This window comes from Calliopsis andreniformis, unplaced genomic scaffold, assembly GCF_051401765.1.
Source record: "Calliopsis andreniformis isolate RMS-2024a unplaced genomic scaffold, iyCalAndr_principal scaffold0022, whole genome shotgun sequence".
NCBI classification, from domain to species: Eukaryota; Metazoa; Arthropoda; class Insecta; order Hymenoptera; family Andrenidae; genus Calliopsis; species Calliopsis andreniformis.
This window is the reverse complement of record NW_027480432.1, coordinates 13,477,373-13,620,357: the sequence shown is the minus strand read 5'-3', so window position 1 is coordinate 13,620,357 and position 142,985 is coordinate 13,477,373. Positions and strand designations below refer to the sequence as shown.

The 142,985-nt window shown below is 39.1% G+C and overlaps 4 protein-coding genes, 2 long non-coding RNA genes, 1 other non-coding gene and 1 pseudogene across 10 annotated transcripts; 4 read left to right on the top strand and 4 right to left on the bottom strand.

Moving 5' to 3' along the window:
• Positions 1-29,117: 29,117 nt before the first annotated feature.
• LOC143187224 (uncharacterized) lies at positions 29,118-29,801 on the bottom strand (annotated as a pseudogene).
• Positions 29,802-60,385: 30,584 nt separating this feature from the next.
• Positions 60,386-74,951, bottom strand: LOC143186702 (uncharacterized). The gene is made up of 3 exons (XR_013003094.1): positions 74,861-74,951; positions 74,672-74,773; positions 60,386-60,606 (listed from the first exon to the last, which is right to left on the bottom strand). It is a non-coding gene; the product is annotated as an uncharacterized LOC143186702 (long non-coding RNA).
• LOC143187205 (uncharacterized) lies at positions 62,312-63,208 on the bottom strand. The gene is made up of 2 exons (XM_076391284.1): positions 63,058-63,208; positions 62,312-62,521 (listed from the first exon to the last, which is right to left on the bottom strand). The coding sequence occupies exons 1-2, from the start codon at positions 63,186-63,188 to the stop codon at positions 62,350-62,352; spliced, it is 303 nt and encodes a 100-aa protein (XP_076247399.1). The 5' UTR covers positions 63,189-63,208; the 3' UTR covers positions 62,312-62,349.
• LOC143187075 (uncharacterized) lies at positions 70,042-71,286 on the top strand. Its single transcript, XR_013003142.1, has 6 exons — positions 70,042-70,220; positions 70,301-70,356; positions 70,432-70,636; positions 70,709-70,848; positions 70,944-71,029; positions 71,151-71,286. It is a non-coding gene; the product is annotated as an uncharacterized LOC143187075 (long non-coding RNA).
• A 735-nt stretch (positions 74,952-75,686) lies between the features above and the next one.
• Positions 75,687-80,396, top strand: Yip1d1 (Yip1 domain-containing 1). Of its 3 annotated transcripts, XM_076391202.1 has the most exons (4): positions 75,687-75,703; positions 76,470-76,594; positions 76,670-76,908; positions 78,435-80,396. In XM_076391202.1, exons 3-4 carry the CDS (start codon positions 76,689-76,691, stop codon positions 78,989-78,991), a joined length of 777 nt encoding a protein of 258 aa, XP_076247317.1. In that variant the 5' UTR covers positions 75,687-75,703; positions 76,470-76,594; positions 76,670-76,688; the 3' UTR covers positions 78,992-80,396. The 3 variants fall into 3 exon arrangements, with proteins under 3 accessions (XP_076247317.1, XP_076247319.1, XP_076247318.1); XM_076391204.1 differs by lacking the exons at positions 75,687-75,703; positions 76,470-76,594 and adding an exon at positions 75,913-76,030; XM_076391203.1 differs by lacking the exon at positions 75,687-75,703 and having other exon boundaries at positions 76,479-76,556.
• A 2,773-nt stretch (positions 80,397-83,169) lies between these two features.
• LOC143186701 (uncharacterized) lies at positions 83,170-84,062 on the top strand. The gene is made up of 4 exons (XM_076390411.1): positions 83,170-83,186; positions 83,292-83,300; positions 83,356-83,472; positions 83,539-84,062. The coding sequence occupies exons 1-4, from the start codon at positions 83,170-83,172 to the stop codon at positions 83,714-83,716; spliced, it is 321 nt and encodes a 106-aa protein (XP_076246526.1). The 3' UTR covers positions 83,717-84,062.
• A 14,143-nt stretch (positions 84,063-98,205) lies between these two features.
• On the top strand, positions 98,206-141,730 carry Mrps24 (mitochondrial ribosomal protein S24). 2 transcript variants are annotated; one of them, XM_076391201.1, is made up of 4 exons: positions 98,206-98,368; positions 98,587-98,767; positions 115,875-116,005; positions 141,355-141,545. In XM_076391201.1, exons 1-4 carry the CDS (start codon positions 98,342-98,344, stop codon positions 141,394-141,396), a joined length of 381 nt encoding a protein of 126 aa, XP_076247316.1. In that variant the 5' UTR covers positions 98,206-98,341; the 3' UTR covers positions 141,397-141,545. The 2 variants fall into 2 exon arrangements, with proteins under 2 accessions (XP_076247316.1, XP_076247315.1); XM_076391200.1 differs by lacking the exon at positions 115,875-116,005 and having other exon boundaries at positions 98,208-98,368; positions 141,355-141,730.
• On the bottom strand, positions 106,589-106,660 carry Trnad-guc (transfer RNA aspartic acid (anticodon GUC)). The gene has a single exon. It is a non-coding gene; the product is annotated as a tRNA-Asp (tRNA).
• Positions 141,731-142,985: the final 1,255 nt, after the last annotated feature.

Here is a 142,985-nt window from a genome sequence, read left to right as displayed (position 1 = left end):
GTATGACGTGAAATTCGCAATATTTCATCCAATGCCTCGATATTTCACTCGTATGCCTCGAAACTAGGCCATACATCGATTCCAGTGATATAATGCGTACTTCAACGTTAAAGCCGACGTATGACGTGAAATTCGCAATATTTCATCCAGCGCCTCGATATTTCACTCGTATGACTCGAAACTAGGCCATACATCGATTCCAGTGATATAATGCGTACTTTAACGTTAAAGCCGACGTATGACGTGAAATTCGCAATATTTCATCCAGCGCCACGATATTTCACTAATATGACTCGAAACTAGGCCATACAGCGACTCCAGTGTTATAATGCGGAGTTTAACGTTAAAGTCGACGTGTGACGGGAAATTCGCAGTATTTCATCCAGCGCTGCGATATTCCACTAATGTGACTCGAAAATAGCCCATACATCGATTCCACTGATATAATGCGTACTTTAACGTTAAAGTCGACGTATGACGGATAATTCGCAATATTTCATCCTGCGCCGGTATATTTCACTCGTATCACTCGAAACTAGGCTATACATCGATTACAGTGAAATAATGCGTAGTTTAACGTTCAAGTCGACGTATGACGTGAAGTTCGCAATATTTCATCCAGCGCCTCGATATTTCACTCGTATGCCTCGAAACTAGGCCATACATCGATTCCAGTGATATAATGCGTACTTCAACGTTAAAGCCGACGTATGACGTGAAATTCGCAATATTTCATCCAGCGCCGCGATATTTCACTCGTATGACTCGAAACTAGGCCATACATCGATTCCAGTGATATAATGCGTACTTTAACGTTAAAGCCGACGTATGACGTGAAATTCGTAATATTTCATCCAGCGCCACGATATTTCACTAATGTGACTCGAAAATAGGACATACATCGATTCTAGTGATATAATGCGTACTTTAACGTTAAAGCCGACGTATGACGTGAAATTCGCAATATTTCATCCAGCGCCGCGATATTTCACACGTATGACTCGAAACTAGGCCATACATCGATTACAGTGATATAATGCGTACTTTAACGTTCAAGCCGACGTATGACGTGAAATTCGTAATATTTCATCCAGCGCCACGATATTTCACTAATGTGACTCGAAACTAGGCCATACGGCGACTCCAGTGATATAATGCGTACTTTAACGTTAAAGCCGACGTATGACGTGAAATTCGCAATATTTCAGCAAGCGCCGCAATATTCTACTAATGTGACTCGAAACTAGGCCATACATCGATTCCAGTGAAATAATGCGTAGCTTAACGTTAAAGTCGACGTCTAACGGGAAATTCGCAATATTTCAACCAGCCCAACGATATTTCACTAATATGACTCGGAACTAGGCCATACAGCGAATCCACTGATATAATGTGTAGATTAACGTTCAAGTCGACGTATAACGGGAAATTCGCAATATTTCATCCAGCGCCTCGATATTTCACCACTATGACTCGAAACTAGACCATACACCGAATCCAGTGAAATAATGCGTAGTTTAACGTTAAAGCCGACGTATGACGTGAAATTCGCAATATTTCATCCAGCGCCTCGATATTTCACCACTATGACTCGAAACTAGACCATACACCGATACCAGTGAAATATTGCGTAGTTTAACGTTAAAGCCGACGTGTGACGGGAAATTCGCAATATTTCATCCAGCGCCTCGATATTTCACTACTATGTCTCGAAACTAGGCCATACAGCGATTCCAGTGAAATAATGCGTAGTTTAACGTTAAAGTGGACGTATGATGTGAAATTCGCAATATTTCATCCAGCGCCTCGATATTTCAGCACTATGACACGAAACTAGACCATACACCGAATCCAGTGAAATAATGCGTAGTTTAACGTTCAAATCGACGTATGACGGGAAATTCGCAATATTTCAGCAAGCGCCGCAATATTTCACTAATGTGACACGAAACTAGGCCATACAGCGACTCCAGTGATATAATGCGTACTTTAACGTTAAAGCCGACGTATGACGTGAAATTCGCAATATTTCAGCAAGCGCCTCGATATTTCACCACTATGACTCGAAACTATACCATACACCGATTCCAGTGATATAATGCGTACTTTAACGTTAAAGCCGAAGTATGACGTGAAATTCGCAATATTTCATCCAGCGCCTCGATATTTCACTCGTATGCCTCGAAACTAGGCCATACATCGATTCCAGTGATATAATGCGTACTTCAACGTTAAAGCCGACGTATGACGTGAAATTCGCAATATTTCATCCAGCGCCTCGATATTTCACTCGTATGACTCGAAACTAGGCCATACATCGATTCCAGTGATATAATGCGTACTTTAACGTTAAAGCCGACGTATGACGTGAAATTCGCAATATTTCATCCAGCGCCACGATATTTCACTAATATGACTCGAAACTAGGCCATACAGCGACTCCAGTGTTATAATGCGGAGTTTAACGTTAAAGTCGACGTGTGACGGGAAATTCGCAGTATTTCATCCAGCGCCGCGATATTCCACTAATGTGACTCGAAAATAGCCCATACATCGATTCCACTGATATAATGCGTACTTTAACGTTAAAGTCGACGTATGACGGACAATTCGCAATATTTCATCCAGCGCCGGGATATTTCACTCGTATCACTCGAAACTAGGCTATACATCGATTACAGTGAAATAATGCGTAGTTTAACGTTCAAGTCGACGTATGACGTGAAGTTCGCAATATTTCATCCAGCGCCTCGATATTTCACTCGTATGCCTCGAAACTAGGCCATACATCGATTCCAGTGATATAATGCGTACTTCAACGTTAAAGCCGACGTATGACGTGAAATTCGCAATATTTCATCCAGCGCCGCGATATTTCACTCGTATGACTCGAAACTAGGCCATACATCGATTCCAGTGATATAATGCGTACTTTAACGTTAAAGCCGACGTATGACGTGAAATTCGTAATATTTCATCCAGCGCCACGATATTTCACTAATGTGACTCGAAAATAGGACATACATCGATTCTAGTGATATAATGCGTACTTTAACGTTAAAGCCGACGTATGACGTGAAATTCGCAATATTTCATCCAGCGCCGCGATATTTCACTCGGATGACTCGAAACTAGGCCATACATCGATTACAGTGATATAATGCGTACTTTAACGTTCAAGCCGACGTATGACGTGAAATTCGTAATATTTCATCCAGCGCCACGATATTTCACTAATGTGACTCGAAAATGGGACATACATCAATTCTAGTGATATAATGCGTACTTTAACGTTAAAGCCGACGTATGACGTGAAACTCGCAATATTTCATCCAGCGCCGCGATATTTCACTCGTATGACTCGAAACTAGGCTATACATCGATTACAGTGATATAATGCGTACTTTAACGTTAAAGCCGACGTATGACGTGAAATGCGCAATATTTCATCCAGCGCCACGATATTTCACTCGTATGACTCGAAACTAGGCCATACATCGATTACAGTGATATAATGAGAACTTTAACGTTAAAGCCGACGTATGACGTGAAATTCGCAATATTTCATCCAGCGCCTCGATATTTCGCCACCATGACTCGAAACTAGACCATACACCGATACCAGTGAAATATTGCGTAGTTTAACGTTAAAGTCGACGTGTAACGGGAAATTCGCAATAATTCAGCAAGCGCCGCACTATTTCACTAATGTGACTCGAAACTAGGCCATACAGCGACTCCAGTGATATAATGCGTACTTTAACGTTAAAGCCGACGTACGACGTGAAATTCGCAATATTTCAGCAAGCGCCGCAATATTCTACTAATGTGACTCGAAACTAGGCCATACATCGATTCCAGTGAAATAATGCGTAGTTTAACGTTAAAGTCGACGTCTAACTGGAAATTTGCAATATTTCAACCAGCCCAACGATATTTCACTAATATGACTCGGAACTAGGTCATACAGCGAATCCAGTGATATAATGTGTAGATTAACGTTCAAGTCGACGTATAACGGGAAATTTGCAATATTTCGTCCAGCGCCGCGATATTTCACTCGTATGACTCGAAACTAGGCCATACATCGATTCCAGTGATACAACGCGTACTTTAACGTTAAAGCCGACGTATGACGTGAAATTCGTAATATTTCATCCAGCGCCACGATATTTCACTAATATGACTCGAAACTAGGCCATACAGCGACTCCAGTGTTATCATGCGCAGTTTAACGTTAAAGTCGACGTGTGACGGGAAATTCGCAATATTTCATCCAGCGCCGCGATATTCCACTAATGTGACTCGAAAATAGGCCATATACCGATTCCACTGATATAATGCGTACTTTAACGTTAAGGTCGACGTATGATGGACAATTCGCAATATTTCAGCAAGCGCCGCGATATTCCACTAATGTGACTCGAAACTCGACCATACACCGAATACAGTGAAATAATGCGTAGTTTAACGTTCAAGTCGACGTATGACGTGAAATTCGCAATATTTCATCCAGCGCCTCGATATTTCACCACTATGACTCGAAACTAGACCATACACCGATTCCAGTGAACTAATGCGTAGTTTAACGTTAAAGTCGACGTATAACGGCAAATTCGCAATAATTCAGCAAGCGCCGCAATATTTCACTAATGTGACTCGAAACTAGGCCATACAGCGACTCCAGTGATATAATGCGTTCTTTAACGTTAAAGAACGACGTATAACGTGAAATTCACAATATTTGATCCAGAGCCACGATATTTCATTTATATGTCTCGAAACTGGGACATACAGCGATTCCAGTGAAATAATGCGTAGTTTAACGTTAAAGTGGACGTATGATGTGAAATTCGCAATATTTCATCCAGCGCCTCGATATTTCACCACTATGACTCGAAACTAGACCATACACCGAATCCAGTGAAATAATGCGTAGTTTAACGTTCAAGTCGACGTATGACGTGAAATTCGCAATATTTCATCCAGCGCCTCGATATTTCACTCGTATGCCTCGAAACGAGGCCATACATCGATTCCAGTGATATAATGCGTAATTCAACGTTAAAGCCGACGTATGACGTGAAATTCGCAATATTTCATCCAGCGCCTCGATATTTCACTCGTATGACTCGAAACTAGGCCATACATCGATTCCAGTGATATAATGCGTACTTTAACGTTAAAGCCGACGTATGACGTGAAATTCGCAATATTTCACCCAGCGCCACGATATTTCACTAATATGACTCGAAACTAGGCCATACAGCGACTCCAGTGTTATAATGCGGAGTTTAACGTTAAAGTCGACGTGTGACGGGAAATTCGCAGTATTTCATCCAGCGCCGCGATATTCCACTAATGTGACCCGAAAATAGCCCACACATCGATTCCACTGATATAATGCGTACTTTAACGTTAAAGCCGACGTATGACGTGAAATTCGCAATATTTCATCCAGCGCCACGATATTTCACTAATATGACTCGAAACTAGGCTATACATCGATTACAGTGATATAATGCGTACTTTAACGTTAAAGAACGACGTATAACGTGAAATTCGCAATATTTGATCCAGAGCCACGATATTTCACTTATATGTCTCGAAACTAGACCATACACCGAATCCAGTGAAATAATGCGTAGTTTAACGTTCAAGTCGACGTATGACGTGAAATTCGCAATATTTCATCCAGCGCCGCGATATTCCACTAATGTGACTCGAAAATAGCCCATACATCGATTCCACTGATATAATGCGTACTTTAACGTTAAAGTCGACGTATGACGGACAATTCGCAATATTCCATCCAGCGCCTCGATATTTCACCACTATGACTCGAAACTAGACCATACACCGAATCCAGTGAAATAATGCGTAGTTTAACGTTCAAGTCGACGTATGACGTGAAATTCGCAATATTTCATCCAGCGCCTCGATATTTCACTCGTATGCCTCGAAACTAGGCCATACATTGATTCCAGTGATATAATGCGTACTTCAACGTTAAAGCCGACGTATGACGTGAAATTCGCAATATTCCATCCAGCGCCTCGATATTTCACTCGTATGACTCGAAACTAGGCCATACATCGATTCCAGTGATATAATGCGTACTTTAACGTTAAAGCCGACGTATGACGTGAAATTCGCAATATTTCATCCAGCGCCACGATATTTCACTAATATGACTCGAAACTAGGCCATACATCGATTACAGTGATATAATGCGTACTTTAACGATAAAGCCGACGTATGACGTCAAATTCGCAATATTTCATCCAGCGCCACGATATTTCACTAATATGACTCGAAACTAGGCCCTACAGCGACTCCAGTGTTATAATGCGGAGTTTAACGTTAAAGTCGCCGTGTGACGGGAAATTCGCAATAATTCAGCAAGCGCCGCAATATTTCACTAATGTGACTCGAAACTAGGCCATTCAGCGACTCCAGTGATATAATGCGTACTTCAACGTTAAAGAACGACGTATAACATGAAATTCGCAATATTTGATCCAGAGCCACGATATTTCACTTATATGTCTCGAAACTAGGCCATACAGCGATTCCAGTGAAATAATGCGTAGTTTAACGTTAAAGTGGACGTATGATGTGAAATTCGCAATATTTCATCCAGCGCCTCGATATTTCACCACTATGACACGAAACTAGACCATACACCGAATCCAGTGAAATAATGCGTAGTTTAACGTTCAAATCGACGTATGACGGGAAATTCGCAATATTTCAGCAAGCGCCGCAATATTTCACTAATGTGACACGAAACTAGGCCATACATCGTTTCCAGTGATACAATGCGTACTTTAACGTTAAAGCCGACGTATGACGTGAAATTCGCAATATTTCATCCAGCGCCACGATATTTCACTAATATGACTCGAAACTAGGCCATACAGCGACTCCAGTGTTATAATGCGGAGTTTAACGTTAAAGTCGACGTGTGACGGGAAATTCGCAGTATTTCATCCAGCGCCGCGATATTCCACTAATGTGACTCGAAAATAGCCCATACATCGATTCCACTGATATAATGCGTACTTTAACGTTAAAGTCGACGTATGACGGACAATTCGCAATATTTCATCCAGCGCTGGGATATTTCACTCGTATCACTCGAAACTAGGCTATACATCTATTACAGTGAAATAATGCGTAGTTTAACGTTCAAGTCGACGTATGACGTGAAATTCGCAATATTTCATCCAGCGCCTCGATATTTCACTCGTATGCCTCGAAACTAGGCCATACATCGATTCCAGTGATATAATGCGTACTTCAACGTTAAAGCCGACGTATGACGTGAAATTCGCAATATTCCAACCAGCGCCACGATATTTCACTCGTATGACTCGAAACTAGGCCATACATCGATTCCAGTGATATAATGCGTACTTTAACGTTAAAGCCGACGTATGACGTGAAATTCGCAATATTTCATCCAGCGCCACGATATTTCACTAATATGACTCGAAACTAGGCCATACATCGATTCCAGTGATATAATGCGTAGTTTAACGTTAAAGTCGACGTATAACGGCAAATTCGCAACAATTCAGCAAGCGTCGCAATATCTCACTAATGTGACTCGAAACTAGGCCATACAGCGACTCCATTGATATAATGCGTACTTTAACGTTAAAGAACGACGTATAACGTGAAATTCGCAATATTTGATCCAGAGCCACGATATTTCATTTATATGACTCGAAACTAGGCCATACAGCGACTCCAGTGTTATAATGCGGAGTTTAACGTTAAAGTCGACGTGTGACGGGAAATTCGCAGTATTTCATCCAGCGCCGCGATATTCCACTAATGTGACTCGAAAATAGCCCATACATCGATTCCACTGATATAATGCGTACTTTAACGTTAAAGTCGACGTATGACGGACAATTCGCAATATTTCATCCAGCGCCGCGATATTTCACTCCTATCACTCGAAACTAGGCTATACATCGATTACAGTGATATAATGCGTACTTTAACGTTAAAGCCGACGTATGACGTGAAATTCGCAATATTTCATCCAGCGCCACGATATTTCACTAATATGACTCGAAACTAGGCCATACATCGATTCCAGTGATATAATGCGTAGTTTAACGTTAAAGTCGACGTATGACGGGAAATTCGCAATATTTCAGCAAGCGCCGCAATATTTCACTAATATGACTCGAAACTAGGCCATACAGCGAATCCAGTGATATAGTGTGTAGATTAACGTTCAAGTCGACGTATAACGGGAAATTCGCAATATTTCATCCAGCGCCGCGATATTTCACTCGTATGACTCGAAACTAGGCCATACATCGATTCCGGTGATATAATGCGTACTTTAACGTTAAAGCCGACGTATGACGTGAAATTCGCAATATTTCATCCAGCGCCACGATATTTCACCACTATGACTCGAAACTAGACCATACAGCGATTCCAGTGACATAATGTGTAGTTTAACGTTAAAGTCGACGTATGACGGGAAATTCGCAATATTTCAGCAAGCGCCGCCATATTCCACTACTGTGACTCGAAAATAGGACATACATCGATACTAGTGATATAATGCGTACTTTAACGTTAAAGCCGACGTATGACGTGAAATTCGCAATATTTCATCCAGCGCCGCGATATTTCACTCGTATGACTCGAAACTAGGCCATACATCGATTACAGTGATATAATGCGTACTTTAACGTTAAAGTCGACGTATGACGGGAAATTCGCAATATTTCAGCAAGCGCCGCAATATTTCACTAATGTGACACGAAACTAGGCCATACAGCGACTCCAGTGATATAATGCGTACTTTAACGTTAAAGCCGACGTATGACGTGAAATTCGCAATATTTCAGCAAGCGCCGCGATATTCCACTAATGTGACTCGAAAATAGGCCATACATCGATTCCAGTGCTATAATGCCTAATTTCACGTTAACGTCGGCGCTTGACGTGAAATTCGACATATTTCATGAATCACGGTGATAGTTCACAAATTTGACTCGAAAGTTGTCCATTGATCGATTTCAGTGATATAATGCGTAGTTTAACGTTAACGTCGACGTTTGACGTGAAATTCGCCATATTTCATCAATCGCGGTGATATTTCACGAATATGAATCGGAACTAGGCCAACCATTGATTTCAGTCATATAATACCTAATTTCACGTTAACGTCGGCGCTTGACGTGAAATTCGACATACTTCATCAATCGCGGTGATATTTCACGAATATGAATCGAAACCAGGCTAAACATTGATTTCGGTGATATAATGCCTAATTTCACGTTAACGTCGGCGTTCGACGTGAAATTCGCCATATTTCCTCAATGACGGTGATATTTCACGAATATGAATCGAAAATAGGCCAACCATTGATTTCAGTCATATAATGCTTTATTTCACGTCAACGTCGACGTTTGACGTGAAATTCGCCATACTTCATCAATCGCGGTGATATTTCACAAATATGAATCGAAACTAGGCTAAACACTGATTTCGGTGATATAATGCAAAATTTCACGTTAACGCCGGCGTTTGACTTGAAATTCGCCATATTTCATCAATCACAGTGCTAGTTCACAAATTTGACTCGAAAGTTGTCCATAGATCGATTTCAGTGATATAATGCGTAGTTTAACGGTAACATCGACGTTCGACGTGAAATTCGCCATATTTCATCAATCACGGTGATATTTCACGAATATGAATCGAAACCAGGCTAAACATTGATTTCGGTGATATAATGCCTAATTTCACGTTAACGTCGGCGCTTGACGTGAAATTCGACATACTTCATCAATCGCGGTGATATATCACAAATTTGACTCGAAAGTTGTCCATAGATCGATTTCAGTGATATAATGCCTATTTTCACGTTAACGTCGACGTTCGACGTGAAATTCGCCATATTTCATCAATCACGGTGATATTTCGCGAATATGAATCGAAACTAGGCCAAACATTGATGTCAGTCATATAATGCCTAATTTCGCGTTAACGTCGACGCTTGACTAGAAATTCGCCATATTTCATGAATCACGGTGATATTTCACAAATATGAATCGAAACTAGGCTAAACATTGATTTCGATGAAATAATGCCTAATTTCACGTTAACGTCGACGTTTGACGTTAAATTCACCATATTTCATCAATCACGGTGATATTTCACGAATATGAATCGAAACTAGGCCAAATATTGATTTCAGTGAAATAATGCCTTATTTCACGTTAACGTCGACGTTTGACGTTAAATTCATCATATTTCATCAATCACGATGATATTTCACGAATATGAATCGAAACCAGGCTAAACGTTGATTTCGGTAATATAATGCCTAATTTCACGTTAACGTCGTCGTTTGACGTGGAATTCGCCATATTCCATGAATCACAGTGCTAGCTCACAAATTTGACCCGAAAGTTGTCGTTAGATCGATTTCAGTGATATAATGCGTAGTTTAACGGTAACATCGACGTTCGACGTGAAATTCGCCATATTTCATCAATCACGGTGATATTTCACGAATATGAATCGAAACCAGGCTAAACATTGATTTCGGTGATATAATGCCTAATTTCACGTTAACGTCGGCACTTGACGTGAAATTCGACATACTTCATCAATCGAGGTGATATATCACAAATTTGACTCGAAAGTTGTCCATAGATCGATTTCAGTGATATAATGCCTATTTTCACGTTAACGTCGACGTTCGACGTGAAATTCGCCATATTTCATCAATCACGGTGATATTTCGCGAATATGAATCGAAACTAGGCCAAACATTGATGTCAGTCATATAATGCCTAATTTCGCGTTAACGTCGACGCTTGACTAGAAATTCGCCATATTTCATGAATCACGGTGATATTTCACAAATATGAATCGAAACTAGGCTAAACATTGATTTCGATGAAATAATGCCTAATTTCACGTTAACGTCGACGTTTGACGTTAAATTCACCATATTTCATCAATCACGGTGATATTTCACGAATATGAATCGAAACTAGGCCAAATATTGATTTCAGTGAAATAATGCCTTATTTCACGTTAACGTCGACGTTTGACGTTAAATTCACCATATTTCTCAATCACGATGATATTTCACGAATATGAATCGAAACCAGGCTAAACGTTGATTTCGGTAATATAATGCCTAATTTCACGTTAACGTCGGCGCTTGAGACGTGAAATTCGACATATTTCATGAATCACGGTGATAGCTAACAAATTTGACTCGAAAGTTGTCCATAGATCGATTTCAGTGATCTAATGCGTAGTTTAACGGTAACATCGACGTTCGACGTGAAATTCGCCATATTTCATCAATCACGGTGATATTTCACGAATATGAATCGAAACCAGGCTAAACATTGATTTCGGTGATATAATGCCTAATGTCACGTTAACGTCGGCGCTTGACGTGAAATTCGACATACTTCATCAATCGCGGTGATATATCACAAATTTGACTCGAAAGTTGTCCATAGATCGATTTCAGTGATATAATGCCTATTTTCACGTTAACGTCGACGTTCGACATGAAATTCGCCATATTTCATCAATCACGGTGATATTTCGCGAATATGAATCGAAACTAGGCCAAACATTGATGTCAGTCATATAATGCCTAATTTCGCGTTAACGTCGACGCTTGACTAGAAATTCGCCATATTTCATGAATCACGGTGATATTTCACAAATATGAATCGAAACTAGGCTAAACATTGATTTCGATGAAATAATACCTAATTTCACGTTAACGTCGTCGTTTGACGTGGAATTCGCCATATTCCATGAATCACAGTGCTAGCTCACAAATTTGACCCGAAAGTTGTCGTTAGATCGATTTCAGTGATATAATGCGTAGTTTAACGTTAACGTCGACGTTTGACCTGAAATTCGCCATATTTCATGAATCACGGTGATATTTCACGAATATGAATCGAAACTAGGCCAAACATTGATGTCAGTCATATAATGCCTAATTTCACCTTAACGTCGGCGTTTGACGAGAAATTCGCCATATTTCATTAATCACGGTGATATTTCACGAATATGCATCGGAACTAGGCCAAACATTGATTTCAGTGAAATAATGCCTAATTTCACGATAACGTCGGCGTTTGACGTGAAATTCGCCATACTTCATCAATCGCGGTGATATTTCATAAATATGAATCGAAACTAGGCCAAACATTGATGTCAGATATATAATGCCTAATTTCACGTTAACGTCGGCGTTTGACGTTAAATTCACCATATTTCATCAATCACGGTGATATTTCACGAATATGAATCGAAACTAGGCCAAACATTGATGTCAGTTATACAATGCCTAATTTCACGTTAACGTCGCCGTTTGACGTGAAATTCGCAATATTTCATCGAGCGCCATGATATTTCAGTAATATGATTCGAAACCAGGCGAAACATCGATTTCAGTGTTATAAAGCTCCGTTCTACCGTAAAGTTGTCGTTTGTCGTGAAATTCGCAAATTTTCATCGAGTTGCGTGATTTTACACCCATATGACTCCAAACTTGCCTAAACATAGATTTCAGTGACATAATGCGTAGTTTCACGTCAATGTTGACGTTTTGCTTGAAATTAGCAATATTTCATCAAACGCGGGGATATTTCTCCAATATGCCTCCAACCTTATACAATCGTCGATTTCTGTGATATAATGCGTACGTTGACGCTAAAGTCGACGTTTGACGTGAAATTCGCAATATTTCATTAAACGTGGTGATATTTCACCAGGATGACTCGAAACTAGGCGAAATATCGATTTCAGTCATATAATGCGTAGTCTCACGTTAAGGTCCTAGGATTAGATATGTCAGGGCGGTGACATTACCGGCAAAATTAGGCAAAAACAGAGGTTTACGCGCCGACTGTATACTTCTTTATATTGAAAGATTATGAGATGGGAATGGGCTCATTCGATAGGGCAAGGTTGAATCTAGCCCGTGCTGACCATTATTTAATCAGATTCTACTGAGGTTCAGTAATATGAGTGTTCAAAGTAAAGCAAAAATCGACTAGTTCACAGCCATGAAATGTAAGCATTTTTAGCTAATTTATAGATTGTTCTGTGCGATATAATGACCAGCGCGGGGTAGATTGAACCTTGCTCTATCGAATGAGCTCTTTTCCAGCTCAAGACCTGTCAATATATGGAAATATACCGTCGGCGCGATTGGGCAGTGGTTTTTGCTAGGTTAGAGATTAAACAGAGGAAAAAACTGACAAGTTTAGTTCCGCTTGAACACACCAGGCAGCACCTAATCAGGAGGCCGTGCTGCCCTGAGTTGGCACGCGAGTTTCGAGAATTTGACGCACTACTACACATGCAACTATACGAGCTGCGTGTTTCGTTCTTGTCCCACAAGAAGTCCCATGAAAAGTCATTCCGAGTGACATTGTAAGATTCGAACAGAAAGTGAGCTCGGCGGTTCGGACTGCTTCGGACGGCTTCGGAAAGATTCGGAAAGAAACTAGAAACGCTTAGGTCCAAGTCATCGGCAAGCGCAACAAGGCACACGCAGCTTTTTTGATATCATTGATATTTTCACGTTTCGACTCGGAAGGAGATTCTTCGGTGAGATCTTCAAAAATTTGTATGAAATTTTGAGGGATGAGTTTAAAGATCAAACGATGACATTCTCTGTGTATTTTGTATGAAAAATTAAATTAAAACAAGTTTATGTACAAGCTGATACAATCGAGAAAGAGCGATTCTACATGCACATAATATTTGTGTTCTAAGGTCTGGGTTAGGTCTGGGTTAAGTCTGGGTATGTACAAAATAGGGGACACGAGGGCTGGAAGGGTCTCGTCCGGGCACGTCTGCCTTGGCGAGAACTCCGATGGAGCTGATGTTCTACCAACACCCTGACGAGCTTGCTCGCCAGGTGAGGGGAATTTCGGCGAAGTTGGGGGCCCGACTGGCTCAAGACCACTCACCGCACCTCCACGTCGGGTCCCTGGACCTCCGCCCCAGTAGTTGGTACTCGCTTGCGAGTGCCAATTTGCTGGACGCGGAGGACGAACGCGGTGAGCTGGCAACGGGATGGAAAATCGATGACGACCTCGGCACGATAGACGGCGTTTAGGGTACGGGCCCACCCGCAACAGGGCACCTGACATGGGCAATGACAACGACTGGAAACAACGTTTACGGTGCAGGGGGCGTCGGATCCCCCAGTACCGGCGCGGATGGGAGTGGCCGACCGGGCTCCCCCGCGTCGTTATCCATCGAGCGGGAGAACGCTGTGGTAGACCACCAGGCCACAGCGTTCAGCACCACTACTGGTGAAGAGGCGTCCGGGGTAGGCACATCGTCTGCCCCGGCGTCTACTTCGACGGCTAACGCACCCAGGGTCGTTAGCGAGGTCATCCTCGCGCGCCCTGTTGTGCGTCTAGAGCGGCTGCCGGGACCAAGTTCCAGCCGTAGCCGCAAAAAGTCTCCGTGGCGTTCCTCGTCCGTGGGAATAACGGTCGACGACGGATGGGACTCCGCCAGTTCTGCGGGTTCCATCCGGTCAGTTCGGCTGACCCGTGCCCCACGACCAGCAGGGAAAAAGCGCGGTCGTCCCCCGACCACCGGGGAGTACGTGGGCCTCGCCGAGGCAAAACGGCAATTGATCCAGCTGACGCTACAGGAGCGCCAGCTGAGGGAGGAGCTAAATGCCGAAGACCCTGCGGTGCCGGCGCCGCCTATTTCAAGATCCTGCGAGCCCATACGGGAGGATGAGCTCGCGGAGGAAATGCGCCACGCCCCGACCACCGACCTCGGAGCTAGGATCTTCGAGGGGTCCGAAACGATTTTAAAAGTTGCTAAGTGTAGCAACAACTTGAAGGGGTCCATGGTACGCCAACTACGAATGGCGGCCATCACCATTCGCCAGGCCGCGGTAGAGCAGACCAAGAGATCGAGGATCACAGACCGCGAGGCCGAGCTGGAACGCGTCGTGGCGCAGCTCAATACACGCGTCGTCGAGCTCGAGGCCCGCCTTATGAGCCGCACCTCCTCGGCTCGCCGCGCGTCGCCGCCGAGGGAAAAAACCCCTCCGGCGGCGCCGCCTCCACCATCGCCGTCGCGGCCTCCAACGCCAACGCCACCGACTCCTCCAACAACAACGAGGGTCCTAAGGCAACGCCCTGCCAATTGCGGGTCATCTGGGTCATCTGGACCACAACCAGACCCGCCTCGTCAGGACCCCCTCGACGGAGTTGAGGGCCTGATACGCCGCCTCTGCGGCGAGATGGAGGAACGTCTCGCGGCCCGCCTGGCCGCGCCGCCTCCACCTCCACCTCCGTCCGCCGCACGCGGACCGGCGAGCTACGCCGCTACCACACGGGCGCGTCTTGCGCGCCCGCCGCGCGACCCACCGCGCCCCGCCTCAGCTGCGGTGCCGCCACGGACGCGTGCGGTCGCGCCCGCTCCGGCCGCGGCCGCCCCCGCCACAGGGGGACTGACGCCAACGCAAAGGAGGCGTGCAAGGCGGCAAAGGAAGAAAGAGAGGGAGGCGGCGGGACGTAAGGCCGCTGTACCTCCGGCTGCTACCCGCCGCGCCGCCCCTCCTGACGCTTGCCGCGCAGCCCATCGTGTCGCCAGCACTGCGCCGACTACGGCGGCGCAGAAGAGGGCCACTAAGCAGCCCGCTGCGGCCCCGCCGAGGACCCGCAGCCAACGCCGCGGTAAGGCCGCCACGAGCGCGCGCCCGCCACAACCCGGCCCAAAGCCGGTCACACCCGCTCCCTCCCGTCCCTCTGCCGACGTTTGGTCAAGAGTGGTCGGCAGGAAGGAGAGGCGGAAGCTTGCGGCCGCGGAGCGAGCACGCGCTGCTCCCGCGCCGCCGATCAGTGCGCCCAAAAAGGCGCCGCGCGTGCGTCCGCCCCGCGCACCCAAAAGGGCAGCGGTCAGCTTGACCCTGCCCCCCGGCAGCGCCATGACCTACGCTGAGGTCATGGCGCGCGCGGTGGCGGGCGTGCGCCTGCAGGAGATCGGAATTACCGATCTAAGATATCGAAAGGGCCGCACGGGGTCCTCGATCCTCGAGGTCCCCGGCCCAGATAGCGCCTCTGGCGCTGATCGCCTTTCAGAAAGGCTAGCAGATGTATTCCGCGGTACGGACGTCAAAGTGTCCAGGCCCGTCAAATGCGCCGAAGCGCGCATAAGCGGCCTGGACGAGTCCGTGACCGCGGAGGCGGTGGCGGCCGCCGTCGCAGGTACAGCCGGTTGTCGCGCGGACGAAGTCCGCACCGGCGTAGTACGCCGATCCGCGTCCGGGCTGGGCACCATTTGGATACGGTGCCCAGTCGCGGCCATGAACAAGGTCGTGGCCGCCGGACGCATACGGGTCGGTTGGACGTCGGCGAGGGTCGAGCCTCTGGCTGCACGTCCCCAGCGGTGCTACAAGTGCCTAGAGCTGGGGCACGTGCAGCAAAAATGCCCAGTAGAGGCAGATCACCGCGCCAGGTGCTACACGTGTGGTAGCACCCAGCACATGGCGCGGCAGTGCTCGGCCCCGCCGAATTGCCCAGTCTGCGCCGACCTGGGCCGCCCAGCCAATCACAGGCTGGGCTCTAAGGCCTGCGCGCCGCCACCGCCGCGACGAGGGAGGAAACCTCCCCAAACAACCGGGGCGTCCGGCCAAGTTGGTCCGGCCGCCTCGGCACCGAGGGAGACGGACCCGCAACCAGCGGAGAAGGACCGGGCTGAAGAGCCCAAAGCGAAGGAAGCAGGATCCGGCCGTGGGGAGGCCATGGACACGGCCTAAAGTTCACCCCCACGGCCAAAATTCTGCAAGCCAACCTCAACCACTCGGCCGCGTCGCAGGACCTTCTGCAGCAGACGTTGGCCGAGTTTGGTGTGGGGTTGGCAGTCGCGGCGGAGCCATACCGTGTCCTCGACCGCCCAAATTGGGCGGGAGACGACCTTGGCTCCGTCGCGATTATCGCCGACGGCTCCGCGGCCCTCTGCGCTTTTGCGCACGGCCGTGGGTATGTCGCGGCGACGTACGGCGGCCTAGCGGTGGTAGGCATCTACGCCCCGCCCAGTGCCCCCCTCGCGACGTTCGAGCGGCTGCTGGACGAGGTCAGGGACGTCGTGTCCCGCTCTCCAGTCAGCCGCACCTTAGTCCTGGGCGACTTCAACGCCAAAGCTACGGCTTGGGGTTGTCCCGGGACAGACGCGAGGGGACAAACGGTGCTGGAATGGGCGGCGGGCGCGGGGCTCCTACTCCTCAACAGGGGCTCCGCAAGCACATGCGTGCGGTGGCAGGGCGAATGGATAGTCGACCTATCATGGGCGACGCCCTGCGCCGCGCGCTGTGTCACCGGGTGGAGGGTCGCGGAGGAGGTGGAAACATTAAGTGACCACCTCCACGTGCTAATGCACGTATCCGCGGAACATCAAGACCCCCACCCAGCCCGTCGCCCCAGGGGCGGACAGCCGCCCCGCAGATGGGCCGCAAAAAAGATGGACGAGGACGCGCTGATGGCCGCCTCCCTCGCGATGGCCTGGCCGGAGCCGCCGGCTGGGCCCGTCGCGGACGTCGACAGCGAGGCAATATGGTTCCGGGAGTCTCTGGCGGCGGTCTGCGACGCCGCCATGCCCCGGACCGGAAAGCCTCGCAAGCGGGCCGTGTACTGGTGGTCGGGCGAAATCGCCGCCTTGCGCGCTGCAAGGGTGGCAGCCCGACGCCGCTTCACCAGGGCCCGCAGACGTGCCAACCGCGACGTCGCGAGGGAACAAACGCTATACGAGGGCTACCGAGAGGCAACGGTGGCCCTCCAGGCGGCCATCAAAAAGGCCAAGTCCGAGGCCTGGCGCGAGCTCCTAGACTCGCTAGACCGTGACCCATGGGGGCGTCCGTACAGAATTGTACTAGGGCGGTTACGCCCTGCGGCGCCCCCGGTCACGGCGAGTCTCGACCCCTCCATTCTCCGGCGTGTCGTGGACACACTCTTTCCGGTCGATCCGGAGGAGCCACGGCCGCCGGAGCCGGCGGAACCGACCACCTGGTCCGCCGAATTGGGGGTCACGCAAGTGGAGCTCGCTGCCGCCGTCCGTCGCTTGGGGGTGCGCGACACCGCCCCCGGCCCGGACGGGGTGCCCGGACGTGCCTTGAAGAAGGCACTGCGCGTCCTCGGGCCCCGGCTGCTCAGCCTATTTAATGGCTGTTTGCAGTCGGGGCGGGTACCGCTTCTGTGGAAGCGAGGGCGGATGGTCCTCGTCCCGAAGAAAGGAAAGCCCGCGGATTCACCCTCCGCGTACCGGCCCATCTGCCTCCTCGACGAAGTCGGCAAATTGTTCGAGCGTTTGCTCGCTCGCCGACTCGAGGAGGCAGTGTCCCGCGACGGTCCCGGCATAGCCGACTGTCAGTTCGGCTTCCGTGGGGGAAGATCGACGCTCGACGCGATCGATCACGTCAAATCCCTCACGGACACGGCCGTCTCCCAGGGTGGGGTTACGTTGGCGATCAGTCTTGATATCGCCAACGCATTTAACTCCCTGCCCTGGGGGGCAATAAGGGTGGCACTCCGAGAACACGGGGTGCCGCCCTACCTCCAGGCCGTGATGTCGGATTACCTGCGGGACAGGGAAATCGAATTCCCGGGCCGGAACAACACCCAGCGGAGGGTACTCAGCCGGGGCGTGCCTCAGGGTTCCGTGTTAGGACCACTCCTATGGGACCTGGGGTACGACTCCGTGCTCCGCGGGCCACTCCCCACCGGCGCGAGCGTTGTCTGTTACGCCGACGACACGCTCATAGTCGCCGTGGGGAGGGATTGGACGAGGACTGTCCGCCTGGCCGAGATGGCCGTGGCACTGGTCGTCGCCAGGATCCGAGCCTTGGGGCTCCAGATCTCGCCGCAAAAGACGGAGGTAGTCTGGTTTCACGGGCTGCCTCTGTCGCGGCGTGCGCCCCAGGCTCGGGTCTGGGTGGGTGATGCCCCCATCCAGGTCGGGGGAAGGTTTAAGTACCTCGGCCTGGAGATCGACAGCCGCTGGCGCTTCGAAGAACACTTCGACCGTCTGGTCCCCCGGGTTGTGGCCACGTCGACCATGCTTGGTCGACTACTGCCCAACCTAGGGGCGCCCAACGCGAAGGTACGCCGCCTGTATGTGGGAGTGGTGCGGGCCATGGCCCTATACGGATGTCCCGTGTGGGCCCGCGGTGCAAATTGCGCCGCGTGCAGAGGCTAATGGCCATCCGGGTCGTGCGTGGCTACCGCACCCTACCCCACGAAACGGCGGCGGTTCTGGCGGGTGTCGTCCCCTTCGACATCCAGGCGGAGGCACACGCCGATGTATATCGGCGTCTGCAAGCCCTCCGTCTGGACGGAGACGCCCCGCCGGACGCGACGGTCGAAACAGAAATGAGGCGCCAGTCCCAACGATCCGCCCACGAAATATGGCGGCGTCAGCTCCAGCGGAGCGGCGCCGACCGACAGCGGGCGGTAGGGGCGGTCCTGCCCAGTTTTGATAGCTGGCTGGACCGTAGGCATGGTGGGCTCACCTACCGCATGACCCAGGTGCTCTCCGGGCACGGATGCTTCGGGGAGTACCTGGCGAAAATAGGTGCCGAGGCGACGGCCATGTGCCACCAGTGCGGCGCGGAGCAGGACTCCGCGCAACACGCGCTGGAAGAGTGTCCCGCCTTTGCGGCTCAAAGGCGGGCGCTCCGGAGGGATATGGGTGGCGACCTCTCCCTCCGAGCCGTGGTAGCCGCGATCGCTGGCGATCGCGGCGCCTGGCAAGCGTTCACCTCCTTCTGTGAGGAAATCATGACCCGGAAGGAGGCGGACGAGCGCGAGCGGGAGGTCGCAGACCCCGCTCGCGCAGAAAGAAAAGGGGCGCGTCGGGCAGCGGGGCGGCGGTTACGTGCCGCCCCAGCCACAGGTCGGGCTGGTCCCCCCTGACTCTGTCCGCGCGTATCTCGGCCGGGCGGAAACGTTATCCGCCCGGCACCAACAGGCGGCTCCCGCGCATAATGCCGCGGCGGGCTCGGCTACTGAGCCCGTCAGCCGCGCGCGGGACCGCCAGGGCCTGAGGTCACCGGGTTGGGGACCCGGTGGCCTCCTGTCAAAAGGCCCAGAAGGGGCGTCGTCGAGGGTGTGGCCCTCTCGGCGGCGCCAATCCCAAAAGGGAAAACGAAGTGGTCACGGGCGCTGGGCGCGTAGCGCGAGGCGTCCGCGGCCACGTGGGGAGGTTACACTCCCCACAGAAGAAGGAACTCCGCCGCGCTGGTAGCGGCGGAGGGAAGCGCGGGGGGCTCCGGTAGTTTTCGAAAGAGTTCCCGGAGTCCCCCCTAATGCGCTGAAGATGGCCACCGTGGAGTTTTAGTGGGTGCAAGCCCCACACTACCCCGGGATTCCCCCATCCCGGGGTGTGCGTTAGGCATTTCTCCACGTTAAAAAAAAAAAAAAAAAAAAAAAAAATGGGTATATACAAAATAAAAGGAGACATTGCTAAAAATACATTAATTTAATATATTTATTTTTTAATTGTAATAATTTATGATTAAATTTTTTCCCCCGTTCTCCCCTCTTCCACCCCGGCCAGGACCGCGGTTGCCGTCGCGATCTCGACGACCGGGGCTTGTCCCATACTTGGCTTGCCGGGTTTTTTTGTTTAAATCCCGGAACTGTAACATGAAAAACAGATACATGTTATTCCAGAAGTTTACTTCGTTTTTGAACAAAAAATGAATAGATAAATTACTTAGCGGTTTAGCAAAAGATCGCCTATGATCTTTGTACCTTTTTTCGCCAGGCCTCCTCTAAAGTCTGCATCAACTCAGGCGTCGGCGTCGGCGTCGGTGCTGGCGTTGGCGTCTGCGTCGGTGCCGGCGTTGGCGTCTACGTCAGTGCCGGCGTTGGTGTCGGCGTCGGTGCCGGCGTTGGCGTCAGCGTCGGTGCCGGCGTTGGCGTCAGCGTCGGTGTAGTTTCCGCCGACGTAGGCATCGGTGTCGGCACTAGTGCCGGTGCCGGTGCCGAGATTATATTTCTCACACTGTTTTGTATCTAAAAATAAACAGAAGATATAATAAGAGTATCTAATATATAATCAATTGCTGTGTGTTCACGTAATTCTTTACATACACTTTCTTATTTTTTTTTTTTTTCAAACAACAAAGTACAAAATTTATATTAAACTAATTAAAGTATGTCGAAGGAATGTATGTAAAGGAACCTGTGTAACGCAGACCCAAACGAACTTTCTTTAGGTATATTTTGAGAGAAACGTAGAGGTACTTACGGAGTTTTCCGCTTCGTGGTCACTTTTCTTCTGTCGGTCGGAACCTTGCCACGCAGGGTTGTTGGCGAATTTCCTCGTGCGAGGTGGAGGAAAGTAGTGGGGAAAGAAATAAGGTGCTGACAAACCGAACGATGTTCGTAACAACACGTTATTTCGCGAATTTAATGTTGAAATAAATGATTAACTCTATCACGAATGCTTGATAGAGGGACGAAAGGCTAAGTCGCGAAACCTCACGATTGTAATTCCTCGAAGTCTCGAATCATTTCTCCTAATCGTTTCCGTGTTGTGTTACAAAGTTTGATGCTAAGTTCCCACGAATCGATTGGAAATTTTCGGAGATACCCGAAAATTGACTCTCTAATCGTTTCTAATTCTTGTTTCCGGGGTTCGCTTCCTCCTCAGCTCTTCTTCCCCCAATTCACGCGTTCGGGGGCCTCCATGTTTTTGGGCATTGACGAAAGCTCGCGATCGATTTGTCCACCGACCCGAGGAAGGAGGATCCCCAGTCGCTCCGATAGGGGTGGAACGGGCTCTCCTTGGTCACTCCGCGGCAGTGGTGGTGGAAAGTCCCCGATCATCCCGCGATGGTGGTGGAGGAATCTCTCCCTCAGGTCGAAGGTTCGCGAAAACTGGGGAGGAAGAACGAACCCCGGAATAACGCGGCCCAAACGGGCCCACGCGAGTGTTTTCCAGATGTTTTTATGGCTGTATTGTCCCGCGAGTCGGCGTCAACCCTCCGATAATACGAACGAACGATGAGTTGGCGTAACGGTACCGACTGCGGGGCAATAGAGCCTTCGATGTTTATAACTCGAGAGGAACACGCCGCTCGACGAAAGCATGGAATTGTTTTATGAATTGCCAGATGTGGAACTTTCGAACGGACGACTCAATAGACAAATTGTCTAAATAAATCTCAGATTCTCACATCTGGCAACAATAAACAACGGTTGCTTCGTCGAACGGAACATAATGGGTGTCCTATTGTAATGTATTGCTAAGATCTCTCGGGTACCCAAGGTATACCGAAATATAATGAGACACTCGGTATATCTTCCCTCACTTTCCAATTTCCCCACACACATACATACCTACCTAAGGAGAGAATTCGCTGGACAACCCTTGATTCTTACTTTCCCCAAAAGATTCCAGGATTTAAAGCGCCTTTTTCACTCACTCACTATTTTGCATCTCACTTGCACCATGGCCCGAGCGATACGTCATCGGTCCACGCAAAGGTTTGCATACGCGAAAATTTGAAAATTTATGACATTTTCAAGCATGAATATGGAGTCTCTCTCCATTCCGAGGAAAGTGGAGAAGAATCACTTTACCTTCCTTATTGTTATATTTATAATATAACAGAGGGGAAAATATTGATATTGGTCTGGGTTAGGTCTGTGTTAAGTCTAGATTGATGAAGCGAGATGAAATGTGGAGATATGGGGTACAATATCTTAAAGGATATAGAGATCACCTACAAACCAAATACCGAAAAACAAGATTGGTCGTATGCATATGCACGGGATAATAAAACAATTCTTTCTGCGTATTTCCGTCCGAAACGTATTTTCGTACATATGTATCCTACATAAATGTGTCATTGTACACTAATACTAATGCAACAGAGAGACGCATGTGTCTGTGCTCTTGAGCACACTCTTGTGTTCTTCCTTTCAATATCTTAGCGATCTGTAATATAAACAAATCCGTGAAAGCATTGGGCATTGGAGGAACAGCTCAGTTCTTTGCTTTGTGCATTACAGTAAAGAAGTACAAAGCATTCGAGCTTTCAAATACGAATAGCGTATGAATTGTTACATACGCTACTTTCGTGTTAATCGCGTGTGAATAGTTATATAGTGTGATTCTGGACAAAATGAATATGGAAGCAAGACAGGAAAGCGAAGAAGTAAGAAAAGAAAAGTGCTATGTGAAAGGAAAGAGAAAAGGCCATCAACCTACAACGACTATGAAGCGTTTGTCTATGAAGAAAGGGTGGAGAGAAAAGTAAATTACGTTTCAATTACAGATTCGCATGAGAGCAGTAGTTTGTAATGCAGTAATAGCATGGTACTCTTTAATGATGAATATTGTAATATTTATATTATTGGAATATATCAAGAACTATCCCGGACGTTTTACACAGATATTGCATGTGTAACGACCCACGGTCTTCCCTCTCACTCTATTCATTTCTATCTCTCTCTACCTATTGCTATCTCTCTCTACCTATCACCATCTCTCTCTATATTTGTATCTTTCTAATACTTTATTATTATATTACTGCGTATTCTATTATCCTAACACTAATTAATATTTCTGTACCTTATTTTTATACCATATATTATAAGTTAATTAATATGTTAACATAAAAACAACGTATATCGTCCGATTTCATTCACGATTAGAATAAGACCGCCATAAAAAAGTAAGACATTACGCATGCGCGAACTCCGACTAGCGGGTATATAAGGACCTGCGAAAGCAGCAGGAGACACACTTCTCTTTGACATTTGGTTCCGAACAGACGAAGATCTTGAAGGCAGCTGATATACTCGTCTAGTGAGATCGAGACCACTCCTCTAGAGGTAGCCACCGTTTTCCAGCGATCAGGAGTATTTAATGTTCCTTTACAGGTTCAGTTTGGAGTAACCTTATGACAGGTGCACTACGACGATTCCTGTGAAGTGCAGTGCGGGCAACATCTTGGAGGAAGCTGATATACTAATAGATCGAGACCGCTCCTTTAGAGGTAGCGACCATTCTAGCAAATGGTGTAGTTGATGAAATGGTAGTAGTTGATGCTTCTTTAATATAGAGTTCGTGTTCGCCAGAAGCAGACGAATCGCCTGCCAACAAGCGCTAGAAGCCATTCCTAGTCGGACACATTTCTAAGACCGCTCCTGAAGAGTCTTTTCTTCAAGGTAGCGACTGATGTAGAAAAGACAACGAAGGGCTTACGGATGCTTAGACAATTAAGGCAAAACTTATATGTTTCATGGAACCTTGAGGCCGCTCTGAGGTTATAGCCACCTATAACTTTGGCAGCGACCAGGGCATACGAGACAAGATCTATTGCAGACACAAACACAATACACTTCGCCTTGTATATGGGATCCTCTACCGCGAATAATATAAATAATCACATATCCTAACTCTCGTTCAACGACATATATATCGTATTTGCATAACTCTTGTGTTATCGAGATAATTGATAGATAATTATAATATAACCTCACATACAGATAATCACGCATAATATAACCTCATATCATCTTATGATTTTATTTAACCAAATTAGAATATTTATCAATGTTGTATTAACGTTAGGATTAGAATAAGTATTATTGAATAAACTATTGTTAAGAAAGATATAAACCTTGGATTTTAACTCCTTAACCGCACGCCACACGAACCCACACCTTTTCGTCCATTGGAAAGCCGCTCTTCCATGGACAACGTAACATCGGTTTAGGGACGTTACACATGCTATGCGTAGCGCAACACGTGTCGTCACTTCATCCCTATTGTGCCGTCCATCTCTTTTCCATCTTTACTTTGGCCGTGTTTCCCTTACTATAGTAGAAAGACCAGAAACGTATCGAACAATTCCTTCTAATATGTATCTCGCATTTTTTAAAGATAAGGAAGCAAGAAAATCAAGTAAATTTGTGATTATATTTTAAAACTGGTAAATTAAACTTTTACTACAATTTGTACTTCACTATACATAGTGAATGGCTCATAGTACCTGCACTATTCTAGAAATGAAAACTTTTTTCTCTTCTGTAATGTCCAATAAGTGGTCCTTGGAGAGTTTTGTCCTGACACAATCGGATTTTTCGAAGTCCAGGGTTTATTATACTGTTCAAATCGTCATTTAGTCCGGGCGCATATTGGCCTCGCAACACGACGCAGCATACGGTAGCGCCTATCTTTGTTTGCACCATACTAGCTTGCCTTCTAATTATGCGCTGTCAGGCTCCGGCTGACCACCAGGCCGCGGGCCCAAACGGGAGACCCGTATAGGGCCATGGCCCGCACCACTCCCACATATAGGCGGCGTACCTTCTGGTTGGGTCCCCCGAGGTTGGGTAAAAGTCGACCAAGCATGGTCGACACGGCCACAACCCGAGGGACGAGGCGGTCGAAATGTCCATCGAAGCGCCAGCGGCTATCAATGTTCAGGCTGAGGTACTTAAACCTTTCCTCGACCTGGATGCGGGCATCACCCACCCAGATCCGAGCCTGGGGGGCACGCCGCGACAGAGGCAGCCCGTGAAACCAGACTACCTCCGTCTTTTGCGACGAGATACGAAGCCCCAAGGCTCGGATCCAGGCGACGACCAGGGCCACGGCCATCTCGGCCAGACGGACAGTCCTCGTTCAATCCCTCCCAACTGCTACGAGGAACGTGTCGTCGGCGTAACAGACAATGCTCGCCCTGGCGGGGAGGGGCCCGCGCAGCACAGAGTCGTACCCCAGGTCCCAAAGGAATGGTCCTAATACGGAACCCTGACGCACACCCCGGCTGAGCACCCTCCGCTGGGTAGGTCTGATCGTCCTGTCTCATGCTTACCAGCCTTCTGATGGTGTCGTTTCCTTCCATCCTCAGTATGGAACTGTGACCGAAGTCTCTTTCCTTCCAGGCGTTCCATACGGCGAGCTTGTGTGCCGTTTTCAACGCGTGCGTCTTTATCTCCACGTCCAGAGGGTGTATTCCCATGATCACCTCCGCCGCTCTCGTGGGTGTCGTACTTAGCGTTCCCAGCATTCTCCTTAACGCCAGTCCCTCTAGGCCGTCCAGCCTTTCCTTGACCGTTCTCATGTTGGCGGTCTCGCACCAGGCTATCGCGCCGAACAGCATCCTCGAAAGCACTATCGCCTCGTACATCCACTTCATGGTCGCTCTGTTTACCTGTTTGAACACGTGTTTCCTCCAAGTCAGGCGTTCATTCAGCCAGATTCCCAGGTACTTCACCTCCTTGGTGAATTTCAGCGTCTCTCAATTGTACGTCAGGTCCATGATGACAGGCCTGTTTATTTTCCTCGTGAAGAAGATCGTCTCCATCTTCGCGAACAGCTCCGTTTGACGGCACCATTCCTCCAGTTCTGATGGCGCCTCCCTCGCCTTGTAGGTGACCATCGTCTCGTTTATTCCTGTTGCCAGGAAGGTCACGTCGTCGGCATACGTCAATACCGCTACACCGCTCCTCTCGAGCCTGTGTATGAGATCGTCCACTGCCATACACCATAACAGCGGTGACAGGATTCCCCCTTAAGGGCAGCCTCTCTTCACGAATCCCTTCGTGATCGTTACCCCTTTCGAGGTTTGCAGCTCCCTGGTGGTCAACATATTGTTAATCTATCGGGTAACGTAGTCGTTCTGCCCGAACACTTTCAGGGAGTTGACTATCAGTCTCGTGGACGTTTGGTTGAACGCCCTCTCTATGTCCATGAAGCAGGCCACCGTCAGCAGCTTCTTCCTCATGGCTCCTTCTACCTCGCCTACCAGGTTGTGCAGAGCCACCTCCACCGAGTGTCCTACCCTGAACGCGTGTTAGTTGTCGTGCAGCGGTTTCGTTTCCAGCGTCACCTCTTTCATGTATCTGTCCACCATCCTCTCCAACATCTTCAGCAAGAACGATGTCAGGCTGATGGGTCGATAAGCTTTGGGCGTCGCATAATCGGTCTTCCCTGGTTTGGAGATGAACGCCACTCTGGTTATTCTCCATGATCTCGAGATTGTTCCTAGCGCCAGGCTGGCTCTCATTATCTTCGTCAGGAAGATTTTGATGTACGGCATCGTTGTTTTGATCATTTTTGGATAGATGTTGTCTATTCCAGGTGTTTTGTAGGGCAAGAACGAGCCTATCGCCCATTCGACTCTTTCTGATTTCACTATTTTGCTCGCGATTTCGCATCCTGGTTTCCGTAAGTTTCTCCACAGTTCGTCCTTTCCGTTGTCGTTTCTTTCGTCTTCCAGCGGTGTTCCGCTGAAGCCTAACCCAGACTTAACCCAGACCAAACCCGAAGGAAAAACCATTTGGAAATAATTCGCCACATATACAAAGAGATAAGTAAAATCCTTTTACTCTTATTGTTTGTAAATAAATTAATAGGAAATCATCATGAACTTGTTTTAATTGGTTTTTAAAGCCTGGTATCAAGAACGTAGAAACTTATAAGTATATTATCTTTTACATTCAAGTTATATAAATTCGAAAAGTAATTTTTATTAAACTGATTTACTTTTGCAGATCAAATCAGAGTTTACACTCGAAATATTTCGCGAATGACTCGTACCGCTCAATGCCGCTTGCAGGTGACTTGGACCAAACCATAATAGCATTTTAGAAACGCGAGAGTAAGATTTGACATTTGCCTTCTCTTTCGTCTTTCCGAAACTATCCGAAGTGATCCCAACGGCCGAATTCACGTACATACGGCTCGTGCAGTAGTGTGTATAGTGGAGAGAAAATCACAGTGTGGCTCCATCTTGCATTCATTAGGCAGCCTCATGTCTGTGGATAATATTATTTCTGTAAAGAAAACTGTAATGGCAGATACTGACCAAGAAATCTCGTAAAGTCACGTGACTACCCTAGGCCCTTAAGATAACACATCTATGCACAGCTAAAATGCTGTGTTCGACTTGGCGTGGCCAGGCAAGGAATTCTCAGATCATTAACAACATACCTTTTCTCGCAGGTTAATTTGTGAATTTAAAACTCTGACAATATGACTAGATTTTCATAGCTGCATTGTAAAATATTTCTAAGGTCATTTATCGATATCAATAGCTTGCCTTTCACAGACGTGTAACTGACTCATCAATTTAAATAAAGTTTTAACACATTGTGTAGACTTTCATTAGTTTGCAATTTCTTGGCCACGCCAAGTCGAACACAACATTTTAGCTGTGCATAGGTGTGTCATCTTAAGCGTAATTGGAAAGTACCGAATCTTACATTACCTTACATAGTGTAGCCTTTGCACATTGCTGGAAAGCACCTGTATGTACTTTGCAGCTCATTTCGATTTCACATTTTCTTATGACACAGTACCGATTTTTTCATGTACTTGGCGTAATCTTTTTACTTTTTTGAAGTTTTTTGTTAGAATATTAATCACTATTCAACATATTCAGTGATGAAGGCTTCCATCGTGGAACGTTTTAATCGTACTTTAAAAAATCATATGTGGAAACTGTTTACACTCAATGGAATATATAGATGGATCGATGCATTACCAAGTTTTGTGGCTAAATACAACATGTGGAAACATAGAACTATTAGAATACGACCATGCGATGTTACCCCTACAATTGCTGATAAGCTTTTGAACACAGTATATAGCAATGTAAAGACTGCTGCTCCATCGAGATTCAAGGTTGGTGACTCTGTATGCGTGAACAAATACAAAACCGTTTTCGACAAAGGATATACACCAAATTGGACTGCTGAAGTGTTCAAGATAATCAAAGTACAAATAACTAATCCTGTGACTTATCTGCTGCAAGATTCATGCGGAAATCCTATTGCAGGAGGATTTTATGAATATGAATTACAACGCGTTATCAATCCCGATGTGTATTTAGTGAAAAAAATATTGCGTAACAAGGACGATAAAGTATATGTGAAATGGTTAGGATTTGATAATTCGCACAACTCATGGATACATGAAAAGAATGTATTATAAACATAAAAAGATGTTTTTACTACAATGTTAATGTGAAAATGCAAATAAATCGATTTTCATAAAATAATTTCAATCTGTTATTGTACAGCTTCTATCCTTTACAATCTTATTTTATAATGCCCCGAGGTAATGTATCATTTGAATCAGATATAAGATATCGCTTATCATCATTCGGACTGAGAGCAATATTCAATTCTGTTACAGTATCACTTTATGCAATTTAGATGTTATGCATGACCGACGACGAGTTATTTCAAATGCAACACGTAAACATTGCTTGTAATCATTGAAATTTATCATTTTGGCTACAATATTGTTTTTGACACCTTTCAATTTTTTCACATCTTTTTTACTGAACACTTTCAAAGTATACATCTTTGCTCTAAGTCCAATGAATTCAGTCATTATTGAACCACTGTTTTCATCTTTCATTAAACCAGGCACTTTCTTATTGACAAGCGGTATACCATATACACTGTCTATTGGATAATCGATGGTGTCGAATCTATGGATATCGCGTTTCATCATCTCATAAACATCTTCACATTGAATATAATAAATTAAACTGTCTGTGTCGGTATACATAATTTTATAATTTCGCTGGTGTAATGGATACATATAATCGTAGTGGTATTTGTACAGATATGTTTTTGAAATTGAGTATTGAGTTCTATATAATCGCGAAGCCATGGGGATTGATTAAATTGGAGAATGCGGTGTATTTTTGTAATGCGAAGACCATGATGTATACACTGTTCTAAGTTGCGATAATGAATAACGTAACGCTCCTTATCGTATAATATCGCCAGTAACTTATCCTGTTTTTTACGAGGGGGTTTGGCACGTGTCGGACAAAACGGTAGATCAGCATGATCATCATGCAGATGTTGTGGATATTCTATATTAACTTCAAGAATATAACCTACCGATGAATCAGTTGCAATCGAAAATACATCAAAATTTTCAACATTATACTGCATATGGTAATGGTTGACACATTGCCCATCCATATAAATTGTTTATATCAAAGTACATGAAGTACGATGATAATTTCGATGGATCATAGGATAACATATACTTATTATTGCCTTGCGCGTATCTCCCGGAACATTGACTCATACCACCACGTATACCCCGCTCGAAAAACAAAACCATATCGATGTCAGTGAGCAATTCAAAATTAACTTTAGTATGCTTTAACATAGCATTCCATGTAAAACCTGGTAATGTGTAATAGTGAGCTGGATCTGGACCATAACTCTTGATACAACTTTCACGGAAATTTTCGAAAATATCTGCTAATAATAAAATATCTGTTTTTAAATACAAATCGCTGTATTCACCTAAATTTTTAATCTCGAAAGAGCGTCATATGTTCTTAGCGTGTGCGTAATCGCTTTCGGATACTATTTCATCAGTCAACGAACTGTAAAAAGATTCCCGCGATGGTAAACACGAATCTTCTAATTTCTCAAAGCAATCAATGTATTCATATGGAAAGACACCCTTTCGCGTGAATAAATGAAATTTTTCTTTGGATAACATTTGAAAATTAGAGTATAAAATTTTTACCTTACCTTTACTGAGAAAAGACGCTAATTTATCAAGACTAGTATTTAAAAATTTATACGAATCTATAAAGCGTAATTTTATATAATTTCGACAACCTAATTCTTCTTGCGTTACATCTTTTACGTTTTGCAAATGAAATATACTTTTCTTTGGTTATAGGTAGTAAATCAATGTAACCTTCAAATGCATTAGTTAATTCCATGATGATAAAATGCGAATCGTTCCAGATAAATTGTGAAAGACTATAGGGATGCAGAATAAATTATTATAATTTATATTACAGTCAACATGTGCAATGCCTCTACAGCGCCCTATTAAATGACGATAATCTCGTACTCGTGTTTCGTTGATATCGAATGGTTTCTCACAAATATGGCAATGTATCGCATTGTGAAATTCACCCCACTGCTCTTTCGTTAGGTGTACCATAGAGATATTATTAGATAATACAGATTTAACAGTCTATGCTAAATTCTTTAATTCCTTTATAAACCATGAAACGCAGTCTATATCGCGACGATATTGATGTGGTGATAATGATGTATCATAAGAACAATGCACGTAATATCCATACTGAATACCCTATGATGTTGATATGCATGCGATATACATTCATCTTCGACACTATCCTTAATTTTTTCTAAAATACACTCGAGGTCTGCATAAACCACAAACGGAACCCGATACTTTCTGCAATACTTGTTAAATTTGAGCCATTTATCATTCTCGCTGGGTAGCAGAACAGTGCATTTATTCATATTCTGACAATCATTCTGATGAGTATCTAACCTCTCACGGGAATTGAAGAAGTGTAAGCATCTGTAAAAGTATTCATATATAATCGTTTATTCTTCATAAAATTAAAATTTTAATGTTTTTACACGTTTTATACATACCGATCACAGATGAACTTCTTTTCTTTATGTTTGCTTAATTGTGTGCCAACAAGTCGAGACAAATTTTTTATCCATGCAAAGTGTCCTATGCCATCATTCTCTATGTACAGCAAATTCACATGTCTATCCCTGTTCTGATCAGTGAGACGCAATGGAACGATGACTTACTTCAGGTCCTTCTTTGTTTTCTTGATGTTTTCTTCGATGCTGAATAGATTCACGGAGATATTGTTCATCGTTCCAAACTTTTTAATATCATTCATGGATATTGGATATCCGATATTCTCAAAATTAAGCACTGCTCTATAATCTGGGTATGAACTTTGCTGAAATGTATATTGTTTAGCTGGATACAAAGCGGCTACCACAGCCCATGCGAAACATGCATCGTCATGGGATTTTACAGAAATTACTGCTTCTTTTAAGTAGTATTTCTCGCGGTAGCTTGAAATGACATCCAACATGCATCGGATTATACTTGTTTAAATTGATTATTAAATTCAGTATTCGCGACAATGCCCATCCACTATCACGTTCCTGAAATTCTTCCAACAGTGTTATTGTACATTCAACAATACATCGTTCATACCACTCTTCAAGATCCGATGCGCGAAATAATTCACAGTTTTTGGTATTTAAGCTTTTCCTTTCACATTTATCACCTGCTATAAATTCCCCATTAAATATCGTATTCACTTTAAGTGCAGTGTGCTTCACTAATGCATATCTTACATGTAAAAGCACTATACTTCTCGCACCATGAAGGAAATTACGTGGATCGATATAATTTGAGTTTATCACAACACCTGTCAATACACGATTTTCGAATTCAGTTTCTAATTCACGCCACAAGAGACCATTGTTTGAATGTCCTGCACCTTCATGCACGAAACGAGTACGCGTCACTAGTTTAAAACTTTCAAATTGTGTAATTCGAGCAACCAGAGATTGTTGAGTACCAATTGATAATCGAGGGCGTTTTCTTACTCGACAATATTGTTCCAATGACTCAAGATATTCGTTGCAACGTTCTTCCCATGCAATGTATTCATCCAGACAATTCAAACGAACGGCTTGTTCCCGCAATTCGTGTTCAGTAAGAACAAATTCATCCATGTTCATGATTTGTTAACTCTTGAAAGTAACAGCACATTACACACAAATCTTTTATTTTACTTTTATATATTCTGATCACAGTTTAAACTGGTGTCATATGTCGCAATCACGTTGCATCTGTTTGTTCGTATAAAATTTCTGATGATTTTAGATTATGCTGACATTATGCTGACGAGAAGTCACACGCAATTCGAGAAACTAAATAAATCATATAATATATTACAAATGCATTTTAAAAATTATTTAAGCAAAAAAAAAAAATGTATTCTTTTTAGAAATTATTTTAACACTTACTGTATCAGTATAAATACAATGCTTACATCTTTTTTCATGTATTATGCAATGGTTATAAATACAATGCAGATGTATGACTAATCAGCTGTTATTAAATCAAACATTCATTTATACAATTTATAAGAACAAAATGTCTAATTATAATTGATGTAGAACATGCTGATGATTAGTCGTGATGGTAAAGTAAGGGGAGGGGAAACTGAATTCAATGGGTGTGGCGATGATGGGAAATTGTTTGCGCTCAATAGGTCATACGAATCAGAGTAGGAAGTCCCCCCCTAATTGATGTGACGAGCCATTCACATAGCTCATAATAACAAAATAGAAGTGACAGGAATAAAGCATATTTGCAATGGTGGGAAGCCAACTAAATACATTTCTTACAGTACTAAAACATAAAGTTCAATCGGTAAACTTCATGTCACACGTGTGAGTTAATTGTGTTTGAAATATTTCGAACAGAAAAATTGTATTATTTACTATTAATTGTCTACCAGAACACGGTTTTTTATAAATAGAATTAAATCAAAATATGTTCTCAATAATGAATGAAATAACGAATCTGTGCCTTATACGCCAATCAACGAGTCAATCGAAGATGATGCATCGCCTCCTAAGAAAACGAAATATGCAAAGTATGTATTAATCTTATTCTTAAAAATGACAGTATATGCATTTTTGTCAAATTTATATGTATCTTATAAAAATTGATTTCTTCTTCTAGTTCTAATTCTACTTTCAAACCACCACATCCACGCCCTGTTCGTATCTTGAGAAGAAGGTACCCGCTGACATCAACATCTTATAAATATTTACAAATAGTATGATTTGTAATAATTCTATACATCAATAAAATAAAAACTTATGTAATATTTCTTGTATATTTCAGATAATTAACAACAGCCGAAGAGCGAGAAGGAGAATTTTTTATTTCTTTTATGTTTTATTTTTTATTCTTATAACTACATATTTTTTTAATCAAATTTTTTTCTTTATTTTACTTTATTTTATACTTAATAAAATTTAATTACGTATAACACTTTCTCTTCCCAATAAAGTGATAGGTGATTAAGAATATGAAATTTAAATTTTAAAAAGATGTTCTCAATTTACATGTTTTTTAATTTACATGGTGAATATATATTAAAAATTGTTTTTAAAATTTTAATTTCATATTCTTAATCGCCTATTACTCTAAGATCTGGTCTAGGTCTGGGTTAAGTCTGGGATGTGCTTCAATTATGAAGCACAACCCAAACTTCAATTACAATTTTTTTTTTTTAACGGGGTAGTGTGGGGCTTGCACCCACTAAAACTCCACGGTGGCCATCATCGGCGCATGAGAGAGGACTCCGGGAACTCTTGCGAATACTTCCGGAGCAAACTTCAATTATAAAGCACAACCCAAACTTAACCCAGACCTAGACCAGATCCTACAATCATTCTTCTACTCCCCAGAAAAACTTATGTAATATTTTTTGGATAAAAATTCAAAATGACGACGATGTTCTCGCCCAGTAACCATTTGCATTTTTTTATCGATCAATTCTTTTCGTCGGTAAAACAGTACCTTCCCACTCCCATAGTTGCATTTTTAGCGATCAATTCTTTTTGTCGGTAAAACAGATTTGCATTTTTATCGATTAATTCTTTTCGTCGGTAAAACAGTTTGGATCAACATTGATTTTAACCTATTACCTACTTACCATCTGTTAATAAGATCGGATCCTTCCCCTCCTCCTCCCCACAATTTTAACCCCATCCATTTTGTGACGTCATCTGTGTGACGCCAGCCCCCTCGAGCGCCTGTCTAGACCCCCCAATGTACTGCTACTAAATTTTACCCCTCCGACTCATTGCCGACATAATCTGATTTCGTAGATAAGCTAATTTCAAAGCTATCAGATACGCGTGAAGCTGCGCGATAAAACTTAGAAACTTTAAAATACCAGCAGAAGTACTACTATGATCGAGAAACCTCTCACATACAATATAATCCAGGCGAAAAAATAATACTAGTAAACCAAAAAAAGAAAAATTAGAAAATGAATACGACGGCCCTTATACTATCACGAAAATACTAGATAATAATAAAGTACAAATTCAAATTGGACCGAAACGGACTAGAGTAGTTCATAAAGATAGAATCAAAAAAGCGTACATCACAAAAACGGCGCGAACGAACAGGTGAATCAAACATGAAAAAACGCGGAAACTCTACCCGAACAGGTAGAAATGGAACCAAGCCAGACAAATATGAAGAAAAAGAACATGCATCAAGAATTCATCTCCTCCCTAAGGGAAGCAACATTCAAAATCATCGGAAGAAAGAAGACGACTATTTCCAAGAAAAATCAAACACGAAAAATCAACGAAACACGAAGAGATGACAAAATCCTCTTCTCAACATTCTAGAAATGAAAGAAAATTAAATAGAAATAAAATAATAAATATCTTAAGATATTCACCCACTTACAAAGTTATGATTAGCTAAACGCTAACTAAACCCGCCATTGTAATCGTGAATGACAAGCGATAGGAGCGAATATAAAGTCTATATGTACACATATTCACTCAATAAACGGCGAATCAAGTAAGTACACTTAAAACATTACAAAAAGAAAATATATAAAGAAAACGCAATGGGAAGAATTACAAATCTCCTTTTCATTAAAAGAATGGCAGGAAATCTAACAGAGTATACCAAACCCCTCGACGGGGTACGACCTCAAGACCATCCGGAGACGTATGGACCACTATTAGAAATGGTCAGCCTAACAAAAAAAGACTAAACGTACGAAGATGAGACAACACCGACGCAAAGTAAACTATGGAAAGAGTGTCGGGGAAAACTCCCGCAGGAAATAGCACTACAGTGCTACGAAGCAACGGGGCACCTCCTGGTACTCCTATGGAGCAAGGCACTCCACGAAAGCTGCCACAAATGCGGGAGGTAGCTATACGTGGTGGGATCCGCCGCAGAATGCACATGGTACATAGAGGAATGGCTGGACCTCTCGGAAGAAGATAATCAGGATCTACCAACCGGTAAAGCTGCAGATGTTGTAGAACGAGAACTTCTGTTAGAGAGACAATAAAGGGATCAAAATACGGAGAAACGACGTTTATCAATCAAACCCCTCCTAAATACCCCCCCCCCCCCCCCCCCCCCCCAATACCTTAAGATATCTTCCCCACTACACAAATTACGATTAATCGAACGCTAACGCGATCACACCATTATAGTCCGAGCTACAGGAAAATAAAGACACAGACGAAACGTAAAAGCCAGACACCACACAAACCAGATAGCAAGTAAGTAAGAATAAACTAATACAAAAAGAAAAACAGTAAAAGCATAAAAGAAAAATTATAAAAATCTTCTTCATCAAGACAAAAAATATAGAAGAAAAATGGTGCCTACGCAGTCTAGTAGGATACAAATCTGAAGACGGTAACAGGAGGAAAGTATACAATAAGTAAACAAGACATCTACTGGACAAAGAACTCCCCTTTATCGAACCGGCCCTCGAATACCTGCTGGCGAGGACTCCGGAAGTCCCATACCAAAAAAATTCCGGGAGTGCAACATGTATGCGCCTCGCACTCCACGAAAGGGAGAACGTAATAAATATTGAAAGAGACAACGAATAAAGTTAATATTCAAATACATATATAAGGTGTCTATAATCCTTGCCCGAACCATCCTCCATGAGAAACCACTTAATCCCCCAATTAATTCAAATCCCCAAACATCGCGAGCGCGCGAATAAGCTAGACGCCAACGGAAATATTCCGTCGCAAACTCCAAGGATCCCACTACCCAGAACGAGAGGTAAGGAACAAGTAGCCTTCAAAATGCTGAAGCGTGCAGGGAAACAGCGCACACAGGCACGCAAAAACCGAATAACAACGAAACCAAAATGACGACTCATCAAAGTAACGCCAGGAAACGACGACTGGGACTGTTACAAACAATTACCACGGACAGACCCACAACACAGGGCCTACAAGATCATAAAAATCTTCGGTACCGGAGCATGTCTTCCACCTACAACGGGGAAGGAACCCGAAGCGGGCCAAGCAGCGGAGGTGAACCGGATCCCACCGAACCGCGAAATTTTCTTTGAAAAAAGGATTTTCCGTGGAGCACAATATTTTTGTTCTACGATCCCGATTAGCGGAGATCTGAGTTGATTCCGGCGGGAACGTGTTTTTCGTTGAGAGACACGGTAGCGAAAGCACGCGCATTAGAGCGATAATTGAGATCTTGAACAAAATAAGAAGATATACGAACTTTTTGTTTGCACGCAAGGCAGTAGCAGTATTCCAATTATTGGAGCCGCAAATAAACGGTGGAAGAAACAAAGAAAGTATATAAACCCTTGTTTGCTTGTGAATCGAGAAAATATGTTTCGAAATATTTTCTAACATGGAAAGTTCGGTGATTGTTAATCCCCGATTTTAATGAAACTTTGTACAATTATTCTACGGTCCTACCTAAGAATTTTGCCGTACAAAGTAGCTGCCCATGCGCACCTTTAAGGCAGAAATTACCCCTTTAATCCAAATCGCCCTTTTCATTTCGGTGCTTATATCTCACAAAGTATAAGCGCTATGAAAAAATGTCGCATACAAAAATTTTACTGTTTTTCAAGGCCTATAAGATGGCTTCAAAAAGAAGTTTGAAAAAACGGAGGTAAAATTGAATTTTTATAAACAATTTGCTTTTTCAATATTTTTTGAAAAATTGGGGGAGGGGGCGATTGGATATACGGAAAAACGCATGGAGCGGCCGCATAAATCACGGATATAAGCGGGTGAACGGCCCTTGACGATCGGACCATAGTCGGACGTTCGTACGTGGCCGTAGTGATTGACGATTTTATAATGGTCAGCTGTTACGTGAAGCCTAACCTTACAGTCCCCGACTTCTGGAGGGAGGTCTAGGAGCTCGAACAGCTCGGCGTGAATTGGGAAGGATCCATTATCTATGTCGGGGACTTCAACGCGAAGTCCCCGGCATGGAGTTCGCGTGTGTAGGACTGGCGGGGCCGAACTCTGCTGGAATTTATGGAAAGGCGGAATTTGTACCCCATCCGTGCTCAGGGAGGCGAATACAATTCTGCAACAGGTTATCGATTTCGCGTTCTGCAATACAGTGACACTACTGCAGATGGGCGGGAGTACTATTCTCCAGCAGGAAACACTACCCAAACATCTCGGAGTGTTACACAGTGTCGGGGCACCGGAATTCCATCCGGTGTTACCACTCTTTAGGCGAAATGTCCGCTCCCTGGATACTGATAAACTGAAGAAGGCCTTTACAGAGAGGATCGCCGATCTGAGGCCGGACGAACCTTGGAACGAATCCCAGGTTCAGAGACACCAGCAGACGGTGCAGTATGCCTGCCACAAGGTTATGCGAACGGCGAAACCGCCCTTTCGCTCCAAGGCAATTGGTCTTGCGGGCTGGATGCTCGAACTTCGCGACTTACGCAAGGAGACCTTTCGTCTTCATAGGCGGAAGAAAAGGGCTTATAAGAAGAACTCGCAACGAGTTCCAGAACTTTTGGAGGAGTATCGGATGGCGTGTAAAAAATTATACTATGCCATGCTCCACTCCCGGATTGCCGCTTGGGATAAACTCAGAGAAACTTTAAACGGCGACCTTGGGGAACGCCCATACCGGGCCATTATGGCCTAGTTAAAGGCCAAAACTCCACCTCCCAGCCTCTCATGCGAGTTGACGGAGAGGATGATGCGGGGATTGTTTTCCATACCGAACGACGCGGAACAGCAGCATAACCCACTTCACGGGGTGAAATACCCGGTCCGCCTCCCAACGGAGGACCCCCAAACTTGACGGATTGAGGAAGGTGAGCTGAAAGAAGCCCTTGCTCGTATAAACATTAAAAAATCGCGTGAGTAGGACAGTGTGCCGCCCATGGTGGTTAAAGGACTAGGCAATCTGCATACCCCCCATCTCCTTGCTGCAATCAACAGCATCTTCGAGAGGGGTGAGTTCCCCGCTCAGTGGCGGGAGACACGCTTGACGCTTCTCCGCAAACCTAGCAAGGACCCGAGTCGATCCGAGGCATATCGACCCATATGCATAGTCGACTCGGACTCTAAAACTGTACAATATCTGGTACACACCCGGCTCTTAACACATATCGGGAGCGACGGTTTCGCTGAGAACCAGTTCGGTTTTCGCCAAGGTCACTCGACCGTTCTGGAGCTGGAGGGGGTACGCCTCTACGTAGAGGCAGCATTTCTCGGCCAGCGCTATTGTACCCTGGTGACATACGACGTGAAAAACGCGTTCAATTCTATAAGATGAAGTTCCGTATTCCGGGAACTAACAACCCGTGGGGTTCCGCGCTATCTTTTCCAACTGCTATACTCTTATTTCAGTCATAAGAAGATAGTTAATTTCGCGGAAGGACTGTGGTACACGAGGACGGTTTATATAGGGGTGCCCCAAGGATATTACAAGGAGACACACCGGCTATCCTACCCCGGTGCTGCTCGGCGGACAACACCTCGCCCGACAGAACCAGCAGCCTTGACCGATTGGAAAAAGAGGAAGAAGGAGGAAGCCCAAGAGGCCACCCTTGTGGAATGGGAGGAGGAATGGCGCAACGCAGCGCATGGACGGTGGACCCACCGCTTAATTCTCGATCTCCGCCTTTGATGCCAGTACGATGCACGCTTCAACTACCATACGACGCAGGTTATATCAGGGCACGGATGCTTTGCGGATTACCTCCACCGCATGGGCAAGTTACCATCGGCCCTTTGTTGATTTGACTGCGGAGTGGAGGACACGGCTGACCACCACCTCCAAGAGTGCACTTGGTGGAACGAGGAGCGAGCGCGTCTTTACGACCAGCTTGCCCTCCCAGTACAGACACGGCCCACGGTGAAAGCCGTGTTCCGGACGATACTGGCGAACACAGGCAATTGGAAGTACTTCCAAGCCTTCTGTTCAGCCACACTCCTGACTAAGGAAGAGTTTATTGGGAAGAGGTAACAAGCGCAACGCGCGCAATAGCCCCCTCACACCACACCGAACATGACGCTAAGACAACCACGGCATACACAGGCCGGGTGTCCCATTCTCTCGGAAAGGACACGATTTGTATGCACACACCAATCCGTCCTGAAATATAAAAGGTACGGACCGGCATACGCAGTACGCCCCAGTTCATCTAGTGACATAACGAGGGCGGGATTGGCGAACACGAAATCCATGCGGCACTTGGGATTTTAGTTGGTATTCCCCGGTCAGTAACAACCGAGGCGAGTCCCACACTCCCCCGCGCATTGCACTGCCGACGCGAGAGATGCATGACACCGGGAAGAAACCTCACCTTCGAAGACGAGGGCTTCCACGTAAGAACCAGCTGCGATTTCGCCTACAAAGAAATCGAGTTCTAACTCAAAAAGACAATCTCTTCTTTAATAAATAATGAGTGTTTCGTCTTCGCCGGTTACTTGGCGAAGAAAGTGGACTGTATACGCTGAGATCTTTTGAATTTCGCTCGAAATTCCTGCCGGACTCCGGGACAGAAGGGCGGAAGACAGCGGGCACAGTGATCAAGAGCAACGAAAGAAGGGTCTTGAAATTACTTCTAACACGATCACCAATTAACTTAATGTATTTCCTTAATCGATCCATCGGAACGATACGTCCTTATGTTTCACTTCCGTTACAGTTACAATCAAAAGAAAAAAAAAGAAAAAGGATTACCACTTGCGACAAAGAAACAAAGAAACTGTATAACAATGTGATATAGGCCGAGATTCGATCGACCAGAGTGTAACGATTAGTCGTTGCGCAATGAATCGTTGGAGCGAAGCGCGCTGTCGATCGGCGTTCGTTTTCGCCTCGATTCGGTTATCGGGCATGCGCGTCGATCCACCCGCCGGTGGCCGCAGAGAAGGGGGGCTAGTCGCCGCGGCGACTCGCTGGCTTGAACCGCACGAAACAATGAGTAATAACTAAATCTGAACAGTGGCAGTGATCTAAACCCCTAACTCATAACCCTAACCTCAAATCCTTAGATTGAATCCTCGCGCCACCGATACGCAACGCGCGTGCGCACACACAACAGGACACTTTCCATTACGCATGCGCACAAAATCAGTACGTCACCGAACCGATATCCCTTATGGCATGCGATGGAACACGCATTAACGACACGATGACGATCAAGCAGCGACATCGCAAACCAATTGGAGGGCGATACCCTCAATACGCCTGCGCGACCACCACCAGACACTTGCGCCTGAACACGCAGGCGCAACACGACGCTACCCCTGCATCGAAGGTAGTCATTGGGCCCAAAAGAGGGAGGCAATTTTCTGGTATAAATACGGCGGCATCAGAGAGATGAGGCATAATAGAGAATGAGGAACGCAGAACGAAGAGAACGAAGACAGTTGGGCAGAGTGTGGTGCAGCTCTCTTTTTCCGACTTCCAACTCCAACTCCAAAATCCATACTGAGGCAACTTTAACCAGCTTCTTGGCCCTTCCTTGATTCATATCGACATTGATTATCACTTTTTCTGCAGCTTTCATTTCAAATTTGTTTTTAAGTTTTTGTAGTACCTACTTCATAGGTACATGAATGGCTATACATATTGTCTTACTTTGGTTTCGGAAAATACACTGACTAGTCTTCAAGTTTTCCATACCTTCTGACTTCAAAAATGAAGTTAGTTTTTTGTTCCATCTTGAAGGTGCCTGTTTTAAGCCATAATGTGCTTTTTTTAGTAAACACACTTTCCCCGGTACATTGTTTCCTTCTGGTACTTTCATGAATATTTCCTCTTCTAGCTCTCCATGCAGAAGTGCAGTTTTAATATCGAAAGTCACGATTTTTAGATTTTCTTTTGCAGCGAGGGCAAAAGGAAGTCGCAGAGAATTTGTGTCTACCACTGAACTAAATGTTTCTTTATAATAGACTCCCTTCTTTCTCCTGACATCCTCTGACAAGTCGAGCCTCATGTCGACCATCATCTTTAATTTTAAAAATCCACTTGCTTGTTAATGTTTCTTTTTCTGCAGATCTTTTTTCATCTACTAGTTCCCACATATTGTTCTCTTTTAGAGATTTCTTTTCCTCACTTGTAGCTTCCATCCATTTATCCTTATCTGTATTTTTTATGCATTTTAATGTATTTTTTATCCTGATACATATGTCATCAAAACTTTTGTATCAGATTGAAAATCCATTTCATAATCTTTATGTTTAGAGGGTTTCTTCGAGTTTCTTTTTGTCCTAAATTCGTATCTTTAAATTCTTTTTTCATTATTATGATGTCCTCCTTGATCATTTTTTAATTGGTTTTATATATGGTTATTTCCATTTCCTTCTTCGTTATTTTCACTTTCCTCTTCATTTTTGTCTTTGTTTCCTTCTTCATTGTTGTTTTCTCTTTCCTCTTCATTGTTGTCTTCGTTTCCTTCTTCACTGTTGTTTTTATTTTCCTCTTCATTGTTGTCTTCATTACCTTCTTCATTGTTGTATAGCATTTTTGATGTTTTCTTTTCATTTAGTTTCGTTGGTTCAGTTTTAAAAACCACATCCTTTGCGGTGATGATTTTTTTGTTTTTTGAATCCCATAATCGGTATTCATTTACACCATAACCTATAAACACATATTTTCTACTTCTTATGTCTAATTTTTTTAATTTATGCAGATTTTTAGCAAAAGCTATATTGTCGAAAATCCTCAATGTTGATAGATTTGGTTTCTTGTTGTACCACATCTCGACTGGTGTTACATCTACCGCAGTTGTCGGATTCCTACTCATTAAATATGCTGCCGTCAATACTGCTTTGCCCCACATTTCCTTATGCAACTTTGAATCAAATATTAAGGCCCTTATTTTATCCATAAGGGTACGATTTATTCGTTTTGCTGTACCGTATATGTGATTGTGAAATTCAACCCAATACCCATGTTATAGCACCATTCTTTGAGAATTTTATTTTGATATTCCCCACCATTATCACACCATATTTTTGCAACCTTTAAATTTAAATGTGCTTTGCTTTCATTTATGTATTTTTTTAGACATTCTCCTGCTTCATTGTTATGTCTTAATAGATAGACGGTGCAAAAATGAGTGTAATCGTCCACACATGTCATGAAATAGTATTTACCATCATGCGTCTCAGAATCTATAGGCCCACATAATTGGTACACGACCGGAGAAACAAAAAAAGGGTCTCACTGGACCGTCGATGCTCGAGCTCGATGCTCGAAATCAATGACGTCATAAAACACAAGGATAGCATTAGGCGTTTAAATAGGAAAAATTGAAGTTCCTTATTTGCAAACAGATTTTTACGCAAGTAACACCAATTGATTCCTTGTGCTCTCCTGATAAAGATGATATCAAATACGACATGATTCCAATTATTTATAATAAAGATATTTAAATAATAAAGGTTGGAACCCTACGACGGTTACGGAGAATCGTCAAAGTTACTTTTCCATCAGTTTTTTACGAGCCAAAAATGACAATAAATGAAGATTTGGCTAACAGAATTTATGTATATTATATTCAATCGATGTAGAAAAGAAGATATTGAAAATAAAAAAATAAAAATTTATAAACATTTAAAACGGAACTTATATACTTTTTGTGTTACGCTTTCTTTTTCTTAATAATTTCAGTCATTAAATAATTAAACACAAAAATATGAGAGAATAATAGGGAGTTAATGAATTGGAGAACTTTTCTTAGTATTCTAACATGCTACGGACGAGAGCCGTGCTCGTCGAATCGACTACCAGTCACGGACGAGAGCCGCGCTCTTCGAATCGACTACCAGTCACGGACGAGAGCCGCCCTCGGGTCTAGTCATGGCTCAGAATCGATTACCACTCACGGACGAGAGCCGCGCTCGGGACTGATCGCACTTAGAATCGACTACCACTCACGGACGAGAGCCGCGCCCGGGTCTGTTTACATAACGCGATGAGCATGACCTTTCGTTCTACAAACCAAGTTTGATGTATCTTTGTTAAAAATAATCGGAATCATGTCGTATTTGACATCATTTTAATCGGGAGAGCACAAGGAATCGATTGGTGTTACTTGCGTGAAAATCCGTTTGCGAATAAGAAACTTCAATTTTTCCTATTTAAATCCCTAATGCTATCGTTGTTTTTTATGACGTCCTTGTTCTCAGGTGTCGAGCTCGAACGCGATGGTTCCAAGAATTGGTTTCTCGGCGGCACGTATCAAACGAGGTAGTGGGGATAAACCACGGCTCTCGTCCGTGTAGACGAAACGGCTCTCGTCCGCAACATTACTGTATATCAGTATGTATGATTTGAAGGGGTCTGCTCTCTCTCTTTCACTTTTGAAAGCTTGTCTTATTTGTTTTGCTTCCACACATACTTCACACACTCTTGACTACTTTTTTCCTATCGATATAGTCTTTGGTATTCCATTGCACATTGTTGGAATCTTCTTAAAAGTTTTCAAAGCTAAGATGGCCTAGCTTTCTGTGCCAATCCATATCTGTATGTTCTTTCTGAGTCAGCATTGATTCCTCAGTTTCATCAATATCAATGATATGTAGACCATTTTTAGTTATTTTACCTTCTATTATAAGTTTACCATCCTTTATTATTTCTACTTTTGTTTTTAACAACATAACAACACCATCATTTTTAGTTATTGCGTTTACTGATAATAAATTTTTGCTCAATTCCGGCACATATGATACATCTGTTAGGATACATTAATCTCTGTCAACATTACCTATCCCTCCTGACACCATACTGGTTCTGGACTTAGCAACTTTGATGTATTGCTTGCTGTTTTTCACTCCACTTATCATTCACCATGTGACTTGTACACCCACTATCTACTGTAAATTTCTTTTCATGTTCTACAGTTTTTGACACATTCGCTTCAATTTCTGTTAAAAACGACACATTATTTGAATAATTTTTTGTTCTGTTTTTGTTTCTATTTTTAAAGAAACAGTCTTTGTCTTTGTGGTTATACTTTTTACATATGGAACATTTTTTCCTTTGGCCTTCCTTGTTAAAATAACAATTTTTCTCTTCATGATTTGTTCTTTTGCATATTCTGCATTTCTTTTCATTTCCATTTGGACAGTTCTTTGCGTAGTGTCCCTTATCATTGCATATGAAGCACCTGTTGGAATCTTTAATTTTAAATTTATGCGTTGATACCTTAAACGCCACACTGTCCACTTTCAGACTCTTCTACTCTTCAGATGTAGTATCCCAAACATTACTGAAGTGTTTATAGTCTTCTGATTGAATTGAGGTTATTTTTGTGATAACCATGATCTCATTTATCTGTTTATTCAGTTGATTTAATTTGTAGGCAAGGTTCTGTATATGACTTATGTTACCCATTATGTCCTTGCTTTTATCATATTTGTAGTTATAATACTCCTGTAGTAATTTTTCTCTTTGTTGAGAAGTATTTTTCCTAAATATAGAGTATAACTTATCGTGCATTGCCTTTGAAGTATTGTACGTGAGAATGTGGTTGTTCACATTCTTGTCTATTGTTCTTACAATATAGAACTTGGCCTTGGCATTGTTACGGCGGGCGACGTAACATAATTATTTTAATTGAGAATTCGTTGACGCTTTAATTCGAAACTGGGCCTTTATTGAAATCCTCGCGTTTACCTTACTGTCAGCATCTCTTGTCATCCACTTTTTTATTTTTCCTGCATTATTACCTTAATCTTGCAAAGTTTCCGTCATTGACTACATCTAGTAAGTCTTTCGAAGCAAATAAAATATCAGTTTCGAAATCCCACATAGATCTAAAATATTAACATTACCATTAACTTATCTTTTGTTTTCTTAATTTTATATAATTTGACGTTTAAGTTTCGGGAGAAAATCCCTGGATTACTGAAAACTTCAACTGATTCACACACGTTGCCAAAACCACTTCTGTTGCTCTACATATATATATAAAGTAAAAATAAACACAATTAAAATCTTGTTTGCAATTCTAGAAACATAGAACAAAATTTTAATGTTATTATAAACTTATCTTTTTTTTTTTTTAATGTTCCGGAGTCCTAATTTGAGAATGAATATTAGTGTCTCCGAAAACTTTCTGTATCATAATAAAAATTTTAATAATATAGTAACAAATATTAACATTACTGTTAGAATCGCTTAGAATAAGGGATTTAACAAGGTTCCGGAAAAAGTTAGAGAGTGAGGGTTTTTAAAGAAACTGCACGATCAATCAAATTTAAGTCGGCCCTTAAAAGGACTTATGTACGACGTTTATTTGTGATTGAAATTGCAGCTAGGGCTCCTCGTCCGTACCGTGGCGTCGAAGCTGCCGGGAGAGTGGAGGCCCTCGAGTCCTCACGACGCCGATCAGCGACGCTGGTGTCTGGAAAAAAGAATAGCGGTGGAACCGAGAGAGTATGGCTATTATGCTATACCTTGTCGCGTTCTTATATCTTTAAATTATGTGAACTTAAGGGGGTACGATCAGATATGTCAGAGCAGCGACATTACCGACAAAATTAGGCAAAAACAGGGGTTTACGGCCTGACACTTTTCGTCCTTATATGAGATGATTTTAAGCTGGGAATGGGTTCATTCGAAAGAAAAAAGTTCAATGCAGCGCAGTCAACTCACGACTTAACGAAATTCTACTGATATTTAGTAATCAGTGTAAAAATATGCGCCAAGTACATTCACAAAAATCGTGATTATTTCGACCCCAACAAAAACGTAGCCAATGTATCCTAACAAAAACACTATCGGTATATCCCAGCAAAAACATCGTCGGTGTAAAAATGTACACCCAGTACATTTGCAGAAATCGTGATTATTCCGATTTTACAAAGTATCGAAATCAAATAATAAAGCCAAGTACATTAACTTTTTATAGTTTATGTGAATACTTCAATGTACGCTCTAAAAAATTTGCCACATAAGTATCACTTTAGGAATCATACACAATGTGCGCTCTAAAAAATTTGCAAGACATACATCGCTTTAGGAGTTATGCACAAATTGAAAAATTAAACTTAAAATGTACTTGGCGGGCCCTTTTGCATCGAAATCATAGTCCACAATAGTTTAATTAAGAGTAAGCAAGTTTTTGAACAAATTTAAATAGTACCTGTATATTAGTTATATTGTTGCAAAACGAAATATGTGTGTGTGCATTCATTCCACGCGTATACACACTCCCATTAATTTCATCAAAATTAGATCTAGAAATGCAAGGAATTTCGAATAAGCTTGTGCTAACTCTGTTAAAAATGCAGTTCTAGAATGCTGACTCGTCGCCGCTAGTGTTTAAATTTATTATGGTTGGCAGGATCGTTTATTTGACATATAAATTGATTCATCCCCACCACTAGCGGTGCGAGTGTGCTTGGCGCGAGTTTCTACCGAGACTCTTGATGTACTAGCTAGAAATTATAATCCTTCTAGTCTCTCCTAATCCCTGTAGGGCCTGATAAAAACATTTTCATCGCAAAAGGGCCCGCCAAGTACATTTTAAGTTTAATTTTTCAATTTGTGCATAACTCCTAAAGCGATGTTTGTCTTGCAAATTTTTTAGAGCGCACATTGTGTATGATTCCTAAAGTGATACTTATGTGGCAAATTTTTTAGAGCGTACATTGAAGTATTCACATAAACTATAAAAAGTTAATGTACTTGGCTTTATTATTTGATTTCTATACTTTGTAAGATCGGAATAATCACGATTTCTGCAAATGTACTGGGTGTACATTTTTATACCAACGATGTTTTTGCTGGGATATACCGATAGTGTTTTTGTTAGGATACATTGGCTACGTTTTTGTTGGGGTCGAAATAATCACGATTTTTGTGAATGTACTTGGCGCATATTTTTACACTGACAGTGTTTTTGTTGGGATTTAGTTACTTTTTGCGAAGTTTACCCCCTTTTTCTAGCCTACACGAACGTGCTAATATGTGTGTGCTAATATATGTACATATAAATTTGTCGCTACTACTTACTTATATAGGTATTTAATGCGATCATACGTTGATTTAATAATTTCTGATATATTATCTCATGATAAATTTCATAGTGCCATATTTATTATGACGCTGTTAAAATATGCAACTCTCCTACTTCGAACAACTCTCCAAGAAAAATATATAAGCGTTCTTGGCACCTCTAGGCCATTTTTCTTCAGTTACAAGAGCATCGTCAACGTGTGACCAAGTAGAAATCCCGACTCTTAACATACACGTATAATGACCCTCACGTGCATCGTTTCCATGATAAAACACAGCACTTACAACTTTATAAGGCTTTTCGTTTATATGTATTTTGGTACTAGGCACAGCATTTATAGTACAACTTTTAAGTTTGATAATATCAGAATCTTTATTGTCGAATAGCAACACCTGAACGACTAATACATCTGTAGATGAAATTATTTCCGTTTTTACAATTCTTTGAGATTCTTTGCAACTATAACATTCGCCATCAAATTTACGCCAATTCGAAAATTCTTCTTCAAGCAATTTTAGTAAAGTTAAATTTGTTTTGTTAGTACAAGAAATTATAGGAAGCTGAATTATGCAATTACGTTGCAAAGTGACGTCAGTACAGCCGCAATTTTTACAAAGAACAGTTACGAACATCTCATGCTCTACCTTACTTTTAAGGTATTCCAATTTAATACATAAAGCCACAAAAAATTCAGAAGCATCTTGCTGTACATTTCGAGAAAATTTTCTTCCGACGAAATATCTTATATTCGTAGTATCTAAACTTTTATTTATCGCCAAATACGAAATAGCCAATTCACTCAACGGATCGGAACCACGTACCCGCCATAACAACGTCCTTATCGATACGCACGTAACATGCATTGCACTATCGCATTTGCGTAAGAAGACACTTTATCCAAATTCAAAAATCCACGTACATTCCACTTCATACCATTATCAATGTTCTTTTCATCAGATCCTTCTTGCACACGTAAAATCGCATCACTCCTAGCCCACGTAAGATCCACAACTTTGGATTTTCGTTTTTTCGTAACCTTCAGAACCGGTAAATTAAGTTTGCAATTTCGTCTCATTCGATTATACTCCAGAATTGCCGGTTCACTGGCTTTTACAGCGTGAGGATCGAAATTAATCAGATGAAGACCATTCAACGACGTAACGCGAGAAAGCGCAACATAAACCTGTCCGCAACTAAAAACGCTGTTTCCAACATCCACAATAGCATTATCAAGACTAAGTCCTTGACTCTTGTGAATAGTAATTCCATAACTAAGCGAAGCGGGAAACTGTTTTCGAAATATAAAAGCCGTATCCATTACTTCAAATTTCACGGTAATCCTTTCGATCGTGCATTCCGATCCCGAAGGTAGAACAATTTTTATCGATTCAACCTTATTCATATCGTCAATAGATCTGGAAACAGACGACACTACGCCAATAGTGCCATTAGTAAGACCTTTGGTAACGTCGATGTTTCGCCTGATCATCACCTTCGCTCCAATTTTCACAACTATACGCCTAGAAAGCCCAGCCGTGCGAGAAGCGTCCTCGTCAGTTTTAGCCAAGAGTCGCGACACTTTTCGCTTCAAATAAGGCACACAATCTACCGTATCTTCAGCTTCAAGCACAATTTCGTCCGACGATATTGTCTTAAGCATTTCTGTATTTAAAGTATCGCACATGCAACAGGTAGGCAATAAACAAACCGTATGGAACGGCAGTTTCTTTATATAATCGCACAATTCTTGCAAACGTCCGGTACAATTCGAGGAAGTAAATTCTAGTTTTCTGGACATCAAACATTTCGTATCAGAGTCTAGCAATGCACCAACGCGAATCCTAGAAAGTATTTCACGATATCGCGTATCAGACTGTTGTCGCACATTTATAGTCAATTCATCGTAAGCAAACAAAGTCCACAAATTAATAGACCCTAAAGAACCAAGAATTCTTTCGACCTTCTCTCTCGTTAATTGCACGAAAATCGCTTTTTCATGTACGGGCGGAAGTTGAAGCAAATCACCGAAAAACAAAATATGTTTTCCACCGAACCAACCATTCTCTAATTCAAAAGTATTATAAATTTCTGTCAATCGAAGATGCACGTAGAGTAACGTAACATTAGATATCATAGATATCTCATCTATTATAAATAGAACTACGTTTCGTAACTCGTAATGCAAGGATTGCAAAACTTGATCGGATAATTGTTTATACTTCGAAACATGACCATGCTCTATCGGAAGTTGAAACAATCTATGAAGAGTCAAACCGTCAATGTTAAAAGCCGCTATACCAGTAGGCGCAGCAACAGCAACATCCGCACCAGTAACTCGTTTTATCCAACATCGTATAGCTTTTATCAGAAAGCTCTTTTCAGTTCCACCTTCTCCGCTCACAAACAATCTCAGTACTTCACCGCCATTCGAAAGCACACATCCTGTTACTTTGTCGAATACTCTGTTTTGATCTTCGTTCATTTTCGAAATCATATCCGCAATATCCACAGTGTCATCAATTATATTTTCAGCAAAATCCCGAAATTCTTCCATAGCATTTCGAGCTTCGATCGGTTGACAGTGCAGAAAATCACTATCGTCTTCATTTCGTTCCTGAGACGGTTGAGTTTCACGATTCAAATCTTCGGCAATTAATTCCTTCACATGATCAATACCTTTTTGTAATTCCGTTAAACATTCGTGATATCTCAATGCTTCGAGAAGTTCCGATCGCATCGAAGAAAATGCTTCGGCGTAACTATCGTACCCGCCTTTCAATTCATCCAAATTTCTCCACGGATTAAATAAAAGCAACAACGCAAAGTAATAACGCTCCGGATTAACGTGCACGCTATTTTGATAATGATTAATGAGATAACCGCGTCCTCGTTTTTTCAAATACAAAGAATTGCCTATCTGAAAATATTCGCTACCTTTTCGTTTAGGTTCTACATTCACCACATCGTACCATTTCGCAAAATCATACAAACACATTGTATCCAGTTTATCCGGTCTATTAGGATAGTAAGTATCCACTATAGACGGACAAAAGATATCCGTGGATTCCGGATCGAGCATTTCGATTTCGTTGCGGGTTTTTAATTTCCTACTTCTAACTTGATTTACATCTACCCACCTAATAGTAGTAGACGGATCTGTACCGTACAACGATATACCCAATAACGTATCCGCAGCTTCCAGAGCACCGCATTCTCTCGTATTAAGACTTCGCAATGCGATATTCCATAATCGAGTAGTCAACGATTTCGTCGAATTAAGAATATCAAACGTATCGATTCCGCAACTCGTTTCACTTTTAGTAGTATATTTTGTACAATACCAATTCAACAACGTTGACTTTTCTCCGACAAATTGAATGTCCATGTTTCCTTCCCAAGCTGCAAGCATCGTCGGATTGTAATCGTTAATATTTTCTTCTTCTCGAGTACGAGGTAAATCGTATAACCTCGTTCTAGCTCTCAATCTTTTTCTGCCTGTGACCGAAGTCACAATATCTCGAAGAACGAAAGTTTCCGTAACCGGACGAGGGAAACCGAATCTGCAAATTTTAACACTTCTCCCTTTACTCGTTTTTTTACGCAAACAGTAATTATTATGCGTATGCATCTGATGCGTTCGCACTCGACGACTCAAGGTAGGCGAAACATCCTCCTTCGGCATCTTACAAGTAACATATTTACCGATAAACTTCATTACGTCTGCATTATCCGATTCCCCAAGAATCGGAGCATCTTTGATCCAAATTAACACGTGAAAATGTTGCGTTCCTCTTCCTTGATACTCTCGTCGCCAAAAGTAATGAGTAACTTCTCCAATAGGATTGTCGGACGAACAAATAAAATCAAGCATGGCATGAAATTTATTGTCGATAAATCTAGAAGCCGACACCGGATCCGTAGCAACAAGCTCACTGGTTGACGCATTACGCGTCGCTGATCTATTTACATTACAAAGATAATCCCTTAAGTCAGTCCATAACCATTCACTCGGGCTCAACGTTAAGAACCACGTAGCTGGCCCGTAATTAAAGGTCATACATTTTACATCACATCTCGGTTTCCTCCAATATTGCTCGAAATTTCGAAGTCGCGAAAAAATTGTACTCAGATTAGATTCCAATTCCTCCTTCGACATCCGATCTAAATATTCTTTCGCAGTATATCGTTCTCGTGGATTAGCTACGTTTAATTTGTGAAAAATTCCACTCTTAAGTTGACGAATATTCGCATCGTTCAACAAATAAAAGAGATACTGTTGATTTAAACGAAATTGACAGTACTTAGACGTAAGTCTAGATCTTATAAATTCAAAATTCTTCAAGGGTACGCATCTATCCTCATTTTGTCCATTAACACCGTAAGGGTATAAATCTGGGAAGCACAGAACATCCAAGTATTTCAATCGATTGTCCAAGCAAACATCGTGAATTTTTAACATTTGATAGAGAGCTAAGGAGTTCGCACTCACTCTTTTTTCACATATCGGATACACGGTATATTGTTCATAATAGTTTCCCGGATCTGGAATTTGCGTCAATAGAGCAGAATGTTCTTGGACAGATTCTACTTTCGCCTCTTCATCCTGCATAAATTCAATATCAGAAAGCGGAACATCTAACAGCGACGATGCATTCCATGGTAATTTAATTTCCCTATAAAATGGATTGTTACATTTTAGCCAAGACAGAGCTGCAAATACTTTTTCAATATCCACCAAATCTTGCCATACGATCTTCGACTTCGAAGAAATACCACAAACCAATATATGTAATTCATGATTCACATTGATAGGATCCATAGGCAAGCATATTCTTTTCAAAGTCTCTTCCAAAGGTAGCGGCAAATGAAACGTTCTGCCTTTAACTTTGGAAATCAATTGTTTATGAGGTAAATTCTTATTACCAACCGTTCCCATTTTCTGCACCACTTGAAATGCTTTCGCGCGTTGAATCAACATTTTCTCGTAATCATTTAAAGAAGCTATCACATCAGGTACTTTTTTCACCTCGAGCTTATTTAAGGCGCACGTTGACGGCATTTTATTCTCACGAAACTTTTTCAAGCAATATTTACAAATGAAATTATCATTCGCATTATGCTTCTTTTCGTCATCAACATAATTCATTAACTCCGTCCAAGCTTTATTACCAGTTAACGAGTTTTTGTTCAATTTTTCTACAAGGTATACGTTCCTTTCGTAACACAACCTTTCGCACGATACACAATCGTAAGAAGGAGTATCCATTAATCGTTTAGTTAATCGAGCGAAAGCAACCGAATATTCCGCAATAATTCTATCCTCGTTTAAATTAATATCGTCATTTTTACAAACAGACGTAGCAGCTGTTTCTTGAACAGACTCGATCACGGCTTCCAAAGTCGGTAAATCCGCAACATTTAAAGCTTTGTCCAATGTGAATAATTTTTCATTCGATTTGCACAATTCGTAGAACAACTTTCTAAAAGTTCTAATTTTAGGAAAATGCGGTGACAAAATGTGTAAAGATAGAAGCGTCGAACCACAAGACGACGGATTTACATAGCAAGTACGCGGATGTCCGAGTTTTCTATTCGAACGTTTCATCGCTGTACATTTTTTCAGTTTATGAACTAACATCGGTATTCTCTTCAAAGTACACACAGAGAAGACCTCGAGAAAATGTTTGTATTTTCCGAGTACATAATCGTCGTTCACTCTACACTTTTCATCGCATTTCCATGACTTTCGACGAGCACCGTTCATTTCCGTTTCCGACGGAAAAACATCAACCGCCCGTTCTTCAATTTCGTTCATTGCCAAATCGTCACTCAAGTTTACGCGTCTGTATGCTGTTTCGAGGAAAAACAGTTCCGAAGAAAAAGTATGCCTAGACGGACCGCATAGTAATTCCATCAATGCATCAGTATCAGTAGTAGCGATCGTCGATAACATTGTTAGAATCGCGTTTGCTTTCTGCTTAAGAGATAACAACGTTTTTCTCATACGCATGATGTACATTTTTCTTAAATAAATACACCACTTAAGTATCCTCTGCGATTCAATCCTTCTTTCTACAGAAGATCCAGAATGCATTTTACGAGCTATCATTCTTGCATATTCTTCATCGGATTTTAACATTTTAATATTATTCTCTGGAACGTATAAACGTTTACTTCTCTCAAGTATTTTTTTCGCGACAAACGCTTTCAATTTTCGCCCACTCTGCTCGTTAGATTTTCTTTCACAAACACGCAACTTTTCGCATACTCGTTTCCTCGTCGTCGAACCAATATTACGATAGTTGTCGTTTCTGCGTATATTCGAGTTTTCCGAAATCTTACGCATTACAACGCTTTTAGGTAAATCACGTTTTATATTAATAGCACAACCCAAAATGTCTGTACTATCGCGCATCATATCGTCGCAGACAACATAATCTTCGTTTATCATTAAATCTTCACTTCGTACTTTTCGTTTTCGGCGTACCACTTTCTTATTGTCATCATTTCGAAGTATTATCGATACTTTCGACGTTTCTGTAGTTTCATTATCGACATTCATTATTACAGGAAAAGGTTGTAAAATATTTGTATCTAAGATAGAGAGCAAGTGGGATCTCATTGCACACGCGTCATACGTTATAAATTGAGGATCGTGATTATAAATCAAAGATACGGCAAAAGCAATAGCGAATACACCGCAATCATTGGTATTCAATTGTTGCCGAACTCGAGGATACGTAATTCCTAAGTTTGCGAAATCATAAAATGGATACAATCTCCTCAAAAACGTATCGTGATCCTTGTGCAATGTTTTCAAATTTAGCGAATCGTATATAAAAAGATTTTTCGCGTCGTAATAACTGCAAACCCAATGACCGTCTCTATCGTCACCGCTATATAATATTTCTATATGTTTCTCGTCCGATGAAACTGGTTCTATAGTTTCTGGACGTTGCAATCTAAAAGATCCTCGGGGAAAACAATATCGTGTATATCTTAAAATATCGTTGAATCGATCTATATGGGCATCTGTCAACCATTGCCCAGACGCAAGAATACTTCTGCTTCGGTTTGATAAAGAACGAATCTTTTGCGCACACCGTTTCTGAAACTTAGCCCGTGCATCTCTCTTTAGACGCATTAAATGATGCTGCTCCGTCTCAGTTCGTCGCCATTCGCGCATTTCTTCGGCATGACATTTCCGTATCTTCGCATCTCGACGACCAAAACACTCGATCCGATTCTGCGACTCGTATCGCGATCTCTTCGATATATTAAAAAGTTCATGACCCAACACATTCATCGGAAAAGGTTGCAAAACATTTGTATCAAACATAGACAGCAAATGCGATCTCATCGAAGAACGTCGGTACGATATCGTCTGAGGATCGCAATGATAAATCAACGATAGAGCAAAAGCTATTGCAAAAACACCGCAATCTGCATCGTTTAATTGCCGTTGAACTTGAGGAAATTGAACTCCGAAATTCTTAAAATCATAAAACGGATACAATCTACTTAAAAATATACAATGATCTTTATGTAAAACTTTCGAATTTAAACAATCGTACACACGTAATGTCGTTGTATCGTAGAATGTACAAACCCAGTGACCGCACTCTTTGTCGCCACTGTGTAATATTTTGATATGTTTCGTCTCGGACGAAACAGGTTCAATGAATTGAGGACACTGTATCATCCAGCATCCGCGAGGATTACAGAAGCCACTCAGACGTAAAAGATGATTAAAATGATCAATATGCCTATCCGTCAATAAATCTCCATTGATAATGGCATTTCTGTCCTCTTCGCACATAGGCATGATTCGATCACTAGCCATTTTAAATAGAACAATATTTTTATTGCAACTTTTCGCAGTTGCTCCACTCAAAACACGGCGCAAATGCAGCCTATTGAGCAATGTTTTGAATTATTAAGGCGCAAATATGCAGCCAGTAAAGCTTATACTCGGTATAGCGCAAAGCAGCTCAACGAGTGTACTTTACTAATTAATTTAGGAAAATCTGAAATAAAAAAGAACAATTTGTAATGTTAAACGATTTATACCAGATATATTTACATTATAAATACATAAATATAAACATCGCTTACCGAATTCAAAGATTTCTCCTTTGCTTCTCCTTGCAGGGTAAAAAGGAAATTTATTACTTTTTATTATTAAAAAACCTGAGAATGAGGAGATATTTTATTAATTAATAATAAGAGGATACATTTCAACAGAAATAATTAATAAGAAGATACGTTTTGCTAGAAATAATAACAAACAAAATAAAGCGTTCATGAAAAAAATTAAAAATAATTAAAAACAACAATTATATGAAATACTTATATGTATATTCTCATAAGCATACATCTCTAGACCGTACATGTATGGTAAAACGCAAAGCAAGCAAGTTGTTATACCGATACATTAAGAATACATACTTGTCTCTTATCATTCGTACAGTCTAACGAAACATACTTATTACGTGTAAATACAAAATAACAGACATTACTATGAATTTACTTACCTTAAATTTAAATATTAATCACCTTAACTTAACTATTCAAAATTGTATATATAATAACTCGTAACGTGACGCAATATACACGTTTGACGAAGAATCCGCGCTGTGCCTCATATATATATGCACGCACTCACACACACACACACAGAGCCAGACACACACGCACGCACACACGCACACACGCACGCATATATACAAACGTATACGCGTTACGTATACCGAATTATTTGCATTCCATGAAAAATATTATTAGAATACCGAACACAAATTTATATGTGTATCAAAACTGGTTAAAATGACATTTATTTTAGATCCCTGTTGTACATACAAATTATGAGTTATAAAACATATGTATACACGCATCATTCGGATAACAAACCGTTTCGATTAATCGAATTTACTTTATTGTAATTGATCTGTAAAATGTAAAATAGTAATTTATAATCCTATACTTATGATACGATCACATCAATGATCCGTGACAGCAAATCCGAAGAGAATTAGATGATGCATTTTTTAACCTTATATAACTGGTACAGCAATGAATTTTACACATTTGAAAACTACTTATTCTTCAGGTTTTATGAAAACTTATACAAGAGAGTATATTTGCATTCCATGAAAAATATTATTTAAAACTGGTTAAAATGACATTTATTTTAGATCCATGTTGTACATACAAGTTCAACTTATGAGTTAATAATCCCTAATATGACAGAAAAAATAAAATTACAATCCGTGTTTAGTGACATCTTATCGAATCTTATTAATAAAAGATCATTAACGTCAAACATAATAATTCTATTTCTTGATAAATGGACATTTATTATATCCACTGTATAAAACATTAACTATCGACCCATTTATAGATTGACAATTATTACTGTAAACCCTAAAACGTGAAATTGTCGATATATACTATCGATCGATCGACATCAGATTGCAGTATCGAAAGGTAGTTTGAAAGAAATTTTAAAAAAGATGGCAATAGTAACGCTCCATTGAATACATTATTGCATATAGACGAAAAAGTTTAAAAGATTTCTAACCAATAGGGGAAAGAGATCTCCCACCATCCCGCCAATTCTCTAAATATTGCGAAGAATCACGATAATTAATTGACGCAGAACGATCGAAGACGTCAAAAGGTACGTATCACCAATTTTATACATTTTTTCGAGAAAAACTGTGTTGGAATCGCTTAAAATAAGGGATCCAACGGAGGTCCGGATGAGGTGAGATGAAGGGAATTCGAAAGAAACGAAAACACAAGTTTTATATTTTGTCGGCCCTGAAAAGGGCTTTTAAGCGACGTTTATTTAACTTTTGTGTAGGGGGCTGGGTGCTGCTCCGGTCCTCGTCGGCTCGGGTGGACGGTGGATCGGAGGCCCTGTGGTCGTGGCTGGTGACGCCGGCGCTCCTCTTAGCGACGTTGGCGTCTGAAAAAGAGATAGCGGCGGAACCGCGGCGGTAAGCAAGAGTGTAAGTCTGGCTATACCAAAGATTCCCAACTCCAGGCTGCGCTCGCGAGCCTATTTGGAGGGGATAGCAAAACCTTGCCAGTAACGCAAAGGTAATGCAGTGGACTGTATTATCGACTCTTCTTCTGGCGCGAAGAAGAAGTCGATGAACGAGTGGCTTGAGAGGAGGAGGGACCTCTTCTCTTCGCCTTGCACCTTTTGGAAAGGTTCGTTCCGTACGAATCCAAGTAATTTAGGGATTCGTGAGCGGAGGGACACGCTATAACCGGCGAATTGCTGGTCCTGGAGGCTGAGGACGGCCAGAGGCTCCGCGACTCCGTTCACCTTACCGTGTGCTTCTATTCGTCACACGGGGGTTGCTACTAAACGGGGTGGCAGAGCACGAGTAACGCAGAGGTGATAGGCACGTACGTTATCTCTCTCTGTTGTAACCCGTCTCTCAGGGATCCAACAGGCAGCGGCCTTTGTTGCTCCGAGACGAAACGAGACTCAGAGAATCAGGGCAGGCCCCGATTCCAAGAGTGCAAATCTCGATCAATTGTCTCCTAAAACAAACCAGGTGCTCTTTCGTACGTATTATACGTACGAATCGAGCAGAGCTTCCTAGTCTGTCGGCGACAGAGGTTCAGCTTTTGAGAGCTAGTGAGATTTCAAGTGTCTGGTAACCAAACTACTTGAAATCTGGAAACTGGCGAGCTGAGATTCGCTTGACGAACGGTCGCACTGACTGCGTCAAGCTTGATTGTCGTAAGACGACTGGGGCGAGAGCCGCGCGTGTCTCCGCGAAGCGGAAGACGTGCCAAATTTTACCACTACGCGGCGCTCACAAATTATCTTTTGTCTCGTGCTAATGTAGTACGATGTACTCTCTCTCTCCTTCAGGCTCCGATGTCCCCACTCGACATCGAGCCTGGAGTTCAAAACCGTTGCTCGACAACGCTTACTTTGTTTGAACTTTAATTTTGACGACAAAAACAAGTCATACGACAGCTGATCGTGTTTTGCTGCTAGGACAACGTATGCTCCGACCGAAGGCCACCTTCGGTCGGTCACGTATACCAACAAATTACGAATCTCGCGGACGAGCCAAATGCCCGTTATATAACCGCTTTTTAAACAAACTGAAATTATGTAATCAATAACATTTATTTCATTTATATCGTATTATATCATTATTGTTTTATTAATTCCTGACTTTTTTGCTTTTTCAAATTTTCGTTAAATAAACTAATACCGGGACTTCTAACTCAAACTACGCAGAACCAGAAACAATGGATATTGACAATAATAACGATGTAAGTAAAAGTAATGAAACTGTTTGATTCTAATTAATAAAGACTAATACACATACTGTTGTTCTAATTAATTTGTTTTTCATTTTTTCAGGATCACGTGTTGGACGACATAGAATTTTTAGAAATAGAATTTGGTAAGTGTTATTACTATTATTAACTTCAAATATAAGACAAATAAAAAAAATAATAAAAAAGTATACACCAAAAAACATTAAGAATAAAATAATGAGTTTTTTTAATCAATAATAAAATAAAAATAGCAGAACTGCAACCTTCAATGCAGCCACTACCGCAGTCACAACCGCAGTCACAACCGCAGTCACAACCACAGTCACAACCGCAGTCACAACCGCAGCCACGGCCACAGCCACGATTACCGCCGCAGCCACAGCCACGATTACCGCCGCAGCCACAGCCACGATTACCGCCGCAACCACAACCTCAACCACAACCGCAGCCACAACCGCAGCCAGAAACAAATTCAGACCAAGAAAATCGTAAGTAATAAACATACTTTAATAGAAAATATAATATTATCGTATCTACATGAAAAAAACTGAATTAAAATAGAGAATGAAATTCTTTTATTCGAGGCTGTTTCCGGAAAAGAATGGTTTTAAAAATTTGTCGCGTGTTTTCAAAGACATACTTTTCGGAAACAAAACCTCGTATAAAAAACTATCGTTGTATATGTTTAATTGAGTTTTTCGTGTACAATCACCATTTTTCTTCTGCTTGCACCATCAATTACATATAAAATTCCATATAAAAAGCATCATATTAATAAGCTTATTTTTTATTAATTACAGAACCCCCACGCCGATGGCGCCGTGCCGGCTGGAGGGTGCGGGAGGAGAGACGGCGGTGGATGGTACTGCAAACGTTACGAGATCAATCCCGCACCCTCCTCCAAATGGCGGGATTTGAAAAAAGGAGACGGGGGAGGGGGAGGAAAAAATAAAAAATTTAATATCATCATGTAAAACTCCTGACCTGATATTATTACATAATAAATTTTCATTTATTTAATCAAAAAGGTTTTATTTCATTTGATTATAATATATAATATATTTTATATTTACTATTATTATAGTTATACTATATTATATATTATATTATATATTATTATAGTTATATATATATATATATATATATATACAGATGTATACGCGTTACGTATACCGAATTTACTAATGTGCCCTCAACACATCCATCGGTCATTCGTAATTCGTAAAACTCTCCGTGCTGGCTGGAAGGTGCGAGAGGAGCGATGCCGCTGGATGGTGCTCTAGGCATTGTGGGATCAATCCTGCATCCTCCTCCAAATGACTGCCCTCGAAAGAAGAATACGGCTGGGGGGATAAAAAATGTAATATTATCATTTATTATTGCATAATAAATTTTCATTTATTTGATAAAAACGTTTTATTTCGTAAAATATATAAAGTACTTTATTACTTTCATTTAAAATAAACAGTTAAAAACAAAAAAAACCAGATACATAACCTCTATCTCTACAAACTGTCAAACGTCATGCACGACAAACGAAAGTCATGTCACATTCAAAATGATGACAGCAATTTCAGAAGAAACCGCCAATTGGTACGTAACTGCTAATAAAAATAACATTAGTGGTTTATAAACATTTTTATTTACGCAAGTCCAATAAAATTGTATTTATTGAGAAGAAGTTTCATGATATATTTCATATTTGGCGCGAATGTCTGCCGAGATTTCTCATGTGTTGCCAATCACTTCAATTGAACAATGCCACCATACTGTTAAATTGATTTAGAACTACAGAAATCGCATTTGGCATCTTCCTCGTTCGCGCAAATTTACATAAATCTATCTTTCTCTCTCTAACAATGCTAGTAATATAGTTCTCACAGACATTTTACTAGAATTCACTAAACGTTTTTCGGCACACGAGCCGCTTAATATGCAATTTTTTCGATAATCCATACATTAATTTCACTAATATTTGCATCAGTACGTAGATGAAGGTTCACAGAGTTACAATTAATCAATTTCCATGAAAAAAACATCTTCTAAGATACTTTTAAAGAAGCTCAAAGTTTCAACATCACCTCATTTTTCACTCGTGTATAGATAGTCTCGGCGAGAGCCTCTCGCCAGTCATCCCCACCACTCGTGGTGTGAATGTACTTGGCGCGAGTCTCTACCGAGACTCCTGATACGAGTGTTATAAAGTAGAGCAAAAATCTACCATTGACAGCTATGGAAATTTAAGCGTTTTTATGTAATTTAGAGAGTGTTTTGAACGAAATGGCGAGTTGACTGCGCTGCGTTGTACTTTTTTTCTATCGAATGAACCCTTTCCTAGTTCAAAATGTTCTCATATAAGAACGAAAAGTGTCAGGCCGTAAAACCATACCACAGTATTGCTTTCGGCTGGGTTATCGATAAAACAGAGCAAAAAATATGACAAATTTAGTTGGCCTTTCTCGAATCAGGCGGCGCCTAATTTGAAAGGCTGCCGATGTGGAATCGAAATCTGTGATACCCAAATTGGCGATGCGAGTTACTGAAAATTTCCCCCTCCACTACATACACCATCTTAGGATTCGCGTGTGCATGAGCTCGGCGCTTCGGGCCACTTCGGACAGCTTCGGAAAGTCAAAAGAGAACGCGAATGTAAAGTGAACCTTACTCTCTTGAAATACTGTGAAGTTGCCGACAAACGGCGCGCGATATTTTCATTTGCCCATATTTATTGTGTCAGCATCGCCGACTTCTACGATTTCTAGAAATGCAGTCACTGTGACTACACCGGTTGTAAAAAGAATTAATACAAGAATTAATTTATGATTTTTTTTAGTTTTTTATTATAATAATTTATTTATAATTTATTTTTTATTATATAACTTATTTTATGATAATAATATTTTTGGGGCCGTGCCCCTCTCCTCCCCCTCTTCTCCCGCCTCTCCCGCCTCTCCCGCCTCTTCCGTACTTATAAAATTTTAATAAGTGTTTAAGTTTTTTCATCTGTAATAGAAAAAGTAAATAATTATAATGTTATGTAGTCTGAAATTGCGTATGTATCTAATTATAAGTACGTACCTTTTTAATTATAGCCAGCATTTCTGCTGCTGGTGGCGACGGAGACCGCGGCTGCCTCGGTTCCCGCCGCGGCTCCCTTGGTGCCCGCCGCGGCGACGGAGACCGCGGCCGCGGCGTTGACGATTCTCCTCCGACCTCCTTCGATGGAGAACACTCCATAACAGTTTCTTTATTTGCCATCTAAAAATAAATTAAAGAAATTATTGTATCCTTTTCTTGAATTATTATTTATGATTCATAGACAAATTACACAATCATGCTATAATTCACTGAAAATATGTCTTTACTTATCTCGAGTATCGAATAACTTCTTTATCTTTAATTCGACGATTTATTTTCTCAAATAATTTTCGAGCACGCGTCTAGTCGCCGAATGCTGACTTGGGGACAGCCTCGAACATTACAATGTAACATCGTCCAATGACAAAAATTTAATCTTTTATTACCATTCTTAAACAAATAGGATAAAAATATAAATCATAAAAAATTAGATTTGTGTTATTAGACGATGTTACGTTGTAATGTTCGAGGTTGTCCCCGAGTCAGCATTCGGCGACTAGACGCGTGCTCGAAAATTATTTGAGAAAATAAATCGTCGAATTAAAGATAAAGAAGTTATTCGATACTCGAGATAAGTAAAGACATATTTTCAGTGAATTATAGCATGATTTTGTAACAATAGAAGAAACAGAGATAGTAAATGCAAAAATACTTACGATGCTTGCTCCGCAAATGTCGCTTTGCAAATGACGGTATGCCTGATAATCGAGCGCTCACATTCGTGCATTGCCCGTACGACGATCTTCATTTCGATTTTATTAATCGAAATTCCAGCAGTGGTTTTCATAACGAATATATGACACTCAATGCTTTTCAAGATATTAGTAAAATTTTATTATCTTCTATAAGTATAAATAAGTTGAACATAATATTGAGTAATGCGTTGGCGTAAAAAAACTTCTTCTTTTCAAAATTTTCTGATCTATTTATGTAAAATAATTACAAAATGTACGAAATGTAATTATGTTACATAAATAGATGAAACAGTTTTGTTTAAAAAAGAGTTAATATATATTGAGAACTCTATTTCGTTACGAAAAGCCGTTGTATGTTGATCGACGTGCCCAACCGAAGGTCGCCTTCGGTTGGGGATTCAGTGTCACTAATAACAAACACGGTGAATTTGACGAAGGACTCGGTTTTAGAAAATTACAGTTAAACTCGAACAGGTGAACGACCTGTGTCAGCTGTTCGAGCCTGAAGGAAAGAGAGAGAAAGTTGTCGAAGATTAGAAAAGGACACAGTTTGATTAGCGAGCGCCGCGTGGCGGCTAACGAGCGTATTCCGCGCTTTCGCGGAGACACGCGCAACTCTCGCAGTCAGTCTTGTGCCAGTCTTTGACAGGTAACAGTTCGATCAGTAGAAGTACAGCCATTTCGAGGTTACTTCAAACAGAGCTTCTTGGTTTCTCCAACAAGCTCGAAGTACTCGAAGAGCAGAATCCTCACTGACCGAACGATCTTCTCTTGCGGCTTAGTCTATTCGTCTGTTCGATCAACACGTATTATACGTGCGACAGACGAATCAGCTTGCAAAAAAGAGATTGCAAAAACGATTGAACACACTCTTGGAATCGGTGATTTTCACGATTCTCTGAGTTTGCATATCGTCGGAAGAGCACCGAACCCACTGCTCAGTAGCCTTGTTTGACGGGCAAATCCAGATAGAGTAAACGTAAGTGCCTATCACCTCTACGTTGCTCGCGCCTCACTAACCGTTTAGAAGCAACCCCCGTGTGACGAATAGATGCACACGGCGAGGTGAACGGTGTAGTGGAGTCTCTGGCCGTCACCTGCCTCTGAGCCTAGCACCAGCTAGGGACAGTGCATTTCAACGCTCGCGAACCTCTGCTCTCGCAGGGATTCAACCGACGTGCACCTCTTTAAAAGGTGCATAAGACGTGGAGAAGAGGTTTCTCCTCTCTACGCACTTGCAGGTCGACGATCCCTTTAATTTTAAAGGAAAGTCGATCACACAGTCCACTGCTTTACCTTTGCGTTACAAGCAAGGTATTGCTATCCCCTCCATACAGGCTTGTTGTCACAGCCAGGAGTCGATACTATTTGGTATAGCTTGACTTACGCTCTCGCTTACCGTCGCGGTTCTGCCGCTATTTTCGTTTCAGACGCCAACGTCGCTGACCGGCGTCCAAAACCAAGGCCCTCGGAACCACGCCAACAAACAAAAGGAGCCGCCGAGGACCTCATCCACCCCCAGCCCCCAAAGATAAAGAGTGATTAAATAAACGTCGTACTTAAGTCCTTTTAAGGGCCGACTTAAATTTAATCGAGTATTTGTTTCTTTCTGTACCCTCATTCTCACCTTGTCCGGACCCCAGTTAGACCACTTCCTTGAAGCGATTCTAACAAGTTTGAAAGAAAAAAAGGGATCAATTTCTTGCCATTCCAAGGGTATACAACTTGATACCCCTTGGGTGATAGTTTCGCGTACTTTCTTCTTGTCAATACATTATTTGATATTTTCTTTAAGTAATTTGTACTTGCAGGAGGTACTAAAACTTTATGTGTAAATATTCTAAAAATCTTCCATCTCCTAGCTGTGTTGTAGAAAGAGAGAGAGAGAGAGAGAGCGAGAGAGAGAGAGAGAGAGAGAGAGAGAGAGAGAGAGAGAGAGAGAGAGAGAGAGAGAGAGAGAGAGAGAGAGAGAGAGAGAGAAGGATTGTTCGTTGAGTTGTTATACATTTTGTAATACATTAGTATTTACGTTAGAAAATAATGTAATTCGCACATCCATATTCTTTCTACTGTCTTTGGATTTTCCTCTCATTAGTTTTTTGCTTTGGGTGCGGCGGTGAAAGAATACGAAGCAATCGAGCCTTTACTTAGTGCACAAATATATTCCTATTGCCATTTAATTTCGTCCAAAGTGCTACATTTCTGTACGGTTCATTGCGTACTGCAACTTTTATACGGCAGTTCCGTGATAATTCGTGTGTGTTCATAATTGCGTGATTATTCTATTGGCATGGAAGCAAGAAAGCGAGGCGAGAAAGAACGATCACGCTATGTAAAGGGGAACAGAAAATGTTTTCGTCCTGCAACGTGTTCTAAGCGCATGTCCCACAATACAAAGTGGCGGAAAAGGTAAGTCACATTTTATTGTACTTTACACGAGGATAATAATGTCCTAATTTTCCTATACCTTGATTGGACATTGTATGTACATATTGCAAATCCAATCGATTGACCAACAACACAGTACACAAAGAAATAGTCTATATATATGTCATTATAAACAGTACTACATTCATATGATTTATTATTGACTGGCATCGATTGATTTTGCTGTTGAACGATATTCAAGTATGAAAAAATTAGTCGAAATCATATAATTGTTCGGAATGAAGTGGGCATCTAACGCTGGCGACTGACTACAACCGATAGCTACGAGCTTCACGCCTGTTTCAGCCGTTTGGTGGACTCACGCGTGAATACGAACTGTTGAATCTATAGACTGTCTACATATTTCGTGTCTCTAAAAAGAACATAGCATAGGCGGTAACGTACAAGAATACGGAGCCCGTCTTTTGCTGTCATGCGGGTTCAAATCTGTGACTTTTTTATTTCATACATAATTTCTTTTTAGTTTTTTAACTTTAGAATTCCTCGTTTCATATATTACTTCATTTATAAAATACCGTAGAAAATATAATTCATATTTTAGCCGCACAGATAGTCATAAAACACAGTTGCACTGTTCTCATTCTTTTACAACCAGTCTTTTATGGAATACAATAATAATTTGAGCCAAAGTAATATAAAATCAAATTTATATAAAGATTCAAATTGTATATTAGAATTATTTCTAGAATAAAAAAAAGTTGCAGGTTTGAACGGGATCCGAACTCGAGCAAAGGTAAAGACATAGATGACAAGTATAGGATCTGTGCATTTTGACGTTCATCATTTCATTACGGTTACGAGGTGAGATCCTATACATGTCTGATGTTGCAGTTAGATTATGCATAATGAAGAAACAAATGCAGCAGATCACATGTATATTCAAAACATTCGTGTGCGTTTGGATACATACATCACCAGCCACGCATAGGGAATTGAAATATTTCAGGACCGTCGATTAGCTGTCGCGATTTCGAGTAACAATCGGTCATGTTCGGCTCGCGTCGTGCCAAGCATCGCTCGCTCGTAGCCTAGCGCGTTACCACCTATCTATACATACAGGGTGTCCTGCGTAACACTGTACAGTCCATTATTTCCTAAATTAAGATATAAAAAAACTGTTTACATGAAATTTGCATGGTACAAGGGGGAAAATTTATTGGCTATCACGAGAAAGGCTCTTTTTTTGTTTAACACTTTCGTACTTTAGGTGATTCATAGTATGACATTGGTAATTTGAGGACATATATAATACGATTTTTAGATTCTAAAACTGTGATAATCGAAACAAAGGCTTATCTCGAGAAAGGTCTTTCTTCCAAATAGCTAGTCAATTGTACATGATTTTTACTATGCCTGTCTTTTTTCTACTGCATATTTCGTATATTTTACGTACAGACGACAACTAAAGGATGCAGCTTGCCTCCTAATAAGGCAATATCAACAAGACGATACCAGCAACGTACAACTCCGTCAGGATACTCGTAACATAATCCAAACAAGTACTGGTACAGGTGCGTCCGGTGAAATATTCCCAAGTACGTCCACTATAGCTGATTTTCATGCAAGACATGAAGAAAACATTGGAAATCCCGAAGACGTCGAAATTATAGAAGAAATCATAGAAGAAGACGACTTGGAAGATATAGATATAGAAGATATGGAACAAGAAGATCAACTGAATAGTGAAAGAATTTCGCCAGTGCCGGAAGAGTCTTGGCAGTCTTCCGCAAGAGAAAGCAATGAAGAAGTAAGTGAAGATGTTCGAAGTGACATTGATTCCAAGAGGAACTGGTTGGTAGATAGAGAAAAACCACAACAGTTAGATCGACCAATGTCACAAGGGATAGACTTTGTCGACTTTCCATATGTTTTCAACCAAATAATACAGCTCGGAAAACATTCAAATATCGGCTGTGGCATCGAACATTTTAAAATAGTTGGACATCAACAAAACGGATTAGAGAAAGTCTATAATGTACAGTGTCAAATGTGCAATCATCAAGAGCGCATATCATGTTTGCAAAAGACTGATGCCACTATGGATATAAATCGCAGTGCCGTTTCCGTGACAATGCTGACAGGCGGCGGATATAATCAACTGGAAGAAATAATGTCTGGCATAAACGTATCGTGTATGTCCAGAAGACTGTACGACAAATGTCAAGATGAGTTGATCGATGCCTTCGAACTGGCTGCACAACGAGAAATGGAAGATGCAGGAAAAGAGGAGAGAGAACTGGCCATAGCAAGAGGCGATGTATACCCGGGTTCTAATGTACCGTGGATCGCAGTTGTCGCAGATGGCAGTTGGATGAAAAGATCATACCGTGGTGGTGATTACAATTCTCTTTCTGGTGTAGGGGCCATCGTTGGGTACCACACAAAAAAAGTATTGTATATCAACGTGAAGAATAAATTCTGTATGATCTGTCAACGAGCAGCTAAGAAGAAGGAAGAAGCGCGCGAGCATCGCTGCTTCAAAAACTGGGGTCGTAATCAGAGTTCAACTGGAATGGAAAGTGCTGCTATTGTGGAAGGCTTCAACTGTAGCGTAGAAATGCACGGCCTAATATACGCAATATTAGTTGCCGATGGTGACAGTAGTGTATACAAAAAGATATTGGATAATGATCCTTACAAAGAGTACATGGTGCATGTACGGAAAATTGAATGCACCAATCATCTCTTACGCAATTTCGGTAGAAAGATAAACGAAATCGTTGCAAAAGGTCGATGCAAGGAACTAAGAGGCATCGTCAAACAGAATGCCCTCCGCCTGCGCACGGGTATACACAAAGCTGCAGAATACCGATTCAAGGAGAAGATAAATCTCGTCGACCAAATAAAAAATTTGAAGGTAGATTTGAGAAATGTGCCGAGCCACGTTTTCGGTGAACATAAGGATTGTCAGAGATTAGCATATTTTTGCGACAAATACTCTGACTCCAACGGAATCAACTACGTTCCACAGCTGAGGGAAGCGGGCATTTATCAGAGCATTGAGGAGGCGATGCAGCCACTGTTCGTTCAGGCTGAAAGTTTGCTGCACACTCTGAACAGTAATTCCGTCGAAACATTTAATAATATTATTGCTAAATTCATCGGAGGAAAACGCATAAACTTTGGACGAAAAGGCTCGTATCAAGGTAGAGTTTCTGCTGCTGTTGTTCAATGTAACTCAAAAGAAGCGTTAAGCCGATTGAGTATCGCAATGGACAAAGAACCGACAGCCATTGTAAAAAGGATGGAAGAACAACGTAAACGTATATTATTGAGAAAAATGAAATATGTACAACAAGCGAAAGCGTCCTCCTCTCGGTATGAAAAACAATCATGCGATAGCGATTACGGCCCCAATGCAGAGAAACCAGACATGGAAGAGGCTGTGTACTCTTCTGAGTGTGAAAGGCATATAGCAACACTACGCGAATGGCAGAGGATACGACACAGGATCGAAGAGGAAACTCGTGATCAGGCGAATTGTGAAAAATGGATGGCATATAGGAAAAAATTATTAACTGCGTCTAATTTCGGCAAGATATGCCGATTACGAAAGGATACGCCTCGAGCAAATACTTTGAAGAGTATAATGTATCCGCAAATACAAAATCTACGTTCTCTGGAATACGGAAGAGAGAACGAGGTGAAAGCTTTGAAACAATTAGAAAAAGAATTTGGAATTACTCTTGCATCGTGTGGCCTCTTCATCGATGCCGTCGTACCTTATTTGGGTGCGACGCCCGATAGCCTCATTGAAGACGATACTATCGTTGAAGTCAAATGTCCGGAATCGGCAAAGGATTTATCGCCTACTGAAGCGATACAACAGCTTCCTGCAATACGACGGATTTATTGCGGTGATGAATTAAATAAAAATCACCATTACTACTATCAAGTGCAAGGGCAGTTGCATATCACCAACAGAGAAAATGCTTTGTTTTGTTTATGGACCCCGAAAGGGATGAAAATTACGAAAGTAAAAAGAGACAACGAATTCTGGCAGACAGAAATGGAAGAAAAACTAAAAGTTTTATGAGGACTGCATGCTACCAGAAATTGTAGACAGCAGGTTCAATAGAGGTCAGCCAATTAGAGAGCCCTCATATATAAAAAAAAGAGCTACATGCTCAATTCAATATAAAAATACATCTAACGATGTGTAATGCTGGGAAGACAACTCCCACTTTATTGAGGCAATAATATTGTCTAATAGCCGAATGTAATCTAATGTCCCAATTGCACCAACGAGTGCAAAGCAGCGCACATGAAGAGCTGTTCGATTGCAATCTAATGTCACAATTGCACCAACGAGTGCAAAGCAGCGCACATGAAGAGCTGTTCGATTGCAATCTAATGTCACAATTGCACCAACGAGTGCAAAGCAGCGCACATGAAGAGCTGTCCGATTGCAATCTAATGTCACAATTGCACCAACGAGTGCAAAGCAGCGCACATGAAGAGCTGTCCGATTGCAATCTAATGTCACAATTGCACCAACGAGTGCAAAGCAGCGCACATGAAGAGCTGTCCGATTGCAATCTAATGTCACAATTGCACCAACGAGTGCAAAGCAGCGCACATGAAGAGCTGTCCGATTGCAATCTAATGTCGCAATTGCACCAACGAGTGCAAAGCAGCGCACATGAAGAACTTTTCTATGGCCTATTGCGACTACAGTAAAATTACAAAATGTTATCTATAGGTGAATTAATTCGAAATCATCATGAAAATAATTTTGTATACATTTCTTTTACAGGTTCATATCACAGGAATAATTCTTTTGTATGAAGTGGAAATGATGCACAAAAAACGGTAAGTACGATAATGATGATATCTTTATCGTATAAATAATTGGACAACACCATACATTTCTTCTGTTTTTCACAGATCAGTATCAAGAGTGCAAATCCTGCCACTTGAAACAAAGACAGAGCCAACACTTTACAACATATGTAAAGAGATAAATATAGTCACATACATATAATAATAATGTACATTTTTCATCGAAGATAAATTCATTATAAATCGTTTTCGTTGTGCTTAAATTTTTATCACAGATTTTATAGCATCCAACTGTAATTTTCTGACTTCTGTAAGTACACGGCATCAAAAAACTCAAACTGAGTTCAAAATTTATTGGAACTTCACTATCATTTTTCAATAGGACAGCTGAGTTCCTTCGACACTTGCGAGCTGACAATGGTAGTCATCTGCGTGAAACGACTGCATTCTCTCAGTGAACGCAGTATAAATACAGATGAGCCGTATCGCCATGACAAGAGTTATTGAACGTGTATAAAAAAGGTATATAGATGTATAACAGATTTCATGCTAACTAATCATATTTCTCCTGTACATCGAACATAATGTAATAATTATATTTATTTTCAACATTACAGATAAAAGAGTTCACACAGGAGAAGTTTCAGCTTGCCCCAGATGAACGATGTCGCCATGACAGGAGTTACTGAAGTATGTAAAAGAGGTACGTAGATGTATAGGTGATTTCACACTAACTAATCATATTTGTCTTATAAATCACAAAAAATGTAATAATTATGTTTATTTTCAATATTATAGATAAATAATTGTGTTTACTTTGATAGAGAAAGAGTTCACACTACGCAAGTGGAAGAACGGCAGTAGCAACTTTGACCGGGGTCGTGACAGCAGCTACAGAGGCGGAAGAGACGGGCACCAAGATATCAAGTTTTATTTTTAAATAAAAAATTTTAACACATGTATTGTTTAGTTATTTCAAACTAAATGTATTGTGTAATTATCGTTGTGATGGATCGTATCGATGTGGGCGAACAATGAATAATATGAATGTAGTGGTATTTAGAATGTGACACGTGTAAAAGTTATACACATACAAATAACATGTGTCGTTTGCTAAATACCACTACATTCACACGATTCAGTGCTGTATTGAATCACTGAAAATATCTCAGCAATCGGAAACATCGCGCGTGGCTCGTGCCGCTTGTAGGGATGTGAACAGTTGAATATGGCGTTTCAAGAGTGAGAGAGTAAGACTTATATTCGCACTCTCTCTACTTTCCGCAAATGTCCGAAGTCGGTCGCGAAGCGTCGAGTTCACGTACACATAACTCGTATAGTAGTGTGTGCAGTAGAGGGGGAAATTTTCTAAGCTACCTCCCGAAATCGAAATCATAGAAAGGCTCCATCTTGCGTTCATCAGGCAGCCACGTGTCTGTGGGTAATACTATTTCTGTAACGAAAACTGTAATAGCAGATACCGACCTGGCAATCTCGAAAAGTCACGTGACTACCGTACCCCCTTAAGTAGAAGTCTCAAGCTGCGCCATCACGAAGATAGTTTGGAGGGAGATTTAAATGAATCGATTATTATAAGCTATGAATGTAAATCATAATGTTGTATTTTAAATAATTGTACATTTCGGTTTAAATTTCACCCAGTAGAAAAACAAAAGGAATATTAGTTGTTAGCAACGATTGAAAGGAAGATCAATCCATTCCAGAATTGTAACTCAAACAGACAAGACGTATAATTAAATAGTACATTCTCTCTTCCAATCCAATAAGTTTCATTCAGGTTTAAATTAATAGAACAATTCACTAAATAACCATACAACAACCTACTCTTCCCGAATCCAAGCTTCGACGTGTTCTTCTTCATGTACTTGGCGTCGAGACGCTACCGCGTCTCTAGATATGTTTTTAATCTAATTTATTAGGTTTATTTTATAGTTTGATTTATTTGGGCATTATTTATAGACTCATCAGTTTTTCCATTAGACAAAGTAGAAAGTTTTGTAAAGCAAGCATCAATTAATAGTAAAATTAGAAACCTCTGTGAAATATCCGGAATATTAAAATAGAGGCAATCTTGTGCAATAAAATTGCACGTGAATTTTAAATTTGATATTTGAAAATAGGTAAGTATAACAGACTTTGTAAAATGATATAACTAAATTCTCATATCACAATCACAATATCAAAGTTAATGTGTTTTTTATTTAAATTTACTTTCATTAGTCCAGTATTAGATAAACTAAATAATGAGGAACAAGGGAAGAAGATAATACAAGATGTTGAAGTTATATTGAACAGTGGAAATAATATTATCATTGTTGATTTGAGAACTGGCTGTTCTCATAACAAAAGGAGTTTATGCTTTTGAAAGAAATAATTATTACTGCATTCAGTTTTAGAATTTTTAAAAAGGTATTTTTAATGTCGATTTATTTGAAGTTTTTAATATAGTTTGATAATGTGGATCGTGCAATGACTATCTGAGATTTTATTTGATTGTATGCTACTTGACTGTATTGATTATAAAGAAAACATATTGTATATTATCATTAAATTACTATGTATCTTCATGCATTTATGGCAAATTTCAGTGTGGAGAAAAGAACAGAATTCATATAATATTGAAAAAACGTCGAAATTATTGAAAGATAAATATATTTTATAATACTTGTAAACAAATCTTTAGAAACAAATCTTTTTTTCTACTCAGGAATAAAGAATAAGGATTTGATTTATAAGGCTGCGTTTAAGAGTCAATTTGACTGTAAATCTTTCTTGTTATTTTTCAGATTAGCAGAAAAACAAATGCAATTAGCTATTTCTGAACATAGCATTTGAAGTAATTTATAGAATTAAATTTCTGGTTATAATATAACTTAAATGACTTGTAATAATAAATATGCCAATAGGAAATTTATTAAAAGGTAACATATTAATAATTATTAAATCAAAGTATGATTGTATAAAATATCTGTGTAAATAAACACAACAAATTTATATATGTATAAACATCTATATTTATATTGATAGTTAGATATATATGCGTATATTTCATTTGTATTAATTAAAAAAAAAACAAGAATAAAACTTGTAAAAAGTAATTCCCAACAAAAACACTGTCAGTATAAAAATGTGCACCCAGTACATTTGTAAAAGTCGTGGTTATTCCGATCTTACAAAGTATCGAAATCAAATGAAGCCATTATATTAGTCATTACATTAATCTTATGGTTTATGTGAATAGTTCACTGTGCGCTCTACAAAATTTGCGAGATAAGCATTACTTTAAGAATCATACACAAATTGAAAAATTAAACTCAAAATGTAATTCGCGAGCCCTTTTGCATCGAAATCATAATCCACAATTAAAAATAAGCTTTTTTACAAGTTGTAATAGCTAAGCAGTATACTATTTTTATATCATTGCAAAACGAAGTATGTATGCAACCATCGCACATACATACACATTCCCATTTTAACAGCTTTGAACAGTGTTATATTTAATTGATGTATAGTTTGCAGAATGTTTCGACTTTCACATTACAGTTAAATAAATTTGTATCAACAAAAAGGCTGACAATGAGAATAGCTGAAATCTCAACAAAATATGCAGCCTCTTCAACAATGAAGCTATCTAGTTTCTCCTAGTCACCTACACTCTCCTCCCTTAATCCAGACCTGATAAAAACATTTTGTCGTAAAAATGCCTGTCTATTTTAGGTTTAATTTTTCAATTTGTGTATATCAAAGAGAAAGTGGAAAATGTGGAATATTTCTGGCGTAATATCATAGCCTCTGTGGTAATATCGTATTAAGCAATTATTTTTTTATATTTTGTTAAGAAATAATGTCCTAATTAAAAATTGTGCCAGAAATAAATATTTGAGAAATGTTTGTATAACCTTATTGAGGAGATATGTATTATTTTAATAATTTTATTTCACTCAATAATTACTTTTGACATTATTATTTTATACATATAATTATAAATACCTCCACAAATTTGGAAAAATTGTGATATTAAAAGAGAGTATTACAATATAATATAAATACTAACATGGATAGTAAAAATATAATTGATATAATTACACATATATTACTTCATAACTTTGCTTTACACATAAACATATATGAATTATAATAAAAAATTAAATTTTATAATATTTTGTTCATTTAAACGACAGCTATTATACATTGGTAGTAATTGAGACTTGCAGGCATAAACTGTATTTTTAATTGAATGTATAGAAAATCTTAGCTTATACCTGCAATCCACAACCTACAAATAAGAATATTGAACAAATGTGTGAAATATTAAATTACATACTTGCTTGCATCCAATGGTATTATATGTTGGTAATAGATTTTACTTCCAGGAGTAAACTATGTATTTCTAATTCATTAACAAGAAACCATGGGTTACATATACCTGCAAACCACACCCTGTAACTAAAACATATTAAATCATGAAAAGAAAGAGTAAAATATTAAATACTGTTTACCCACACATACATACATGTATCTTACATTATAAATTATACACATGTACTGCAATATTAAAAAATATTAGATATATTGTTTGCTATTAAGAATTGCATTTTTACAACCACACATCTATGTATTGAAGCACAGACTATACCTCAATAAGGTGGAAAAGTCTAAGAATACTGGCGAACTTGTAATAAAAATTCGTTTATAACTTTTACAACGCTACAGTAATTTGCAGCTCATAACAAAAGCTTGGAGATAGATACTGTTCTCCTTCAATTACATTTACAATAACAAAAATGATAATTTCGGTAATTGTTTAGCATTTTTTTGTAGGATTTTTGGAGACGGATGATTTTGCGTCAGAGGTTTCCACGATTCGAGGAAAATCTCGGAGAATTAGACAGATTTTCCCTCGCTTACGCTTTCTATGCCTTACTGATTAAAGCATAAAATTCTAAGTTTTAACTTAAACTTCAATTCTTTATTTTGAATATCTCGCACTACTAATACGAACAGAGCGGGTTACCGCTCCACGAGCACCAACCCATCGCCCAATAAATTTGAGAAACTGAACATTCTCAACAATATGTAAGATTAGATATTTATTCGTTTACATTGTTGTGTGACAACGTGTGACACTAACTTCAAGGCGCGAAGTTCAAATTGAATGTAATAGAGAAGGCGTCAAAGGGGAAGTTGGAATAAGTTTATATGCTTGAAACCAGTTATAAACATTACTCTACAGAATATTTCAGAGTAAAGAATAAATCAATATCTCCTTAGAAACACTTATTTAAACATTCAAATCTCACCTTTTTCCCCTTCTCTAAGGAATTATATCCAGCGCCAAGATGTAAAAGACTCGAAAGTAAGAAATCGATAAATGCTGACGATAGCTTTAACGAATTGGAGTTTATTAATTATAATATAATTATGTAATTGGTTCCTTGTTACTAAGATACCAAAAATTAACAAACATTATTAGATTTAGTGAGAATCCATTTTGGTACACTCTCTTCGCCCCAGTCCTTTGACCGGATAAGACGTGTTTTCTCTTGGTTCAAATATAACAGTTTAGTTTGAGTTTAAAATTGTTTCATTTCTTTACGAGCAGAGTGCTTTAGCGCTCCACGGGCACGAATCCTTCCCGAGTTCAAATAAAAATCCCTGAAGGCCACGCAACAACATATAACACGTATGTAACATACTTTTAGAAATCGTTAATGAATTCAGTAATATGCATTGTCATAAATACTTTATGTCACAATATTAATGAAATACTATGTGGGAAAAGGACAGTTTTTTCAGAAAAACTAAGATGATTAAATTAGCTTATATTAAATACTGTAAAAAAATAAAAAATAAAAATTAATAAAATTTATATTTTTGTAATTAATCATATTTCATATTTCATGTATATTATATTCTACATACATATAGAAGAGAATAGGCAAGTTATTTTTGTTCCTTACAATTTCAATAATAACTCTGTTTCGAAATTGTAAGTAACAAAAATAATGTCATGTCCTCTTCTAAAATAACAATCTAATCTTGAATAACTATATTCAAAAAGCACCACTTGTACGACCATATTGGATTTTAGTTACTCCGAAGTCATTTACTGTTACTGTTAGGTGGCGTGCCAATACTCAATACTATATCCTTCAAGAGGGGAGTTGGACCCCCTCTATATCCAGTTAAAATGATCCTCTTGTCAAAGAGTTAGTATGTGATGATATCCTTTATCTTCAAGAAATAGGTTAACTTCAATAAAAATTTCTTTCACTAAAAAAATCCAAGCAATTTCCATAAGTAATTTACAGTTTTCTTTTAGATAGAGAAAAACTCAAAAAATGTCTGAATACACAAATCAAGACAATTACTGGAGCAAATCAGCTGAAGACCACTACAACTTCGATGCTCCAGGTTTCGAGCAACCTAATCTCCAATTTGAGTTCCGATCCTACGGTGACCAACGTCCAGAAAATTATCAACTTTCGCAAAATAATTATATCGACGGTTCTGCAAATGCTTTTGGAGCAGATATTTTCAATCAGAATGATTTTGCAAAAGGTATAATACAGGTAATAATTATAACAAAAACAAAAAAGTCGTTAATTCAGAATAATACATATGAAGTTTTCTGATTTACTGATTTCCTTTTTTATTTCATAAAAGTGCGTACAATTCTCATATATAGCATATGATTCCATAAATAATGCTACTTCTTTTATATTTTAGTTCCCAAAATTAAGAATTCTTTTCAGAAGAGCTTTAAAAATGGCTTGGTAGGAAGAAAATTACATATTCATTTCTTTATACATAAAATGATTTGTACACATTATTTATCGGTTGAAATAACAATTATTTTCATGTAAATTCTTTGGTGCTTTTTATTAGTTTATTTAATTTGTAGGAAAGGAAAACCTGTTAATAGAATGTGTGCTATGTATACGTATGAGAAGAATAGCAAAATAGTAATAGAATTTAGAAAAAGAAAGGAAATAATAATTGATAAGAATTTAAATCAAAATATGCAATAAAAGTTAAAATATAGGGTTAACAATGAAAAAGGTTTAAAGAATTGAAAATTAGAAGTGAAAGTTTCTTGTGACGATTACTTGCTAAGCAAACGTTTTTTTTGTTTTTTTTTTTTTTTTTTGAAGCAAACGTTTTTTTTTGAAGCAAAGATTCCTTAAAAAATAGCTTTTTTTCAAGTGAAGGTTTTTTTGCAAAACAGATTTTCTGAGAAATGAGAGTTCTTTCTTATGCAAAGGTTTCTTAAGAAGTGACAGTTTCTTCTGAAGTAAAGGTTTCTTGCAATGTGAAAGCTCTATCTAAAGCAAAAATTCTTTCTGAAGGGAAAGATTCCTCCATGGGTTAAAACAGTTATAGAACTTTCTAATAAGGTTTATTCAGAACATAACAGTGGAACTTTTAAAAAAAAATTTTATGTGTTCCAACAAGAACAGCTAAAAAATACTTCTGAAAAAGAAAAGTCTTAGTTTAAATTGTGCTACGTAAATTAAGTTGTGAACATGCAAAATATATAAATAAAATTTAATTGAAATATTAAAAAGTAAAAAAAAGTTAATAAAAATTGAAATATTTTGAAAAGTTCTTGATCATTGTAATAAATACTGAACATTATTCAGTGAGTCAAATATTGTGTTAATTATCTTATGGAACCTTTTCTAATAAATGTTGTAAAAGAACTTTTTCAATGCAACTTTTATTATATAGATACTAAAATATCTGTTCCATAACAAGTTCCATACTTAATAAAAAACACTTTCTTTTCATTTCAGAAGAAACTAGGGATCAAAATGAAGTTATTTTTCGTTTTCGAAAAAATTTTATTGAAACTTATCTGAATCTTGAATCTTTTATTTCAAAGAATATCTGTTCCATAGAAGCAAAAGCATCTCCTTAATCAGAACTACCTTTAAAACCTCAAGTGTGCTCCTCAGAATCAAACTTCCTTCTCCTTCAAATATACATATCTCTGAAACCAAAAATTCTTTCAAGCCAAAACCAAATTTTTTCACACCTTTAAGATTACTCAAGCAAACAATTACCCAAAAATCTTAAAATTTCAGGACCAGGTTTCCCAGAAGAAGAAGAAGAGCCTCCCCTCTTGGAAGAGTTGGGCATCGACCTCGATCGAATCTTGCAGAAAACTCTAGCTGTCTTGAATCCCTTTCACAGAAAAGGTCAAATTGACGATGCGAATTATCTTCTCCAAGATTGCGACTTAGCCGGCCCAGTGGCCTTCTGTTTACTCCTCGCGACATTTTTATTATTAACTGGTTCGAAGGCCCATTTTGGCTACATTTATGGCCTGGCAGTGACGTCATGCATGCTGATGTACATTCTCTTGTCTTTGATGAGCAGAGCCAGCGATATCACTGTGTCTTCCGTCGCCTCCGTTTTGGGGTACTGTCTGCTACCTATTGTAATTCTCGCTGGGTTCGGAATTTTTGCTACTTTGAGAAGTCCTGTTGGACTTAATTTTGCAGGACTTGCTGTTACCTGGGCGACGCTTTCGGCGTCCAGGTTCCTTTCAAATATGTCTGGAGAGGAGAATCAGAGGATTCTTATTGCTTATCCTTGTGCGTTACTTTATGGGGTTTTTACACTAATAGTAGTATTTTGATGCAGTTAATTTTCAATAAGAAATCCTGCCGAAAGCATTAATTCTGATATGTTTCATGAGATTTCTTTCAAAAGAAGACACACAAGTAAGAAGATAAATACTGTTCGACACTTCTTTTAAGACTTTAAAATTTCAATTTATAAGTTTTATTTTGACAATTATTTGTATTAAAGAAATAACTTTTAGTTTAGAAGGAAATTTAATAGTTGAAGGCTAATGTATATAATTGTAGTTATTAGGATTGATTATTGTAAGAATATTATACTATACAATTTCGTATTCTGTATTAGAATAAAATATTTAAAATTTCTATGGTCTTTTATTAGTATTAGTAATAGTAGTCATAGCATCTACTAATAACTAGTAGTGGTGATAGTAGTAGTAACCTAGAAACTTAATAATTAGTAATAGCTATACTATTACAAGTACCAGTACTATATAATTATTACATAGTAGTAGTATTAGTACAATTTCTTCTGAAAAACATCAATATACTAATACATCGAAATTTTAAACATCAATTATGGTAAGAGTGCTAATTGCTGTACGCTGTTGTGTGACAACGTGTGACACTAACTTCAAGGCGCGAAGTTCAAATTGAATGTAATAGAGAAGGCGTCAAAAGTGAAGCTGGAATAAGTTATATGCTTGAAACTAGTTATAAACATTACTCTACAGAATATTTCAGAGTAAAGAATAAATCAATATCTCCTTAGAAACACTTATTTAAACATTCAAATCTCACCTTTTTCCCCTTCTCTAAGGAATTATATCCAGCGCCAAGATGTAAAAGACTCGAAAGCTAGAAATCGATAAATGCTGACGATAGTTTTAACGAATTGGAGTTTATTAATTATAATATAATTATGTAATTGGTTCCTTGTTACTAAGATACAAAAAATTAACAAACATTATTAGATTTAATGAGAATCCATTTTGGTACGCTCTCTTCGCCCCAGTCCTTTGACCGGATAAGACGTGTTTTCTCTTGGTTCAAATATAACAGTTTAGTTTGAGTTCAAAATTGTTTCATTTCTTTACGAGCAGAGTGCCTTAGCGCTCCACGGGAACGAATTCATCCCAGGTTCCAATCAAAATCCCTGAAGGCCACTCAACAACACAATATAATGTTGGAGAAAAAGTAATGTTATTAAAACCAAGATGAGGAAAATTAGGCAATGAATATGATAAACCATACACCATTACAGAAATACTAAATAATAATAATTTATGAAATCAAATTGGACCAAAATCGACTAAAATAGTGCATAAAGATAGAATCAAATAGGCACTATCATAAAAAATGACGTGAAAGAGGGAATAAATCAAGCATGAAAAAACGTAAAAATTTTCACCGGTATGAGGAAAAATTAACACAAGTCAAATAAATATCAAATAAAGCGTATATCAAGAAATTATCCCCTCCTAAGGAACCTAGCATTCAAATCCTCGAAAAAGAAGGGACTTATTTCAAGGAAGTTTTTCAAAAAGGAAAAATAGGTAAAACTCGAGAAGATAGAAAATTTTAAAGAACAAAAATGCAAAAAAAAATGAATATTTTAGATGAGGAATCGCAGTAAGTAAAAGTAAGAATAATACAAGGAAGGAAAACGCTTAAAATGCCCTTCTTTCTCTTTTTTTTCGCTTCGTTAAAGAATGGCTGGAAATCTAAAAGAATATGGCAAGCCATTGGATGGAGTAGTCTCAAGGACCCCCCAGAGGCGTACGTACGACACCTTAATGAAAATGAAGTGCCTTCGGATATCAGAATCAGTATTTCAAAACGAAGACTGCCTGCTGTGGCGAAAAATCTGCACCACATGCCTGGTAAGCCTGCCTTCAGCGAAAGCCTTGCCTTTCTGTGAAGCAAGTGATCATCTCCGTGGCTTTGCCTCACAGAAGAGGAAATCGCCGTCCTCCAAGCTGGTAAAGCAGTGGATGTTAAAAAAAGGAATATTTCGCAGGTAAATCAATTATAAAAACTTTTATAGAAAAATAGAGAAAATATACTTATATATAAACATATACAAAGAACAGTATTTATGGACTACACCCAACAATCCTTTCCTGGAACACTCCCAATAACGAGAAACAAACGAACAGATTCCAACAAATGGTCCACTAATCCTTATATCGAAACATTATAATCGCGCATGCATGAAATGTCTCATCATATAAATTCTTTGAAATTAAAAAGGAAAGAAAGGGGGGGGGGGGGGGGAGATCACCTTCGGTGCTTCCTAGTCTTGGCAGATTTCCTTCTACTGAAAATCAGTAAATCTTTAAACGCAATATCTTAAGGGCCTAGGATCAGATATATCAGGGCGGTGACATTACCGACAAAATTAGGCAAAAACAGAGGTTTACGCGCTGACGCTTTACGTCCTTATATTGAAAGATTTTGAGATGGAAAAGGACTCATTCGATAGAGGAAGGTTCAATCTAGCCCGCGCTGGTCATTATTTAATCAGATTCTGCTGATGTTCAGTAATATGAGTGTTCAAAGTAAAGCAAAAATCGACAAATTCACAGCCATGAAATCTAAGCATTTTTAGCTAATTTAGAGATTGTTCTGAGCGAAATTCTGACCAGCGCGGGCTAGATTGAACCTTCCAGCTCAAAACCTTCCAATATAAGGACGTAAAGCGTCAGCGCAATTTGGCAGTGCTTTTTGCCAGGTTAGAGATAGAACACAGTAAAAAGCTGACAAGTTTAGTTCCGCTTGAACACACCAGGTAGCGCCTAATCAGGAGGCCCGTGCAGCCCTGAGTTGACACCCGAGTTTCGAGAATTTGACGCACTACTACACATGCAACTATACGAGCTGCGTGTTTCGTTCATGTCCCACAAGAAGTCCCATGAAAAGTCATTCCGAGTGGCATTGTAAGATTCGAACAGAAAGTGAGCTCGGCGGTTCGGACTGCTTCGGACGGCTTCGGAAAGATTCGGAAAGAAACTTGAAACGCTTAGGTCCAAGTCATCGGCAAGCGCAACAAGGCACACGCAGCTTTTTTGATATTATAGATATTTTCACGTTTCGACTCGAATGGAGTTTCTTCGGTCAGATCTCCAAAAATTTGTATGAAATTTTGAGGGATGAGTTTAAAGATCAAACGATGACATTCTCTGTGTATTTTGTATGAAAAATTAAATTAAAACAAGTTTATGTACAAGCTGATACAATCGAGAAAGAGCGATTCTACATGCAATAAGAAACTAAAAATAAAGAATATAAATTGTTTATAATATTTATATGTTCTTAGATCTGGGTTAGGTATGGGCTAGGTCTGGGTATATACAAAATAAAAGGAGACATTGCTAAAAATACATTAATTTAATATATTTACTTTTTAATTATAATAATTTATAATTAAATCCCCCCCCGTTCCCGCCTCTTACCCCCAGGCCAGGACCGCGGTTGCTGCTGCGACCCCGACTGCGATTTCTCCCACACTTCCACTTGCGGATTTTCTTTTTAAAGTCCCGAAATTATAATATGAAAAATAGACACATGTTATTTAAAAAGTTCACTTCTTTCTTGAACAAAAAATGAATAGATAAATTACTTAGCGCTTTAGCATAAGATTGCCTATGATCTACGTACCTTTTGTCGTCATGCCTCCTCTAAAGCTTGCACCGACTCCGGCGTCGGCGTCGGAGTCGGTGTTGGTGTCGGCGTCGGAGTCGGTGTTGGTGTCGGCGTCGGCGCTAGCTTTAGAGGAGGCATGACGACGAAACGTACGTAGATCATAGGCGATCTTATGCTAAAGCGCTAAGTAATTTATCTATTCATTATTTGTTCAAGAAAGAAGTGAACTTTGTGAATAACATGTGTCTATTTTTCATATTACAGTTCTGGGATTTTAAAAAGAAAGTCCGTAAATGGAAGTACGGGAGAAGCCGCGGTCGGGGTCGCAGCGGCAACTGTGATTCTGATGATTATAAATATATTAAATTAATGTATTTTTAGCAACGTCTCCTCTTATTTTGTATATACCCAGAGCTAACCCTGACCTAACCCAGACCAAACCGGAAGGAAAAACAAATTGGAAATAATTCGCCACATATACAAAGAGATAACTAAAATTCGTTTACTCTTATTGTTTGTAAGTAAATTAATAGAAAATCATCATGAACTTGTTTTAATTGTTCTTAAAGGGTGGTATCAAGAACATAGAATGTGTAAAACTTGTAAGTATATCATCTTTTACATTCAAGTTACATAAATTCGAAAAGTAATTTTTATTAAACTGATTTACTTTTGCAGATCAAATCAGAGTTTACACTCGAAATATTTCAGGAGTGACTCGTGCCGCTCAATGCCGCTTGCGGGTGACTTGCACCAAACCATAATAGCGTTTTAGAAACACGAGAATAGGATATGACATTTGCCTTCTCTTTCGTCTTTCCGAAGCTATCCGAAGTGATCCGAAGTGCCGAATTCACGTACATACGGCTCGTATAGTAGTGTCACCGACCAGGTAATGATAGACCTAACATTCAATGGGGTTTTGTGTCTCAGGTCAAACTGCCTTACCGATGCATAGTTTGTGGACTGAATTAGGCGACCTCTACTCACGAATAACGTTTACGTGGAGAACTATTTCAACCTGTGGTGAAATATCGAATAGCGTGTGTGCTTACATACGTGTGACTTCTCAGAATAGAGTCGAATTTGACAGTTCATTCAATATAGAAAAGGAGCTTTGCCCACCCACGCTTTAGCTCACATACTATGTGTTACGAATTAAAACATTGTAAAAAAATGTTATTTTGCATAGTTATACATATAGTCATGTCGTTACTTTTGTCTCTTCATGATATATAAATATAAACATATATATGAAAATATAATATGTTCTTTTACATAAAAATAATAAACTAACTAATTAAGAAGACCATGAAAAACAAATTCCAACTTAAATAATTAAATATGCTAGCGTTAAGGTATTTTGAGAGAGAGTTTGGGACGGTTAGCCGAACGAGAATGTGTCTTTGAGGGATTTATGATAGGGTAATAGGGTCTTAGTCTGCCTGTGGCTGATTGAAGGTGCATGAGATTAAACAGTCCCGTTGGCGCCTGATGGCTGATGGCTACGTTTGGCCTTCCAGTTATTGGGTGTTGTGTGACTGTTTCAAAGAAGAGCGAGTGTTTAAGGAAGGCAAGCGGCCCGACACCGTATTGCTAAAGAATGGGAATATTGTTCCTAAAGGATCTGACCACGGAGTGGGGAAGGCTATGCCTTTCGGTAACAGGACTGTGATGAACCCCACAGCACTTACCCCAACCATTGTCTAAGGAACAGATTTCTTATTCTTCGTATTTTTCTGACAAATAAATTTCAATACAATTTCTTACAAATTTATCCAAACAAATTGAATCAGAGAACCATATCTAAATTTTAAAATTGTTTATTATTATAAACAATAATTTAACGGATTTTTTCCAGTTCCATTTAAAAGATCAGAGCGTTATTTATAGCAAGTCATCTTGCGAAATAATAATTGAAACGTTACGAGTATTAAGAAAGTTAAATATATTCTTATAGATATCCTCCAGAAGAATATAGAAAAAAATATAGAATCTCGTTTCAAAAATATCAGTGACCTTGAAATCTCGTAAAAAGAATGACTGGGAAAAATTCTTTCCATTGTTAAATTACATTGTGTAATAATAAACAGGACAAGTATGTAGGTGCTCTCATTTAGCTTGTTTATATACTATAATTATTATGTTTATTTATTATTACTATTTACTTTGAAATACTTTGAAACTTTGAAACTTTACTACTTTATACTTTGAAACTTTACAAAGATTGCAAGTTAAAGTAAGTTATTATACAACTATTACAACATATAACAAATATTGTTTCTTAGTACCATGATTTTTTTTAGTTATATACATTAATATATATACATTAAGAAGTTTTTATAGTTTAATAGTTCAAATCGTTAGAAAATTATACTGTTTAATAGCTTAATACATTACAAAATGTTAAACTTTAATATCTCAATGGCTGATACGTAGAGTATAGTTATTATTTATGTAAGTAGTATGTCTTATTTTCTAAATATTGCAACTTGATTTATATTCTTCATATTTTCTATATTTTGGCAGAAATGAATGAAATTCGCAATATAGTTATTAACTATCACTCTTACATAAACATTCAAAACTTGCGGGCTTAATATAACCTGCCTACTCCATTTTAATTGTAATTCCGAAAATTCGTAGCGTTGCAATCTACTTTGAGACTTCGCCGGTAATATTGGCGGTGACACTAAAATGATAATGGGGTGCTAGCACCCCAAAAATCAGGGATAGAAAAGTACATAGGATGTTAGGTCTATTATTACCTAGTCGGTGGTAGTGTGTATAGTGGAGGAGGAATCACAGTGTGGCTCCATCTCGCATTCATTAGGCAGCCACATGTCTGTAGATAATATTATTTCAGTAAAGAAAACTGTAACAGCAGATATCAACCAAGAAATCTGGAAAAGTTACGTGACTACACTAGGCCCTTAAGGGCCTCTGGAAAAGTCACGTGTAAGGGCCTAGCGTAGTCACGTGACTTTACGAGATTTCTTGGTCGGTATCTGCCGTTACAGTTTTCTTTACAGAAATAAAATTATCCACAGACATGTGGCTGCCTAATGAATGCGAGATGGAGCCACACTGTGATTCCCCCTCCACTATATCAGTGGCTATAGATGGTTCCAAGCTACCCCAACTGCCTGTTTTCGAGGGTCATGAATTTCGAGAGTCCCAGAAACCCCCATGTAAAGGTAGGTCTCTACCCACAGAAAACTGCGATATCGACAGTCGTGCCTGTTTTATCAATTATATTTGCAACGCAACTACATTATCCAATGTGGTGAAGAAACTTATACAGGGTGTAACAAAAATGTTGCAGTTTCTTGAAAGGGGTGATTCAGGGGGTGATTTGAAACAACTTTTTCCTGAGCGAAAATGTAAGATGAGGCTTCGTTAACGAGTTATTAACGAAAAACACCGGCCAACGAGAGCACGAGTTTGCCGCTCGAGCGACCGCGATAGCGTTGGATACACGCTAGGCGCTAATGCTGGTTTCGACAGGCAGACTTTTACTACTATTCGTCAGCAACAGTTCATTCAATTATCTAAGACTTATATACGAATATCCATTGAACGTTGTCAAGTGTACGTTTTTCGTTTTTTAATAATATTGTTGTAAGTTTCGTTTGTAATAAAATATTAAGTTAACGGAACACAACATAATTTCTGGCGACGAGGATGAGATGTCCAGCATTCTACACACAGTGAGCATAAGTAGAATTAGCAACTCTACCCTGTGGATTGAATGACAACATAGTTGTTGAGAACGTGGACATCGATCAAAACGAAGTACATACAAGAAAGCAACATACTTGAAGGAAATTCCGCAACCTGGTTGGAAAATACTGGACCTAGCAAATCCAGCACCGATTGCAGAGAAAATTTTACAGTGAATACTACTCAAATAGATATTCATCAGTTTAGACAATTCTTTTCCTTCTATTCTCCTAAGTCTCACTAAATCCTATACAATCATGCCTAATAACGTCAATCAAAGCTCACAGTCTACGTATGAACTCTCATTTTTAATTAAATTAATCCCTGAAGTTTTTGACGGTGACCAATATAAAATTCGTAGTTTCGTAAAACAAGTTGATGGTGTCTTTGAATTAGCTGCGGAAAATCAAAAAACTGCTTTATTACTTTACGTAAAAAGTCGTATTACTGGTAAAGTGCGAGAACAAATCGATATTCATTGCAATCTCACAACTTGGGAAGGAGTTTCGGAGCTTTTATTAAATTTTTGTCAGGAAAAAAAACGTCTCGATCAGCTGTTTGAGGAATTAAATGCAATGATTCAAAAGTCAAATGAAAACGTATCTCAATTCTATCAAAAGATCAAAGACCTTTCGTCTCGAATCCTCGCAGCCATTCATGCGTCAGAACAGGACGAAAGTCTGTTACCTGGAAGTATCGCAATGGTGACTAAAATGACTCTTAACCGATTTTATTTATCATACTCATCCTCAAATTTCGAAAATGCTTCGGTATAGGGAATTTCAAACAATTAATCAAGCTTTTACTGCCGCTTCAGCAGGAGAAAAGACTCTTCGTATTCGTTATGATAACACTGTTCGACAAATTTTGACTTTTCTTCGATTTTGTAAACGTGAATAAACATTTCTTATAGATTTCGACGTGCTGATTACGAATCTGCAAACCGTTTTCCCCCAGAACGTACAGTTTTTGAAAAAATCAATTTTGAAAAAAATGACAAATTTTTAACTTTGGGATTTTTTTCTGCTTTTAACATAGTAGTTATTTAGTTGCTCTTTGCACGAAATGATTCTGTGGACTCTCCCGAATAAAATAATATAAATAGTTATTAGATTATAAACATCGAAATAGGTTTAAATAACAATTAAAGTGAAAAGGACACCTAAAACGCACCCATTTTTGCTGATATTTTTCACTTTATTTCAAAAAGTAAGGGTCTAGGAGAAAATTTGACTATATCACGCGATAGAGCAAATCTTTCTACTAAGGAAAGCATCAAGCGAATGTCCAAAATTATTTTTTATTTCAATATAGAAATAAAATAGTTTGGCGAAACGCGCGGCGGAGACAGTGGTACTCAATGGCAACGGCGCGCGCGGAGGACGCTTCGCCTACCGCCTGCCGTTCAGCGGTCCCTATACGCATTGACGTCATTGAGTACCACTGTCTCCGCCGCGCATTTCGCCAAACTATTTTATTTCTATATTGAAATAAAAAATAATTTTGGACATTCGCTTGATGCTTTCCTTAGTAGAAAGATTTGCTCTATCGCGTGATATAGTCAAATTTTCTCCTAGACCCTTACTTTTTGAAATAAAGTGAAAAATATCAGCAAAAATGGGTGCGTTTTGGGTGTCCTTTTCACTTTAATTGTTATTTAAACCTATTTCGATGTTTATAATCTAATAACTATTTATATTATTTTATTCGGGAGAGTCCACAGAATCATTTCGTGCAAAGAGCAACTAAATAACTACTACGGTAAAAGCAGAAAAAAATCCCAAAGTTGAAAATTTGTCATTTTTTTCAAAATTGATTTTTTCAAAAACTGTACGTTCTGGGAAAAAACGGGTTGCAGATTCGTAATCAGCACGTCGAAGTCTATAAGAAATGTTTATTCACGTTTACAAAATCAGACCCGTGTTGAACAGTGTAATTTTTCTAATTGCACTTATTGCAGTAGAACGAATCATGCAAGTAAAGATTGTTATTTCAAAGATACAAAATCAAATCCTTCAGTATCTCGAAATCCAAAATCAATTCATTTTATGCAACAAAATCAGCCTGTTCGACAAAATAATTTTCATAATTCTTATAGAAATTCAAGTCAATCCCAAAATTCGAATCATTCCAATAATCCTAGATCACTGCACAACTCTCATCTTTCACTAAATCAAATTCAGTATCGTTATTGTAAAAATATGGGTCATTCTATAGACGAATGCATAAAAAGATGCAAATGCAAATTAAATGCAAATTTACGACGTAATAGAAATAATGGAAACAAATCAAATTTTCAAAATGCTCAACATTCGAATATGCATCTTAGTAATCAAAATTTTCAACCTCCTAAACAAAATTCTAATACTTCTGCACAAGTGCCCACGAATATTAATGAATCTAGCATTGCAACACAGCTCAGTTCATTTACATTTTATAACGTTTATTTGAACAGCAATGAATTAACATTTATCCTATTCGAATCTCCATCGTCAAATTCTCCTGATACAGTTCTGAAATTTTTAGTTGACACAGAAGCATCCGTGTCATTAGTAAAAAAATCAAGTCTATGTAACTTCAAAATCATTAATCCTGAACCAATTATGCTTAATGGTATCAATGTCAGTGCACCAATAGCAACTCTTAGAGAAACGGAACCCAAATTATCAATTCGTAAACACTTGTTTAATTGTAAATTCCAAGTCCTTGATTCCAATACTGGCATACCTTTCGGTGGTCTTTTAGGACAAAACTTTTTTGAGATACAACATTGCAATATCGATTTCAAAAATTCTTCTATTAAAATTGAAGCTATTCCATTCTCGATTCCCTTACAAAGAAATATAAATCAATCGACAAATGCATCCTTGGTGTCAATCGCGCCTCGAACTGAAACGGTAATCAAAACATTTGTTTTAAATCCTCTGAATTTAGAAGAAGGATTAATTCTAAACCAATCTCTAGATCAAAAGGAATCGCTAATTGTTCACGGAGCGTTAGTAAAGGTGATAAATGATAATGAAACTTTAATTACGATTATTAATCGATCTCTAGACAGGAAAATATTTCCTAAACCCATTTTGCCACTTCTACGTCCTTCTAAACAGAATTAGACCTTTTGTTCTAATATCAATTCTAATAACAAACAAAAGAGATTTACATTATTAAATGAAAATATACGAACGGAACATTTAAATTCTGAGGAGAAAAATTCTATAATAAAGTTGTGTCAAAAATTCGAAGATATTTTCCATCTCCCTGGCGACATGTTAACCATGACTTCTGCAACAGTTAATAAGATTCCAACTACTGAAAATATTCCTGTTCAAGTAAAAGTCTTATAGATATCCTGAGGTACATAAGAATGAAGTATCGAAACAAATCGAAGAAATGTTAGAACAAGGAATCGTTAAACCCTCAACAAGTCCGTGGTCAAATCCACTTTGGGTTGTATCGAAAAAACCAGACGCTTCTGGTCAGCAAAAGTGGAGAATCGTTATTGACTACAGAAAACTTAATGAAAAACCTATTGGGGATGCTTACCCACTCCCAAGTATAGAACATATTTTAGATCAACTAGGTCACGCACACTATTGTTACGTACGGAGAATATTTTCCGACTACTCTCCCAAATATTCAAGTCTCTGCCTGTTAAGAGAAAACGCCCTAGCACTTTCGTTTTTTCGTTATCTTAATGTAAGCGCGACTCCGAGCAGCTGGGTAGCAACCACGACGCTGTACCAACCGTGAGAAATTTCCTTATATGGAAATTTCTAACGAACCCCCACTCATTTTTCGGCCTATATAAATTCAGAGATTTTAGCCCTAACGGGTTCAGAACAGTACCGTCACGTTGATAGTCAAGTTCGTCAGAGTTGGTTGCTATCCAGTTAGATCGGGCTAAAGTTCCCTTTCGAGTCTACAGTTAACCTCATAGAATCCGCGAGTCGGCATAAATTCTATCTGGCAATTCCTACGACCACTCTGTAAGTCCCCGCATCGCCAGTGCGTTAACACCGTGCATTAATATCATATACTTTACGCGACAACACTACACTGTACACTTGTACGTAAAGACTGATTTTAGAATATATTTAAGTATTCATTGTAATTTTGCGTAGATTGCTTACAAACCTATAACTACCTTAAGCGATCCCATTCGAAGTTGACAGATCCACCACGATACAGCTTAACCGCTCAAGTTGTATCAATTAATAATTAAAAAGTTACGAGGCTCACTAACATCTCCTGTGGCTCTTTGATCTTACATCAGTTTCGTCCGCATACCCTTACTTCCAAAGAAACTGCATTCAACCTAGTGGCTCCTCGATTTATTCGAGTTCGTCCACGAAAGCTAACCTATCCTGTAGCTAACTGATTTTACATCAGTTTCGTCTACTTCCTACAGTCACCTGATACCAGGTTCGTCTGTACATTATCCAACTTCCTTACAGTACACTGATTTCGCATCAGGCTCGTCTGTTCGAATTCGCCAACCTCCTTAACAGCACCTCAATTTAATTTGAGTTCGTCTGTAAAACTGATCCTAGTGACTCCCTGATTTCGCATAAGGTACGTTCACAAAACTCACTCTCCTGCGGCTTACTGATCACCGATCAGTTTCGTCCGGAAGCACACCTATCCTCATAGGCTCCCTGATTTTACATCAAGTTCGTCCTCGTCTACAATAATCCCAACGACTCACTGATCTCGCATCAGTTTCGTCCGTGTACCAATTAACACATCAACCACTATATTCTTTGGAAATATACCTATCCTCAACGGTCTCTCGCGCTGCTCACCTCCCGTCTCGTAACACTATTTTACTACATTAGATTTAGCAAGTGGTTTTCACCAGATCCCTATGCATTCGGATGATGGTCAAAAAACAGGTTTCTCAACTCCAGAGGGACATTTTGAATTTACGCGAATGCCTTTCGGGGGTAATTATATAGATTAGGGGAGCCACCTCCGATTTCAATGACCTTGGAATATGTTGTCAAGGTCATCATTCTGAACAGCTTTTCCTTATACATATACCCGGCGGTCTCTTTTAGTTTTCGAGATATTCGCAAAAATGATTTCAATATTAAAAAGTGTGATCGGAGTTGGTCTGAGTTAGGGGGTTCATTAGTGGGGAGGCGTTTGGGGAGGAGCTGCCGCCTATAATAATAGACACGTTCCTACTTGTTTATTCCTTTATATCTTCAGTTATTTTATATATATCTGCCATTACTTGAAAAAAAAAGCATTCAGTTGTTCGTCAAAATCGAATGTTCTTTTAAGGGGGCAGACTCCTTGTGTTTTGAGCTGTGTGCGTGCGCTCACACAAGCAAAGAAAGTCATACACGTATACGCGATGAGCGAGAGAGACAAACGGTTTCGCAAATTACGCTTTACGTCTCGATACTTGCATAAATGAATTTTTCGCGGGTACACAACCCACGAGTAGACTTCACTACAGGGTGCTCTGGTCCGTTTAAACTCCAATAAACACTATACGTTGAGAAAACTGTAAAATTACAAACTGTAAGCATGAAACCGCCGCTGTTGTAAACTAGCAAGATGGCTGCCGAAGTGACATTTTCGCAAATATCTCACGATGTAATGGTTTTTTCACTCATAGCACACCAGAGCACCCTTCCTTGAATTAGCACAATATCGTGGAAATGCGATTTTCCTCAATTTAACACTTCTTGAAGGCGTAAAGCGTAATTTTCGTTGTGCACCCGTTTTGACACAAAAATAGTTCAACGATTTGCCGTTAGAAGCGTTAATGGTATATCTCAATCAATTTGGTCATATTACCATCAGCATCGATAAAAATACAGATCAGTCGGTAAATGTAATCTAGAATTTGACAGCTGAATAGCGTATTCATCGAATACACGACTCAGACGCAAGAAAGGCTTAGTTGCCAAAACGTATTGAAAGTTTCGTCACGCTGTTGCCACATATATGTATGTACATATTACAATTCTGCCCATCAGGAAAACTCGAACGAATCCAACTCCAGCCGAGATTTTGATTCTTACTAATAAGGGAACATCGCGAGGTGAAAGTCTCCGATTTTGATGAAACTTTGTAGCATTGTAGAATAGCCGAAAATATTCGACACGTATTTTTTTATTGCTTCTAATTCATCTAAAGGGTGTGAAAACCACCCCCAAAGTTGGGGGTGGAAAACATATTTCGTTTAATATCTCCAAAACTAATGCGTATAGCAAAATGATATAAATGGGGCGATTGTGTATTTTTGAACGACGAATCCACCTATGTAAATAGTTTTTAAAAATATCAATTTATTTAAAAAATATATTAAAAAATAGTATATTGTCGTTGTTTTCACTGACAACATGCTGATCGATCGTTTTGCAAATTTGTATGCAAATACTATGAACCAAAACACAAAATACGGCTAAAATAGAATTTTGAATTTTTACGTTATAAACAAAATAATAACATTCCTAGTTAAACTGCATTTTGTGCGAAATTGGGCCCTGAAACGAATGGTTTTACGAAAAATATATACCCCTATAATGTTTTTGTCATTATATTATGATAAATGTTGTTTATTGTTCACTAAATGTATAAATTATAACATTGCTAATGAATACTCGCAACGTCTTGCACTCGTTGCAAACAGTACGAGAGGTTCAGTGTGAGTGACTCTTGATCGATGAAAATGTAGCAAGTAAAGGTGATTTACAAATCATTATTCTTCAATAGTTATTATTTACTATAAACAAACAATTGGAATTGTTTCAGAAGTTATAGTTTAATCCACTAATTTTACAAGAAAATACCTTAGTTGAGTGTGAATTAGGTATTCCTTCATAATCTGTAGGTGCCTGGTTCGAATCTCGTGGTAGCTTTTAATTTTTTTTGTTTTCAATTTTTATTTTAAATAATTCTAATTTTTGTATACCTTTTCACAGATTACAATTATACCACTCATAACATTTTTATTTTTAAATAAAAAAGAATTAAAATAATTTCGTTTGTTCATTTTTTAAAAAGTATGAATGAATGAATGAATGAATAGCATGAATTTAATGAATTATTTATTCTATATATACAAGTTTTAGGATTTCACATATTAGTATATATATATGCCCATAATTATGAAAGTGGTCTAAATTGTATATTTCTTATTTTGGGATATTGAAAGGATTACATTTGAATAAATTAGAAAATATTTCTATATTACGTAACATTATAATTAGTCTTGATTAATAAATATTTATTATAAATGTGAAATTTTGTGTGAATCTCATACGAAAATGTTGTTTCTTAGACCACTTTCATAATTTTGGGCACATGTGTATTGTTTCATTCGTGATACTCTTTCTTTCTCGCTCGCACCGTCCTTTTCTATATTCCGTATGAAGCAAAATATCGGCTCAAGGCATATTCAGTAGAGATTTACTGATGCATAAAATTGTAATTGATGTGGCAACAGCGTGACAGAACTTTCCTACGATGCGATTTGGCAATTATACCTTCGCACTTCTCATTTGTAATTCAACAGGATAACGCTAGATGCCACATTATCAAATGTCGCATGTATAAATTATATGTTTTCACTAATGCCCGTTTCTTCGCAACAGCGCTTCGATCGATTCGGAGTAGGCCCCGAAGGAGTCTGCCCCCTTAAATACAAATTCTGCCAGATAGTGGTCAAAATGATTTTTTCTACGACCATACCTAGGAATATTGGCACGAATATCTCTCCATACTCTTTCAATATTCTAGGCATGGACACCTGTGATTGAATCAACGATATTTTTTGAATGATTCACTATAAAATGTTGAAATGTACTTTTATAAATTTGTTCATATGCTTTCCAAAAATCACTATGGATTATTGTTCCAGGAGCAATCTTTTTATTAATAATTAATGCACGACGTTACGTTACAACGATTTGTTCGAAACTGATAATAATGAACCGTCTTTCCTCGAGCTCTTTTGACATCATAAGAAATCTCAACAATATAGGTTTCAGCGAGGAAGGTAAACAGAAGCTCTCGCTAACGAAACTAACCAAACCTATTTTAATCACTCTTTTCAATATTGAAAATTCTTTGCATATTCTTTGCGAATATCTCGAAAACTAAAAAAGACCTCCTTGTATATGTATAGGGAAAATATATGGAAACATGTCAGTTGTTTTGGGGAGGGGCGGCAGCCTCCCCAAACCCTTCCCCGCTAATGAACCACCTAACCCAGACCAGCTCCGATCACACATTTTAATATTGAAATCATTTTTGCGAATATCTCGAAAACTAAAAGAGACCGCCGGGTATATATATATATATATATATATATATATATATATATATATATATATATATAGGGAAAAGTTATTCAGAATGATGACCTTGAAAACATATTCCAAGGTAATTGAAATCGGAGGTGGCTCTGCTAATCTATATATTTACTTCTTTCGGGTTAAAAAATGCGCCGACTGTATTTCAAAGAATGATGAATAACGTTTTGACCGGGCTTAGTAATAAACAGTGCTTTGTTTATTTAGACGATGTAATAATTCATGCATCGAGTCTCAGTGATCATAATTAAAACTACGTAACGTTTTCAATAGATTTCGTGAACACAATCTTAAACTTCAACCTGATAAGTGCGAATTTTTACGCGAATCTTGTCAATATCTTGGACATATCATTTCTAAAGACGGAATCAGACCAAATCCAAAGAAAATTGAGTGTATTAAAAATATAAGTTCTCCGAAAAATTTGAAGCAAATAAAACAGTTTCTCGGTATGGTAGGATACTATCGTAAATTTATTTGAAACTTTTCAATGATCGCGAAACCATTAACTTCATTATTAAAGAACGACGTGGAATTCATTTGGTCCGAGCAACAGCAAAAAGCGTTCGAGACATTAAAATCAATTTTAATTAGTGAACGACTATTACAGTATCCTGAGTTTTCTCAATCCTTTGTCGTTACGTGTGATGCTTCTAATGTAGGTATTGGTGGTGTTCTCTCACAAATAAAGAATAATAAGAATTTACCTATAACTTATTATTCGAGAACATTAAATAATTTTGAACATTTTAATTAAACTATTGTGGACTATGATTTCGATGCAAAAGAGCCCGCCAAGTACATTTTAAGTTTAATTTTTCGATTTGTGCATAACTCCTAAAGCGATGTTTGTCTTGCAAATTTTTTAGAGCGCACATTGTGTATGATTCCTAAAGTGATACTTATGTGGCAAATTTTTTAGAGCATACATTGAAATATTCACATAAACTATAAAAAGTTAATGTACTCGGCTTTATTATTTGATTTCGATACTTTGTAAGATCGGAATAATCACGATTTCTGCAAATGTACTGGGTGTACATTTTTACACCGACGATGTTTTTGCTGGGATATACCGATAGTGTTTTTGTTAGGATACATTGGCTACGTTTTTGTTGGGGTCGAAATAATCACGATTTTTGTGGATGTACTTGGCGCATATTTTTACACTGACAGTGTTTTTGTTGGGATTTAGTTACTTTTTGCGAAGTTTACCCCCTTTTTCTAGCCTACACGAACGTGCTAGTATTCTATCTATAAAATGTATTTCTTCTAACATTTCTTCCTAAAAAAATAAAAACAAATTAATTAGAATAACAGTATACATATTAGTTTTCATTAATTGAAATTTTTAAAAGTTGGAGAATAAGTTGGTATGGTATTTAAGATTGCTATATTTTAATGGAATTCAAAGGATTTTTATGAAACTGCATAAAGAAAAATAGTGCATGTAGAATAGAAAAGAAAATTTAAAGAAGATCAAGGACAGTGATAACATTTTAATTTTAAAACAAAATTCAGAATTCAGAAATTCAAAATTATGAAATAACATCCTACAAAATATCTCTATATGATATTCAGTAGTATATATGTATCGTGTAACATAACTTATATAGTTATAAATCATAAGTATAAGAAACTTCTAATGTGATTATTAATTTGTGTAACGATCTCCATTATAACTTAAGTACTGTCTACAATAACTTATGATATAAAGAAGTAAGTATAAATCTAATGGTATACAAATTCCAAAACTAAATACAATAACAATACTTCAAAAGCGAAAAACTCCTTCTTTTATGAGAACACAGCCATTCCTCAAGTCAACAATGCGAACATCATTCCTATTATCCAATAAATATAACTTCAACATCTTCTATTATTTTTCTCTTTCGCTATTGATCATTAAGTTTATCTAATAAATATCTAATAGTCCAATAAAAATAAATTTGATTGAAAAACAAACCATTAGCTTTGATGCCGTGATTGCAACATGAAAATTTAGTTGTACCATTTTATAAAGTCTGTTATTGCACTTACCTGTTTTCAAATACCAAATTCAAAATTCACAAGGTTACCTGCGTTTTAAAATAACGGATATTTCACCGAAGCTTCTAATAATTTTATTATTAATTGGTGCTTGATTTACAAAAGTTTCTACTTCAACATATCTATATATGTAAAAACTGATGAGCGCATGTCTATGCCTAAATAACTGAAATTATGAAATAAATATATAACAAATTAAACTAAAAATATATAAAGTACTTTATTACTTTCATTTAAAATAAACAGTTAAAACCAAAAAAAAAAAACCGATACATAACCTCTATCTCTACAAACTGTCAAACGTCATGCACGACAAACGAAAGTCATGTCACATTCAAAATGATGACAGCAATTTCAGAAGAAACCGCCAATTGGTAAGTAACTGCTAATAAAAATAACATTAGTGGTTTATAAACATTTTTATTTACGCAAGTCCAATAAAATTGTATTTATTGAGAAGAAGTTTCGTGATATAATTCATATTTGGCGCGAATGTCTGCGGAGATTTCTCATGTGTTGCCAATCACTTCAATTGAACAATGCCACCATACTGTTAAATTGATTTAGAACTACAGAAATCGCATTTGGCATCTTCCTCGTTCGCGCAAATTTACATAAATCTATCTTTCTCTTTCTAACAATGCTAGTAATATAGTTCTCACAGACATTTTACTAGAATTCACTAAACGTTTTTCGGCACACGAGCCGCTTAATATGCAATTTTTTCGATAATCCATACATTAATTTCACTAATATTTGCATCAGTACGTAGATGAAGGTTCACAGAGTTACAATTAATCAATTTCCATGAAAAAAATATCTTCTAAGATACTTTTAAAGAAGCTCAAAGTTTCAACATCACCTCATTTTTCACTCGTGTATAGATAGTCTCGGCGAGAGCCTCTCGCCAGTTCATCCCCACCACTCGTGGTGTGAATGTACTTGGCGCGAGTCTCTACCGAGACTCTTGACCTTAACGAATTGACAGTTTCAACTAAGTCACGTACTGTCCTTAAAAACTTCATTATCTCCTACGATGCTCGATTGTAGCTAGCTTACTCTTCAAGGCCATAAATTGCCTTAAGAGTTGCTTGCTCAACTCGGTCCTTTTCATATTTTCTCTTTTCCCGTGTGGGATTTTTCGTTATATAAATGTCATGGCGGATGTCTTTCACCTTCAGCGACTCGGGGATGGAGTGCAGAGTAGGAAGGATCATTATCGACAGGGGATGAGCTTTTTCATGATTGGGCCCTTGGGTTCAGAGAGGAGGATTTTTCGAGGTGGATAATTTTGCATCAGAGGTTTCCACGACTCAAGGAAAATCTCGGAGAGTTAGACAGATTTTCTCTCGCTTACGTTTTTGTATGTCTTGCTGATTTAAGAATAAAATTCTAATTTTTAACTTAAACTTCAATTCTTTATTTTGAATATACCGCACTACTGACACGAGTAGAGCGGTTAGCGCTACATGCACACCAACCATCGCCTGATAAATTCAAGAAATTGAATATTCGCAACGTTACACAACAAAGTATATATGGTTTAAGGTTGCACATATTGTACATTTGTTGAGTTTCAATTTATTCTATACAGTACTATTATTCGTGAATTATTGTTGACGAAATATAAATATAATTCTCAACAAGAAGCGACAGAAAATGAATTTAATATCGCCTCTAAGATGTGTATATATAAATCAAAATTCTTAAAAAATCAATGTACCAAATCGACTAACTCCATAAAACAGAAATATTTCAGATTAGTTTATATTTATTTTAAACATAAAAAGTGAAAAATTTTCCAAAACGTTCCAAATAAATTCGAAAACTGGAGTTAATCAATTTAGTCTCAGAAATACCTAAAATTTTGTACATAACCTCAATATAATCTATGTTTCTTGCAGACTTTAGTCATCGATTCAAACATTCTTTTAAAAAGAAATTTGCATATTTCTGGAGTTCTTAATAGAACTCAAGCTGGACGTTATAGACCAAAAAGGAAACAGCCTCAGCCTCTTACATACGAAATGGCAAATCCTCCTCATTTTATTGTAGCAAGAAAATCTTGGAATTCTTGGAATACTTGTACGTATATCTTCTGTCATAAAAGAAATCTGATAGAAAACATTGTACCTTAAGTCTTGCCTAGATATGTGCAATACACATTGCAGAACACATTTGAAACGATTAAAAGAGTCTATTTTAATAGAATGAAATGCTAGGAAAGACCTTGTACAATGTTAAATCACGTATACAAATGCTGAATATGCATGTTGGATCTAAAAAAAGGTCTGCATATTTTAAACATCCTTCTTTGTGTCTCAGTTGGATCAACTATTGTGTAATAGTTGAAACAGATTTCACATCTCATATGATTTAAATTACCTTTGGAAAGTTCATGTATTTAACTATATATTTTCACTACTTTCTTATGGATTTGAACTTGTGTGAACACTTTACTTAAACCTCTTGGATTTTTATGATGAGTCTGACTCATTCTATTTATATGGCATTGTGAACTAGTAGAAACCCAAGAGGTTAATGCACATGCAACTGGCAAAAGAATGGTGCATAAGTTGAAACATACTAAACATGAGCATTCTGCAAATTCAAACAATTACAACACACTTTACTTTTAGTATTTATTATTGTCACCACATTTTTCACTAGAATTAGATGTAAATTATTAATATTAATTACAGTAGAACTCCATTTATCTGCATTTCATTTATCCAACACAATCTTATCACAGTACCCGTTTTACAGAATATATTATTCGACAAAATCAGTTATGTGAAACTCCAATTATATAAACGAATAAACAGCAATGTAGGGGATAATTCTTGGACTCTTATTATCTAACAGATCCACTTACCCGAAATACTCTTGTACCCCATGTTGGATAAATGGGGACCTACACTACTTGTGTATCAAGTTTTAGAATTTTTGGAATTTTCTGATTGAAGAATGTAGCACAAAAGCTTCCTTTGAAGCAGCAGTTACCCCTGATGCATTTTGTTGACACTTTCCTACCATTGTCTTTGTTTGATACTATTTTAAAAAATTTTCTATCAAAGAGTAATGAAACTTGAATAGATTGGTTCTTCGCACTTACATTACAGGCACTAACATCTCCAGTAGCCATGATATAATTTTAATCTAGTATATAAATCAAAGCGATAGTACTCAGTACTCAAGTTTGTATTCTACTACTAACTACAATTCGAAACAAGTTTCGAAGAGAAGCTATACAGAAGTCGCTGATCTAGTATTATAGATATTTATCTCTTATTCACTTTATAATAGGTAAACATGAATGTTAAGATACCAAAAGTATCTTAATTGAAAAGTATAATATACCTCGAGCGATAAAGATATAATATTTGTGGGATCGTTACGCGTTCGCTTCTTATTGGATTTAGAAAAGGTTTTGATTGAACTAAGTTCAATTTAACAAACCTTATAAAAATGTATATTATTACGAGTTTAAGTTTGACTCGAAGGAATACAATTGTTGATGAGTTTAAGTGTTGTGGAACTAAGTCCTCTCTCTCTAGATTACGCACAGAGGTATGCGGGGGACGCGTCGTTAAGACTACGTTACAGTAAGGTTTACGTACTGTACTCAAAGATTTTTGCTTGAAGGAGAACTAATGCTCGATCTTGATTTCAGTCTAAGTCGCGTATTAAACTCGAACTGGATTGGAAATGACTCCGCTAGATCGAATTTCTTGGCCTTTTTATACTAACAAATCTATGGGAAAAATGGTGCGGACTCGGCTGCATCGCAGAGTTTCCGAGAAAAGTTCAATGATATTTGTTTCAAAGAATTCTATTAATTGGCTGTAACAGAAATGCCTATCGGCCCTTGCATGGTGACTTCCAGGCAAAGTCAAAGGTCAATGGAAGGAGCTTTGAATCGAGCCCTTTCATAGTTACTTTACGTAACTCGTCTGGACTCGTAACAGCGTGAAGCGTTTGCATATGTGGAGTAGTCTTGCTTTCTAGCCTCGACAAATATTTGCCTGATTGTAATGCTCACTTCGTCATTAAAACCGACCCTTTTTGAGGGTATTAAATGGAAATTCGGAAACACGTTGCACCAATGTAAATAGGATTTTCGCCGCGTATGGTTTTGCGTGAGTTCGTGCACGTTATTGTACGTGTCTAGACTAGAAACGTGACTACAGATTATTGATATCTTATCGATATATTGATAATATCGTTTTTTATTTATTTAATATTTATAATATTTATTTAAATATTTAAAAATATTATTGCTGATTTTGTTAGGTATATTGGTAATCTCATTAAGATATCGATAAAGGATAGAAGTGGCAGTCTTCATTCCTTCTTGTTTAATGTTATTATTATTTTTTTTTATTTAAGCATATAAAACCCTTGCGGGCTTATTTAGCTACAATTTACAATCATCGTGAAATGAATATAAACGTACAGAAATAACAGAATACAATAAATGACCCAAATTTGCAATTTGCAGTTTTTAAAGGAGGAGAAAATGCAAAAATAAACTTTAATATTGGATAAGGATATGAAAATGTTCACATTTAATGGTAGCTGATGGCCCAGTTTTTGTAATGATGTGATTAACTTTCCTTTTGTATGGCATATAATGGAATTGCCATAAAACATAATTTAAATTCTCGTTTTCATAGTTGTATTTGCATTTTGCTTCGTTTATAATGTTAATAGGATCTAAGGAAAACGCTAAATTTCTTCCGTTCTCGTTCTATTACAAGTGATTATGAACCCCGTTACCAGGTTTTTGTGAGCGTACCAGAGAGCCACGGAATCACCATGGAATCGTCACAATAGTTTTGGAAATATTTGTTCCTTTGAATAGACCTTGTTTTCTTAATACTTCATTAGTACATGTTTTGATTCTCTTTTTTAGAAGAGGCAAATACATCAGTGTAGGGAACATGGATAATGTCTCGTAAAGCAGCACTTCTTGCAACAAGCCTTCTCATTTCCATCAATGCCAAAGTGAGATGGGATCCAAAAGAATTTGATCATTATTTTGATATTTAGATTAAAATGTGATATTTCATTAATACATTGGATAAGGATTTTTCTGTGAGAGCCCATCATGTAATTCTATATTAATTTTATCGGAAACATTCATATAAGAGAAGAATCCTCTATAATGATGTAACTCTTGAGATGTTCAGTGTTACGGAGAATAGTATCTCATTGATTTTGAGTTAGGGTCAAACCCAGGACTCTGTAACAAGCAGTAAAATATAGGGTTTTACGTTATTCAAAGACATACGTAACATTTTGACAGAGTTATTTGAAGAAGTCAGATTTGTAACTTCTTAGTAGTCAATGCTCCCGCAAACAAAGAAAATAATCCTATCTCCTCCTAAATGAAAACGATTGTTTCTGGGCGTGAAGAAATCAGGGAGAGTGCGAAGGGCCTTATCAGAAAAGAGCCATGACTTCCACATACATGTTTTTAATTTCATCTAAGCGTGGAATAATACACCTTGAGTTCCAACAGCAGATGTTTAGCTTTGTGTTTTTCATAATCGTATGAGATTAATAATAGTCCGATTCTTCAAATAAGCTGCTGTCTAAGCTTGAAGGGTTAACGTCATTTTGCCCAGAGACACATTTATTGATCCTTAATATATGGCTTTTTAACTCTTTGCGATTGTACAGTAATGTTGCGGACGAGAGCCGCTCTCGGGTCTGGTCGCGACTCTCGTCCGCGACCGGTAGTCGATTCGGCTTCCTTTGCTCTCGGTCGCCGAGATAATTGGTACACGACCGGAGAAGCAAAAAAAGGGTGTCGCTCGAGCTCGATGCCCGAAATCAATGACGTCAGAAAAGACAATTTAATAGGAAAAATTGAAGTTCCTTATTTGCAAACAGATTTTCACGCAAGTAACACCAATCGATTTCTTGTGCTCTCCCGATAAAAATGATATCAAATACGACATGATTCCTATTATTTATAATAAAGATATTTAAATAATAAAGGTTGGAACCCTGCGACGGTTACGGAGAATCGTCAAAGTTACTTTTCTATCAGATCTTTACGAGCTAAATATGACAGTAAATGAAGATTTGGCTAACAGAATTTATGTATATTATATTTAATCGATGTCGGAAAGAAGATATTGAAAATAAAAAAATCAAAATTTCTTAACATTTAAAACGGAACTTATATACTTTTTGCGTTACGCTTTCATTTTCTTAATAATTTCAGTCATTAAATAATTAAACACAAAAATATGAGGGAATAATAGGGAGTTAGCCCTACGACGAGAGCTGCGCTCGTCGAATCGACTACCACTCACGGACGAGAGTCGCGTTCGGGTCTAGTCGTGCCTTAGAATCGACTACCATTCACGGACGAGAGCAGCGCTCGGGACTGGTCGTGCTTAAAATCGACTACCATTCACGGACGAGAGTCGCGCCCGGGTCTGTTTACATAACGCAATGAGCATGACCTTTCGTTCTACAAACCAAGTTCTATGTATCTTTGTTAAAAATAATCGGAATCATGTCGTGTTTGACATCATTTTAATCGGGAGAGCACAAGGAAGCGATTGGTGTTACTTGCGTGAAAATCCGTTTGCGAATAAGAAACTTCAATTTTTCCTATTTAAATCCCTAATGCTATCGTTGTTTTTTATGACGTCCTTGTTCTCGGGCGTCGAGCTCGAACGCGATGGTTCCAAGAATTGGTTTCTCGGCGGCACGTATCAAACGAGGTAGTGGGGATAAACCACAGCTCTCGTCCGTGTAGACGAAACGGCTCTCGTCCGCAACATTACTGTATTTCGTTTATACTCAGATGTGTTGCTGATCCAAAATAGTCTTTGTTACAGAAACACTGGTAACATAATGCAAAAGTATAAAGAATAAGCCAAATAATCAATTTTTTTCAACTTTATTTATTTGTAGCAACATAATAACATAATATGATTTGATTATCTTATAAAAATTATATTTCATAATCCTTTATCTGTGGTGTCCTTTATTGTGTGGTGTCTTTTAAAGCATTCTCCAATATGGAGTTCTGGTTTTTGAGTACATATGTCACAAAAATAATTGGTTTGGCGTCTTCTTCCTTTCATTTTTGGGTTAAAACACACGGAACAGTTGTTACTGTTTATGTTTTCACAGTGGCGTAATATATGTAGCTTACCATTTCCTTTCTTCTTTATCTCAGGACGATGGTCTTCCTACTTTTGAAGATGTTCCATCACGAAAATCGCCGGCATGTTGTAGTGGAAACTAGACGTCGAACAAACATAAAATGCGAAATAGGTCTTTTATTTTCTTTTTTAGCTGATGCTTTGGTCGGCTTTCTTTACACCTGTCTTATGTTTAATGTAATTTACAATAATTTGTTACTTATGCTGACTGTGCTACCTCCTCGTAGCCTTCTTTCTTTAGTTTCCATATCTGACTCATGATAACTGCTAAACATGGTAATTATTCTCTTATCCTTCCATGCTAATAATAAAATATTATTCGATAGGCAGGTACGGTAGTGTTTGTAAAAGTTGATTTTTTAATCACATTTGGAATGTACTTTCTGTTCGTTTGAATAGTACCAGTTATATTATACTTTAGTTTCAATGGTTCTTACGCTAGTTGTATTCCTGTATAATAACGATTTTTAAAGATATGATATCTCTCTACCTCAGGATTAGTGCTCAATAACTTGTGATTCAGCTTCAAAACAATTCTTGAACTTACAAGAAGATCTGGACGTATGAGACGTTTTGCAGTAACACTTCCGTAGTAGGGTATAACGTGCGTAGCGCGGTCGCGTTGGTCGGTGGAATGTTTTCTGCTCAAACGCTACGTGCGTTAACAGTACATTCGACAATGAAGTAGAGCAGTTACTTCACCCTCGATGATAGATTAATTATTATGGGTTCGTTTTCGTCTAGTCCTATACAGGCCCTGTAGTGTATGCTTGTTCGAGGATTGGTGGAAGCTTGTTTGAAGGTCTGATTATTAAATATACTGTATTGCGTTTGCAATATTAAGATAGGTAATATATTCTGATATTCTGAAAGTCAAGTAAAACAAAAATATAAAAGAATTACAATCATAAAAGAAATGAAAAGAATGTACAATGAGGGACTCACCAATCTACTAGTTACTTCTTATACAAATTTTATATATCTCCTTGAATTACTTTATCCGATCTCTATCTGATTTCCAAATACCTGGAGTACTATAGACTGGATATACCTGGAAAACTACACACACACACACACATACACACGTACGATTAACGATAGTATTACTATGTTATTAAGCCGAATACTATATTATAGGATAGTAAGAAATAATCAAGAAAAAGAAAAACTATTTGAATTCTAAAACTAATTGAAACTTTAAAACTATTTGAAATTTTAAAACTGTTTGAGATTTTACGTGCGGCTATGAGTCTATTCACTCCCGGCTCACTGCACTTTTGAGTGAATCTCTGCTCGAAACTATCGAGAGAAAACTGATAGAAAACAGGATAATTAGCCCACGGGCTCTTCGTCGCGTACCTCACGACTTGTCAACGAAGAGTGTCGAGGCTTGGAGCACTCGGGCGGGACCCAGGCTGGGCTAGCTACCAAAAAGCTGATACTACATTATTGTAACTTGACGGCAAATCGCAGTCGCTCTCATGAGGCTCGCCTGAAATCACGTGTGTGTGCATGGTTTATGTGTCCTTTTAATTTCTGCACTTCTCAACCAGTAGGTTTGGTGATGTTCTCAACCATTCTAAATTCTGAATCCGCATTCTTACATACTCGCATTCATTCGCACAATAGTAATTCCGGATATATGTATATAAAAATATGTATATGTATAAAATATAAAATTAAGAGGATAATAATACAAAGGTGAACATTATAATTTTACCAATGAGGCAGTATTTCGGCAAGGATTTGAGAAATATTCGCAAAACTATTGTTCATGTGGAAATAACGGGAACGAATGCAATCAACTAGGGATTCCCCATAACACTGTGTGTTGTTGATGCATCCGTTGTGAATGGCAATTTTATTATTATTAATTATTAGAGAACCACTGAGTGTCCAAAGATTCTACGTATTAACCAGACGTTAATATCAGGTTGCTGCAACAGCAGCTCGTTGCAGGATTCGAGAGACGTTCGCGACTTACCCCCCCCGTAACATAAGTTTATTAGCCGATAAAAAATTTTACAAAACATAACAGAGAATAAAAACAGTAGAAAAATCCTTAAACGTATAAAATAGGAATGAAGGTTACAAGTATAAATGAAAGATTAACCCTTTCGCTACGGACGCTTTCTGCGCCGCGCTATTCCCGCGAAACGAGCTGCCGCGCCAAACTTGTGCACTTGCGAAACGACTGCGATGGATAATCATGGAGATAACAGATATACTCTGTTCACGTAGATTCGTGGATGACCGTATATAAGTCACCGTATGATAAGTCACCGTTCGTACATAGCGAGCATCAAATGTTGGGTGACTATAGTCACCGATCGTACGTGGCGAGCGTCGGGCGTTGGGTGACTATAGTCACCGTTCGTAGGGAAAGGGTTAAAGACTCTTCTTAGTTGAGTACTCGTAATCTAAACATTAATTTTTTTCATTGCACTTAATGCGGAGAGGAGAATACAATAAACATTTACATAATATTGCGCTTTGGTTTAGGAATTAAATATACAAACGGCAAAAACTATACTAAAATTGTCAAAAATATAGGGGGGAGGGGATTATGTACAAGGGTATATGATAAACTTATCCTACGTGTGGTAAACATAAACAAAACGTATATAGATATTTGAATGTATAATTAATCGAATACTGTGTCTGACAGTCCGTCGAAGAAAAGGAAAGAGAAACAAAAGAACAAAAAAAATCCTTTCTCCCCGACGGGGAGTCAAACCCCGGTCTCCCGCGTGACAGGCGGGGATACTAACCGCTATACTATCGAGGAGGAGATGTTTTCAACCTCGCGTTAATTTGTATTTTACAACTACTAACTATTTTTGGTACGCTTTGGTTTAATTTATTTTGTACTTGGTCGCTGTATCCTAATAATATATTACATAGGTTAGTGTAGACTTAATCTAAAATATAATGACATATCAGTAAAGCTTATTATTAAATTTTTATATATATTTAGGTTATTAAAACCACCAGAATTTTTTTGTGTCCTTTCTGGATGTGTCGTTAATATCTACAGATGACATCTTATATTTAAATCTTAAGTTAGTATTATTTGTATTTATATTGGGACTGTAAATTATTTTTTTGTCAAATGTTTTGCGGTTGAAGTGATAAATTATTGGTATGTTTTCGTATTGGTATGTATTAGTCCTTTACTATCGAGATAAACAAAGGATTCCGGGGGAGTGTAACCAGTGAGACGGGTGTGTTCAAAGTATAATGGGTTTGGTTCGCGACTTACTTTATGCTAACGCCAACTATCGGGTGGCGACCAACCGTCGTGACGACGATAATTCCTCGTGGGAAAGGAAAAGAAAAAGAAAAGAAATTTTAATCGTTACGGAACGTAACAAGGGAAGGATAGCATATGTATACATGTATATCCAGTACGGTACGTCCGATGAAACAAAAATATGGATTCTCCATTTACTGTGTTTTTTTTACAGTTTTTCCTTTAAATTTAACGATAAATTCATCGATTGATGTCTCTCTACCCGGTGTAAAGTATTCTCGGAATTTAGCATCAATATAATCAAGAAAATTACTCACTTTTCGAATTTTTATCATTATATTTGAATACTCAGAAACATTTTCATTAATACGTAACGTCCAAACGATCTGCAAAAATCTTTCTCTTTAAAATATATCTCTAAGAAGAGGTATGCTTCCAAAATGCTCTTTAGACCAATAATCCTTCAAATTAGGAATGGGCATAATACCCAAGTTCAAGATAACGCCAAAAAACGCAGTCAACTCATCTTTTGTCACATTAACCCAGTTATTACAAATAGACCATTCAGACAAACTCAGTTGCTCTATTTTACTTTTTGCACATCTAGGGGAACGTGGGGCAAGACGGTATAACTAAGAAAAAACATAGAGAAAATCAAATATATTCTTCTTGTAACATTTATTAAAGCATTTTTAGAATCAATATACAGTGTGTCCCAGGTTTTAAGGATTAAACTTTGTCAGCATATTCTATGGCACTAAATAAGAAAAAAATGTTATGTAAACATAGGTCACATAGAGCTTTATTAAAAAGTTATAACAAAATTACGGAATTCAAGTAATATAAGAATAATAACCAACTTGCTGTTACTGCGAGCATTGGATCGAATAGATCAATGTATTTACTGCTTAATATAGGCATTTCCAGAGTTAATTAATACTCCATTTCAAAATATTTACCGTCCTTGACAATACATGATCGACAGCGATATTAATTTATCTTTCAAAGTTCCCCACAAATAAAAGTCGAGTGGCGTAAGATCGGGCGATCTTGGTGGCCAAGAGATTGTCCCAATCCGACCTATCCATTTGTAAAGAAACAGATTATCTAACTACTGCCGAACTTGTTTTGAAATAAAGTGCATATCTGCATATTCTCAATTCGTAAATACGAATTCCATATGAACTCCAACAACTTACTAATACCTATTATTATTAGCAGAAATTACTTTCAATCTTAGGTAACCTCAGGTAGTAAACACAACTTACACTGAACGCAAACATTGCTGATTTATTCGATCCAATGCTCGCAGTAACAGCAAGTTGGTTATTATTCTTATATTATTTGAATTCCGTAATTTTGTTATAACTTTTTAATAACACACCCTGTATATTCATACCTGTATATATACCCTGTATATATTGGGACACCTTGTATATTCATCTTCAAATTTCATCAACAAAAAGAGATCACAAGGACCAAGACTGGAATAAATATTTTTTTTTTAAAGTAACTAAATTGCCCCGCATATGGGGCAAGATTGCATTGCTGTGGGGACAAAACGAAACATGTTTTCTTACTGATACATTTCATAAAGAAACAAGTTTGGACGTGAAGAAATTCTATTTTCTTTTTTTTAATTGACGTTAGTCTTGATTTTCCTGACGTCCTTTTTCGTTTTTTTGAATTTGTTGTCTTTTTCTCTTCGACTACTTGTTTTAAATCAAGTAACTCTCTTTTGAATGGTGAAGAAGTTAAAATAGCTGTTTTCCCACGTCGATTACTCCTCTTTCCTTTGCTTTGTATCTTGGGGATGGGTATAATGTCTCTTAGTGAAATATTGAAGGAAGAATGCAAGTTGCGATATACTGTTATTGGAGTAGACGAATTTACAGTTTGCGAATCATTATGGTCAGAATATCCCGGAATAGGGTCTTAGTTTTCCGATGATATGTTTTCACTGCAAGAACTACTTTCATTTCCTATTAGTATTGCTTTAGTTGTTGGTACATATTATTGAATTACTGAGGGCTGCTTGCGATAGAGTAGTTGTAAGACATTTATCAGTAGTTTCTGCAACAATAAAATCAGAATTATTGAATGCAATCAGAGAGCGCCTATAGCGGATGGACGGCCGTCCAGTGACAGGGCAGAAGCTCTACGTAGCATTCACTACTTGCCGTGCCCGAGTCTTGTACAAGAAACTCAAGATCTCTACGTTATTGCTCAATTTCTTTTAAATTATTAGATGTTAAATTATGAAAAAAATCAGGAACACGTTAGCTATCACGACACACATTATAGAATTTTTTCAGATTTTTAAATTAATTATCCAAGTTGTAAAAAATAAAAAACGAGGAAAAAGAATTTAAAAATGCCGATCTAGTAAAGTAATGCCACAGTGAAAAAATAAAAAGTAATGTTTTCGTAATTCCTACGGATTGTACGTTATTTTACTGTGTATTAAAACATTAAAAACTGTACAAGAATACTTATTTCATAATGAATGAACAAAAATTGGACGTATTAGTTGCTGTAATCGGTAAAAAGTACAGAAACATTGATTTTTATTTTTTTAATTACGACGGACCAAACCAAAAAATGTTTAAATTAATTTAGATTAATAATATGACTATAGTAATATGAGTAATTACTATCGGTAAAACTCACCCATTCGGAGAAGAATTCACCTGCTGCCTGAACACTTGCTTCATTGGGTCACTGTGCCGATCCCGATCAATGAGGGATGATGCTCAGGTAGCGTTGATCGCAGGTACAATAGCACAAGAAGCCACTTTGCATTTACAACACTTCGCGGTCACTAACACTGATCACTTCACTAAACGAGCACTTGACCTTTTAATGACCGACAACCGATTACTTTGAAACGTTCTGCGGCATTCCGTAAATAAAAACAAGATGTTACACAGTTCGGCGGCGAAATTACGATCGATACTGACGATTTTTTCCGAAGTCTCTTTCCTCGTGCCCTCGCATCCCTCCAGCATGACTTCTCGGGGTGTAGCTTCGTCAAAATACTCGAATTTGATTTGGTAGCTGACACCAACAAGGTTGGATCTTCCTCGGTTACTTTTTTTAGTGGAGGTGGTAGTCTCTCCTTCGGGTCGAAAAAGTCGCAAGCAAATTCATGGGGAAAAGCAAAGACATATCGGATTAGTGTAGGAGACTGTAACGAGTGTCTCGCAGACGTGGCCGTTTATGATTGCAGGTATTACTCTGCAAGTTCGAAGCAGCCATCCGTACCCGAGACTGAAGGCCGCGAGGATTCTGTCGCGCTTACCACAGAAGTCTTTTTGATGCATTTGGACGGTTGAAATATAGAATTGTCCGTTGTTAAAACGCCAGTTGGGGAAAGCTTCTGAACGTTAAACATTTGTTCAACGGATGTCTCGCATAGACAGACAAACTCGTCGATGAGGAGAAAATACGGCAATTGTATTCTCATTCTTTAGTTACTTCAATATCAAAGTCCTGCGACCGGCATGCATTTTATTACGGCACACACACAGTGATCATCCGATGTTTGTTTTTCTCTTCCCCAATTTTCGTAAACCTTTTCGACCTATAGGGGAGACTTACCTGTGTATTAAAGATTTGACGGATCTTTTACATGCACATAAATGCATTTAGGTACATGTAAAATCAGGACCTCCTTTATAAACCACTTGGAAATTAAATTCAATACAATGGCAATACGTTTTTCCTTCGCAATATTTCAACGAATATCTGTTTATTTTTTCGATTTTGTTTCATAAAAATATTTTATCTAGTAATAATACAAGAATAAATGTACGATCACTACATGTGCAGCGTGATAAAAAGCAACGTTCGGTCGCAGGACGCAATTCTCGAAATAGTTAAAGGGATTCGAATACAGTAGATGTATTTAATCCTTGATACGACGACGAGTTAGTCTCTTTCCTCGTGCCCTCGCATCCCTCCAGCGCGACTTCTCGGGGTGTAGCTCAGTCGAAATACTCGAACTAGTGGTCACCAACCAGGTTGGATCTTCCTCGGTTACTTTTTTTTAGTGACGGTGGTAGTCTCTTCTTCGGGTCGAAAAAGTCGGAAGCAAATTCATGGGGAAAAGCAAAGGTATATCGGATTAGGAGACCGTAACGAGTGTTTCGCAGATGTGGCCGTTTATGATCACAGGTATTGCCCTACAAGGTCGAAGGAGCCATCCGTACCCCAGACTGAAGGTTGCAAGGGTTGCATCACGCTTACCATTGAAGTCCTTTCGATGCATTCAGACGGATAATATATGGAATTGCCCGTTGTTATAAAGTGAGATGAGGAAACTTTTTTGCCCTTAAACGTTTGGTCAACGAATGTCTGGCAGAGACTAACTCGTCGTCGTATCGAGGATTAAATACATCTACTGGATGCGAGGGCACGAGGAAAGAGACTTCGGAAAAAATCGTCAGTATCGATCGTAATTTCGCCGCCGAACTGTGTAACATCTTGTTTTTATTTACGGAATGCCGCAGAACGTTTCAAAGTAATCGGTTGTCGGTCATTAAAAGGTCAAGTGCTCGTTTAGTGAAGTGATCAGTGTTAGTGACCGCGAAGTGTTGTAAATGCAAAGTGGCTTCTTGTGCTATTGTACCTGCGATCAACGCTACCTGAGCATCATCCCTCAGTGATCGGGATCGGCACAGTGACCCAATGAAGCAAGTGTTCAGGCAGCAGGTGAATTCTTCTCCGAATGGGTGAGTTTTACCGATAGTAATTACTCATATTACTATAGTCATATTATTAATCTAAATTAATTTAAACATTTTTTGGTTTGGTCCGTCGTAATTAAAAAAATAAAAATCAATGTTTCTGTACTTTTTACCGATTACAGCAACTAATACGTCCAATTTTTGTTCATTCATTATGAAATAAGTATTCTTGTACAGTTTTTAATGTTTTAATACACAGTAAAATAACGTACAATCCGTAGGAATTACGAAAACATTACTTTTTATTTTTTCACTGTGGCATTACTTTACTAGATCGGCATTTTTAAATTCTTTTTCCTCGTTTTTTATTTTTTACAACTTGGATAATTAATTTAAAAATCTGAAAAAATTCTATAATGTGTGTCGTGATAGCTAACGTGTTCCTGATTTTTTTCATAATTTAACATCTAATAATTTAAAAGAAATTGAGCAATAACGTAGAGATCTTGAGTTTCTTGTACAAGACTCGGGCACGGCAAGTAGTGAATGCTACGTAGAGCTTCTGCCCTGTCACTGGACGGCCGTCCATCCGCTATAGGCGCTCTCTGATTGGTTGATATTTTTCGTTAATAACTCGTTAACGAAGTCCCGGAGGAAATTTTCACTAAGGAATTAGTTGCTTAGAAATACCCCAGAAATCACCCCTTCTCGGGACTTACACTTATCCTGGGACACCCTGTATCACTAAGTGCTTTCTTCATACTCTCTTTACACCATTCGCCTCTATGTGTCTTCTTCTTGTATGTTCTTACCAGTTTACAAAATATGGATCTATAACAAAGACAAGATTCGTAAATGAAGTCCGTTAAAGAAGGCAACATGGCACGTCCCAATGATGGGGATGTGCTATCTTAGCCCACTCATTCGATCCCGTGTTTCCCCAATATGTATTTAATACTTCACATGTTTTTTGTAAAATGACCTTACCCATTTTTTAGTGAAAACTCAGAATTTATGAAAAAGTAACTAATAAGGAAAATTAACTTACCGGTTTCACTTAAAGAATATAAACATAAATAAAGTGACACTATTACAAACTTCCTGAACAATTATATCGTTATTATCGGGTTCTGTACAATATGTAGGAATATTAGGTCCAACAATTTTGGATCCCATGGAGAAATTCATTTTTGGTTGAGGTTGATCGTCATGCATGATTTCTTTTCAAATCATAAATTCATTTATAGCGGTATTCTCATTTCCATTTTTTTCTGTAGGAGGATAGATTGAATAACTCGTTGGTACGATTAAAAATTAGAAGCTTTATTAGATGTATCTGCTAAAATGTCTGGATTTCAACTGCCTCCCGAAACGTAGGCCGAAGGTAAAGAAAGTCAGGATCCACTTAAGGGTACGTGCCCACGCAGGGGTGGTCGAATTGGACACACTTTCTAAAATATACCCTATACCTCAACGAGGGTCTAATATCTAACTTATTCTAGAGGACCCAAACAGGTTCATTGACGACTAACAGTCTATACTTCTATTTCGTTATCGCCCGAAATATCTAATTGTCCCACTCGTTTTCTTACTAGAACTATATCACTACTAGACTCACTGTTAGATACGTTCTCAAAACAATTGTTATCAGTTTCCTCATCGAAAGAACTGTCGAAAAAGTTAAAATAAAAATCATCATTGCTACCCTTAATTTTATAATACACGTCTTTCACTAACTTCCCTTTTGCCATTATAGATTTTCTTTACTTAACATGAGTTTGTTTGTAGCGCCGTGGGGGTCTTCAGTGGCCCTGAGTAAGATAAATGCGTCACACATGATTTTACACACTTTAACTTGTCTGTTGTAAATAATATTTCACCATAATATGTAACGCATAATAAGAAATTCATGTTGGGCAGATGGGCAAGTCATGTAAAATTAGCGTGGCATTCAACGTGTTAATTTTTCAAAAAGTAAAATTTTAATAACAAATGTATAATCGCACTTAAAACTTGTAAAATATTTTCAAGAATTATACATACTTCAGGAGCGTGTTAATTTCGTATAATTGTACGATCAGAATGATTCTGACCGTAACGGTAAAAGTGTAGTGGCTGAGAGCAGACATACGACCGCTAAGGGTTAATTTTTTGCTAGATACGAAAGGGCTTCCGATAACATAAGATAACATAACTAACATAAGAGCTGGGATATCGGCAATATAAGTTAAAGCCTCCTTAAGCGAGTTAGAGTGACCATATGAAGTGTATAGAAATGATGCAAGTTTGTTGAGATCAAGCGGAAATTTGTTTGTATTTTTTATGATAAGCTTTTTTGCTGGTATTAACTGAGCATAAATATTACTGTATGAATTTTTCGATTTGTTTTATATATATATAAATTCTTTTGAGGCATTTTGATTTTGGTAGTTGAGTAGCAGAGTAATGGGGGGTATTCAACGACTATGGGACACTGAGAGAGGGCTAACGTCACGAGGACAGGCGGATGTGACGTCATCCTGACGTAACGGGAGAGGGACAGGGTTGACGGCACAAAGGAGTGGAGACAGGACCTCTACTGGAATTTTAATCCAGATCTTACTGTTGGTGCGTTTACGAGAACGCGGCGAGACTGTCGCGGTATCTCGTCGTCGCGAGACTGCCTAAATATGGCCCCCCACCTATGATCGAGTGACGAATCAAAAATCAATTAAGATTGATTGGTCACATCGATAGCGGCGGGGATCTTGTCCCGCGACTGATATAAATACGCAAGATCTGCGATCCATATAAATATAAGGTAATTCGTGATCATTGTAGAGTCGAATCGCAGTCCGAGTCGAATCGTAGTCCATAGCCCGTAGTCCGAACAGAGTCGGAATCAGAGTCGAATCGGAATCGGAATCGAGTCGGAGTCGGAGTAAGAGAGTGGCAGAGATTGTCAATACGCGGAGTATTAAGAGAAACCGTGTGAAACCAAATAAAGTGTTTAGTTGTCTTCATCGGGACTCTGAAACTCTCTACCCCTCTGTCTTCTCTCCTGAAAAACCCCTTACATTACTAACAGATGGTAACTAGGTAATCTTAATAACCGAACCTTCGATAATTTGAAACTTCTACGTTATCTATCTTGATGTAGGTAATTTTAAAAACCAAATCGTCCATAATTTGAAACTTCTACATTACCCTTCTTGATTATATTGATGGGTAATATCGATAAAACGGAAATTGTACATATTAATCGCATTTTATTTATACAAATTTATTTATATTATTCGCATTTATTATGAATTGATTAACAAAACGTATCTATAGGCTGAGAAGGTAAAGAGTGATTAAGTACACGATATTTACATATTTTACAGTCTCACAGCGTTTAGACACTGAGATAGTGTAGTGGAGAGTTACATTATATACGTATATTCATGCACCGGAACTACATTTTCAAACATAATTGCATCGCATTACTACTATATTACGTAATTGTATCATTATTGAACTGCAATAAAACTGTGATCAAACATCAGTTGAATCATGTTGAACAAAATTAATCTGCACTGACCCATGATTGACCAATAGGTATCGAACCATGATTGAACCATATCAAATCACAACTGAACTACAATTGAATCACAATTCAACCATGATCGAACCATGATTGATCCACATCAAACCATGACTGAACCATGATTGATCCACACCAAACCATGACTGAACCATGATTGATCCACATCAAACCATGACTGAACCATGTAGAACCTTGATCTCATCCACAACGAAGCACGATTAAACTATATCAAATTGTAATTGAACTACATCGCGTCATGATCATATCATGATTAACGTACATACTTCAAATTACTATTAAAGTACAATCAAATCATATCAAACAGCGATTAAATCATTATTACTATCACTGTTAGAATCGCTTATATTAAGGGATCTAATGAGGTTCCGGAAAATGTGTGAGAGAGAGGGTTTGGTACAATTGGTCAAATTTCAGTCGGCTTTTAAAAGGGCTTAGTTACGACGTTTATTGAATGCTCTTTTTCTTTTCGAAGTGGATGGCTGGGGCTTTTTGTCCTTCACGGCCGTCGAATCTGCCGGGGGAGCGTGGGGCCCTCACTTTCGAACGACGCCAGTCAATGACGCTGGCGTTTGCAAAAAGGAAGATCGCGTTGGAACCGCACTGGTAAGCGAGAGTATGGTTATCGCGCTATACCTAGACCTCCTGACTCCAGGCTTCGACAACGAGCCTATCTGGAGGGGAGACCAATACTTTGTCGTAACACAAAGTAATGCAGTGGACTGTATAATCGACTTTCCTTCGCTGAGAGGGAATCGTCGGTAGGCGAGTGGATAGAGAGGAGGGCGCCTTTTCTCTTCGCTTTTGTACCTTATACAAAGGCTTGTTCCGTACAAATCCTGATGAAAGCGGCGATTCGCAAGCGGGGGGACACGTTATAGCTAGCAGTTGCTAGTCCTACGACACGCCGTTCACCTAATCGTGTGCATCTATTCGTCATCACACGGGGGTTGCTGTTAAACGGGGTGGTAGAGCGCGAGTAACGCAGAGGTGATAGGCACATACGTTAACTCTCTCTATGGTATGCCGTCACTCAGTGATCAACCAGGGAGCGGCCTTGTTGCTCCTTGACGAAGACCAAACTCAGAGAATCAGGTCAGACCCCGATTCCAAGAGCGCAAATCTTGCCAGATTGTCACCTTTTGGCGAACTAGGTGCTCTGTTGTACGTATTAAATCGAGCAGAGCAACTTACTAGTCGCAGGGGACAGACGTTCAGCTTTAAGGCGAGTGTAAGATTTCAAGCGTCTGGCAACCAAACTACTAGAAATCGTGGAACTAGCTTCGCTGATGTTTCTTGACTACCTGTTGAAAGGAGTGGCGCAAGCCTACTGCTGCGAGAGCCGCGTGTGTCTGTAGTCTCTGCAAAGCAGGGAACACGCTAATTTTGCCGCTATGCCCCAATTATCTTTTATAACTATCTAATGTGATACGGTTTTCCCTTTCTTTCCTTCAGGCTCCGATGTCCCCACTCGACATCGGGCCTGGAGTTCAAACTGTTGCTCGACAATGCTCACCTTATTTGAACTTCAATTGTAACGATTAAAAACGAGTCATACGTCAATTTACCGTGTTTGTTATTAGGACAACGGAATCTCCTACCGAAGGCGATCTTCGGTCGGTCACTTATACCAATAAACTACGAATCTCGTGGACAAGCCAAATGCTTATTATATAACCGCTTTTTAAACAATCACATTCAAAGTATATAAATAGTGATTACTATCATATTAAAGTAAATGGGCGAGGAAAAAAGAAAAAACCATACGATTTGGTATAATGAATACGTATACAGGATGAGTCACTTAACCTTTGCACCTAAATTGTCTATCGTTTTTAAAGATACGTCAAATGTTTTTAGGGCGAAGTTAAATGGTTCAATGGAGCTCACACAATGCCAAAAATTTTTTTGTTTTTCTGTGTTGCTATTTTTTTAGAGATATCAAAGTCACCTTTATTTTTTTAAATGGAACCATCTCTTTTTAAACACCTAGAATGATAGTCTTTTTCATTAGGAATTCAGTGACTATTTATTTATTACTCAATAATCATATTTATTACTCAAGCTCATTCAAAGTCACGGACATAGAAAACGTATAAGATTTAAAATATGAAAACGGAATACCTGTGATTCATAAATGTTCGAAATGGTGGCCATTTACGTCGATACATTGCTGTAAACGGGCTCTGAAGGAATGTTGAACTGTGACGAAGTATATCTGAGGTGATATTTGCACATGCTGTGATGACACGCTGATGCATATCTTCAACTGTTGTTGGAGCGTTCATGTACACGGTCTCTTTTAACAGACCCCACAAAAAGAAATCCAGTGGATTTAAATCGGGCGAACGTGCTGGCCACGAAACAGTTTCACCTCGTTCAATCCATCGGGTTGGAAACCTCGAATCCAACGTTTTTCTTTCAACTTGTGTAGAATGAACAGGACAGCCGTCATGTTGGTACTATATATTATGACGGTTTTATAAAAAGGCATCTTTTAAAAAAATTGGCGAATCTTACAAAAATTCAGAATATTTTTATCCTGTTATCGTTCTAGTAACGAAGTGTGGCCTAATTACTTTGTCATTCAAAATACCACAGTACACATTTACGTTCCATTGTCTTTGGTGGTTAATTTCTCGAAGCCAGTGCGGATTATCAATGGACTAATAATGGGCGTTCCGTAGATTAATTGAGCCATGATTGCTAAATGTCGCTTCGTCCGTAAACAAGACATTAGAAAAAGTTTCACGTTGGATAGCTTATAGTTTTCAAACTCTGTAACATTTTCTTTTATTATATTTTTTTTTTTATCAATTTGCAAAGTAAAAATTACACAGTCTGGGGACTGCAGAGGCCAATCAAGCAGTTTTATGTGGTTGAAATTAAAAGACTTCTTTGCTTTTTTGGCGATATGCTTGGGATCGTTATCTTATTGTAAAATAAAGTTATTTTCCAAGTCTAACTGGATCAACGAAGCTTCCAAATTCTCCTGTAAAATATCGATATAAGTGTCAGCAGTCATGATTCGATCGATTTTTATTAATTAACCCACGCCTTCCCAAGAAAAACAGCCTCAGACTATGATATTACCTCCGCTGTGTTTGACCGTTTTTTGGAGGTGATGATTTTGTAGCTCCTCGCCAGTTTTCCGCCACACACGGAGTTGTTGTTTGATTTGCATACCTTTTTGCAAATATGAGTCGTCTTTTTAGAAACGGCTTTGTAAATCTGCTTTCCGCAGCCGCCTGCGCACTGTCCGGTCGGAAATAGACAGATTGAGTGATTCACGAATATTCCTGACAATTGTCCTCGAATCTTACTTCACCATTCGTATGATATTTGCATCATCATGCTAACTTGTATTTTGCGTTCTATCTCTTCTAGACCGATCAGCCACTGGTCCGGTGTTCAAAAATTTCTTATAAAGTTTCTGGATGCGCTTTTGCTGACTTCATATTTCTGAGCGATCTTCCACTGCGAAGCACCGCGTTTACAATCTTTTATAATCAGATTTCGGACCTGATATGAAATTTGTCGACCAGTAATATTCACTACATTTCTACGTACTGCTGCGCTTTGTTCGACATTGTAAACAAGGAACTGTTAGTCACAGGTCGCCGTGTTGTTTACACTTTGCGCGCAGTACATCGTGTTTACACATCGCGATTAAATGAAGATGCTATAAATTCTAAGGCGGTCACTTTTTTTTGTCATATATGAAAATGCTTATTTTATTAAAACGAAGTTATAAGTCCTTATTGCAAATACTCTTTTAATTTTGATAACAAACTTTTGGCGTGACAATAAATCTTTCAAAAAAGCCCGATAATAAGATCCTTTTTCAATAAAAACATTAGTTTTAAGATATTCTGTATACGATATAGAATGGTCACTTTGTTATACCGGTCACTGTAATATATAGTTCTTAAGTGTGCTAGTTATTTCAATGTTTCTATTGTGATCAATTTTCACATCATTTAATTCATATCGAATTTCACCAAACATGAATGCTATGCAATTATTTCCCAACTTTATAATTGATGCATCATTTGATTTTTTTATCGTCACCTTGCCTTCTTCTTAGACGAAACTCTCACATGGTAACGTATATAGATCTTGTCGTTGTATAGGTATTTCTATCTCATCATTGTATCCAAATGTCATGTTAACACACGTATGAGTCTCAAGCTGAACGATACGATCGTCAAACATAGGTTGTTTCACAATATTTAGAATATCCATTATTTTCGTAGTATTTCAAAAATGCAACATTTACAGCACTCAGCTGTCCTTTCTTTTTCTTTTCTTTTTCAATGTATTCAGAAGAGGCTTTAATGTTATATGCAGTTTTGTTTGGAAAGGAAAATGTTTTCATGGTGTCTCCTTTAATACAAACATTTCATATACATCCATTTACATGTAATGCATGTATTATCGACGTCGCCGTACGTGCAACCTTACGGTAATTTTTACGAAAATCAGTCAGTCGTCCGATCTGATCTACGATGCGTATTGTTAGCTCCGTAATGTTCCGTAAAATGATTGGAAGGTAAATGACTTGAGCAGGCGTTTCCGATATTTTATATCCTGATGACACGTTTAGAGAGAATGATTGCATCGTATGTACACACCTATCATTGTTGTATGCACCAACGGTTATATTACATTCTATTCGAATAATGTTTATATCTATGATATTAATTGGGTTATCTGATTCATGCCGCTGATGTGATTCTAAAACGCGAGTCGATGAGAATCCTAACAATGACGCAATACTGTTAGGTTTGGTAAAATTTATTCAATAAGACCACTTTATTTCACTCTTCATAGTATTGTTATTAGTCCGAATTAATAAATTATCATAGACATCGTTGTCATCATCAATACCATAGTTGGTATTCATTTTCGATAGCTCTGTTTTCACATACTATCGGCTTAATTTTTATCGATAAGATTGACGAGAACTTTTCCTGTGTCGAGCTGTTGTGAGCTCGAGGCAGGACAGCCTGATAACTTCGCCGTATCCGCCCTGCAAGTAGCTCGATAGAAGGACAATTGTCCGGATGGGCGCCCAGGCACTTTCGTGCCAACTACAACGAAAATCGGCAGGAATACGCGACCCTTGCAGCGTAGGTACGGCGGAAAACCTCGACTAGCTCGGAGGGAGAGATTGTGATCCGGGCGCACAGAGGAATCTAACCTTCACGGCAAGGCAAAGATGAAACGGCGAGTATCTTCCACAGGTGTTTATTTAACAAGATTCTGGACCATGCAGACGGCACGGTTTCAGAAGATTACACAGGTGGGCGATAGTAGTAACAAACACGCGTTCTAACAATATCGGCACAAGCGGACTCGCCTGTTACAAAAGTATGTCGGTTGTAGTGACACCGGAATAAACGAGAACAATAGAGACGATTTATACAATACCGCGGTTTCGAAGACGCCCTGGAGGAAACCCGAATCGCGCCTAGCACTACGACACTCCGTGCTCGATAATTGGGACTAACGTAATCTGTGCAGCTTCCCCTAAATTCGCTGGTGTCAACTTGTCTCTCGCTACGGCAGCGTTTCAGCAACGAGTGCCTACTCTCGGCACATGCGCATGCGACCTCTTCGATTCGCGGCTCGTCCCTTCCTCGCGCAAGCGCCTACAACCCCACGGCGTACTCGCTATGGTCTAGGCGCGTATACGAGGAACGGGGCCACCGGGCAGGCCGCTCCTCTTCGGCGACGATCCGCATTTCTTGGGCATCGTGGAGACTTCCCCAGAACTTTCTGTGGCTCCTGCCGCCTGGGCAACGATCTTCCCCCCCAGCCGCTGTGAAAGGGCAGCTAACTAATTCGCAAAATCAGGGAGGGCGCTATGCGCAACGTCACAGTTTTGAACGAGAAAGTTAATAATAAAAACTAATATATACAGGGGGGCCCAGCGAACACTGTACACTACGTCATTTCCTAAAGTATTAGAGATAGAAAAAATTTGTTTATACATGATTGCATGGTTCGACAGGGCCAATTTATTAGCGAAGGCGATTTTTTTGTAACATTATTATTACATGAGACATGAGTTTAGTTGTTTAAATGGAACTATACAGGGTGTAATAAAAATGTTGCAGTTCCTTGAAAGGGGTGATTCAGGGGGTGATTTGAAACAACTTCTCCTTAGTGAAAATTTAAGGTGAGGCTTCGTTAACGAGTTATTAACGAAAAACACCGGCCAATGAGAGCACGAGTTTGCCGCCCGAGCGACCTCGGGCTCGTATATATATAGGTTTATGAAAAAGGAAAATATGTAAGGAACGGCGGAATAACGTTCGCACCTCGTGGCCGTTTCTTCGCGACGCTCGAGAAACAATGTCCTCTGTCTCCTGATTTCCGACTACCCCGGACACATACACATTCACATACACAACGCCTCTCCAACGGTTTTGCCTCGCGTGTTTTTTTCCGCGTCGCTCGACTTCGGCGATACCTCGCGACCACATACGTGTTTGCACACGCACACGTACACACACATACACACACGCACACACAACGGGATTCGTCCATCCCACATTCGGCCGTCCTGACAATTAACATCTGCCCTCAGATGTTCTGATCTTCCTCTCCTGCATCCGAGGAGTCTCTTTCTTCGTCGTTGCTCCATGGTTTCATTGAGTCTGCTGCAGTAGTCGTTGTGTTAGGCCCTTCATGCTCACCGATTTTCCGTACCACGTAACGATCGTTTTTCAGGACTCTTAGTACTTCATAGGGCCCCAAGTATTTAGGGTATAATTTTAAGCCTGAACCGAATTGTGTTCTACGGATCGCGACCATTTCTCCCACCTCATACCGTTTGGCCGCAGTCCGCTTCCTGTTGAAGCCTTTTCGATTTTCCTCCTGGACCTTGAGGATAGCCTGCTTCGCATGCTTTCTCAACTCCTTCCGATTTTCCTGGAACATGCCTCTCCATTCTTCCTCGATAATCGACCTTACCGATTGGTTTTCTTGGATTCTCATCGGCACACCGAATAATAGAGTAAAGGGTGAAGTATCGATGCTCCTGTTTGGCGTCGCATTTAGATATTTTTGGACCAGTTCGAGATAGCGATACCATTCTTCAGGGTTAGGTGCGCTCATTTTAGTCAGTAGTGGTATCAGAGTACGGTTGACCCTCTCAACTTGCCCGTTCCCTCTCGGCATTCCGGTGGTGATTTTCGCGTGTTTTATGTTCTCCGAGTTGCAATATTCTTCAAATGTCCGTGACGTGAAGGCTGTTCCCCTATCGGATATTATTCTGTACGGGTTCCCGAATGTCGACGCCTGTTTACGCAAGTGCCCTAAAACCTCGGCAGTGTCTGTCGACCTGGTCGTATAGAGCCAAACAAACTTTGAAAAACCGTCTACAACTACAAAAATGAACCTATATCTTTTCTTAGTCGAAGGCATTGGACCGAGATGGTCTACGTGATACGTATGTAAAGGGACCTCGCCCTTGTCTATTGGATGGAGCCACCCTTCCTGTTTTCCCTGCTTTCGATTTGCGAGAATACAATCGATACAATTACGAATTACTTTTTCGACAGTCTTCCTCATCTCTTCGAACCAATAGTCCCGCTTTACTAACTTTTCTGTTTTATCCGCCGCGAGGTGACCCTGCTCGTGAACCCTTCTTACGATTTGTTTTTGTAGCGCTCTGGGTACCACTACCAATACATCGCCGTCCACTACTCTATACAGCAGGTCGTTTTTTACTAGAAATCCCGAGGCTTCGCCCTCACGAATTTTTTCTATAATCGCTCGCACGTTATCGTCTGCACGCTGTGCCTTTTTTAATTTGAAAATAATTCCTTCCTCGCTCTCACTTACGACTAGCACCGTATGTAAAGGGTTGCGGCTTAGAGCGTCTACATGTGTCATATTCTTACACGAACGATGTTCGATTGAGTATTGGAACTCTTCGAGGAGCAGTGCCCATCTAGCTACTCTTACATGTAAATCTGATTTATTCATTGTCATTGTAAATGCGCGACAATCTGTAACAATTTTGAACTGTATCCCTAACAGGTATACTCTGAATTTGCGTAGCGATTTGATGATCGCCAACACTTCCAACTCGTAACTGGGGTACTTCTCCTCGGCGGGTGTGGTTTTTCCGCTAGCATAGTAAACGGGGTGAAATGCTCTATCTTCGCCATCGCGTTGCATTAGAATAGCGCCATATTCCATAGCCGACGCATCGGTGTGCAACTCCGTTTCCGCGGTCGGTTTATACAGTCTAAGAACCGGCGCGTTGCACAAAATTGCCTTAAGTCGCTCGAACGATCGCTTTTCTTCGCAACCGAAATTAAATTTGTTGTCTCTTTTCAAGAGGTTGGACAACGGCCTCGCTATAATTGCGTATTGGGGAACGAATTTTCGGAAGTAACCCGTCAAACCAAGAAAGCCTTGTACTCCTTTTGAATTAGTTGGCTTCGGAAATTTCGAGACGGCCAACGTTTTGGCTACCGACGGGCGAATCGTTCCGTTCTCGACCACGTGCCCCAGATAATCTATACGCGTTCGTATAAATTGACATTTCTTCCAGTTTATTATGAGTCCGTACTCGGCCGCGGTGTTCAATACGAGTAGAAGGTTATCTATTCCGCTTTCCACATCATCCGACGGTACGATTAAGTCGTCCATATAGACGAGCACGATTTTCAACGCCATTAGATCCCTGAAAATCGTATTGATGAATTTCTGGAAAATTGACGGCGAATTACACAGACCGAAGGGGACTTTGAGGAACTCGTAGTGACCGTTTGGAACAACGAACGCGGTGTATTTACGGCTTTCTTCGTTTATTGGGACGTGAAAAAATCCGTTCTTCAAATCGAGTGTACTGTACGCGCGTGCGCCTTCTAATGCGTCCAATTGATCCTCGATCAATGGCAACGGGTATCGCTCTCTAATAATCTTTTGATTTAGTTTCCTATAATCAATGCAAAGCCTACTCGTCCCGTCCTTTTTTTTCACTAAAACTACTGGGCTAGCGAAATCCGAGTTGGACGGGCAGATTATTCCTTCCGCTAACCATTTGTTGACCTGACTATCTACCTCCATTTTTTCCGACGGCGATAGGCGCCTCGGACGATGATAGACGGGTTCCTCGTCTTTCAAAATTATATTCATCTCAATATCAATACCGCGCGTCTTACTCGGCTTATAGTTAGTCACCGCGTCTTCTATTCTTTTGCGGTGCGCTGCATTCACGATATGCGACAGATCAACTTCATTGGTTTCGCTATTTTCCTCAACTACGTCTATTTTGAATATCTCCGGCAAGCCGTCGTATTGCTCGCTGTTCTTTTGCGGACATGAAATAGAAACATTCCCGTCTTTAATGTGCAGCTCTACTTTCTGTAAAAAATCGTTGCCAATTAGGAGATCTGGCCGCATTAACGTGTCCGGAACAACATGCAGCGTTATCGCGTGAACGTTATTATCTATATTTACTTTCTCGGAGATTTCGCCTAACGTATGGATTTCGTCGGATCCTATTCCCTGAAATTTAAGAATGTTCTTACCTAGCGTGGGTGCACCTATTTTAATGTACTGTTCCGCACGAATCAGGCTTAAATCACTGCCTGTGTCGATCAACGCCACTATCTTGTCGTCTCGTAGCTTCACTTCCTTGAAGTTCTTCTTGACGGATGCATGGCTGGTACTGCAGCTTTCTTTCGATGCACTCTTCCGCTCGGGGCAGTCCGCTGCTATATGTCCAAAGCCGTTGCAGTTGAAACACCTCGTACCCTTCCGTGAATACGGACACTTCGTACCCAGATGACTCATGGATCCGTAGTTGTAGCAGCGCTTCTCCTCAGTAAGCCGATTCGATCCTTGCTTCTTACCCTCGCTTTCCGTCGGACGTTTCGATTTCGGTTGCATGCCCCTCTTCATGGGCTCGTACAATGCGAATTTTTGTTTGAGTTCACTAATGTTCGTTGCCCCATACAGAATGGTCTTATTCACTGGTTCGTCGTGAATTCCATCTATGATGTACTGTATCGTTGCGCTCTTTTCTACCCCACCTCGTGCGGCTATATCACACATCTTGTAGATGTATTCTTGATACGTTTCGTGGGGCTCTTTTCTTCTTTTCGTCAATTCTCTATGAATTTTGTACGTATCCACGGAGCTTGAGAATTCCGCTATTAGGGCTTTTCTCAACCTTTTCCACGTCTTGCCACATTTCTCGAACTGGACGAATAGCTTTGCCGATCCTTTTAGGAGCCTCTAGCAGTAAATAATTTTCTGGATGTCTGTCCATTCGCACAGCTCCGCCAGCTCCTCAAATTCTTCTATCCAGCAGCTTACGTTGGTTGAATCGTCGCCGCTGAAAGCCTTGATAGATTCTTCCACATCCTTGAAAGACAATGCCTGCTTGGGCCTGTCAGCCGGATCTTCGTCGCCATCGTAATATTCGTCGCTAGATTCTCCGTCTCTCTCCGTGTTCTGTGCAAGGGCGCCTTCCAGTCTTGCGGCTAATACAATCTTCTTACCTCGAACACTGAGTCCCAATTTTCTCAATTGTTCTCTTAATTCTTCCAGCTTCATACTTTCTATGTCCACTATTGGCTTCCCTGTGGCCGTCGGCGGATTAACTAATACCGGATCTTTGCTCGTAGTCGCCATAGTGTTTTGTATGTTACACTTCGTCACACTTCTTTACACTTCTTTTCACTTCGTTACAATTCTTTACACTTTCACGTCGTTTTACCGTCGCGAAGATCTTAAAACTTGCCTACGTCTGATTAGATCCCGGCTGAGCCCCCAAAATTATATAGGTTTATTAAAAAGGAAAATATGTAAGGAACGGCGGAATAACGTTCGCACCTCGTGGCCGTTTCTTCGCGACGCTCGAGAAACAATGTCCTCTGTCTCCTGATTTCCGACTACCCCGGACACATACACATTCACATACACAACGCCTCTCCAACGGTTTTGCCTCGCGTGTTTTTTTCCGCGTCGCTCGACTTCGGCGATACCTCGCGACCACATACGTGTTTGCACACGCACACGTACACACACATACACACACGCACACACAACGGGATTCGTCCATCCCACATATATATAATATATATATTATACAATGCAGTGGACACGCGGCCTACCGCGTCGCGCAGTTGAGTACCGCTGACGGCGCCGTACGTTTTACCAAACTATTTCGTGTCTGTATTGAAAACAAAACGGGACTAACAACTTCTGTCGATTCTATCCGAAGGAGAAATGTCTGCTGCATCGCGTGGTGTAATCAGATTTTCTCCTAGACCCTTAGTTTTTTAAATAAATTGAAAAATATTGGTGAATTTCGGGAGTCCTTTTGCCTTTGATCTTTGTTTAAACATATTTAAATGTTTATAACCCAGTAATAATGTATATAATTTTATTCGGGAATGTTCATAGAACAATCTGACATAAAAATCAACTGAATAACTATTACCGTTTAAACACAATAATTGTTCAAAGTTTAAAAATTGTGTTTATTTTCAAAATCGATTTTTTCGAAAACTGAGGGTGATGGCGACTAACGGATTGCAGATTCGTATTCAGTGCATAAAAATCTATAAGAAACGAGCTTTGAATGTTACAAGTTCGAAAAAAAGTTAAAATTTGTTGTACAGTGTTATGCAAAAAGCAAGCTTCCCCAAAAAAGAACAAGCACTAATCATCGACACACACGAAGACATTTCTATTAAAGAATACACATGTGCTATTGGACAAATAATAAATCCCCTGAGCTTCCGTAGGCAAGTCTATATTTATTCAGATGACATGAATAAATGACCAGTAAATTTCCAGGTTAATTATGAAGACACGTCGTATTGAATTTTTGTTTCAACCGACAACCCAACATGTTTTGTATGTAAAAAAAAAGGACACCTGGCAAAACATTGCACTAGTCAAAACGTCAATGTAAATCAGGAGTCCAATGAATCTGCTAACACGACGCAGCTTACAAACTTTGGTTCCTGCAACGTAAATATTTCTAAACCCGATGGTCACCAAGATTTTCAGGAAATAAATACAACATATGTCAACCTTACTGCTATGTCTAAAAGTAAAGTAGCTACAAAAAGACCTCTATCAACAAACAACTCAAGCAACACGGCTTTTGATTCTAATGAAACAACTACGGACCAAGCCACCTTAGCTAAGGAGCACACGGCGTCTAAAGAGGACGACAAGGACTGTTTGAAATCTTTGAAACCTCCCCCAAATATCAAACACGCTAATGAGAAAATTAAAAAAGACGCCACGGAAAAGTTATCTAACCATGAAGATATGGAGTATAAACTGGAACCAATTAAGCATTTCCTTAACCAATATCCACACTCATACGTATTAAAGTATGAAGACTACAAAGACTTTCTTATCAAAGCCAAAGGTAATCCAGACATTATGCAGCTAGCAATGTCCTTCACTAAGGATACCCCACTTTTAATAAAAATGCTTCGAGAAACCTACGCCAGCCTATCTGATAGATCAGTCAAAAATAGAATTACGAGAATCCTCAAGAAGCTTGAACTCTGTATGAATTGGTCCGCGGAGAATCACAGTCAGGGTGACTCCACTTCTGCCAACGACGCGGAAATGGAATCCACAAGCCAACCTGTTCTACATCAAGTTGTCTAGGATAATGATTCGACAAAACAATAGAACCACCACCACCTGCGAGCTTAATGTTGTTTTCTGGAATTCTAGAGGCTTATCTAGGTGCAAGGAAGAACTCCAAAAATAACTTTCCACTGTTGACGTATTTATTGGAGTTGAGACTTGGCTTAATGAAAACAAAAATTTTGTTCTGTCTGGCTTTAACACATTCAGAATCGATAGAAAAAATAGATCGGGAGGAGGTATCATTTTCCTAATAAAAACGTCACTCGCTTTTTGTCTTACTCAATCTCTCTGTAATATTCGCGACCACTTGGAAACCTAAGGAATTAAAATTACTAACGTAACGCCTGAAATTATCCTAGTAGGGTGTTACAGGGTTCCTGGCTTTAATATTCCTCAGTTAGAATGGGATCAGCTGTTTTTTTCGGTAAGTGCCGAAGGACCATGCCTTGTCTTTGGCGATTTCAATTCGCATAATACCATTTGAAACTGCACGAAAAACGATCTCAATGGAATTAGACTCTGCAATTCCATATCTGAATCAGACCTGATCTTAATCAATGATAAAACATTCACGCACATTGATTTCCACAGAAAAAAACTTTCAAACTTAGACTTAGTCCTCTCATTACACTTAAAGTGTTTGAAGATTTATGGAGCTCGGATCATTTTCCATTAAATATCCAACTAAAAGTTGAAAAAGTGCAGCTCATGAGAACACATCATAGACTCATATCTAAAAGAACTGACTGGACTAATAAGTATAGATCTTTCCTGGAGGAATTATATAATATTTTCCTTGATCCTTCTTACGATCTATTAAATACGGTCGATAAATATAACTTCTTTACTAACTTAATCATAGACACTATCATTAAGAGTACTCCTACTAAAAAAAACTGTAAATGCCGCGAATTACAGGAACCCTGTACCCTAGTGGCATACTGAATGCGATAAACTCATTAGGGTCATTCCACGCGAAATCGGGCACGTTTCGGAGCAAGTTCTTGTAATTTGCTCAAATTTGAATATGTTGTAGTCTTTAACGATATTTAAACGTACCCTAAAGGATTTTTCAAAATTTTGAAAATTGTCGATTTTACAGCTGTTTGAAGTTAAGTGCTACCTTTTTTTTAAAAAATTATAGCTATTGAACTAGTAAGCAGATGGAGATGAGCTTTACGGTGATTATAGAGAAAACATTGAAGTTGGTAAAAAAAATTATTTCATTTAAAAAAACTTGTTTTTTAATCATCTTTTTTGCAATTATTTTAAGCAAATGCAGGTTTTTAAAATGATGCGCGATTTTAAAAATCTGAAAAAAAAGGAGAATATAGTTTGATCCTTCCCCTTGATGGACAAACTTTCAAAAAGATGGACATTTTAAAATTGGCCCTGTGAAAATTGCTGAAAGTTGACGCTGCGTCGAGTCGCACTGCTGTGGCGGGCGCGTCGTCGCTGGCAGCCTACTCGTGTCCAGCGGACGAACGTGCGTTATTATTTGCGATCAAGGCGACAGATATTGGTAACTCACTCTTTGTCAATGATACTTATTGACAAGTTCACATTCATTTTTGCCATGTGAAGTTGCAAAAAGTGCCATTCTGCATTAATACCAAAATCTTCGAAATGAAAGCTAGGATTTAAGAGATTATATTTATGTTTTCAAGAATAAGACGAAGATTGAGTTACCAATATTTATTGATTGCATTAAACCTTGCAAATGCTCGGAGATAATGTAGAGTAATGTTGGGTGAAGTCGCCTTGATTCCAAATAATAACGCACGTTCGCCCGCTGGAGTCGAGTAGGCTGCTAGCGACGACGCGCCCGCCACAGCAGTGCGACTCGACGCAGCGTCAACTTTCGGCAATTTTCACAGGGCCAATTTTAAAATGTCCATCTTTTTGAAAGTTTGTCCATCAAGGGGAAGGATCAAACTATATTCTCCTTTTTTTTCAGATTTTTAAAATCGCGCATCATTTTAAAAACCTGCATTTGCTTAAAATAATTGCAAAAAAGATGATTAAAAAACAAGTTTTTTTAAATGAAATAATTTTTTTTACAAACTTCAATGTTTTCTCTATAATCACCGTAAAGCTCATCTCCATCTGCTTACTAGTTCAATAGCTATAATTTTTTAAAAAAAAGGTAGCACTTAACTTCAAACAGCTGTAAAATCGACAATTTTCAAAATTTTGAAAAATCCTTTAGGGTACGTTTAAATATCGTTAAAGACTACAACATATTCAAATTTGAGCAAATTACAAGAACTTGCTCCGAAACGTGCCCGATTTCGCGTGGAATGACCCATTAGGCTACGAAAGGCTGCGCTCAAAAAGTGGAAGTACACTCGTGCGCTAACTGATTATGTAGAATATAAAAAATGCGTAGCAGTAGCTAAAAAATATATCAAGAAAAGGAAGATTAGCAATTTTAGAGAATAAATGCAAAATTCTCAAAAATAAATGGGCTAATGTCAAAAGTGCTTTAGAAGCCTTTCCAAATCATGAAGCTAAAATACTGGAAGCGATTAACAAGATCGCCCCATGCTGGGTCCCAAGAAACCCTGATACTTCTCTATTAGATCAAGGCCAGGAAAATCAATTCCTATCTTCTCCTTTTCATTTTCATGAGTTTAATCTTGTACTTAATAATGTTAGCCTTAAGTTTGCTCCAGGACTTGACAAAAGTGTATACGCTTGTATTGTTAATCTCCCAATCAGGATTAAATTTATTCTACTCGACCTCTTCAACGAAATCTATTTTAGTAGTAAGTTTCCACCTTCATGGAAAGACAGTTTTACTTTTTTCATTGATAAAAAAGACTCCAACAGTGTTAGACCTATATCGCTAACTTCAAGCCTTTGTAAAATTTTCGAAAAATTGATAAAAACGCGTCTTCAGTGGTGGACAGAAGCACAAGGTTTTCTCCCACTGTCTCAGGTAGGCTTCCGCGTGGGTAGGTTTTGCTCCGACAACCTTGCTGCTGTAACTCTTACAATTGGAGAGGCCTTCTACAAAAATGAAGATGTTTTGGCTTGTTTCCTGGATGTGAAAGGAGCATTCGATAATGTCAACAGCGACGTCCTGCTAACAAAGCTCCTCGAACTTGGATGCTCTTACAACATCCTGAGTTTTGTTCAATTCTTAACTTACGAACGAAACGTTACATTTATTTGCAAGTATCCCTGTAGCTCGATAATTAGGAAAGTCTTCAAAGGCCTACCGCAGGGGGGTGTTCTTAGCCCTTTGTTGTACCTTATATATGTTAAAGACATGTGTGAAGGACTTGGTAATAGGATTCATGTCTCCCAATTCGCAGATGACATTAGTGTCTATACTCCAGTTAATATTTCTGATCAGGGTAAAAGATCTATTGAAAGGGCGGTAACTTCTATAAACAACAGACTGAATAAATTAGGCCTCAACCTGGGACTCGAGAAAACCATTCTAGTTCACTTCAACAAAAAGGGGATATAACCGAGTACTTGTTCAATCAATATAGAAAATTGCAAAATAAAATCTAGCGCAACTGCCGGATTCCTAGGAATCCTCTTTGATTACCAGCTGAAGTTTACAGAACATATAGAAAATATCAGGAACAAGTGCCTTAATAGACTTAATATTTTAAAATTTGTATGTGGAATAAGGTAGGGAGCTGAGCCACTTACTTTACTAATGCTATACAAGAGTTTAATTAAATCAGACATTGAATACAATTGCTTTATTTATTTTCCAAAATGTAAAAGTCGTTTACTGAGAATCGAGGGAATTCACTTCGCGGCTTTACGTTGTGCCTTAGTTTATAGGAGCAGTACCCCCAACAACGTCCTCTTGGGAGAATCAAAATGTTGGCCTCTAGGCCACCGAGCCATTTTTCTAAGCAAAAAATTTATAATCAAGCATCTTGCAAATAGTGGGACTTTACTGCATGATCTGCTGTGTAGGCTCTCAACTTCTAAAATATGGGATGACATTGTGTAACCAAATGTAAACTAAATTGTGTATATTGCTAATGACCCTGTAAGAGGTTCTATAGCTTAATAAATAAAAAAAAGTGTGTCACTTTGTTCATATGATGTACGGCAGCTTCGGTATCTTCTTCATCTTTATAAGTCAACGTCCTATTTATTCACTATATAGCCTTCGCAATCCGTTTGGTTGGTATTAATGACGTAATCTAGATAAAAAAAGTCAATCATATTTCGAACTTGACTTTGGAAATCTTGAACTACAGCTACAATTTCTTCAAAAGACCGTTTCTCATTTAAACTTATATATTTAGTGATACGACGCCGTTTAGTATTGTTAGACTCTGGATGTTTATGCAAAATTTATATGCCGAAATATGTAAAATATATGCAAAATTAATGCAGAATATATTCAGAAATATGAAAAATATATGCAAAAAATATGAAAACTATGTGCAAATTCTTTTCTTACTTGCATTATTTACTATTGCTTACTACTACTACTACTGTACTTACTACTATTTACCGTAATTTGCATTGAAATATATTACAATTATTTTTTCTATATTCTGGACTCAATTGGCACCTTCTATCAGATAAAATTAATTTGTAAGCTGAAAATGTTCTTTGAACATCACATGATGTAATAGAAGCATACGTATATTGTTTTCCAATATTGTGCTTTTACTTCATCTAGAGTTTCAGTAGTTTCACCACTTAAGCTGTTATTAAGTTTAGATAGTGTTCTAAATCTAAGATGTTTCTTTATCTTTCTACCACAGGTAGTGGAGGGAACTTGATCCAACTTGTTAACCAAATTGGAAACTAGGTTAATTGAATCATTTAACAATAATGTGTTCGACTCTAATTTCATTATAACAGCTGGTAAAATACGGAAATTAACATCAATAAAAGTCAAGTCATCAATAAGATTTTTTCACCTTTTAAAATCTCTTGTGTTACTTTAATGCACGCTGCATGTTTTTCTTTAAAGGTTTCAACAACCTAGAAATAAGTGAAAACTTGATTACCTCGTATAGAATTAATGGTGCAATTAATCTTAATTATCTAAAAGAATATAAAAGAGAAACTTTTTTAATAGCATATATATGTCTTGCGTAAAACATTGTTGCCTCTAACCATGTTCCCCAACCTGTTAGTACTGGTTCTGGTGGTACGGGAACGTTTGGTAGTTTTGTTCTATAAATCTCGACGCGATACGAAGATTTTGCAAATATTTGCTTTATAGAAGCTATGAATTTATTGAGCACAGGGAAGCGCAGTCGCACGTTCTCCGCTATTCTATGCAAACAATGTGCAACACATGTTACGTGCAACATGTTGGAATAAAATAATATTAAATCATTTCCAGCGTTTAACGTGTATGGTACAGTATCAGTTACAAACAGTAAGGGGGCGGTCACGCTCAGCCACTTACTGTCATCGACTGTTACCGACCAACCGTCAAAATTTTATGAGCGGTCACGCACGATCACTGGTCACCGTCAACCATCATACTGAAATTCGTTCCAATAGTTTTTAATTAATTAATTAATTACATTCAATCTGCATGTATTTCAAATGTTCAATTTTTGAAGCCTTCGGAGAGACACGTTAAAAAATAATTATTAATAATTATTATTAATTATTAATGTATTAAGTATCAGATATTTCTTAAAAACAGTTATATCTCTGTTAAATTATATTAGTGACTCTGACAGCAGTTTAGATGTGGAAGTAGTTCTTTCATATTATTTTATGAAATTACGAAAAAAGAGGAGTATCCGTATCAGAAATGTTTGCAAGTCGAAGAACATTTGGAGAATTTCACGCTTTAATACCTTTTTCAGTAATACTTTAGAATGCAAAGAAACACTTACAATATTTTAATTGAAGAAGTTAAGCCTTTATGTAGTACTAACTGTAAATCTAATATCAGTTTTGAAGAAAGATTAGCAGTTACATTAAAGTATATATTTTTGAAATAATTAAATTTGTTAATATAAAGATAAGTATAAATATTAGGCTTCTTGTTTTAGGTATCTTGCTACAGAAGAATCTTATCGATCAGCATCATTCCGTTTCTGAATTAGCCACAATTTCATTAATATAATTATTAATGAAATGCTTGAATTAATTTATAATGCTCTTAGTGAACCGTATTTAAAGTTTCCTGATAAAAAAAATTTGAGGAGATTGCACAAACATTTTTCGAGAAAAAAAAATTTCAAATTGTATAGACTGTATCAACGGCAAACATATCCGTCTAACTTAATCCATACTTTTGGCTATGGTAGATTCAAATTATAAGTTTATTATGATTGACGTGGGAAGCTATGGAAAAAGTAGTGACGGCGATATATTTGAACATTCTAATTTTGGAAAATTATTTAACAGTAACAAATTAAGTTTACCAGATGATAAATCAATTGAAGATCGCGGAGAACCCATGAAATTTGTTTTTATCGGTGATGAAGCTTTTCGTTTTTCAAACAATTTATTAAAACCTTATCCAAAAAGAGATTTAGACGAAGTAAAGAGAAGATTCAATTACCGCTTATCATACACACGTCAATTGGTGGAGTGTTCTTTCGGTTTAACTTCGAAATTTCGTATTTTTGAAACTTCAATAGCAATATTTCTCATTAAGGTGGATAAAGTGGTAAATGCTGCTTGTACTTTACATAATTTTATATTAACCGAAGAAGCATTACCACGAAAAAATTTCGTTAGACCGTGAACATTTGATTTTATTCCGGCAAGAAGAAGTACAGTAATGTTACGGATGAGAGCCGCGACCAGACCGGAAAGCGGCTCTCGTCCGTGACTGATAGTCGATTCGGCTTCCTTTGCTCTCGGTCGCCGAGATAATTGGTACACGACCGGGGAAGCAAAGAAAAGGGTCTCGCTCGACCGTCGATGCTCGAGCTCGATGCTCGAAATCAATGACGTCATAAAAGACAAGGATAGCATTAGGGATTTAAATAGGAAAAATTGAAGTTTCTTATTCGCAAACGGATTTTCACGCAAGTAACACCAATCGATTCCTTGTGCTCTCCCGATTAAAATGATATCAAATACGACATGATTCCACTTATTTATAATAAAGATATTTAAATAATAAAGGTTGGAACCCTGCGACGGTTACGGAGAATCGTCAAAGTTACTTTTCCATCAGTTCTTTACAATGACAGTAAATGAAGATTTGGCTAACAGAATTTATGTATATTATATTTAATCGATGTAGAAAAGAAGATATTGAAAATAAAAAAATAAAAATTTATAAACATTTGAAACGGAACTTATATACTTTTGTGTTACGCTTTCTTTTTCTTAATAATTTCAGTCATTAAATAATTAAACACAAAAATATGAGAGAATAATAGGGAGTTAGTGAATTGGAGAACTTTTCGTAGCATTCTAACATGCTACGGACGAGAGCCGCACTCGTCGAATCGACTACCAGTCACGGACGAGAGCCGCGCTCGGGTCTGTTTACATAACGCGATGAGCATGACCTTTCTTTCTACAAACCAAGTTTTGTGTATCTTTGTTAAAAATAATCGGAATCATGTCGTGTTTGACATCATTTTAATCGGGAGAGCACAAGGAATCGACTGGTGTTACTTGCGTGAAAATCCGTTTGCGAATAAGAAACTTCAATTTTTCCTATTTGAATCCCTAATGCTATTGTTGTTTTTTATGACGTCCTTGTTCTCGGGCGTCGAGCTCGAACGCGATGGTTCCAAGAATTGGTTTCTCGGCGGCACGTATCAAACGAGGTAGTGGGTATAAACCGCGGCTCTCATCCGCAACATTACTGTAGTAATCAATCTACCGAACATGCTAGATGTATTAGAAATAAATGTGCCAATTATTTTACAATGAAAGTATTCAAGCTGTCATTTGTATGTGTTGGAATGTGCTTAATCGCGACGCGCGTTTAATAAGGAACGAGGACAATTAGTATAATCAAATAAGCTCTTTATGCGTAAGACTACATTTCCTTTTTATTTCGTTCGTACCTCAGGTATGGTAACATTGCGAGCGCAAAAACTCAACACCGAAAACAGAATACTAAAATGGTGCGTCAACTTGACAAAAACAAAAAAAAAACCGCGAAAGATTGAACTCAGGAAACGACAGTTCTAACACGCTCCTCTCAATTGAAACGCAAAAAAAAACGATTGAATAAAGTAACAAAATCATCATATTAGCTCGATCTCATTCCTAGTGACTTGATACAATAATAATATTTAGATTTGGGTAATGACTTAGTAAAAACGTCCGCCAATATTTGGTTCGAGGGTACACTAGACACCTTAAATAAGTTACGTACGAAATGATGATGGACATCAATATGTTTGGTCCGAGAATGGTAAATGGGGTTTTCCGAAAGACTTTTAGCTCCGCGGTTATCGCAATAGAGGACTATGCAGGCGAGTTCTGAAAATCCGAGCTCCAATAGTAGCGAACGCAGATATTTGGCTTCCGTGGCTGCCTCGGCAAGGGCCATGTACTCGGCCTCCGTGGAAGAGAGTGCTACAGAGTACTTTGCTTCTGAGCCTTCCATGACACGGCTGCTCCGCTGAGGAGAAAAATGTACCCGGTGTAAGACTTTCGATCTACTGCGCAATTCGTCCAGTCCGCATCAGCGTAGCCTTTCACGGTATCTTCCGTTTGTCTGAAACACAAAACATAATTACGTGTGCCCTGGAGATAGCGGAGAACTCTCTTCGCAGATTTCCAATACTCTTCTCCATGACAATTGTTGTATTGCCCAAGGAAGTTGACGATGAAGGCAATATCAGGCCGGGTAGCCACCGATAAATACATCAAGGCGCCTATGAGCTCTTGGTAAGGTTGGCGGCTTCCCTCCTTGTCTTTGGTAGTCTTGAACCAACTTCACCTGGCGTGGCGACAGGATTCGCCTCGCCCATACCAAAACGTTCCAAAATGTTTTTGATGTAGCGCCGTTGCGACAGCGTGATGCCGTCGGGGGCTTGGGTAATTTCAATGTCTAAGCAATACCTCCTAGCATCCGAGATCCTTCACCTCGAACTCTCGTGCCAGACCATTCTTCAGTTCTTCGATCGATTTTGTATCCGTGGACGCCATTGAAATGTCGTCAACATAGAGGAGGACTAGAATACACGTTTTCCCTCTCTGTCTAACGTATAGACAAGGGTTAGCTTGAGTTGGCAATAACCCTAGATTTCGAAGAGCTTTGTCAAGACGCTTATTCCATTGACGTCCAGCTTGTTTAAACCCGTATCAGGCACGTGTGAGGAGGCACAGCTTATCCCCTTTCCGTAGCGTTTTCAACATTTCATTTGCCTTAGCACCAATGTCACTCATTTTTCCTTCTTGTTTGATGATGTTTTCGAGTGTCTCCTTGAGGAGGGCAGGTTTTTCCATGAAGATCTCTTCGTCTAAATGGCCGTTTAAATAGGCGGTTACTATGTCCATTTGATGTATGGTCATCTTATGTCTTGCTGCAACTGCCATCAGCAATCTTAATGACTCCAAACGAGCCACTGGCGCAAATGTCTGTGCAAAATCTACGCCCAGTTTCTGAGAGAAACTTCTCGCGACTAAACGCGCCTTCCGATGGTGTGAATTTCCTTCTAGCCCACATTTAGTGGTAAGAATAATGCGACTACCTACTACTTTACGATTCTTCGGGCGGTCTACTAGTTCCCACACTCCTTTCTGGAGTATAGCCTCTATTTCCTGTATCATGGCCTCCTTCCATTGTTCAGATTGCGGACCCGTCATGGCGTCATCGAAATTCACCTCGGATACGAAGGCAACATTTTCTACTGTATTTGTTTCGTAAAATACATCGTCTGAGGTTAGGGTCATCGACCATTTCTTTTTCATTTAGCTCCCCGTCCATGTTCCATATTGCACCTTGTTGATCATCATCTCCCACCTGTGTCACAGGTACGTCTTCATCGACATTCGATCGTGTCTCGCTCCTGTTGCTTGATGTACTCGTCAAAGGGTGGTCCTTTCTAGGTCTTCCACGGTTCCCAATGCGTATTATTCGCGGCCTTCCCGGCGCTCTTTGCACTTCATCCCCTGATTGGACAATCGCACCATCTACTGCAGAGAAAATAGGGGCCGGAATGATTTCGACCTCCTCAGAAGGTGAGTCGAGAGGGTCATCTTGTGTGTTCACCTCTGGTTTGAGAGGGACATCCTTACCCTCAGACAGGAATTCCACATCCCTGGTTAGAACTACAGTAATGTTGCGGACGAGAGCCGCTCTCGGGTCTGGTCGCGACTCTCGTCCGCGACTGGTAGTCGATTCGGCTTCCTTTGCTCTCGGTCGCCGAGATAATTGGTACACGACCGGAGAAGCAAAAAAAAGGGTCTCGCTCGAGATCGATGCCCGAAATCAATGACGTCAGAAAAGACAAGGATAGCATTAGGGATTTAATAGGAAAAATTGAAGTTCCTTATTTGCAAACAGATTTTCACGCAAGTAACACCAATCGATTCCTTGTGCTCTCCCGATAAAAATGATATCAAATACGACATGATTCCTATTATTTATAATAAAGATATTTAAATAATAAAGGTTGGAACCCTGCGACGGTTACGGAGAATCGTCAAAGTTACTTTTCTATCAGTTCTTTACGAGCTAAAAATGACATAAACAGAATTTATGTATATTATATTTAATCGATGTCGGAAAGAAGATATTAAAAATAAAAAAATAAAAATTTCTAAACATTTAAAACGGAACTTATATACATACTTTTTGTATTACGCTTTCATTTTCTTAATAATTTCAGTCATTAAATAATTAAACACAAAAATATGAGGGAATACATAATAGGGAGTTAGCCCTACGACGAGAGCCGCGTTCGTCGAATCGACTACCACTCGCGAGCGAGAGTCGCGCCTCGGGTCTAGTCGTGCCTTGGAATCGACTACCATTCACGGACGAGAGCAGCGTTCGGGACTGGTCGTGCTTAAAATCGACTACCACTCGCGGACGAGAGTCGCGCCCGGGTCTGTTTACGAGCATGACCTTTCGTTCTACAAACCAAGTTTTATGTATCTTTGTTAAAAATAATCGGAATCATGTCGTGTTTGACATCATTTTAATCGGGAGAGCACAAGGAATCGATTGGCGTTACTTGCGTGAAAATCCGTTTGCGAATAAGAAACTTCAATTTTTCCTATTTAAATCCCTAATGCTATCGTTGTTTTTTATGACGTCCTTGTTCTCGGGCGTCGAGCTCGAACGCGATGGTTCCAAGAATTGGTTTCTCGGCGGCACGTATCAAACGAGGTAGTGGGGATAAACCACGGCTCTCGTCCGTGTAGACGAAACGGCTCTCGTCCGCAACATTACTGTATCTTGTTTTCCGAAGGCACCCACAGTCTGTAGCCCTTGGTAATCTCAGAATAGTCAGTCAAAATACCAGTCTTGGCTCGGGCATCGAATTTTCCTTTCGCCAGAGACTTAACAAGAATATAGGCTTTTGTGCTTATCACCTTCAAATGCCGCAAGCTGGGTATCTTCCCAGTCCACTCTTGAAACGGCGTTCTCCTTCCTATTGATTTTGATGCACATCTATTCTGAAGATAATTTGCACTATGGATTGCCTCTGCCCAAAATGATGTTAGCAGATCACCATGTATCATAAGGCACTTCGCCATCTCAACTAGAGTTCGATTTTTGCGCTCAGCTATCCCGTCTTGTTGGGGGGTGTGAGGGACTGTAAGCCGGTGACAAATTCCGTGGTACTTCAGAAATCCATCGATCTCAGCATTACAACACTCTCTACCATTGTCAGTTTGTAGGTTCTTTATTTTCTCGCCTGTCTGTTTTTCGACATACTGTATTGCTTAAACACAGAAAAGGCATCACTCTTGTTTCGAAGAAAATACACCTCACACCATCTGGAATAATCATTAACAAACCTAATAAAAAATCGGGCGCGTCCTTTGGAATCCACCCTCATTGGCCCACACAAATCGGCATGTACAATTTCTAACCTTGTATTGGTCCTTCTGCCACGACTCGCAAACGGTAACACGGTCATCTTACCTTTGGCACAAGTCTCACAGGTAGAAAAACTTTCCCTACCTTTCAGGTTGATGTCACAAACTGTTTTCTCCTTTACCATTTGCACGAGGTCTCGTACATTTACATGACCCAGACGCTCATGCCACAGTGTCAAGGTCTCTTCATTATTTGTCAACATCGCACATGATTGTTCGTCTCCTTCTCTCACATAGTGCAAGTCACTAATACGGTCAGCTGCTACTGTAACTTGGGCTTGAGAGATTTTTTTACCTTTACCCCATGCCTGTGAAACACAACTTCGTAACCCTGATTTGTAATTCGAGCGATTGACGTTAAATTCATCCTGAGATCAGGAACTAACAAAGTTTCTCGTAGCTCAATTGTCTTGTCTGGAGTTCCATTGTTGGTTATTAGTTGCACTGTCCCTTTAGCATCAATATTAGCTGAAGATTCACTGGCCAGCATCAATTTTCCAGATCTTACTTTGACAATATCCCTGAACTTGTTATCTCTACATACATACGATGTGCTACTACTGTCTAGGCACCAGCGATTATTTTTTTTCTCCGAATGTACATTGAGAGCAACATTGTTCAAAGCATTGCTTGCCAAAAATGCATCTTCCACTTGTGCTACCTTCGCTTTTGATTCAGTATCCCGTTGTCAACATTCTGTAGCCTTGTGCCCTATTTTGTGGCACTTATAACACTTTATCTTCCAGTTTACTTTGCGCTTAATTATATTATTTCGGTCGTTTCTATCATATTTATTATTCATGGGAGTGTTCTGCAGTCTTCCCTTTGATCTTCGCCACCTTGCTATCGCTTCTGATAATCCATCATGAAGATTTTTCTTGCGAGCTTCGCTTTCTTCCAAAATCTTTATTTTTAACGCCTCTGCTGTGGGTAATTCATCTCTAGATTCAATAGCACATCGAAAATTTTCGAAACTCTGTGCAAGACTATATAATAACATTATACTGAGTTGATCTGGATTTATTTCTACTCCCATCGCAGCCAGTTTATCTATTCCATCAAAGATTTGTTTATATGCTGTCGGATATCTTCGCCTTCTTGTAATTGCTGCAAAGTTAATTGCTTCAATAGAGTAGCTTTATGGGCAGGCCCTTTAGAGGCATATAAATTTTTGCAATTTAACCCATATATCTCGAGACGTGACGCACCCCAGAAAATTCACTGAAACTATTTTTAGAGATTTGTAATAAAATATTTTTAGAGAATTTTTTAAAAATATTTTAGGATTAATATCCGACCATTATATTTTCCAGCAAACGTACAAGACGGCAACAGGCCAGCAGAAACCGCATTAGAAGACATATTCATCCGAAGATTCATAACAGGAACGTGGCACGGCCTCTTCGTCAGCGAAATAATCATCAAGCGACAACATAACCTCATCAGGATCGCCGGAATCGTCGTTCGCCGAGTGTCGCCTGGCAAAATGTATTTTTTAATTGGTTATTCTGAGGCACTTTTAAGCTATTGGCTACATTGTCCAGTGAAAATGGAAATTGTGACGACGCAGGATAAGGAAGATGTTATTTATAAAGTAATTTAAATAAATGAATCCATTTTTTCTTTTTTCTTTTTTAATAATTATGAAAAAAATAATTGTATGAAAGAAATAAATAGAAATTTCAAAGAAAGTTTTTCTTACGAATTCTCCAATAAATTTGACACGTGTTTTAAAGTTATTTTAAGTTAATTTAAATTTGGATTAATTTAGGACTAGATTTAAATTAGATTTGTTTTTTTGGATAAGGTTTACGATAGGCTTCTGTTAAATTTCAAATTAAAAAAATGTTGGACTTGATCTAAACTAGATTTGAGTTTTTTAAAAGTTTAGGTTTAAATTTGGGTTAGGTTTTTGAAATTTTCAGGTTCAATGAATTTTGGGCTAGACTTGAATTAGATTTGAATCTGTTTTAGATCTAAGCCAGCTTTTTCCTTAACTTCAGTTTGGATTAAATGCGTGAGTTGAAGAAGTATTATTAGTATTAGGTATTAGTATTAGTGTTAGGTATTTTCTTACTTTCAATTTGGATGAATTTTGGGCTAGATGTTTTTTAATTTTAATTGAAATGACATCACAAATATTAATATTTAATTCATCGTATAATAAACATACTGACATGTTAACCACAAGAACACATCGATTCAAACTATGCAACTTGCATAATCAGGGTCAGTCTAAGTCTGGTCGCCAAACTATTTTCATTTTTGAAAAATACTCGACATCAATGTATCAAAATCGTACAATATTTTTGGCTCATAAACACAAAAATTTTTGAGGTTCGAAAAATTTCAAACCAAATTAATTGTAAGAACAAAAATGCTTTTTCTAATTCTACTAACCTAAAATTCCTCTAACTTGACAATAAATAATAATTCCAAATTCCATTAAGAAATTTCATGTTATTAGAGACATAATTATAATTTACAATTGATTTTTACAATATATTCTATATATATAATTTAGAAAGAAGACCATGTTGAATATTTAAATTGTCGATCTGTCGAAAGAATTTCTTGTAAAGTAATATAATAATAGTAATAATAAATATAGACTTGTTGATTAAAAATAGTTAAATATATATATTTACAAATAATTGAAATTAGAGTCTTTTGTAGAACATAATGTACAACATGGAATTAAAACAGGGAAAAGGATCGTGTATGATGATCATTGTACAGTACACGCATGCTAGATGTATACTATTTATGTCAGAAAAGTCTCATAAAACGCATTAGATGCAATGCTTTCTAGAGGACTTCTTTCGGGACTTGAACAATAAATTTATTTGAATGCCTTGAAAGAAGTCTCGTGAAACGTATTAGAAATAATGCTTCGCATAACATTTCCTGAGATACAAAAGGAGGGTGCTTGTTTTGCCTAAAT

Excerpts from the sequence above, each read along its gene's own strand:
- LOC143187205 (XM_076391284.1), bottom strand. The coding sequence starts at position 63,188 with ATGAAAACCACTGCTGGAATTTCGATTAATAAAATCGAAATGAAGATC. Across the intron at positions 62,522-63,057 it reads ACATTTGCGGAGCAAGCATC|ATGGCAAATAAAGAAACTGT; the intron begins GTAAGTATTTTT and ends ATTTATTTTTAG.
- Yip1d1 (XM_076391202.1), top strand. The coding sequence starts at position 76,689 with ATGTCTGAATACACAAATCAAGACAATTACTGGAGCAAATCAGCTGAA. Across the intron at positions 76,909-78,434 it reads TCAGAATGATTTTGCAAAAG|GACCAGGTTTCCCAGAAGAA; the intron begins GTATAATACAGG and ends TTAAAATTTCAG.
- LOC143186701 (XM_076390411.1), top strand. Across the intron at positions 83,473-83,538 it reads ATAGTAGTGTCACCGACCAG|TTTGTGGACTGAATTAGGCG; the intron begins GTAATGATAGAC and ends ACCGATGCATAG.
- Mrps24 (XM_076391200.1), top strand. The coding sequence starts at position 98,342 with ATGAATTTAATATCGCCTCTAAGATGT. Across the intron at positions 98,369-98,586 it reads TAATATCGCCTCTAAGATGT|ACTTTAGTCATCGATTCAAA; the intron begins GTATATATAAAT and ends TGTTTCTTGCAG. Across the intron at positions 98,768-141,354 it reads TTGGAATTCTTGGAATACTT|CAAACGTACAAGACGGCAAC; the intron begins GTACGTATATCT and ends TATATTTTCCAG.